Source organism: Caenorhabditis remanei, chromosome X, assembly GCF_010183535.1.
Source record: "Caenorhabditis remanei strain PX506 chromosome X, whole genome shotgun sequence".
NCBI classification, from domain to species: Eukaryota; Metazoa; Nematoda; class Chromadorea; order Rhabditida; family Rhabditidae; genus Caenorhabditis; species Caenorhabditis remanei.
The window spans coordinates 7,879,751-7,991,773 of NC_071333.1; the positions used below are offsets into that span (position 1 = coordinate 7,879,751).

At 38.2% G+C, this 112,023-nt stretch overlaps 21 protein-coding genes and 1 pseudogene across 22 annotated transcripts; 6 read left to right on the top strand and 16 right to left on the bottom strand.

Moving 5' to 3' along the window:
- Positions 1–6,232: 6,232 nt before the first annotated feature.
- Positions 6,233–6,650, bottom strand: GCK72_023512 (uncharacterized protein; the record flags this gene model as incomplete). Its single annotated transcript, XM_053735423.1, has 3 exons — positions 6,233–6,343; positions 6,388–6,521; positions 6,572–6,650. The coding sequence occupies 3 exons, from the start codon at positions 6,648–6,650 to the stop codon at positions 6,233–6,235; spliced, it is 324 nt and encodes a 107-aa protein (XP_053578989.1).
- Positions 6,651–7,423: 773 nt separating this feature from the next.
- GCK72_023513 (uncharacterized protein) lies at positions 7,424–13,245 on the bottom strand (the record flags this gene model as incomplete). The annotated part of the gene is made up of 22 exons (XM_053735424.1): positions 7,424–7,777; positions 7,834–7,980; positions 8,027–8,095; positions 8,140–8,277; positions 8,331–8,537; positions 8,608–8,795; positions 8,844–8,943; positions 8,997–9,068; positions 9,115–9,282; positions 9,348–10,211; positions 10,262–10,390; positions 10,479–10,541; positions 10,589–10,720; positions 11,002–11,155; positions 11,502–11,651; positions 11,858–11,970; positions 12,018–12,104; positions 12,489–12,630; positions 12,714–12,838; positions 12,886–12,967; positions 13,013–13,112; positions 13,155–13,245. The coding sequence occupies 22 exons, from the start codon at positions 13,243–13,245 to the stop codon at positions 7,424–7,426; spliced, it is 3,675 nt and encodes a 1,224-aa protein (XP_053578990.1).
- A 2,669-nt stretch (positions 13,246–15,914) lies between these two features.
- Positions 15,915–17,077, bottom strand: GCK72_023514 (uncharacterized protein; the record flags this gene model as incomplete). The annotated part of the gene is made up of 6 exons (XM_003102632.2): positions 15,915–16,062; positions 16,130–16,236; positions 16,303–16,499; positions 16,608–16,723; positions 16,808–16,953; positions 17,000–17,077. 6 exons carry the CDS (start codon positions 17,075–17,077, stop codon positions 15,915–15,917), a joined length of 792 nt encoding a protein of 263 aa, XP_003102680.2.
- A 1,036-nt stretch (positions 17,078–18,113) lies between these two features.
- GCK72_023515 (uncharacterized protein) lies at positions 18,114–18,866 on the top strand (the record flags this gene model as incomplete). The annotated part of the gene is made up of 3 exons (XM_053735425.1): positions 18,114–18,552; positions 18,598–18,657; positions 18,706–18,866. The coding sequence occupies 3 exons, from the start codon at positions 18,114–18,116 to the stop codon at positions 18,864–18,866; spliced, it is 660 nt and encodes a 219-aa protein (XP_053578991.1).
- Positions 18,867–27,351: 8,485 nt separating this feature from the next.
- GCK72_023516 (uncharacterized protein) lies at positions 27,352–29,440 on the top strand (the record flags this gene model as incomplete). Its single annotated transcript, XM_003102531.1, has 4 exons — positions 27,352–27,611; positions 27,660–28,281; positions 28,672–28,858; positions 29,280–29,440. The coding sequence occupies 4 exons, from the start codon at positions 27,352–27,354 to the stop codon at positions 29,438–29,440; spliced, it is 1,230 nt and encodes a 409-aa protein (XP_003102579.1).
- Positions 29,441–30,044: 604 nt separating this feature from the next.
- On the bottom strand, positions 30,045–30,373 carry GCK72_023517 (uncharacterized protein; the record flags this gene model as incomplete). Its single annotated transcript, XM_003102520.1, has 3 exons — positions 30,045–30,072; positions 30,129–30,224; positions 30,282–30,373. The coding sequence occupies 3 exons, from the start codon at positions 30,371–30,373 to the stop codon at positions 30,045–30,047; spliced, it is 216 nt and encodes a 71-aa protein (XP_003102568.1).
- A 4,530-nt stretch (positions 30,374–34,903) lies between these two features.
- On the bottom strand, positions 34,904–35,718 carry GCK72_023518 (uncharacterized protein; the record flags this gene model as incomplete). The annotated part of the gene is made up of 5 exons (XM_003102539.2): positions 34,904–35,019; positions 35,066–35,149; positions 35,195–35,371; positions 35,418–35,609; positions 35,655–35,718. 5 exons carry the CDS (start codon positions 35,716–35,718, stop codon positions 34,904–34,906), a joined length of 633 nt encoding a protein of 210 aa, XP_003102587.1.
- Positions 35,719–37,474: 1,756 nt separating this feature from the next.
- On the bottom strand, positions 37,475–38,042 carry GCK72_023519 (uncharacterized protein; the record flags this gene model as incomplete). Its single annotated transcript, XM_053735426.1, has 3 exons — positions 37,475–37,520; positions 37,771–37,895; positions 37,989–38,042. 3 exons carry the CDS (start codon positions 38,040–38,042, stop codon positions 37,475–37,477), a joined length of 225 nt encoding a protein of 74 aa, XP_053578992.1.
- Positions 38,043–38,481: 439 nt separating this feature from the next.
- Positions 38,482–46,745, top strand: GCK72_023520 (uncharacterized protein; the record flags this gene model as incomplete). The annotated part of the gene is made up of 15 exons (XM_053735427.1): positions 38,482–38,616; positions 38,666–38,938; positions 39,318–39,470; positions 39,682–39,760; positions 40,249–40,670; positions 40,797–40,959; positions 41,563–41,592; positions 41,808–41,902; positions 41,955–42,512; positions 42,708–43,969; positions 44,025–44,412; positions 44,667–44,822; positions 45,050–45,681; positions 45,732–46,530; positions 46,578–46,745. 15 exons carry the CDS (start codon positions 38,482–38,484, stop codon positions 46,743–46,745), a joined length of 5,313 nt encoding a protein of 1,770 aa, XP_053578993.1.
- Positions 46,746–47,470: 725 nt separating this feature from the next.
- GCK72_023521 (uncharacterized protein) lies at positions 47,471–51,518 on the bottom strand (the record flags this gene model as incomplete). Its single annotated transcript, XM_053735428.1, has 11 exons — positions 47,471–47,577; positions 47,625–47,809; positions 47,862–47,952; positions 48,023–48,144; positions 48,195–48,261; positions 48,838–48,958; positions 49,009–49,178; positions 49,226–49,482; positions 49,535–49,665; positions 50,935–51,083; positions 51,275–51,518. The coding sequence occupies 11 exons, from the start codon at positions 51,516–51,518 to the stop codon at positions 47,471–47,473; spliced, it is 1,644 nt and encodes a 547-aa protein (XP_053578994.1).
- A 9,602-nt stretch (positions 51,519–61,120) lies between these two features.
- On the bottom strand, positions 61,121–65,050 carry GCK72_023522 (annotated as a pseudogene). Its single transcript has 3 exons — positions 64,834–65,050; positions 62,339–62,458; positions 61,121–61,248 (listed from the first exon to the last, which is right to left on the bottom strand). Coding segments are annotated over exons 1-3 (465 nt in total).
- Positions 65,051–65,946: 896 nt separating this feature from the next.
- On the bottom strand, positions 65,947–67,568 carry GCK72_023523 (uncharacterized protein; the record flags this gene model as incomplete). The annotated part of the gene is made up of 2 exons (XM_003102612.2): positions 65,947–66,066; positions 67,443–67,568. The coding sequence occupies 2 exons, from the start codon at positions 67,566–67,568 to the stop codon at positions 65,947–65,949; spliced, it is 246 nt and encodes an 81-aa protein (XP_003102660.2).
- Positions 67,569–72,322: 4,754 nt separating this feature from the next.
- On the bottom strand, positions 72,323–72,889 carry GCK72_023524 (uncharacterized protein; the record flags this gene model as incomplete). The annotated part of the gene is made up of 1 exon (XM_053735429.1): positions 72,323–72,889. The coding sequence occupies one exon, from the start codon at positions 72,887–72,889 to the stop codon at positions 72,323–72,325; it is 567 nt and encodes a 188-aa protein (XP_053578995.1).
- Positions 72,890–73,531: 642 nt separating this feature from the next.
- Positions 73,532–74,734, bottom strand: GCK72_023525 (uncharacterized protein; the record flags this gene model as incomplete). The annotated part of the gene is made up of 3 exons (XM_053735430.1): positions 73,532–73,780; positions 73,839–74,535; positions 74,661–74,734. The coding sequence occupies 3 exons, from the start codon at positions 74,732–74,734 to the stop codon at positions 73,532–73,534; spliced, it is 1,020 nt and encodes a 339-aa protein (XP_053578996.1).
- Positions 74,735–75,279: 545 nt separating this feature from the next.
- GCK72_023526 (uncharacterized protein) lies at positions 75,280–76,962 on the bottom strand (the record flags this gene model as incomplete). The annotated part of the gene is made up of 7 exons (XM_003102619.2): positions 75,280–75,705; positions 75,757–75,883; positions 75,928–76,052; positions 76,099–76,252; positions 76,297–76,460; positions 76,623–76,774; positions 76,824–76,962. 7 exons carry the CDS (start codon positions 76,960–76,962, stop codon positions 75,280–75,282), a joined length of 1,287 nt encoding a protein of 428 aa, XP_003102667.2.
- Positions 76,963–77,820: 858 nt separating this feature from the next.
- GCK72_023527 (uncharacterized protein) lies at positions 77,821–80,179 on the bottom strand (the record flags this gene model as incomplete). The annotated part of the gene is made up of 6 exons (XM_053735431.1): positions 77,821–77,983; positions 78,032–78,117; positions 78,166–78,902; positions 78,954–79,501; positions 79,546–79,885; positions 79,930–80,179. 6 exons carry the CDS (start codon positions 80,177–80,179, stop codon positions 77,821–77,823), a joined length of 2,124 nt encoding a protein of 707 aa, XP_053578997.1.
- Positions 80,180–82,491: 2,312 nt separating this feature from the next.
- Positions 82,492–83,419, bottom strand: GCK72_023528 (uncharacterized protein; the record flags this gene model as incomplete). Its single annotated transcript, XM_003102625.2, has 4 exons — positions 82,492–82,521; positions 82,567–82,712; positions 83,155–83,285; positions 83,331–83,419. 4 exons carry the CDS (start codon positions 83,417–83,419, stop codon positions 82,492–82,494), a joined length of 396 nt encoding a protein of 131 aa, XP_003102673.2.
- A 1,029-nt stretch (positions 83,420–84,448) lies between these two features.
- Positions 84,449–86,615, bottom strand: GCK72_023529 (uncharacterized protein; the record flags this gene model as incomplete). Its single annotated transcript, XM_053735432.1, has 8 exons — positions 84,449–84,595; positions 84,644–84,944; positions 85,024–85,274; positions 85,319–85,586; positions 85,634–85,963; positions 86,009–86,107; positions 86,152–86,220; positions 86,482–86,615. The coding sequence occupies 8 exons, from the start codon at positions 86,613–86,615 to the stop codon at positions 84,449–84,451; spliced, it is 1,599 nt and encodes a 532-aa protein (XP_053578998.1).
- Positions 86,616–92,728: 6,113 nt separating this feature from the next.
- Positions 92,729–97,116, top strand: GCK72_023530 (uncharacterized protein; the record flags this gene model as incomplete). The annotated part of the gene is made up of 12 exons (XM_003102620.2): positions 92,729–92,732; positions 93,318–93,410; positions 94,294–94,539; positions 94,658–94,878; positions 95,047–95,190; positions 95,327–95,555; positions 95,601–95,710; positions 95,832–96,073; positions 96,124–96,221; positions 96,365–96,571; positions 96,743–96,896; positions 96,990–97,116. The coding sequence occupies 12 exons, from the start codon at positions 92,729–92,731 to the stop codon at positions 97,114–97,116; spliced, it is 1,875 nt and encodes a 624-aa protein (XP_003102668.1).
- A 3,060-nt stretch (positions 97,117–100,176) lies between these two features.
- On the top strand, positions 100,177–101,677 carry GCK72_023531 (uncharacterized protein; the record flags this gene model as incomplete). Its single annotated transcript, XM_003102565.2, has 6 exons — positions 100,177–100,248; positions 100,538–100,615; positions 100,661–100,739; positions 101,180–101,286; positions 101,366–101,466; positions 101,560–101,677. 6 exons carry the CDS (start codon positions 100,177–100,179, stop codon positions 101,675–101,677), a joined length of 555 nt encoding a protein of 184 aa, XP_003102613.2.
- Positions 101,678–102,054: 377 nt separating this feature from the next.
- Positions 102,055–103,760, bottom strand: GCK72_023532 (uncharacterized protein; the record flags this gene model as incomplete). Its single annotated transcript, XM_003102610.2, has 6 exons — positions 102,055–102,092; positions 102,356–102,453; positions 103,087–103,241; positions 103,313–103,471; positions 103,523–103,623; positions 103,670–103,760. 6 exons carry the CDS (start codon positions 103,758–103,760, stop codon positions 102,055–102,057), a joined length of 642 nt encoding a protein of 213 aa, XP_003102658.1.
- A 2,344-nt stretch (positions 103,761–106,104) lies between these two features.
- On the top strand, positions 106,105–106,860 carry GCK72_023533 (uncharacterized protein; the record flags this gene model as incomplete). Its single annotated transcript, XM_003102512.2, has 5 exons — positions 106,105–106,246; positions 106,297–106,454; positions 106,500–106,544; positions 106,604–106,690; positions 106,759–106,860. The coding sequence occupies 5 exons, from the start codon at positions 106,105–106,107 to the stop codon at positions 106,858–106,860; spliced, it is 534 nt and encodes a 177-aa protein (XP_003102560.2).
- Between the last annotated feature and the right edge of the window lie 5,163 nt (positions 106,861–112,023).

Here is a 112,023-nt window from a genome sequence, read left to right on the forward strand (position 1 = left end):
AAGTCTCTACATTTTTTGCTGATGAATCTTAAAAATTTAAATAAAGTCATGAACTATAGCATAATAGTTGTTACGAGATCAGAAAGAAAAACCTAATTTGAGAAAAAGACAAGAATAAACTCAAATGAAATTTGGAAACTGATTCGGACATTTGAGATATAATGACACATATGTTGACTGAGCAACGTTATCGTGTTTGAAGAATACACTTGGAAAACCGGAAATACATTGAAGAAACACTATGAAATTACAATGAAGAAACTGAATGTCAACATGAATATCATCAGGCACGGATCGCTAGCTGAAGTCCTAAAATAATACGAAGCTTGACAAGAAACTGCTAATTGCTGGAAAATTAAACTAGAAAATAGTACTAACAGTGGTCTAGCTTCGAACTTCACCCTACTAAAACTGGAAAAGGTAGACACTACTCTGCCTATTTCCTAACTCGCTTTTTTGGAATCAAACTCTAGGCTAACACAATTATTCCAGTCATTTCTAACTATGGTGTTAGTGATAGAAAAATGAGACGATGCTTCTGGGGAACGAATTCAACTGAATCAATACTTTTTGCCGGCTGGAGAAAATGAAAAAATTAAAAACTAACTGATGTGAAGGAAAAAAGTATTCGTCTTCATAATAGTCATACATTTTTTATGACGACACACTGTTAGTTTAAGGTAAAACAAATTACGCCGGTATAAAATAAAATTTGAATGAAGGGAAGCAAGAACCGGTTGGAAAACTTTCCCTGACCCGTTTAATAGAGAGAAAAGTTAAAACACGCCGCTTTCTTTGAAAACTATATGGATTGTAATAGAGAGCAGAGGTTATCAGGGTACTGATTATAGGTTTTGCAGTCACAATATGGAAAGGAAATGTTTTTACCGCTATCAACAAAAGAGATAGTCACGCCTCCAACTCCTCCGAGGTTTGGGCACCAGATCAACTAATCGTCACTGTCTAGGAAAACGATTTTGGCCATGGCCCTGAAGAAAATAGATTTGATTCGCCAGAACAAATAACTGCTATTAACAGAACAAGCTAGTGACGCACGTCTCCAACCCTCTTGTGATGGGGCACTCTGATCAACTCAAAATTTATTTGTAGGAAAATGATGTGTGTTCATGACTGAGGGAAGCTGTCATTACCGAATGAAAGTCGTTCTTATTTCACTAATAGAAGAAATGGATGATTTTAGTCATGCCCAATTTTGCAATTGATATATCACAGTCTGCTGTGAATAGAAACACGACTGATAGAGTTGGGAAGAGACGCCAAGAGCAAGCGGCACTGCCAGTCACGACGTGCATAGGCCAAGCTTCTCTCGCCACCGACAGAAGAAGGTAGTCACGCCTCTTATCCTCCTGGGAATGGCAATCACTCATCTACTGATTATCACTGTCTAGAAAATTTATTTCAGACCATGTCCAAGAAAGATAAAAATTAGTCACAAGAGCTAATGTGAAGAGAAAAAGGACCATACTACTCCGCAGACTAGCCATTACAATAAAATTAACTAGTAACGTTTTCTATCTTTAAGGGTCATAGTGACTCTAAACTATTTATTCATTGGGCAATTGTGTGTAACTCATTGTAAGAAAAGTCTGACATACGAAATAAACAACAAGCACTAGAATAAGCTAAACATGATGAACATCGTTATTGTCATGCGCTCTATTCCGCAATTGATATATCTCTGTCTGTTGTTAGCAGAAACAGGGTTGATTATATATCTGGAAGGAGACAGCTCGAGCAAGCGGCACTGGCTGACACGACGTGCGTATGTCAAGCTTTTTCCGTCATCAACAGAACAAGGTAGTCACACCTCTACCTCTCGAGGGATAGAATCCACTCTTCAACTGATTACCACTGTCTAGAAAACTCATTTTGGATAAAATTTGGAAGCGGCGGCTCGAGCAAGCGGCACTGCCTGACACGACGTGCATAGGCCAAGCCTCTCTCGCCACCGACAGAAGAAGGTAGTCACACCTCTACCTCTCGAGGAATAGAATCCACTCTTCAACTGATTACCACTGTCTAGAAAACTCATTTTGGATAAAATTTGGAAGCGGCGGCTCGAGCAACCGGCACTGCCTGACACGACGTGCATATTTCAAGCTTTTATAGCAACATAACAAGGTAGTCACGCCTCCAACTCCTCCAAGGTTTCGACACCTGATCAACTAATAGTCACTGTCTAGGAAAGCTATTTTGGTTGGTACTCAAAAAAAATATTTGATTCGTGATCAGGTAATAAACTTGAATCGTCGATCATGCAGTAGAGCAATCAATTCGAACGACGAAATCATAGAAGATTTTATACTTTCAGACAGGACTTTGTAGTACTGAGAACGAGTGACATTAAAGCATTGGAACATTCGTAAAACTACAAGCAAAAAATTCAGTTTTTATGAAACTTGAACTTGAAAAATAAAAATAAATGGAAAACTTATGCGATTGATAGGAACATATGATATGAGTGGAATCAGATCAAAATCTGGTTTCAGATCTTGATTGCCTCTTGCAAAGAGAATATTACAATTTTCATTTTCTGCTATCGTAAAACACACAAAACAGCAGCAGCTAAAGCAATGGTGGACATTTCAATTGAATACGCTGGATCGTCAAAATCTTCCTGAAAAATGTTTAAATAGGAAAAAAACGATTTTCTTAATATTACATTTGTGCCTCTGAACAGATCAATAAACTTCGAAATTTTTTGTTTACAATAGCTGGATCCAGAGACAAGAATGATAACGCTGAAATGACTTGGTTAGGATGCTAAAAATATTGTTTAATATTTATTCGACTAGAAAAACATTTGAACACCCATATTCAGGAAGTCTTACTCAAAATTTCCCCAAAGTAAAACTCACGGATCCCAGAAGAGAAAGAATATAATAATATACAAGTGGTTATGCATGAACGGAATATTTGAGTCCGTATTTGATTTCCGATCTCTATCTAAGAAAAAGAAGATATCAGTTTGAGCAATTGAGCAAATAGAAAATAGAAACGTCTGCACTGTCATTCTGAGGAGATCCATTCTAGTAGCTGGGTCAAGTATGATTGCAGGTCCCTCACGTAGCATCTGAATAAAAATAAACACACTGTTCTCTACATCTAAACTTACTGCATCTCTACCAGATATGATTAAAAGAACGATTAACATCAATATAGAGATACGAGCAATAATAGCTTGAGTTTTATAAAATAGATAGAACATTGAAGGGTCGCATTCCTAAACGAGAAATCAGATTTACTTCTTGTACGTCAAATTTACTTTTTCGACATAAATGAGAGTTTGAGTGAGTTCAATGTTTGTCATCGAATTTTTACTATCACAATTGAACTGATAAGTGTAGACCAAGTACAGAGGAATCATCCAACAAACAACATCGAATGCTCTTTCGATTCTGTGTAAATGAAAATTAGAATTTGTATTTTGCAAAAAGAGAAAAGTTCAGCAAACAATTTCTAACAAAACTGAACCCAATATCTCTATCCTAGACAACTATCATTAATTCAAACAATAATCTGAAAATTTTTAAGAATTGTTTTTAAACATCACCATTTCGAGCGGTATGTTTGAAGAGTTGGAGAAATATATTGTCGGATAAGATGAATCATCATCCCGAGAGGAAACAATAGACGCACAGTGGATGTGTAGAAAAATATGTTATCAAAATATTGCGGAAAGAACCACCGTACATTCATCATTCTTAAGCTGGATTCTCGAAAAACAGAATAATTTTTTCAAAACTTACTCCTTATATTCAGTGAACAAAGACATCGTACCAACATTCAAAAATGCAATAAAATTCGAAATTTGCATTTCTCGTACAATTCGTTTGAAGACATTACTAGATTTAGTTGAAAAAATGCAATAAATTCCAATAATCACAAGAAGAGCCATAATAAACGCTAAGCACATTCGAGCGCGTACCGTGTCAAGCTGTTCCGAGTTGGTGATATTCCGACTGTCCATCTTTTTCAACTCGAAATACTACTCAAGTTATCTGAAAATCGATTTTTGGGTTGTTGATAAAAAACTAGAAACGAAAGAGAGAAAAAGTTGAAGATAGCAATTTGAATTTATCTTGAAAATTGAAAGCTCTCAACATATTTCACAAATGACTAGTGAGAGAAAGAGAGCGCGCATAATTACGGAGTTATTAACAGAGCGAAGAGGCGGACTTTATGAAATCACGTTTGATTTTTGTTTTGAAAAATTTTAGCTAAAAATGTTTTTTTTTAAACACAAAACCTGGTTTACTTCAGATATCCGCAAAGCGCTTTTAGGTACGCTAAATGCACTGGTGATAAAAACAACGAAAAAAAGGTTCAACCAGCATGTCAATAGCTTGTGATGTATTTCAAGCTTTGTCCCAACTGCATTTATTGCAACTGTCGTACGTCATCTATCATGAAATATGAAACGACCACAAGAATGAAACTGAAACAATTTTTTTCAAAGAATCACAGGTAATACAACAGTTTTTAGTCGGTTTCCTGTTTGCCAACTAAATAGAATGTTTTTCACAAAGAATGTTGTACTTCTACCTCGTCGTCTTCTGTTAAAGTTTTTTTCAAAATTCATATTATTGCTTTCTGCTAAACCTTTTTTGGCTCTATTGGCAAAGAATGGTCCCAACCACAAAGAACGGTCCCAAAAAATAAAAGAACAGTCCCAAAGAATTACATGGTCCCTACCGCAAAGAATGGTCCCAACCGCAAAGAATGGTCCCAAAATTTTGGGTGACCCAAATTTCCGAATTACATGGTCCCAACCGCAAAGAATGGTCCCAAAATTTTGGGTAACCTAAATTTCCAAATTACATGGTCCCAACCGCAAAGAATGGGCCCAACTCAAAATTTTAAAATTTTTCAGCAAAACTAATTTTCACGCCCCTTTTACCCAGGCTTAGGAAGGTTCGGGGCTACCTGATGATTGTCACTCAAATTTTCGAAATTTTAAGCATTTTCTTGGCTGAAGGTGTGTGGCTGAAGGCGTGGGAGAGGCACTTTTTTGTTACATAACCTTTCTCTTAGGCTTAGGTTTCTTAGAAATTTGGAAAAAAATGGGCAAACCCTATTAATTTGTCAATTTTTGTCGTTTTTGTCAAGTTTTTTCCGAATTTCCAAGAAACCTAAGCCTAAGAGAATGGTGAAAAGTGGCCCCCACAAGAATCACACAGATTTTGTAAACTTTGTTCATCTTTCAGCACACTGATTCAGAGTCCCCAAAAAACAATTTTTGAGTGCCCCCCCCCCCCAAACTAACTCAGCGTCCCTTTTTTCGTATCAATTTTGAGGGACCATTCTTTGCGGTTGGGACCATGTAATTCGGAAATTTGGGTCACCCAAAATTTTGGGACCATTCTTTGCGGTTGGGACCATTCTTTGCCAATTGAGCCCCTTTTTTTTTCAAATTTCTGAATTTGAGTTCTAGCCATGGCGAGAAAACATGTAATTTTACTTCAATTTTCCAATTTTTGTTTAAATCCACAACTATAGCAGTCACAACCCACGTCAAGCATCTCTCCCGGGGTTTGCTTTTTGATCAAGTAATAGTCATTGTCTAGAAAATCTATTTATGAAAAATATTGAAAAATGAATAACGTGATTCGTTGAAATGATTATCACGGATGAGGTTTAATGTTTTTCAAAGTATACCAGATAGCGGTAAACGGAAGTATGTAAATGAGGATACGGTTTTCAAAGTCTTATAAGGATTCAGGCATTTAATATCAGACTTGCAACGGGCCGGGCCGGAATGAAAATTTCCAGGGCCCGGCCCGGCCCGGCCCGGCCCGGTCGCCCCGGAAGTTCAGTACTAAAAAAAATTCAAATTTTTTTTTCGAAAATTTCCCGATTTTTTTTGAAACATATTTCTTAAAAACAATTTTTTGTAGGTTTCGAAGGTTTTTGAAAAATGTACTTGAGGAAAAATATGAAAAATTTTCAGAAAATAAATTTTTGGACAAAAAATTGTAGTGAAAAAAGTTCAAAAGTTCAAATCCGGGCCGACCGGGCCGGGCCGGGCCGGAATCTTGCAAGTCTGTTTAATATCAATCCAGGATGTGCGAGACGGGAAAGAAAAACGTCCCAATTTTTCCTCATTCGAGCGTCAATCTCAGATTTCATGCCTCTTCAAGCCCCTTGTGATACATTTCTACAAAAAATCAATGTAATGAAAACATTTATTGACAGAATAATTGTGTGGTTTTTATTTCTTTCCATCGAAGAAAGTGTTTCCACCACCACAGTTTCGGTTGGTATTGTTGAAGCAGCAGACGCAACTTCTTTGGTCGTTGGAAATGAATCCAGAAGCGAAAATCTGTAAGTTTCATGATGAGCGTTGACCTGACAAACAATTCCTACGTTGGTGAGTCCTTCCTGAAGTGCTCTAGCACGGCAACATCCTCTGCATCTCGATGGGCTTGTATTTTCAGAGCAGGTGGCGGTTCCAGGAGCTCCGTCAATAAGTGCAGAGACAACGGTACGACGGGAGCACGCTGAAAACGTTCAGAAGTGAAGCCGTTTTGGCAGTTTTGTATGAACTCACAGAATCCGCATCGAAGACGATCGCTATTTTGTGAGTAGGCAACAGCAGCCAAAACCAGGAGGATAAGAAGAGAACGCATTGTGTCGTCGTGTATCTCAGTAGTGGCACCTGCTCTTTTTATATGCACTTTTTTGTTGTGTGTGATGTCAGAAACACAATCAAAAATGGATTCTTTGTTTTGGAAAAGTTTTTTCTAAACATTTCGTCCGAGAACTGAAAAGGCGTTAGATTGGGTCGTGACAAACGATATGGCGAGGAAACTTTCAATTGAAAAAAATCAAAAAACCAAAATCCATTGTATATCATTCGTTGTTTTTACAAAAACTTCATTTACTATAACTTAGTCATTGCGGCATTGTTCCGTTTTTTAGTGAGTGATTTATAGAAATTGTAGCCAAAAATTGCTGTATTTTTTTCGTTGTTCAAAAATCGGTTGATATTAAGATCGCCTCGGCATTCAAAAAAAAATTCCGAGTAAGTCTGTTTTGTTTATGTCAAATTGTAATTATGTGTATACAGTGATATTTATGTTTTCCATTATTGACAAAGAAATGAGTAAATGTTAGGAAAACATTGAAAATCAACTTTAGGGACCAATTTTTCTCTGTTTTGTGCTCGGTAAAGGCAAGAAAGCTATCAACAAACCAATAATAAGGAAGAATTATAATAGAGCAGAAAAGTAAGCTCAGGGCCAAGCGACAGAAAACTGAACATGTGACGACTCGTTAGGGAAAAAGCGGTGGGAAGGATGGGTGGGAATAGTTCAGAAAAAAAACCAGTAGACCAACATTGATATGAGTTCAGAAACAATGGACACTTCATAAATAAAATAAAATAGTGAATGACAGTAATTTATTTAGCAAATTTCTTCTCGAAATGACGGAGTTTGTCCTTGACTGAATTTGTTGGAGGAATTGCAACCATTTGCTTAACACGTTTGCCATCATCGTCGTATCCATCGCTGACCCGTCGTGTCAGCTTTTCTTTGAGCGCTTCGAACGAAAAATCTTCACGTGGTTGGTACTCGATGTCAGTGAATAGTGAAGTCTTTCGAACAATTGACACGTCATCATGGCTTTTCTTTGAGTTATGCTCATTCAGCTTTTTGTGTAAACTACTTTCTGATCTCATTTTCATAAGACCGTTTCCAAATAATGGAGGAGGTGCTAGTTTGGTTGGAGACTCCACATCGCCAGCGAAACGAACCTGCAAAAAATCAAATTGATTATCTGGAATACAAAACCTGAGTTAGATATGCTAACCTTCTTTCTTTCCTCTGAACTATCTCTGGTGCTAATACTAGACGGATGCGATCTGACACTTGACTTAACTGACTGTTCATCTGTCAAATGGATTCGCACGTTTTTGTTGGATGACGTGTCACTGGCAGAGTCCGGCGACAATTTCAGCTGAAATATTTATTTTAATGTTTGCATATTTCAGACAATGTGATACCGATGTTGTATCTTTTGTCTTTAAGCTTCCCACTTTTCCATCTTTTGAAATTTCCAGATGATTCGTAGTCTGAAAATTAAATTATAAATATGAAGGAATTATATAGTGCTCACCTCTCCAGTCAGCTTGGCAGTTGTCTTCTTCAACGAAGATTTTTTAGGACAAATTGTTTCCTCTCCCTTCAACTCTACTTTGTTGACTACTGTTTTGGTGCCAGTTACCTTGGAATCCTTGGTTTGATCTCCGTTCACCTGAAAATCCATAGTTATATGTGTGGAATCACAATGTTGGAAACAAATATTACCTTAAGAGACTGTTGAAGAGTAACTTGTGCTACGTCCTTGTTTTTTACGGTGCTGCTCTTCTTGACCACTTTTTCTTCATCTTTGTTCTCCGTTGTTTTGTGATCTTTTTCTGACACTGATTTCTCTGCACTCTGTTTCAATACATTCTTTTTGACAGTCAGCTTTGGAGCTGGTTGAGTGCTATCTTCTTCCTTTTTGGTTGTCACCTAGAATAAGTATTTATAAGTTTATGACCTCAGACTTTGTGGAATCTTATGAAAATTTCAGTAATCTAACCTGACTTATTTTAACGTCATCTTTCTGTGAATTCTTCTTCTGTGAAGATTCAACACTTTTCCCATCAGCTGTGTGCTCCACTTTTTTCTCAGAACTCTTTGTAGTTCGCTTGACGCTTGTTGTAGTTTGAACAGTTGTCGTCGCTTGCTTCTCTGACGTCATCACAATTTTTGTTGATTTGTTGTCATCTGAGAACATGAATGTTGTTTTCAAAAAAGTTACAACAGATGTCGTACCTTTAACAGTGGCGATAGCATCTTCTGGAATTAGTTTCACAATTTTGGATGATTTCTTGACTGGCTTAGCCTCGAAGTTTACCACATTAGTTTTCAATTTCTGCAAAAACAATTACAACGTCGAAGAATTTTGCACGTGAATTTTAATCTTACAGGAATCTTTGCCTGATCCTCAAGAACTTGAACTGGAAGATGGTCGTCAGTGCTTCTTTCACTTTTAAGACTCTGAAAAGCTAACATTGAATATGGACATGAAATCAATTCTCAATACCTTTTTCTTTGTGAGCACTTTTTCAGACTTCACAATTTCACCGTTTGGATGAACTGTTTCTACGACTGAATGCTTGATCGCAGTTTCCGTTGATTTGGACAAAGTGGTCGGTGTTGGAGCAGCATTGAGAACATCATCCAGTGATTTGTCACGTTTACGGAGAGCACCCTGAAATGTCAGAATTCGGAAAGGTTTTGATCTTGGATTCACAACACGATTTTTTTCTAACTGACCTGTCTCGCCGGTTTCTTAGTTTCTGGTACTACCTCTTCTGATGATGCAGCGGTCTTAGATTTTACTACTTCCTTGACTTCTTTCTTTTCGGCGACAACAATCTTTGGAGATACATCAACAATTGGGAGAGGTCTCATTTCCGAAGCAGGGTTTTCACTGGCACGTTTTGAGCTCAAACTTCTTCGTTTTTCAGAGATATCAGCATTTCCGTTCAGAAGTTTTGTCCTCTCGTCTTTTAAATCCACAGGTGCCTTTGGCTTTTCCAATTCTGCAGTAACAGTAGTCACCTTTTTCTTCTTTTTCACAATTTTCTCTCCGTTCTCGTCAACCAGTGTAGCAGGTTTCTCAGACTTCACAGAACCAGCCGACAACTCCACAGTTTTAGTCTCCTTCACCGAAGCCGAACTCTTTTTCCGGACGTCTTCTGTTTTCTCCGATTTCTCATCTTTGGTTACAAGACTCTTCCGTTTGATTTCTCCATTTGGTGCAGTCTCTAACAACTTGGGTACTGTTTTCTTGGTGTCAGATACCACAATAGTGTCCTGTTTAAGAGGAGCACTTTTCCGTCTGATGTCTCCATTTTCTGTAGTTTCAAGAGTTTTGTAGACCGTTGGTGCAGACTCTGAGGGTTTTTTGACAGCCGCTTCTTTTTGAATTTTTTCTTCTTTCACTGACGTCAGGCTTTTACGTTTTGGAGTTGTTCCATTTTCTGCTACTTCCAAGTTTTTCAACACTTTCACTGCTGCTAACAAACTCTCCCCTCCAGTTGAAGCTCTCTTGGTGAGCATTTCCGGTGGGGGTCGTAGACTAGTATCATCATTGTTCTCAGATAGTTTTTTCTTCTTCAAGCTGGGTGTTTTCTCCTATAATAAATTATTTCATTTCACTTTCCAATAATTAATTATATTCTCACCGTCTTTGTGGAACTATCGGCATTCACAATCTTCTTCTTTTTCTTTTTCTCCATCTTCTCTGGGTCTGTAGACATTGTTGTGGCCTGAGTCACACCATCACCATTCTTTTTCTTTTCCGAATCGACAGCCTGAAAATATTTTTATTGTGGAGGAACAATTTGAAAAATATATATTCTTAAACCATAAATTAATGAAATTCAATTTTAGCTGACAAACCATTTTCAAAAGAGAGCCCAAACCGGTTGCTGGAGTAGAAACTGATCCAATTGCATTGGTAATCTGGAATGACACACAAAATGTTAAACGGATTAGAAAAAATGAAATACCTTTTGTTCTTTTTTCTCCGCCATTTTGAGAAGGGGATCGAAGAATTTATGACCATTTGCACTCATACGAGTCTTCAGAGAATTTCTCAATCGGTTCATCTCTATCAAGAACTTCACATAAATTATCATACGCTGAAAGAAGAATAATGAAAAAGACGAATGTCGGTTAGAAGATGAGAAGTAAAAGTGCGAGCAACGCACACTCTACGTCTAAAAATAGGAGGAAACTTCATTGATATGAAATGCATGGTGACGCAGGAAGAGTACATCGTGGAATCTCCGAAGACTTGATTACTTATTCACTAATTATTCAGAGCAGCCAACTAGGTAAAATCGGAAATTCGAACTACGCGTTGTCTAGAGTGTAAGGAAATGAAAATAGAAAATGAAAAGAATGAAAAAGTATAACATACCCGGAATTTCCTTCGTGCATTATATCTCATAATCTGTTTGTTATCAAGAGTTGGAGCGTTGAGCGGTTTTTCTAGAATTGTGTTGCACGCAGCTTTTTGACGATGTTTAGAGATCCATGGGTGTTGAAGACATTCATGTGGGAGCATACGTTTGCTGCAAAAAAAGTTGCAAGAACACGACTTTCTCATGAGAAGGGGGAATTCGGAGACGATCAGTAAAACATTAAAAAACAGTTCTTATATCATTTTTCAAATATAACGTTTTTTGGCCTCCAAAACAAAAGCGTAATTATATGTTCATCAAATTGATTACACTGGAAAGAAAGAAACGATACAGTTAAATTGTCAAAGAAAAAAGAAAGTCTATTCAATTTGTCAAAGACCACAGTGGCAAAACCCGCGTGTTCTCGTCTTCATTGAATAAGATTCTTGAACTGAACTTCAATTCTACTACGCAGCATGCAAATTTATAAAACCCTACGGACTAATTTCGCACTCACCTCTGATCATAAATTAATAATTTTGTAACGAAATCCTTCGCTTCCTCACTGACTGTATCGAATTCCTCCGTAAACTCCCAAACACCTTTCTCGACGTTGCAATATGTCTCTCCCAAGTTGTCACCAAGAAACGGGGAGTATCCGGATAGCCTAAAATGCAAAAGGCAATTCACATTGAGCCAGAGCAAAAGAAAAAAGTTTGGTCTTCAGACGCCGTCCCTCATGGATTTTATATTCATGAAAATCCATGGCACATAGGTCACACAACACGAATTCCAAGAATCGAGAGTGATTCACTATTGTATTCTTGCTCATCAGTGAACTTTTGAACAGTTGTTTTTTAAAAGGAAACTTACAAAATGTAAGTTATAACTCCAATACTCCACATGTCGGTATGATAATCCAATTTTTCAAACTTGATAACTTCCGGCGCAGCAAACTCTGGCGTACCCGCCATGTATTTGAGTTCCTGAAGGATGATTTTGGTATATCTAGAGGAAAATACCAAAAGAGTACCTGAGTTCCATCATAATGCCTAGCTAGACCGAAGTCAATGAGCTTGATCCGATTACCAGTTAGCGATACACACATTATATTTTCCGGCTGAAAAAATATTTTTTATTAATTTTTAAATAGTGAATTTGTTGTGTGTTTTTTTCATATTCCCTATGTTCATTTATTTGATAAACTTCGTATCCCTATTTTGATCCCTATTCTCAGATTTCACACGCTTCCTGCCAGCCATTTCAACTTTCTCCTCTCCGTTTTTTTCTTCTTCCGCCCACAAGTCTCATGTTCAAAGAAAAACGCATCCTTCTTTTTTATCACCAAAACTCCCGCATGTCTATGGCAAAAGCACGTTGAGCTGTGGGTGTGTGCTGTCAGCTGTTTTCCGGTGAAACGGGGAGAACCTTAACCCCTTTTCCTCCAAATAATGCTTCCGCAAAACTTCATCATCAAGAGGCGCCCCGAGTTCAAGAGCCTCACCTTCACATCCAGATGAAGAATGTTTTGTTTATGAATGTAGTCGATAGCTTCACAAAGTTGGCAGATGATCATGACGACAGCAAGCTCAGAAAGCTCATAAGACTCTTCAGCGACCCGGTCAAAAAGCTCACCACCCCGCACACTGAAAAACCGATAATTGTATATTAACATGAAACAAATTTCTAAATGATTCCACATGTGGTTTACTTTAATGCTTTTACATACATTTCCATAATCAAAACCACATCGTTGGTGGTGGTGTAAAATGCATCGTAAATTTGAGCAATTCTTGGATGGCGAAGTCCTGTGAGAATTGACACTTCTCTTTCCACCTCCGTACGGTCAGCTTCCTTTAAATAAATTAGATTGCAAGTTAAACAATAAAAAGTAAACTCACTTTTCTAATTTTGATAAATTTAGCTGCAAACTCTTTGCCCGTAGCTTTTTCAATAACACAGTACACTTTTCCAAACTTTCCACTTAAAAATATCAATTAGTTTTTTATTAAGAAAAAGAATACTCACTCTCCTAGGAGTTTGGTGACCTGATATAACGTATCAAATTTGACATTGGCTCTGATGTTTTCGATCTTCTTTACATCAAACACAGGGGGTTCATCAAGTTCTGAAAACGGTTTGGGATCCCATAAGTGAGAGGACACTGTACCTGATGGATAGTGTTCATCGACTTTGATCCTTCCACTTCCACTGGGTTCGGTCCCCATTGGGACTTGAAGCGAGAACCTGCGATGGTTCATTTTTCAAAGGTTAATACAGTCCACGAATAAGAATAAGAATGACCAGAATCGGAATTAGGAGAGAATTTCAGGCGACTACTGTTCAAGGGTTTACAGACGATTGTCAAACGATGACTAATATTTGCTTCTCTTCGTTTCTATCAATCAATCGGAAACGTTTTCAGAGAAAAAAAGGAGAGGGGAATAAATAACACAATAACAAGGGAAATATTTGGAATGTGATGCAGAGAACTTTAAAAAAACATGAAGTTTATTGAAAACATTTTGCAAAAAAAATTTGATTGACTGGTTAGTTTACTACCACTATACTAAAAATAGTGTCACTCATAAATCATAGTATTTTTTGAAGTTTAGTTTATTACATATGCACTTTCACTATTTAAATTAAAGCGCGTAATAGAAAAGAAGGTTGGTTTTGTATAGTTATAAACAAAAGTTGTGAAATTAGAACTAGTTAAAAATCTTTTAAAACGCAATTTGACTACAATAGGTAAAACTTCTTTGAAAACAGTTCGATTTTATTATTGCTTTAATATTTAAATAACAACGCCACACAATTTGCTCATTTCAAAATGTTTATCATCTAAACGTTTGAACGAAGAATGGCAAGCTGATAAGTTATACGTGCTTATTTTGTGCGATTGAAAGTAATAAAACAAAAAAGTTCGATATCAGTTCTCAAACAACTAATACCTTAAATATGTGTGACGTTGTCTACGATTCAATGAAGAGAAAAAAAAATAAAATCATTGTGTTCAAAGTTTGAACTTTCTGAGGTAAAAAAATATATTCGAAGACTGTACCCTCTCCGGAAAGTATTGAAAATCACAAGGTAATACAAAATGAGGAAAAATGAAATAATCAGGTACACCCCACAGAATTTCTATAGATGAAGACAAAAAGCAAAATACATAAGTCGCGTTGTTTTTTGTGTTGTTGTTGGTTGAGGTAATGCAGGAACACATGCAGGAAGAAGAGGCAAAAATAACAATGATCTATTTTTCTCTTTGTTTGAATTAGTAGAGTTAACTGAATGTTAAAGAGTTGTTGACTTTATTGCAAACAAAATTGAAATCAATGAGCTGTTTTTATTTTGATTAGACCTTATTAACTTTTTACTCTACAAAAACCTAAAGGTTTGAGGATTGGATCACAAAAAGCTGTGCGAGGTGGTGGTGACTGTCTCAAACATTCGATGAGCAAATAAAGTGGGTGGTTTGAGTTTTGGAGAAATTGACGGCGGAGAGTGTTTTGAGGAGGTGGGCAGGAATCTGAATGTGAATGTGATACCGAAAAAAAAACAACATTCATACAGGATACAATTCATTCTGATGTGAGGAAGAAAAGAAACAGTGGGAGTGAGATTAGGATAAAGAAACATAATTCAATTGCGATTCATGGTTAAACGACAGAGGATATGAAGGAAGAATGTTATGTTACACACCGAGGATCATCTAAACTGTTAGGATGCGTGGTAAACTGGCAACTATTAACAAACGGAAGAACAAAAAATACTAGCTAAGATATTACCGACAGAAATTGCATTCATTTTGCGAGTACTAAAAATTCTGAAAAAAAAGAAAGATACAAGAAGAAAGAAAAAAGAAAAGAAAAGCCAAAAAAAGATTGTTCAGGTAGGTAAAAGAAAGTAAATTCAACAGATTCAACTAGTGACAAATGTTTCACACATTTTGCTCACCGCGCAGTACTCTCTCTTTATTCTACTGTTTGCAGTTCGTCGGCTAGTAACAAGTTTTTCGTTCAGCTAATTTTTGCGCGTCCGTTTTCTGCTAACTTTTCTTGTGTCTCTAAACAAAACACTTGTTTGACATATTGTCTCTGTCTATTTCGGTGTGACTTCTTTTAGGTGGGAACTTTTTTTTAGGTTGTCGGTGCAATTTGAGACATTTTTTATATACTCTGCATACATTTTGGGACCGAAGACAATTCGAAAACTACAACAGACAAAAACGTCAAAGGAAGAGCTGACAAGACAAGAAACTATGATCATGGGTGATTCACACATATTTTGAGAGTGTATTCTATCCAACAACAAAATAAAATATATCAGATGAAATGTGTCTATAGTATCCAAATCAAGAAGAAGAAAAGTAAAAAGTGGGAGAAAGATGATCAAATCGAAAAAAAAGAGAACCACCACCATCAGGCTGTATTACAATCAATAGGTCGGGAGGGATCATAAGAGTGAGAGACGAAAGCGCTCCTCGGCGGGAGCAATAACTGGAGCTCGAGGCCCCGGTTGAGAAATCGCTTTTTGTTGGGATGTCTGCGTTTCCTAGGTTTTATCTCTTTTTATCCAAACCCATCGAAGATCACACTTTTCGCGAGGTGTTCAGTAACTAATGGGTTATTTTACGTCACTTTCTTGTTTTTGCTCGTTTCGAATTTAACGAAAAAAACGGAAATGTTTATTAGAAAAGAAAGTTTGAACATATCACATAGTGAAACAAAACCGTGGGAAATAGTAGTTATCACAATACTCAAATACCTTGATGTATCAAAAAATGCTGGTAAATCTCAATTTTGGTCAGAAAAAGAAAACAGGACCATGATTTCAGAATTGAAATCAAATGCTGAGAGAGAAGGTTCAAACGCAGTTGACTAGTTTAGGTTTAAAAACTTTAGGATAGCTGTGTATCCAACCATTTCTAGACTGGTGCCATGTCGCTGAACATGAGAGTTCTCAATTTTTCGGACAGGTTATCCTCCTTTTCGAATGCTCCTTCATTTACCAATGCGATGTTATTCTTCAACATGTCGATACTCAATTCCAGTAGATAGTCGATGCATTCTGTCCTGAAACATGAACAATGAGCAGTGATCTCTTTATCATTTGAAATCATCCGAAGTCATCATCACTCACATGATCTTGGTCGACTCCCAAGTCGGGCCCCACACAAAAAGTCCGTGATTTCTGACAAGAACTGCGATTGCTTGGGGATGATTGTCGAGAACTCCTCTTATTGGCTCCTGAAAACGTGCGATATTGATATAGAAATCTGGTTTTTATTGGCGAATTCGGATAATTTCACCTACCAAAAGTTGACTCTCGCTGGGCATGTTATCAATGATTGGAATCGATAAAGTGTCAGAGTATTTCAAAGCTTTTCCGGAAAATGGATCGTAGATTCCTTTAATGTATTCTTGATGTGAGATTTCGAAACTATCGGTTTTGATGAGTTGGGTAATAAGATTGGCTGATTTTGAATGGGTATGGATTACACATTCGCTTCCTGAAACAATTCTTGTGAAAATGTGTTTTGACACTCAAAAGTAGTAACTTGACTTCCTAACCCACGCTATGTCATACACAATACATACTAAGAAAAAGAAAAACTGACCAGTCTCCTTCATGATAAGCGAGAAGAGCACCGAGCACGATGAAACAGTGATCCGTTTGTTAGGCGGTCGTTGAACCTCAGTTTTTTCCGAGATATTGTAAACAAACACGTCTTGCCTACAAAGAAAATAAACCTTATGTTCAACATCGTAACCAATTGAAAAAGAAAATCAGTGAAAGGAAAATAAACTAGGCGCTTACTCTCGGATACGCTCTTTTTGAAGTGCCGAAGGCGAGATCATCAGTTCTTTTCCGGATATACATCCCATTGCACCTCCGCTTCCACGCATCCATCCGAGTTCGTAGAATTGAACCATCAATTTTGTGAAGTTTTCAAGTGTCATCGGCTGAAATAATTATGTTTTTTTCTTGGAATATCAAATATGAACTTACACCTTCATCATTTCTGTTGTCGAGAGTAGTGTCCACTACCAATTCATTGAAGTTTGAATCGCTTATAAACTCGGACATTCCAAAACCGTTATTCTCAATTATCGAAAAAAGCCACACGCAATATTAATATCGAAACAAAGTGGTGTACAGGTTGAGATAGTGGTAAAAAGGCCAAGGCACAGTGTGGCCAGCTCTCTCCAATACTATCTCGTCTGCACATTTCTCTCGGTTCTCTTCAGTGCGCAAGGTTATTTCTTTTGGTTGCCCGTCTTTTTTGAATGCATCGATTTTCTCGGGCTTTCCTTTTGGGCATCCGAGAAAAACCTGGTGCCAGTGCCAAATAAGTAATTGACGGAAATTGAAAATAACGGAGAAGAACTTGGTGGAATACAATATTTGAAAAACATAGAACACGCTCAGTTTTAGTGATTCAATACTATCCAGAGATTATTGGAAGGATTTGAAAAGAAAAAACTGGCGAATAATAGAAACTGGGTTTGAATTTTCAGATAGAAAACATTTTTTTGTTTGATTTTTCGAAAATATGACATTTTCCTTGAAATACGACTTTTGCGGAAAAGATTGAATCTCCGAATCTCCGTTTTTTTCAATCTCAATCTCAAAAATATTCATGTTTCCCGATGAAAACGATAAAAGAAAAAAGCATAGAAGGATAAACATATCGATATGATCATCCATGATCCAAGATTGAAATCCAGTGCGGAAAGACTTTTTTTTGTCTCCAACATTCAGATGGCGTACCGATGTCAATTGCCGCGAACAAGCGTCCGCCGAGAACCTAATGAAAAAGTAGTCATTTCCACATTCAGCCAGAAAAAGGAATCGTATAACGTAACAACATGCCTCAAAACGTAAGACGATCGTGGTAAATATAATGCGAATATCATAGACAAAGACACTATTTCTCTTCCTGCGCTAACGTAACAATCCTGTTAGCCGTGCACTTTTTTTGTCTTGCGTAAGTCTCGAATGCATGATAATACTTGCCGATGGCAATCAAACAAGCATTTGATAAGTTTTTTGTCTGAAACGACAAAAAGCGAGACGCGCTTATAAAAGGACGCATCCAGAATCCTAGAAGGTATTCGAAACAATGAGGTTTGCACTGTTTTCTATTCTCTGCCTTGGTTTCGCCTATTTTTCCTACACAGATGCTTATCTATTCGACCCCAAAGCAGTTGATGCACTACTACGAGAAATTCGCGCAAGATTACAAGCGACTGGAGATGACCCTCACGCAAAAAAGATTGAACAGGAGACAGAAGAAATCAAAAAAGAAGAGCTCATGCAAGCAGAAGGAGATGTTGAAGGTTCTGGATCAGGAGAAGAAATTGAAGGATCCGGAGAAGTTGTGAGTAATGTGACTGGAGTACCTATCATGGAAGAAGAAGGAAAAGTTGACAAGAAGGAGAAGGAAGCGTTCCCAAGACCAGAACCAATTTTTGATAAATATGGAAATCTGAAAAGCAAGGACCAATTAGAGTCATTGACTTATTCTAATTTCAAAAAACAGGCACCAATCACATTGCAAGGTAACCAACAAATAGATAGTTTATTTTCAAACTTAACAATTTCAGACCATTACAACAAGAATCCAACTGGAACATTACAAATGCTCCAAGGACTTGATATTCATGGTAACAGTAATTTAAATATCGTTTCAGTTTTACTTTTTCTGCTTTTAGGAGCGTCCGGTGGGTACCACAGAGCATTATCCGGAGGATATCTCCCTCCAGCAACTTACGATCCTTACAATGTTAACTGGCACAGTTATGGAGATGAGGGTGTTAAAATGAAGGACAAAGCGATCTCAGTTTTTAGACGGGTTATTGCACCAGGAGTGTAGTTTGTGAATTGTTACTTTTGCATTGTTTTTTTTTGGTTCACTTTTTTTTCCTTTCTTCAACTTTTCCAATTGTATCTTGTCAATAATAAGCACTCTGACAATATTACTGCTTCATAATAAACATTTTGTTTTTTTGTTTACTGTGTTACATTTTGTTCTAAAGAAAAGCAAAACAATACTAAAATGGCGGCCAAACCCATTTTAATTCGACCACCAATTTAGTTTCCTTTTTGATAACGTCCTTGAGATTTTGGCATGTTCGTCTTCTTGAGATTTCACAGGACACAATAAAAAACGAGGAAGTAGATAGATGAATCTCTTTTTTCTGACTTCAATCCAAGGTTACTAACATTACTCGGGTTTGATGTTGATGGCATGAGATAATGATGGGAGAAACCAGAATTCGAATACTCAGAATAATACGAGAAAACACGGAGAGTAAGGTTCAAGGAGATTTATGTGACGGCAATGTATGGAGGGAATCAAGCGGTGAAAATTGCGGCAAACTGAGTGATTTAAAAATAGTGGGTATCCAAATAGCATGTGACAGAAGCATTAACAATACTATAGTACAAGCGCTTAAAGATTAAAATGAACGGGAGCCTACAGAGAACACGTATTTCAAAAACTATATATCTACATTGCACACCAATAGCCTTCTAGAAATAAACTGACTGAATTATAACTATTCAATTATCTGAATAGAATACAGTATCCGGTGGGCTAGGGAATGGTCAGGGCTGACTTTGGAGTTCAGCAACGAGACCTAGCAGAATCGATAGATAATCAAATTCTGATGGGAAATCAGTTTTCAAAAATTGCTGACGACCCTCCAGAATCCAGATATTCTGGTCTGAAAATCGAAATTTAATACATGTGATTTACTCGATTTTCCACCCAAATTTGACTGTGTTTTGCCCCAAATATCACGCCACCTGAACAACACTCTCGGCCAGCGATCCGTGGTCAAGTGGTAAGCGCGTCTGTCTTTGAAGCACGCTATGCAGGTTCGACCCCGACTTTCCCAAAATTTTTTTGTTTTTTTTATTTCGGTTCTTTTTTCTGTTTTTATAGCTTTTTTTCAATTAAATCGAACAAGACACTGTTCATCAGCCATATTTTATAGCCGCCTTCCTGTAGACAATATCCTGAAAGTTGATCTCACCAGCCGTTACTTCTGTTAGTTTAACCTTCAAAGTAATTCATGACATTCCTTCGCAGTTTCCGGTTCGATTTAATTGAAAAAAAGCTATAAAAACAGTAAAAAGAACCGAAATAAAAAAACAAAAAAAGTTTGGGAAAGTCGGGGTCGAACCTGCATACCTTCAAAGACAGACGCGCTAACCACAATTTTTGAAAACTGATTTCCCATCAGAATTTGATTATCTATCGATTCTGCTAGGTCTCGTTGCTGAACTCCAAAGTCAGTCCTGACCATTCCTAGTGACCATTCCTAGTGAGTGTTTGCGTGTTAATTTTTGTAGTCTTTTTAACATAGGTCAAGTTCGGAACTTGTGGTGAAAACCAGATTAAATCTGAAGAACGTTCTTGGCGTGCGCTACCTTGAACGTCGACTGAGCATACTGAAAACACTTGTTTCTTCCAAAAAGTTATTTTCATAATAGCATATTACAAACGAGATTCATAAACTCTAACCCTCCATGTATATCAACGTATGCGTCCAGTCATGGTGTTACTTTTTTACTAGAACGAATATATTTTAGGTGTGTGCTGAAATTCATCTAAAAATTTAATTCTTTCCCAATTTTGAGTTAAATCAGAAGGCAGAGACACATCATTTCCTTGTTACCTACCGCATCGTATTCTTGTTGTTTTCGATAATACAATTGCATAAGATGAAGTGGTTTCACAATCAGAACAGTTTTTCTGTCTTCTTTATCTTTAGTGACCGTCATCTCTTGTTGCCTCGCCTAATCTCTTGGTCTAGCACACTTGTACTTCCTTCTTTTCATGACCTCCCTGCCTGGCCACCGTTTTTTATGTTGGCAGTTCCTGTTACGTCTACTACTTACCTACACTAAGCCACGCCTTTCTCCTTGCAAGTAGTTGGTATAAAAACGATTCGGAAGACCATTCAAATCACACCAAACTGAAGATGTTTGAGGAGAAACTTCTTGTATCCATCGCTTCGGCTTTCTCGACCCTCGCTGTCGTCGCCTGCCTTATTGTGGTCCCATCCCTTTATTCCACCATTGATGAGATCCACAACGAGGTTCTTGATGGAGTTCGTGTGTTCCGTGTTGAGACTGATTCCGCTTGGACCGAGATGATGGACATCCAAATCACCGTCACTCCACCAACCAAGCCACGTGTCAACCCATTCAACTCCGTTTTCCGTCAAAAGCGTCAAACCTTCTCCGGACTTCCAGCATGGTGCCAATGCGAGCCAACTAAGCCAACCTGCCCACCAGGACCACCAGGACCACCAGGACCAGCTGGACAGCCAGGTAAATTATAAGTGTTTATAGTCCTCGCCCTAAATTATATGTTTTCAGGAACCCCAGGAGCTCCAGGACCAAAGGGACCAGACAGCACTACCACCTACGCTCCAATCACATGTGCTCCAACTCAACGTGACTGTGTCAAGTGCGCTCCAGGACCAGCCGGACCATCTGGACCAGCAGGACCAGCCGGACCAAAGGGACCAGACGGACGTCCAGGACAACCAGGATCTGCTGGACACCCAGGAGCCCCAGGACAACCAGGACCAAAGGGAGACAACGGAGCCCCAGGAGCCCCAGGAGGATCCGGACAACCAGGACATCCAGGAAAGGACGGACAACGCGGAAGAGGAACCGCTGGAGCTCCAGGAGCCCCAGGAAAGGCTGGACCAGCCGGACCAGCCGGAGGACCAGGAAACAACGGATCCGATGGAACCCCAGGACCAGCTGGACCAGCTGGAAACCCAGGAACCCCAGGAAACAAGGGATCCGATGGACACCCAGGAACCCCAGGAGCCCCAGGAGGACCAGGACACGACGCCGCTTATTGCGCCTGCCCACCAAGATCCGCTGTCTTCGTTTCTCGCCGTCATTAAATTTTACTATATCAATAAACTCATCAGCATTCCAAATTTGTTTTTTTTCACATGAGATACTTCAATACGTTTTGTATTTCAATAAGAATTGTTTAAAATAGAACGAAAAAACTAGAGAGAGGAAAATATGCTTCAGCTGTTCCTGTTTGATGTTGTTCCTGTTTGATGGGTCAGCAAGGCGCCAGACCCAGGAACACCAGGAGCCCCAGGAGGACCAGGACACGATGCCGCTTATTGCGCCTACCCATCTGCTGTCTTTGTTTCTTGTCGTCATTTAATTTTACTATACCAATAAACTCATCAGCATTAAAACTTTGTTTTTCGAAAAATATCACATTCCAGTTTTAACTTTTTCTGAAAGCGCTAAACAAAACGTTTTCAAGTGTCAGACATTTCTCGTGCACCTGCTCCTACTCCCTCCACCAAAAACTTAATTACGTGCACATAAACCTGAACACGCTTCCGCTTTTCTCATGTCTTGGAAACTCTCAAATTTCGATGTTTGAAATAGCACGAAAGAATCTTCCCTCCAGACACACAGGTCAATCTCTGTCGGAGTTTACGTGAGATACTTCAATATCTTTTCTATTTCAATAAGAATTGTGTAAAGTAGAACGGAAAAAAGAACTAGAGAAAGAATAATATTCTTTACAGCCTGCTCGTCAGACCCCAATTTTTCTGTGTGACAGTTGTAATGTACTTTTCGTATCAATGATGATTGCCGAGATTACACCGACTTCTCTGGTGTGACTTATTTTCAGCAAACAACATTTGCGTTACATTTTGACCTATTCATAATTGCATTCCTTTTTCGATTTCTGAAAATTATTCAAAAATTCAGTAATTTTCAGTAAACCATAAAACAAACCAATTTCATTAGCAAACAGCAAACCAGAAACAAAAATGCAATACACTTCGTATAACTAAGAAAGCGAGGTGACGTAGAGAAACAGTTGTCGAAACGGACGGATTCGACCCCAATACACGAGCTGTTGTGTCCGCTCGTCTATCCGCCAGGTCGTCACCGTCCTGAAAAGAAAAGAGCGTAGCGCGAGCGGAATGCATATTGGAGCCGCTGCATCGCATCGATTTTGTTGTGTTCCCGCTGTGGGGCCCTCTGCCACCCAGCTATTTTTCTCATTAGTGACTTCTATTTTAGAATGAATGAGTCTAATGCTAAACGTTCATGTCTTATAAGTAGAAAGATTTTGGAATATCGGAGGCAAATTTTTCACGCTCTAGTTTTTCTTCATAGTGATGTTCTCTGTTGTTTGATCATTTTTTAGGAAAAATCCAAGGGATTTTCATTGTTTGCAATTTCACTGAACTCTCCTACTCTACTAGTGACCTTTTTGTTTGTTTCCTCGGTTCATTTTACAAGTTTGCAGGTACATGTGTCTGGCACGTTTTCTTTTATTTTGGGTAATCACGATAATTCAATCATAACCTATGCAAACGCGCTTTGTTGAGACTACATTTTGGTAATATTATTTGACGCCTTAAATGCAATTTTTTAATATTTTTTGTTTTTCCAAAAAATTGGCCTTTCTCGATTATATTTCTCCTTAAGACTATTTCTTGTCTAAGTTTTTCAGTTTAAACACAAAAATTTAGGTAAGCGATTTTTCTCAAAAGAGCGCATTTGCATAGGTTCACTTTGAATTATCGTGGGTAATTGCAATGCGTTCGGCTCTCTTCTCGACAAAGAAGACCATGTTTTCAAAAACATTTATAAATTCCGTCGTCTAGGGATCTATAAATATTACATATTCACTCACCTCATGTTATTTGTCACATTCAGATAAACTTTATTTTGAAATAAGAGACACGAATGATGGCCACGGGCTATTCAGTTTTCAATAAAACTCACCAAGAGATCTTAAGACTCTTCATGCAAACTTTTCATCTTTTCGGGGTCCTTCTTCTGCTCCTTCCTCATGCAAAAACATTGTTGCTCTCCAAAAAAAAGAAGGCGCTTTGCTTTTTTTTTCTCAACATTTTTGTGTCTGAGTGACGACTTCCATGGTCAGAGAACGGATATTTTGATTGTGTAAACATAGAAGAAAGAATTTAAAGGATTTGAGAAATTCCTGTTTCTCAGTTTCATGTTTTCTGATTCAAAGAACTCCTGAATTCTGAAAACTATTGAAGTAATAAGTTTTAATGAAGATAATGAAATAGATTGTCTGCATTATCGTTCACTTATCGTTTCTCATCAACAAAACTGATTTATTTTGACCACCAAAACCAAAAGATCAACTCTTTTGCTGTTTATATATTTTTTAGTTTTGACCTAACACCTTCCAAAAAAAAGTTCACGTCACCAATGTTATTGTCTTTAGACTCGTGCCCCCGCTACTATCTCCTTATCACATTTTGGCGGTTGCCATATTTTGTTTTCTCGTCAAACACCTCCCATGTCTTCTCCATCTACCTGTTTGTTTTTCTGAATGTTCACCGACATTATGTTCCAACTACTCTCAATTGTTTCATGATTTTCTAAGAATGTCTATGCCTCCCGGGCAAGAAAGCAAAAAAGCTTTTGAGAATAGAAGAGGATAAGCTAGAAGAGGTTAATCGAATTTGGTCCAATTCACACAGACTCCTATGTGTAAGCAAAAAGAGAGAAAAGGGAGAGTCATGAAAAAAAGTATTGCTTCCGTTTGAAACTTTTTATTACACCCGATCCGAGTAAAAGGTTCTATTTTGTTTTGCACTTTGTTCTCCTATAATATTCGTCATCTCCAACCTTTTTTCTCTTTTTATATTGTTTTCTCTACTTGAAACACTAAAATCTTTGCAAGAACAAAAGTCATTGTGTTTTTGCTCTACTAATCTTTTCTTCTCTTTTAGGAAGTTTGCCCGTGGCTTACTTAATCCTACGCATTACCTTTGAAATATTGATGTGTTTCTCAACTGCATCAGTGTCATTCAAAAGAGCTTCTTTTCCTTATTTTCGTGACGGGCGACTCTTTTGCCCTAATTTGCATTTCACTCTTTCTTCAAGCATTTATCGAGAAAGCAAACGTCAGAAATGTTGTTCTTTTCTTTCTATTAGCAACCTCTCCATATAATTTTTTTCTCAAAATTATTCAATTTTTTTGTTGATAAATTGACTACATCTAGAACACCAAATTGAGAATTTTCATAATTTTGACTTTTTAGGCAATCAACAAATAAATCTACGATCTCTTGTGAATGTATTCAATATTCTTGTCGATTTTTTCAATTTCCGTTGCATTACGCGCTTATTCTCCAATCTCTTTTAGTATTTGTTATTCTGTCAATTACTTTCTTTTTGCACTTTGTTATCTCCTAAACATATAAACTTTCTAAATATACTCTGATTTGTTGAATTCCATTTTGAATATGCATGTCCTTTTGGACTGGGCAAGCTGTGAAACAGCGGCAATCATGATACTCTTTACGACAAAGAAAAGATGCAAGAACGGCTGGACACAACCAATTCGGAACATCTGTCATAGTCGTTCTCCCTTAAATTTCATTTCATTTCGCAGTTCAATTGTTCGAGGGCTCATTGAAATACGGAAAGGAGAAAAAAACTAGTGTCGAGAACCCGAAATGCTCTTTTTGATGGTTTTTCTCTTCGGTTCGATGGGTCAACAAGGCGCCATTAATGGCGGATATGAGGTGCCATATTTTTTTTCTGAATGGAAATAGACGTCGTGTAAATGGTTGTCGTACATCTTCTTATTCCCAACGTGAGCCTTTTGCAATCTCAATTCTGGACTTGTCGAACAAACTCTATTCTCTGTTTTCTTTTGTGCTATATACTGTCACGAGTCGTTTTCGTTTAATAATCATGACACTTTCTGCTTAGAATTTATCAGATATCTGTTTGACATGTATGAACTTCATTTGTCCCAATTTCTTTTTATCTTCATTTCAAATAACGTCTTTTTGAACTGATTGATCACAACAATTTCTCGATTTCTTTTTTTTTGTACGATATCATTTTTCTCTTTATCATTTTATCTTTCTTCCGAATATAAGTGCCTTTCCACCAACAAGCCATTCGGTCCCTCTTCCTTTTGCTCAAGAAAAAAACTAGCAAAATCAATACAGTTGTTATTGTTTTTTGTTTGGTGTGCGCATCTCTACCTGTTCGCCCTTCCCGTGTGTCTGCGTCTCTTCGGGCGTGTACACTGTCTCGCCTCCTCTTCTCCCACCAATGCCCCGCACACCACAGTCCTTTCTCTGTCTACGTCTCTCTTTGGCGGGTGTCCCTCGCGAGAACAGTGGTTCTTTCTAGAACACTGTTGTTTTATTGAACCCAGAACGATATGAGCCAGTTCGGTCATTCGTTACCTCACTTTCTCTCTTGATCGGTCGTTTTTTTCCTCCTCTCTCGTCCCCTCTTCCCTTTCCCTGTTTTCCTCTTTGGCCCGCTGACCGTTCTGCTAGCGATAGAGATTTTGGGTCCATCTCCAAATTTAATCACAAGTGGACACCTCTGATAACAATTGCGCGGACCTGTAGGTAACTTCTCAACCTATGATCACTTTCTATAAATAATTTAATTGACATAAACAACCTATTCCCCCCTATGTAGACATCCATTCTAGATGAAGACAAAAGAAAACGATTTAGAAAATGTTTCTTCATCACCGCGCCGACCGATTAGTTCCACTAATTTTCTACTTTTTTCTCTAGTCTTTTCTTATCAAAAATCGGTTATCATATCCCACATCCTTTGTCGGTGAGGAGAAAAGTGTACTTTACTCTCTATCGAGGGTACAAATACTTGCCAACTGTCCCTTTTGCTAAATGACAAACACGTTGTGGTCATGTGCTACTTTTTGCGACCTTCTTGAATTTGTTTTCAATGCTCCAAAGTACGTGCCGGTACCAGCGGTCAGCACTGGCACAGTACAACCTCATTCAACTGATAGGACGTTTGTTATAATTTGATAATAAGCTACACTGATTTCAACTGACCCAGGAGGGCAGGGAAGTAGAAGTACACTGAATGTATTGATATCATCATTAAAGAACACACTTGATAGGATAGGGAACCACGTGATTTTCGTATGACAAACATCTCTCATAGAAGACATTAGGTCAGACCAATCACATACTTTTTTTTGAAAATTCGCTGTCTCCTCCTCCTTGAAAGGTGACTATAAAGAGGAGGGTAAACAAGGTAGATTGAAGGATGCCAATAGGGAACGCATGATCTTATGGATCTCCCAGAGATCAAACTATCAACTGTTCATAAATTAGGATGATTCCCCCCTTTATTGTGGTATTATCTAACATAAATACAGTCTGATCATTTCTTCTTCATATCGTGTTGGTAACCGTTTTTCGTATTTTCCCTTTTCTTTTCGTACTTTTTGTCCTTTTCAATCCAAGCCTATCAAATTTCAGGTATATTGTATATACAGCGATTTGCAAGTTGTGAAAATGGTTATTCTAACCAAGGAACAAAAACAAGAGGCTGCCAACACTGGACTTTGGCTTCCTCAACTCGAACGGGATGCTTGTGGTGTCGGATTTGTCTGCTCAATCAAGGGAGTAACTTCCAGCAAGATCATGTCGGATGCTCGCACCATGCTTGAGAGAATGGCTCATCGCGGAGCCTGCGGGTGTGACAACGATTCGGGTGATGGTGCGGGAGTTCTTACCGCAATCCCTGACGATCTGTACAGAAAATCAGTTAAGGAGTGAGTTTTATCATTTTTATTTCTCTAATTTTATATAAAAATTTGCAGGCAAGACGGATCGGATCTCCCACCATTCGGTCAATACGCTACTGGAATCTTGTTCCTTGAAGAGGAATCGTATAAGCAGGCAAAGGAAGCATTCCAGGATCTTGCAAGAGCCTGTGGACTACGGGTCATTGCCTGGCGCAAGCTGGGAACTAACCGAGAGTGTATCGGAGAGGAAGCAAGAAAGACGGAGCCTCTGATTCGTCAGGTATTCGTCAGTGCCGAGTATGCTGAAAGTGATCCAGCCAAGTTCGAGCGAAGCGTCTACTTGCTTCGTAAGCAGGCAGTCAGTAGCATGACGAAACAAGAAGTTGAGTGCTACGTCTGCTCCCTCAGCACTTCCACCATCGTCTACAAGGGACAGTTCAACACCCACCAACTCTTCAAGTACTACGAAGATCTTACCAATCCGGAGTACCAGACACACTTGGCATTGGTCCACTCCCGTTTCTCCACCAACACCTTCCCCAGCTGGAACCGTGCCCAACCCAACAGAATTTTGGCTCACAATGGAGAAATCAACACGCTTCGTGGAAACATCAACCTGATGCGTGCTCGTGAAGGAGTGATGAAGAGTAAGCACTACCGTGATGATCTTCAGAAGTTGTTCCCAATCGTTGAAGAGGTATGTATACATTCATTCGTCATACTTGTTTTTCAGCTAACTTCCCCATTTTAATTGCCCGCTACACAACTCGCATATAAACTTCTCTCTTTTGTTTTTCAAAATCTAGACAAAAAATTTCACCCTCAATTTTGTTTCCGTCCCGCTCTATTCTGTGGGTGCGTATGTAAGCAAGATACTGAAGCTCTTGGTAGTAAAGCCTAATTATAGTCACACGAATAACAAACAAGCTCGTAAAACGTTATCTGTCTAACCTTTTAGTGATGTTCTAGTATTTCACATTTCTTGTACAAAAGGAAACGACGTGTAGGAGAATTTGGGAATCTCAAATTGCAAATTTCAAATTACATGACCTTCGCCCCCATCTAAGTCTTTACTCGTTCTTTGCAGGGCCTCACCGACTCGGGATGTCTCGACAACGTCATGGAGTTCCTGGTTCATGCCGGAGGAAGATCCTTGCCGGAAGCGGCGATGACCATGGTGCCGGAGGCGTGGGAAAAAGACGACGATATGTCGACTGAGAAGAAACACTTCTACCGCTGGGCTGCAATGAGCATGGAGCCATGGGATGGACCGGGTAAATACTTAATCTATTATGAATAGTGCAAAAAAAGAAGAAAAGTATGAAATTCTGAGTGCATGGGAAGCTCTGAATTGTAACAAAGACCACATGAAGATAGACATTGCGTAGTGAACTTTTTTCGAACGATCACTTTTTGTAAAAAATCGTCTGTGTTATCGGACATAACAGACACTGCAATTTGTAGTTAGCGGAAATTCCCTCGATCTAGTTTGTGATGTTTGAAAAACAAGCTTGTCGGGTTTCATGCACTTATTGAACCCATGGAATATTCAATTTCATTTAAATGATGTGTGTTCAAAGTATGGACTTTTGATAGATGTGTGAAGTGGAATCTCATAATTCTAAAACCGCCAAAAACGAAGGCGTTTGACATTTGAAACTTGAGATCCTCTTTGAAACCTCTTCCTGCTTTCAGCTCTCCTTGCATTCTCCGACGGAAGATACATTGGAGCAATCCTTGATCGAAACGGACTCCGTCCGGCAAGATACTACTTGACCGAGGACGACCATCTCTACTTGAGTTCCGAAGTTGGAGTCAACGACATCCCGATTGAGTCTGTTGTGAAGAAGGTATAAATTGGGCGCAAATTGGGGGCTTCTATCATTGAAACGTGCGCCTTTAGAGGGAACAAAAAAAGGGCGATGAAATATAGATGAATCTAAGGATGCTTTTGAGCATCGCTCATGCGAACAGACAATGGTTTTGTGGACGGGAAGATTGTGTAGAAGAAGTGGGGACGAAAATTGAATTATTCCCCAATTGATGGTGACGTTTGGTTTCTAATGTTTCTGCTTTCCCCCCGTAGTGTTTGTGTTGTTTTTTTGATTGTGATGTGGTTCAGTACACTTGTTCACAACAGAAGTTTTTATCCAGCACAACTTAGAAAGGGATGAAAATAGCGAGTGTTTACAGTCTCATAATGGAATTACAATAAGGGGATAATGTTTGAGGTGAGAGAGGGAGTGGCTTTGAAAAAATTGGGCGATGACGGGTTTGAGATGAAAAATGAAGCGATGAGAGGATGATTTTGGTAAAAGAAAAATTAGAACAAAAAAATGTTGTCTCTGTATTAAGGAAGAGTTTCGACGTCTACATTGAAGATGTTCATAGGTGCATTGTTGATCATGGTGGTGTAGTTGTAGGTGTAATTAGGTAGTAGTTGTGCGTGTTGTGCTGGATTTAGAAACGGTCTTGGCCACCGAGAACACTGAAAATTAGATTGAATATGTATAGGTATTGTGGATCGACTAGAATTCAACTTACTCATCGACGTCGATGTACTCAGCGTACGTTGAAGCCGCTGCCGGAACGAAGCGGTAACCCAAGTGTCCTTCGCTGTTTCCTCCGCGCTTTCCGAAACTGAAAAGTTGATAGTTCATCAATTGCTCCAACTGCTCTGATTGTCTCTAAACTTACCGCATGAGGACACGGTTTGGAGCCGCGTTGATCGTGGAGAGAGCCAAGATGAGAAGGCAGAAGAGAGCCAAGATGCTACGGACAGAGAACATACCTAGAAGTATATATGTTGTATAGTGAAGTTGATATCACGTAAAGAGAAGAGTGAGAGAATACTTTTTGTATTGGACACCTATGTATTATTAAGTAGATCAGAACTAGAAGATTTTACTAGATATAAAATTTGAAAAAACGGAGAGGAGGTGGCTCACCGTCTTGGAGCACACCGCCTCACCAGAATGAATGGTGAGCCTTCTCTGATTGTCTTCTCGCGATGTTCCCAAATGGGCGGGACTTTGAGAGCAAGAGTGCGCAGAATAAGCAACGGGCTCCGATAGAAAAAAGGCGGGATCAAAATGAGAGTAAGAGAATAGTGAGAGGAGGAGAGATTGAGAGACTTGAGATTGAAATTGCCAATTTTGTCACCCACTTACAGTATCCTCGAAGCGGAAAATGAGCTTTTTAGGGTGTGCGAATAGGAGGGGTGCAAGAAAAGAAAGGGAATGTTGTTTGCAAAGTGGGCGAGGAATTCAAGAGTGGAAATCTTCATTTTGCTAGAAATTTATTGCTATTTTGATGGTCAATCCATGTTGGAAAAACTAGAAAATGATTAGTTCAGGATTTTACATTTAGACTACTCAAAAAGCAAAGAGAGGATCACGATTGAAATTTTGTTAGTTGGCTTCCTAAAATGTTTTGTAGTGGGCGGATGAGCAGACAATAAGACTTTAGTTACTAAACAAAAATGAAAGATTTTGTTCTCCGAAAAACCTATTGTTTTGACTTCTACGAACAACATATGGAACGGCTGGTGAATTGTCAAACAACAAGTTCTTTGTTTGAGTAGTAACCTAATTTTTTGAGAACCTATACTAATTCCGTATATTTTTGGGATTCTAGGATTTCCATATTCTCGTATTAATATGACATCAGTGGTTTCTCATTCTGATTTACTATTCGTAGACAGCGGGAAAGCAGAAGTTCATGTGCAAATTCAAGAGGTCAGAAATAGATTAGGCGTCCGAAATTGCTTCAATTCTTCAGTCCCCACTTAAATTCAACAAAAAAATGAATTTTGTTCTTTTGCAATGACGAGAAAGAGTTGAAAAAAGTGCATTCATCAAATATGTTTCCATCATTTCCTGTCGAGTCGGTCATTTTTCGAACGATTCAGACAAAAAAAAAGAAATTAGTTGTCGAAATGGAAGAAAAAATAATATTTCTAAAGAATGACAAGCGTTTGACATCTTCTAATTCACTAAATTTTGTGTTGGACCACCGATGCCACAGCAAAAAGAATGAGGGATGACGTTTTTTGTGCCGTTTCGTGAATACAAAATTCGAATTAAAATGAGCGCCTATTTTCGATTATTCTCCAACCCATGCGTCGCTCAGTAGTGAAATCGTCTTTTTTCTCCATCCATCGAGCTGGAAATGATCAAGGATTTTCTAGTGGAAGTGAATTAAGGGTCCGTGATATACTGGGAAACCGTGACCACTGCTTTTGATAATTCAACCTGTTAACTCAATAATGAGATGACCAGGAACCAGAAGGGGACACTATTTTAGTTTTTTTACGAAAGAAGCAGTTCCGAGTTGTTTACTCAAATTGGCTGAAAGCGTCCAATTTTAATTTCAAATCTGGCAGCCGTGATTGTCGTGAAATTAGTCTCGAGTTGGGGATCATTTTTAGAAAACGGAGAAAAATGAAATGAAAAACCGACCAGTGAGCACAAAAACATGAAGTCGTTAATCATACATGGCGCACCGTATCGGAGATTGTTTTCTTGAGATTTCAGTCTAGAAATTTTCTATTCCTTTTCCTCAAAAAATGACGTAACGCGCCAGTTATTTTTTTCCGATTCTAAAAAAGAGAGTTTATGGTAGTTTCGTATAGGGGACAAAAATAGACCCAAAAAGACAGAACCCATAAAAACATGGGCGCACTACTAAAAAATAATGACGGAGCCAATTACAGTACACCTTTTATGCGATTTTTATTTCGAATATTGTGCCAGATTTTCTTTCGGATAACGGCTTTTGTAATGGTTAACGACTCTCGAAGGGAAATTGGAAGCGGATAACAAGGTGAAAAAAAAGTGGTGGAATAATACTAAGTGTTGTGAGGGAAAGCCAAATAACCAGCAAAAATTTGCCTGAAAATAGTAAACTGACATGTGATATATTTACAGTTGATGTGCAGAGCAGGGTCTATGAAATCATTATCAGCTGGCAGATAAATTGCTCATTTAAAATTTTTAATACCGGAGTGTAACTAGTAAAACACTGGAAATCTGAAAGAATGAAAAATGAGTCACGAACATTTGTACGGGACTGCTGGTCGGTAAAAGTAGCATCCAATCTTTTCTCTTTTTGTGTCTGCAATTAGCAAAACGGAAATCTTTCTTTCTTCTGTTTTCTTGTGCTTCCTTCTCAGTTTTGACGTAGTCTTACGCTTTCCTAATAACATGCTTTCATTGTAAGACTGGTATCACAGAGTACACTACACTTAACTTCTAGAAGTCAAAGTGACGTTTTTTGTGTGTGTATGCACTGTACCGGAAATTGAGATCCCTTCTCCCCAGATTTTCCTCTCGCACCTTTTTTTCAGTCGTATGCACGTCCTTCCCATAAATTGAGTGTCTTCTATCCGATAGCACACAGAACGATTTATTATTCTTTCAACAGCAAAACAGATTGTAAATAGAAAGACGACACGTTTTGTATCCTTCCACCATCTCTCCCCCTCAAAACGACGACGATGGACACTAGTCATCAATTCGGGTACAAATTGCTCTTGGGGTGTGTGTTGTAGTCATTGTCTCGTACCTAATTTCTCAAATTTTTTCGCAGAGGAGGGAAACGGATGTGGATCAGATGAGAGGATGTTGAACACTCATTTTTCATTTCCAGCTGTTGCTCATAGTCATTTTGGCATCCGGAATCCGGTTTAACAGGAGAAATGAAAATTGGGGTATTGTTGTGCGTTCTCTCGAAAACAAAAATTCAAAAGGATAGAAAAGATTAAGCGGTTCACAATTTATGGTCGGCTTTGAAATGAAAATGATATGGAATTTTCATGTCGTGAGGAGTAGGGAGAGATGGAGGCACTCTGTTGCTGAAAAGGAACAATAGTGCGCATGGGAACCTTTGTGCTTCCGACTAAAAATCTGAAACGACATAATCTGCAGAATGATCTCAAAAAGAAACATAACTAGAAACGTGTACATGCAATCCAGAATTAGCATGTGCCATCAAAATTGAAAATTTTCGGAATTTTATATTTACGGCGAGTACTAAACACAGCCATGGATACAAGTGCTGTAAACATGTTTTGATCGAAATGGTCTAGTCTCTTTTTCTTCATATTTGGCAGTCAAAAAGGGTCCTCATTTTGATAGTAGTCGTTGCTTGTTGGAGTGTTTGCACACTTGAGCGCCCTTTGGATTTTCAATTTCAACGTCATTTCTGATTTCGAAGGGGCACACGTTAAGAGGTCATCTAAGAGATGATGACAAGTGCTTGAGGACCGTTCAGTTATTCTATTCTTGACGAAAACCGATGAAAATAATGTTGATGATGTCAATGATTGGGATCTGTATTTCGCAAGACGGGATCATTGTAGTGGTCTTTCTGATTTTGAGTTTTCATTGTGACGTCAATGGATAGTGTCCAGTGGTTAGTAAAGTGTCCTTAAAAATCTTAGTCAGTTCCTGTCTTGTCTGCATTTCATTTGTGTACAAAATGGAAATTGAACGAGCAGAAAACATAAAGATGACTGTTCGATTGTTGCAATCAGTTACCCTATGAATTGAAACAAAACAAGGAAACGCAAAACACGTGTTTTTTGTCTGACTGCAGCGCTTCATTTCCAATTTGCCAGTTCATCTATAATACATTTTCTCTTCCTTTGCCATTTCGCTGGGTGCCGTTGATTGTTCTGTCATGACACCCACTCCAGTTGAGTCAACCTAGAGTAACCAGTCAAAGGCACCGAGATGACGAGGTCGCCCACACAGGGTACAAGTTGGTCTGCTGTAAGCACCGTCTAGAACCTGAAAATTCAGAATTTCTGCTTGTCAGCCGTCGCAAAAACACCGGAAGTTTTGTCGGTCGACGATGAATGAAAGACGAACAAACGAACCATGAAATTCAAAATTCTAGAAAAGTTTTCACACTCTTTTTTTTCTCTTTTTCTTTTTTCAAGAGCAGTCACCGCACCGGTGATCTTTCATATTTGAAAGGAACGCTGACGTGTTCTTCAAGAATATCTGTGAATTGCAAGAATCTAGAAGTGAAGATAAAAACAATGAATAATAACATTAATTTATTCTCCAATCTATGCAAACCACTTGATGAGAAGTAAAAGAGGAACGGGGGATTGAGAGTCTGTGAGAGAGTCGTTTTCATCGTTTTCGCAAGAGAGCCCAAGAATTATGCAATCATTTTTAGTAAAGAACAAGAGTGATGAATAATGAAAAGAGAGAGAGAGAGCCACTGCCGCTTGAAATAGTTAAAAATTAAGATAAAGAGAGCCGAAGAAGGGGGAAAGGACAGAAGTAGAAGAAAAAGGAAAAAACAAATTATTTGCCGAAGCGCATGGTTCCGAGGGGGGTACGCTTTCCGAAACGCATGGTTCCGAATGGAGCACTGTCACCCGAGGATCTTTTGCCGAAGCGCATGGTTCCAAGTGGTTCGTCTGGAAAAGTTACAGTAACCCAAACAGAAAGTGAGTGTGAGCTTACCAGACGAGCGCTTTCCGAATCTCATTGTTCCAAACGGAGTTCCATCATCACCTCTCTTGCCAAAACGCATTGTTCCGAATGGCTCTGAAATAAAGTTCGTGCCATAACTGTCTCGTCGAGGCTACATACCACTGCTTCTCTTTCCAAAACGCATAGTTCCGAATGGAGTCTCGCCATCACCTCGTTTTCCAAATCTCATCGTTCCGAATGGAGTGTCATCAGCACCTCGCTTACCGAATCTCATCGTTCCGAATGGAGAATCACTCTCAGGATCACGTTTACCGAAACGCATTGTACCGAATGGCTCTGTAACACTTTAGTCTAATTTAGTAAATTTTTCACACTTTCCTACCAGCACTACGTTTTCCGAAACGCATGGTTCCCAACGGGGTACGCTGATCGCGGATAACTTGTTCCGAATCAGCAGTGGAGCGCTTCCACATTATACCTGGATAGAACCCATCTTCCTCGTAAGCCAACTCGTCACCAACAGCTCGTTTACCGAAGCGCATAGTCCCCAATGGAGACCGTTTTGGTGTGGCATCTAGAATCATTTGAATTTTTATAGTCCGACCTTTTTATCACTCACCGGACGCCACCACGACTGCACAACCCAAGCAGGATAGCAAGATAAGCTGGTTGACTGATATCATTGGTGGTGTCGCGGAAGCTAACACACAGGGGTACCTAAAAAGTGGAGCTTGTGAATGTGGGAAAGTAAAGTTGGCTAAGGAACGAAGAAATAATTCGACTAGTCAAGATATTTGCATGTTTTTATATGAGACCCAAACACCTTATTCTAAGTTTGGTTGACTGCACAAAAACGAGGTTTTGAGGGCGGGCGGTTTCAGTTTCTTCGAGTCAGGAATGCGTGTTAATTTCAACTCAAGTCGTTTCTAGGTAAATATTCAAAGCATCGTAGAATATATATGTTTAACGTGAAAATAACAGAAAAGGCAACTTTTCGGAGCTCAAAAATTAGAAATGTCGGTTTGGTTCGGACAACTTGTTTAATAAGTACTCGGTACTTTCTATTGTCATCTAAAAATTGGAGGCGTTGGCAATTTTTGGGGCGGGTTTTGAAGCACTAGTAAGTGGTCCTTTCGACGTCGTCTACACCTTTAGTTGCAATTCACAGGTCAAACGATTACAACTTATTGTTGTGAGGTGTACGGAGAAAAATGTGAAATGGTGAAAATGGAAAAACTTGACGTACCACGTCTACAACATCAAAACTCCCCGTTTTTCCCCACGCCAACACCTCCAATTTTTATCTAACAATGGATGTAAGGAGCCTGCGTGTTTCTATAAAAGTGGCGCCTCAAATTATGCGTCGTCATCTGACATTTTTGGAATGTTTCGAGTAAAGAAATCAAGATAATTGAGCTTTCGAGAAAAAACGCGTAAGAAGTAAAAGAAGCGTAGGTGGTGTTGGAAGCTCGTCTTTTTTGAAATACGCGAACTAAAAATTAGGCAACCGGAAGAAGAGGTGGGATTTCTTTTCTGAAAACCTATAAATTTTGAAGCTTCAAGCTATAATTCAAAACTCTGCATTGGTAGTGAGACTGACGACTTTTGACTTTTGGGTTACGGTAGCTCTCTGACGTAAACTCAGCGAACACCTTCAATTACAAAATCCGGTTGCGTGTGAGTTACCGAGTGTGATTGCTAATTGTTGGGTACGAAATTTTAGATTGGGAAACGGAATTGGCTCCAACCCTCAAGAAAACCGGAAATTGGAAGATGACATGAACTGGTTGTGAAACCTGGGAACATGGAGAGAGGGTAGGGGTTGAGACTTGATTAATGAACGGGGTTGGATTGTGACGTTTCTTCGTTTGGAATAATTAAACTCGGTTCATAAAGGAAAGTGTATGATTTAGAACACGTCATTTGTTTCGTCTCTACTGGGAACAAGAGTAATGATCAAATAGCTTCATTGAAAATCTCTTCTTGAACTACAGCGACTAGGAAACTAAGACTGAAGAATGTGAATCTGTAAATCTGACGTCAGATGTTTAATTATGCATTTTCCGAGTGGGAAACATGTAACACTTTGACATTTTCGAACAATATACTAGGCATTCGTGTCCGTTGGTTTCATTATAATGACCCCGATTGCTCTTTTGCCCACTCTGAAATTCTGAAGCTCTAGAAAAAACACATGAACCTTGGTTAACAGATGGGCTATTATTCCATGCGGAACCCAACCACTTTATTCGAAGACAGCAAATAATGGAATCCTTGAATGGTGAATATTATCAAAATTGAATGAGAGACGGAAAATGTTTGATTTTCTAAAATGTATAAGAGGGTAAAGAAGAAGAAGGGGAAGAAGTTGGAAAAAAAACATGAAGGATAGAATCTTTTCGAAGAGTGGTTTGCCGTTCATTGGGACACCAGATGCCATTATTGGAAGTCGTAGTCTGGTAGTGGGTTGAATCGTTTTCCAAAACTGAAATTTGTCATTAGTTTTTGGATTTTGACTTTGAACTCTCAATTTCGAATTCTAGACTCAAGATTAATGACTTATTTATTTCGTAGGTGTCATCTGACGTAGCTGCTGTGGTACGATTGACTTATTGCTATATTGACTAGTTTTTGCATTGGATGAGTAAGCGCTTGGGCACTACCAAAAATAGAGTGAAACCACCATTAATTATGGTCTCACCAAATTTCGTAAAACTAAAGGAACTAGTACTTACCGGATGGGTTCGCGTGGGGACCGCTTGCCAAAACGGATTGGCTCACCACGCAGACGTTTTGCCATCATTGACGCTTCGAATGGTCCGAGATTGTTGTCGTTAGCTGATTGGGCGACAGTAGTACCCTTTAAATAAGCGAGTTGGCCACGTAATAATTGGTCCCGACTAGTGGGAATGGGGAGTATCCGTTTGGGTTGGACAAACTGGAATGGACTTACAATGACGGCGAGGATAACAAGGAGAAGAGTAGTGAGGATTCCGGAAAATTGCATCGTTTTTGCGACAATTGGGTTTTGGCAACGGCTGACAATGAGTCAGACGAAAGCTCAGTGTGCGGGTGTGTACCTGAAAATGGAGAACTTTTACACAAGAATATCGTCATAACGAGAGATATTAAGAAGAAGAGAGCAAGAGAAAGTTATATGTCGCGCAATTCTGCTCATTAGCTTGTACCGATCAGATTTCAGTGTGAACTGAGCGTCAAAGAGCGATGGATAGCTAGCAAGCGAGCGAAAAACATGCTATCATGTGCAAATGGTGATTTTAAGAGAGTAACGTGAAAGATTCGGATTAGTCTGAAGCCCTCAAGAGAACATAGAAAACAAATGTTGTACAAAAATAGAAACTAACAAAGTGCTGATTGATCAGATTACAAGAATGTGCAAATAATAATAATGGTTTCTTTTTCAGGACCGTCTTCGCCCAGGACGTATGCTTCTTGTGGACACACACCTGAAGAAGATCGAATTGGACGAGGATCTCAAGACAAGAATCGCTCTTTCCCGTCCACATAAGCAACTCTCCTCGTCGAGAATCTACTTGGATTTGATCCGAAAGGATGATGTGGTATTTCGAAAAAATTCTTCGACAAAAAGTTCAAACGATTAATTTTCAGCTTTCCCATGGTGCTGTCACCAACGAGTTCCTCAACCGTCTTCACCTGGAACAAGTCAACCCAGGACTCATCAAGAAGAAGGATGTTCACCTCGACTCTGATCGCCGCTTGGCTCTCTACGCCTACACCCATGACACGTTCAGTCTTCTTTTGGTTCCAATGATCAAAGAGAAAAAGGAAGCGTTGGGATCTATGGGAAATGACGCGGCGCTGGCTTGTCTGTCGGACTACAGTCCACTCCTGTTCAGCTACTTCCAGCAACTCTTCGCTCAGGTGAGAATTGTGTGCGGGGAGAGAGGGTATTGGAGGAAAGGAACAAAATGAACGAATGAAATGAAACGAATGGAGATAAAGAAGTGCTGGAGTAGTCAGAGGTCGTTAAATTGTTTTGACAAACCAAGTCATCCCATCAACTCGTTCGTTTCTCCCACTTTTTCTTTGAGTTGATTAGAAAAACAAACTTAAGACTTGACCAAATTCCAGGGCTAGTTGTTTTTTTTCTTGGAAGATACAACACATGTTTTCAAAGAACGTATTTAACCATGACGGCAAAACCAAATTGGAGTGGGGGAGGGAAGCGTATAGCAAATAGTTTTTGGGAGGAGGGGAAGAGGAGAGAACCAAAACTAAAACCAAGATTGAATGATTACAGGTCACCAACCCGCCAATCGACCCGTTCCGTGAGCAAATTGTGATGTCGTTGAGATGTCCAATCGGACCAGAGTCTAACATGTTGGAGCCAGATGCCGAATTGGCTAGTCGACTCATTCTGGAGCAGCCAGTTCTTTCAATGGTTGATATGGAGGTATGAGAAAGGGATACAATCGAAAAATGTGGAGAAAGAAATTGCAAATGTCGATCACGTTGAGTCAGAGCATTCGAATTTATAGTCTTACAATTAGCCGACATAAGCTCCGCCCCATTCGTTAGGATTCTTGTGGGAATTTTGAGATGACGCATTTCTATACGAAAGAATAAAAGTCACTAAAGTGAAATTATCAAACGAAACATTTCAGGTGATCAAACGCACCATGTACAAAGGATGGAAGTCCAAAGTGATTGACATTACCTATCCGGTCAAATATGGAGTGAAAGGTAAGAAAATAACTGAAATGATGGTATGACGAGAGAAAAAGGGAGAAGGGGAAGCAAGTGCTGATGGAGCTAATCATCCGCAAAAGTTGCAGTTTTGCTCCGGCAATGCGCGGATAATTAGTTCAAAAAAGTGACTCTTATAGGGTTGGAAATGAGTTTGAAGAAGTGCTAAATATGGATAAATAATGAGTTCTTTCGTCAGAATCGTAGGAGTATTTTGAATGTTTTTTGTAGGCGAGAAATGAGAAGCTGAAATGACTATAGCAAAATAAAATATTACTATTTTCCTTTTGAAAATCAGTGACTCTAGAAAGGTGTTTTTTATGTAAAGAGCGGGGGGACTGTGGGTAGCTAACAACACAACATACACATTCTACATCATTCTCTATCAGCACTCGGAGAAATATTGGGGGTTTTCTCAAAATAAACTTATAAAAAATGTATAAGTGAAGAGATAAGAAATGTTTCAACACGATATTCTATTTCAGGACTGGTCCCTGGTCTCGATGCGATGTGTTGTGTCGCCTGCACAGCTGCTCTGGATGGATACCAAATGCTCGTCTTATCTGACCGTAATGCTAGTGCTGAACGTGTCCCAATCCCATCTCTTCTCGCCGTTGGAGCCATTCACCAATGCCTCATTCGCCATCGTCTCCGTATGAAGGTGGCAATTATTGTGGAAACTGGAGAGGCTCGTGTCGTTCATGACTTCTGTGTCCTTCTCGGATTCGGAGCAGATGCTATCTGCCCTTACATGGTTTATGAGACAATGTACCGTCTTCGCAACCTGGGTCTTTTGGATAAGGAGCTCAATGACGATCAAGTTTACCAAGGCTACCGTCAGGGAGTTGAACGTGGTATCTTCAAGGTTATGGCGAAGATGGGAATCTCTACACTCCACTCTTACAAGGTAAAAAATAAATGGGTTCACGGAATTGGGTTGACATGGAATGAAGGGGATTAAGGGAAAACGGAAGGAATGAAGCGGGACGTGCGAATTTTTAAATGAGCTAATGTGATCCCCATGTTTTTGCAGCACGCCCAAATCTTCGAAATCGTGGGACTTGCCAAAGATGTCGTCGAGATGTGCTTCAAAAACACGGTCTCGCGTCTTGGAGGAGCTACCTTCGAAATTTTGGCTGCCGAAGCATTGAAGAGGCATCGGTCTGCCTTCCCCACGACGAGTGACGCGTCATTTGGTAAGTCAAAAACGCCCGGAGCACAATATTACCAAGTAGTGAGAAAGTAGTTGGGATCCTTAACTAGAAGAAAGTTGGATTTTGGGGAATAAGACGGAGGGATGACATGAAAAAAGAAAAATTTGATGTTCACATAAGAAGAATGTTGTAAACGAGGCATGCGAAGAAGATGATGAAGTGGCGGGGAAGAAGAACTAAATTGAGTCAGTCAAGTTCAGAATAGACTAATTTGTTGAGGAGAAAAAAGACATGTGGGAAAGAGCATTACATAGTTTGTCATCGAAATGTCATATTGTTGTGGGTGGAAGAAGAATAGTAGGAAGAGAGAAAACTAGTTATACTCATGCTTACTACACATGTTTCACGTCATTCTACCATCCGGAAGACATAGTTTCACTCGAGTAGAAAAGGAATTGATTTGATTTCCATAATGCACTCTTTTCTAGCCAATCACTACAATCACAACTAGATACCTCATTATTTGGTATCTCTAACTTTTCACTGTTGGCAATATTAGGAAAGATTTTGGTTTGTTTTTTCTAACCAACTCTCCACTACAAACAAAATAAGAAATAGTTCACCAACATCTCTCTTTTTTTATAGATTCCTGGAACCTGAAAGGAGTCGAATATGGTGAGAATAAAAACTTAACTTTTTTGTTGCTTTCATTGTTTGTGCATGGCTTTCTTACACTACAATTCTCAGTTTGCAATGTTACAGTTAACCTACAAAACGGGATTACTCCGACAGAATCCTAAAGTTTGTAATAGGAAATGTTGATAAAGTCCAAGTCCAGAAATGCAAACAGCATGAGGACTAAAAAAGTCAACAAATGTCTTGATTTTCAGGTGACTCCAAAACATTGGTCGCTAGTGGAACATTCCATTGGAGAGCCGGTGGCGAGAAGCACATCAACGAACCATTGGCAGTTGCCAAACTTCAGGTTTGACCTTTGCTCTTTTTTGTTTCCGTTTCTAATTACTTATTACTTTTAGGCTGCTACTCGTCTGAACAACTCGAAGACGTTCCAAGAATACTCTCAGGCATCGAACATGGCGCAACGTTGGTGCACTCTCCGTGGACAACTTGAGATCAAGACTAGCAAGAAGATCCAGATTCCATTGTCCGACGTTGAACCTGCTAGCGAAATCGTCAAGCGTTTTGTGACTGGAGCAATGTCTTTTGGATCCATCTCTTGGGAAGCTCACACTGCTCTTGCTATTGCTATGAACAGAATTGGAGCCAAGTCGAATACCGGAGAAGGAGGAGAGAAACCGGAGAGATACCGCAAAGACCAAGATCCAAATGAGAATCTCCGCTCAGCTATCAAGCAAGTTGCCTCTGCTCGTTTCGGAGTCACCTCGTCCTACTTGGCCAATGCCGATGAGCTTCAAATCAAGATGGCTCAAGGAGCTAAACCAGGAGAGGGAGGAGAACTTCCAGGACACAAAGTTACCAAGGACATTGCTGACACGAGAAAATCAACTGCTGGAGTTGGTCTCATCTCACCACCACCTCACCACGACATCTACAGTATTGAGGACCTCGCTCAGGTTAGTAGAAAATGTAGAAAATGATTAGAAAATGTCAAAAAGTGACGCGAAGAAAAATAAAGTGGGAAGTGAATATCTGTAACGAAATTTCAAGAAGAGCTGAAAGGAAAACAGTTTGATTCACGAGAAAGATACTACTGCCCTTTTTGTTTTTGACTCAAATCTTTTCCTATAATCTCATTTCTCTTTTTTCAGCTCATCTACGATCTGAAGTGCGCTAACCCTGTGGCACGTGTCAGTGTCAAGCTTGTCTCCGAGGCAGGAGTCGGAATCATTGCTGCTGGTGTTGCCAAGGGAAATGCTGACCATATCACTGTCTCCGGACATGACGGAGGTACTGGTGCTTCAAGTTGGACTGGTATCAAACACGCTGGATTGCCATGGGAGTTGGGAGTTGCTGAGACTCATCAAGTCCTCACAATGAACAACCTTCGATCTCGTGTAGTCCTTCAAGCTGATGGTCAAATCCGTACTGGTCGTGATGTCATGATTGCCGCACTTCTTGGAGCTGATGAGTTCGGAATGTCCACCGCTCCACTGATCGTTCTTGGATGCACAATGATGAGAAAGTGTCATCTCAACACTTGCCCAGTCGGAGTTGCCACACAGGATCCAATTCTCCGTGCCAAGTTCGAAGGAAAACCAGAACACGTTGTCAACTACATGTTCATGGTCGCTGAAGAAGTTCGCTACTTCCTCTCCAAACTTGGTCTCAAGAAGTTGGAAGAAGCCGTTGGTCGCACCGACCTTCTCTACGCTTCCTCTAATCCAGTCAACAAGAAAGCTACTATGTTGGAGTTTGGATCTATCCTGAAAAACGCCCAACAAATGTTCCCAAATGTCTCCATCCGAGGAGGAAGTGTCAAGCAAGTCATCGAACTGGGTGCTCTCGAGACAAGATTGCTCACAGAGATTGCTGAAGTCTTCAGTGAAAATGGACACCACAAGGTCTTTGACAACGAGATGATTACTAATCTGGACCGTACTTTCGGTACCAGAATCTCATACGAGATCTCAAAGAGATATGGAGAGTTGGGACTGGAAGGATCTCGTTCCATCACAATCAACTTGAAGGGACACGCTGGACAATCGTTCGGAGCATTCTTGGCCAAAGGAGTCAGTATCACTCTTGAAGGAGATGCGAATGACTACGTCGGAAAGTGTCTCTCCGGAGGAAAAATTGTTGTCTTCCCACCAAAGAACGCCTCATACAAGTCGGAGGAGAACTCCATTATTGGAAACGTCGCTTTGTACGGTGCTACATCTGGAGACTGTTGGTTTAGAGGAGTCGCTGGAGAACGTTTTGCTGTCAGAAACTCTGGAGCCAATGTCATTGTGGAAGCGGTCGGAGACCACGGTTGTGAATACATGACTGGTGGAAGAGTCATTGTTCTTGGAACCATCGGACGCAACTTTGCTGCTGCCATGAGTGGAGGAATTGCTTATGTGTTTTCACAGTAAGTTTTAGTTTAATAGTGTTAAAAACAAAGTTTAACATAAAACTGTTTTCAGAGAAAACAACTTCTCCCGTCTCATAAACGCTGCCACTGTTGATCTCGATGACGCCAGCACTGAAGATCTCATCTTCGTCAAATCCAAGATTGAGGAATTCGTCAAGCTGACTGGTTCCGAGCTCGGACAACGTATCCTTACCAACTGGCAGAAGGAACATCAAAAGATCATCAAAGTGTTCCCAAAAGACTACAAGAGAGTTCTTGCTGAACAAGAGGAGGCTCGAAAGAAGCAAGCCGAGTTGGATAAGGCTAATCTTGACATGAGTTTGCTCTCGGTGGATGACTCTAAGCCACGTACCCGTACTCTCTCCATGGACATGCAGATTGCTCCAACCATCCGACTTCACAACAAGAAGCAAAAAGACGCTCCGAGAAAGAAGAGCTTGGTAAGTAGCTGGTTCAAAATTTGCAAGTGTTATGAAATAGTCAGAAACATTTTGTTAAAAACCTATTACAGGAAAAGAATTCCCTGCAAGTCCCGAAGGTAGAGTTGTAGAGATGCAAAGTAGACGTGATTGTATTAGTTGTATTATATTTTATAAAAAAATGTTAAGATGACTGAAACTCCCTCAGTGAAAAAGTGCATGTAGTATTAGATCAAAGAAAGCAATTAGATCAAAATTCAACTTCAAATTTTCAGCTCGGTGACAACCGAAAGCAACGCCGTCTCTCGAAGAGCTTGAGACCACAAGACTTGGCTGGATTTGAGAATGAAGAGGACTTGCAAGATGCTGCCGACTTGGAAGAAGAGGAAGAGTCCAAGTCAGACCTCGAGGATCTCTCGGACGAAGAAGAGGTAAGAATTGGTGTAATTTCGGAAAAGACTGAAAACAAAACAATGAAACTGGAAGAGAATCGAATAAAAAACAGACAGAACATGACGTGACTTGCTGTAATTAGCTTTATTGGACGTCTTGTTCCGTCTTCTATCCCCTATCCTATTCTGCAAAGCAGATTTTGTTCTGTTTTCAGTCTCAAATAAAAACACTAGAGAACTGACGTCAATGTTCCATTTTCTTGCAGTTTGTCGAGAAGAAGCCAAGTGTGGACATCGAGAGTCTTGGAGTGCCAGCTCACCTTCGCAAGAAGGACGAACCTCTCGACAAGCTTCGCGGATTCGTCAAGTACAACCGTCAAAAGAAGATCTACCGTGATCCAAAGGAGCGTCTCAATGATTGGGACGAGGTCTACGACTTTGAAGCTATTCGCAGCAACATTCGTGAGCAAGCTGCTCGTTGCATGGACTGTGGAGTTCCATTCTGTCAAGGGCACTCTGGATGCCCACTCGGAAACATCATTCCAAAGTGGAACGACTTTGTGTTCAAGAAGAACTGGCGTCAAGCTCTCGAGCAACTTCTCCAGACTAACAACTTCCCAGAGTTTACTGGACGTGTCTGCCCAGCACCATGTGAGGGAGCATGCACACTTGGAATTGGATCACCAGCTGTCACTATCAAGTCAATTGAATGCGCAATCATTGATTACGCTTTCATGCAAGGCTGGATGAAGCCAAGCAAACCAGCATTCAACACTGGCAAGCGAATCGCTATCATTGGATCTGGACCATCTGGACTTGGTGCCGCCGCTCAGCTCATTAAGGTCGGACACACTGTTGTTGTCTACGAACGCAAGAACCGAGTCGGAGGTCTTCTCAGGTAAATATAGAGCATTATAAATGTTTTCAATTATCTTTATTTCTTTTCAGATATGGTATCCCAACCATGAAGCTTGACAAGTTCGTCGTGGACCGCCGTGTGCAACTTCTGGAGCAAGAAGGTGTACGATTCCTCACCAACACTGAGATTGGAAAGCATGTCCCAGCTGACTTCCTTCTCAAGGAAAATGATGCCATCATCGTCTGCACGGGATCCACCACCGCTCGTGACTTGACTGTTGAAGGCCGTGATGCCAAGGGAATCTGCTTCGCTATGGAATACCTAGAGAAGAGTCAACGCCGTCGTGCTGGAGATGATGTCGCCTGGGAGGGACTTGACCCATCTAACAAGAAGGTCATCATTCTCGGTGGAGGAGACACCGCTACTGACTGTATTGCTACTAGCAACCGTTTGGGATGCAAGACTGTTGGAGCTTTTGAAATTCTTCCACAACCAGGACCTGAACGCAAGCCAGAGAACCCATGGCCAGAGTGGCCACTCATCTTCCGTGTGGACTACGGTCATGAGGAAGCTAAGGAGAAGACTGGATCGGACCCACGTACATATTCTGTCTCCACCAAACGGTTCCTTACCACCACCAACTCTGCCGGAGTCAAGGTTCTCACTGGTTTGGAGATTGTCGATGTCGAGTGGGAGAAGGATGACAAGGGTGCGTGGAAGTTGGTCGAGAAGACCGAGACGATCAGAACCATTGAATGTGATCTCTGCATTCTTGCCATGGGATTCGTCGGACCCGAAAAGACTGTCATCGAGCAGCTCAACTTGAAGACTGACCCACGTTCCAACATCCTCACACCAAAGGACAAGTACGACTCGGAAGTCGCCAAGGTAGTAACTCAATCACAATAGTATCAACTCTCATATTATAATTTCAGGTCTTTGCTGCTGGTGACTGCCGTCGTGGACAATCTCTCGTTGTGTGGGCTATTCACGAAGGACGACAAGCTGCTCGCCAAGTTGATGAGTATTTGATGGGAAAGACGACGTTGGCTGGACCAGGAGGAATTGTCACTGCTCCTATTCAACACAAGAACGCTATCTGAGTCTGTTCTACCAGTTCAAACTTCTCTGTTGTAGATTCTTATTGTTTTTAATCTATCAAGTGTTGTAGCTAGATATCTAGCAATCATAAACGCAGATTATTTATCTTTTTTATTATTGTGCCTATACCCCCCTCTCAACCCATCCTTTGTTCTATTGTCATATTGGAACTTACTGAGTTTCATTTTTTTGGTAAATATAAATAATTGCGTAGAAAAATTTGCTGAGTCAGCGAACTATTTCCAGTTTCATGCTTAAGTTGAAAAATACAAACAATTTAAAAATCATTTTATGATTAGAATTTATTAATCGATATAAATATTTCTCATACAAAAGAGAAAATGCTAAAAATTGAAAGATCTGGTTGTTTTTTCGTTATGAAGTTGTTCGAGGGAGTCGTGGAATACTAGTTGGCAGCGGGAAAGATTGTTTTGGCAAAAATGCCCTAAATAGATATTACAATATATGTGAGAAATCATTGAATAGAATTTTTGTGAAGTTTTCGTTTCAGGAAAAGCGCCAGATGGCGGTTTTGTCTGAATCAAATAAATAAAGCAGATTTGGTCTGTCCCGTTTTGAAGTTGTCAGAAATTGAACAATTAGAAGAAAGAGTTTGTGTCAATGCACAACACAGTGGGCAAAAATCACTGATACAATTCCAAAAAGCCTAGAAATTGCTTGTTGAGAGAATGGGATAGTTATTAGAAAATGAAAACCAAACGATTGATTACAAATATGCTGGTTGCTCCGGCCTCAGTGCGGCCACTCGTCGAATGTACTCGGATTCTCGGAAGAAATCTGATTGGAACGAATTATGACGGATTGTAGACATTCCTGTAAGTGATGAGTATTAAAAACGTGGAAACAGGATAAATATTTACCAGATGATGTTTCGTCAATAAATCTGAGCTTCATCAAAAGCTCATGAGGTTCGAATGGCCGATCGCGAAGTTCGTTGTCCAAAAAGTCGCGAACATCATTCCACGTCACTTTACCACCCTTTTTCCGTCGCATTGCACCAAGTAGAGCTACGATTTCTTTGAGTTCTTCACTCATTCCAAGGAATCTGAAACTTATCGTAGAGAAAATAATAATAATAATAATAATAGTTTATGTACCGTTTAGCCCGTCCAAAGTAATGGATTCTGGTAAAGTAAGCTTTGAGATGTGTCGATGCAAGATCAACGCACATGGTCACCACCGAAAGACCTGAAATTCAAAACTTCATGTATGTTTTCAGAAAAGAATATGCCTTATGACAATAGTTTTAATAACTTACCAACAATAACAAATGCTACTATCAGCGATAAAAATATGTAGTCAGTAACCACGATATCTCCCAAACCGACTGTTACAATTAAATTGAAACCAAAGTGAAAGGCATGAATGAAAGACCAGGTTCTTAAAAAATACAATCGTATTAAAAAACATGATTTCGTAATGAAAATTACCTCTCCCAGTTGATAAACATGGCAGAGCCCATTGAGCAATATAAGCAGATACATGATACGTAGGCACCTGAAAATTCAAATGTAAGTATTTGCTTATTAGTAGTTGTTTTGATAGAACACCATACTGTGTGAGGTGAAAAGGGATAGGGTTTGAATGTTTTCTGACAAAGGAAAATAGTGAAAATAAGACGCGGATAGAGGAAACACACAGTGACAGAAGAAATGAAGAGTTATAGACGTTTTGATAGAAACGGACAGAAACGGAAAGACTTTTTTGAAGACATAGGGGTGATACGTGGATAGACATAGGATTCGAAATGGATGTTAATCATAACTCCAGAATCAGTGGTTTTTTTTAGCGCAGATGTATGGGACAGATATGTTCTGAAGTTAGAAAATCTTTGACTTTGAACACAAAATACATTACTTTTGATATAAACACTCAATTTTGTCATCTCACTTCAGAACATATTCCATAGAGAGAGAAAGATAGACATAACACTTAACCTTACCGATCGGAAACCATAATTTCGTTCGTTCACCATTCGGAACTGTTATGATACATTATGATTAACAATTAGTTAATAATTGTGGTTACTGATATGTATATTAGATTAAACTAGAAATACGATAAATAGGGTACCTATTGGAAACCAAAGTTTTTCTTCAGTTCCATCAACACCCAGGATGTCGAGGGTATCGTTTTGACCACCCGTTGATTGCAATGACTTTCTTCGGCCATGTCGAACACGACTCATCCATTGCTGCAAGTAAATTCTGCGTTGAAGCCGTTCCCGAAGTAAAAACCACTTACCTTCACTTTTCTGACACTTCGATTCCAAAAGCTAACAAATTTGAGTAGTGTTTCCGATAAGAATTTTCCAATATCTGCAGCTGTTATGAACATAAGTGGGATACCAACAAGTGCAAATGCTACGGAAAACACTTTTCCTACATCGGTATCTACGGACACTTCTCCATAACCTGAAATTTTTTTTGTCATAAGATGCTGTTCTTGTTCTAAAACGTACCGCAAGTTGTTAATACAGTCAAAACATATAATAATGCTGTTGGAAATGTCCATTTATTGTGCATATTCGATAGATCATCAGGTCGGTTTAATTCCCGTCGAATAGGCCTTCGATCATCAACGGTTTCGGATACTCGTACCATCCATTCTCGAAATGTCGCTGCCCATTCACCTTCATCCATTGTATTCGATCCGTGTTGAGCATTACTTAACATTTTCCAACTTTCCGCCGTGAAGTTCGACATTAAATTTGTTAACCTAAACAGTTATCATGTGTGGGGTGCCAGCTGTATTTTTTAAAAACTCATACCTAACAAGTTTTTTGGATCTGGCAAGCAATTCTGTCCGCGTTTCCAGCAGCATAAGTATCCAGGCTCCCAAACACAAGTAACCAATCAACACTGACACCAGAATAACGTGAGGTGTGAGGATTTTGATGTACTGAAATAAGAATTTTTAATTTCCTTCTATTTACACTTTTTTTGTTTATTTTTTCCTGCCATGAAAAAGTTTTCGCAACAAGTCCTATTTGTAAGGAAAACCTCTTCGTTTCCCGCCATCAGTCATTTCATTGTACTTGAGGCAATCTATCTCCTCCTCATATGGGGTTTGATTTTTATGCGTAGACAAGCTACGCTACGCACTCTACTACTTGCCCCTCGTCTTTTTTCTTTTTCTGAATCCGTTTTTCGGATGTGTATATGGATATGTGTGTAGTGATTCCCCGGGGGAGCTCACCCGCACCATCCACTTCCTAACGTCTGTCAAAGCACAACCGGTTGTTGTTTGAGGAAAGGAAAACAAATCACATATTGTAATTAAGTGGAGGTTTTGAAAAGTTTGGTTGAAAATTTCAAAGAAAACAACAGACTTAATGTTAATGAATGGGAAGATAATTAATATGTCAAAAATGTCACTAAAATTGAGAAAAAACACATAGATATTTCGAATAAACTATATTCCTGGTTTTGTAATGCTATCACAGAAGGTTCTGAAACAATGAGAAAAGTTTATAATTTCTACATCTACTTTCTGAGATAGTGACTAGTACCCTACCTTTTCATCGTTTTTCCTCGATCTTCTAGGTCTTCTAACAATTTCAAGCATCAAAAGTAGAAAGTATAATGGATACAATAAAAAAAAACCCATTTTTGTTTTCTTTTCTTTATTCTCATGTCACAAAATGCGTCTGTCAATCATATATTCACATGATAATTCATACTTGAACGTGTTCTTCATTTCTAAGAAGTCGCCATCTCGGGCGGCCTAAAACCATAAAAATGTTGCATTCTCATCTTTAAAACGTCATTTCTAATTTTTGAACATGCCCTTCTATGTCTCCTTCATAAATTGTCTGGACCCTGTGGTTTCGGCTTGCCACAAAAAAGAATAAGAGTTTTTGTGTCTCAGTCGTTTTGTTGCCAGCGCTCAAAATTTATTGCCGGTGGGATTGGAGCTGGGGGAAGAAGAATGTTGCGAAAAAAGAGGCCAAGAATATTCTGAGAGCACTGATCATCCGTTATGTTCCAAAGTGTCTCAGGAGAAATGAGGAAAAGAAACCAAAAAGAAAATATGTTTTGTCCCAGTTTAAATTTAACTATTGTAAAAAAGGAAAATATGACCCCGAAGTTGAAGAGTTATGGTTTTTCTGAAGCATTGTAAAGAAAATGAGAAGAAGATTAACTTGAATTTTAGATACTAAATACTTACTTTAACCGTCTGTTGTGGACAACTTTTTGGTTCCTTGTCTTCCTGGTCATCTTTGATAGTGTCTGTGATAACTGTGGCACCATCATCTGCGTCTAGTAAAGCCGACTGTGAATTGATGTTAGCACCTTCCCACCGAGCTGTCACATGATCTGAAAATAAAAGTATTAAAGTTGAGTAACTATTTTGGTGGAAAAATCTAAGTTTTGACCAATTAGTATTTTCCCATCTTCCTGTATAGAAATAGTTGGTCTTCTGAGAATAAGTTTTTTTTGACTCATCCGCCTCGTTTCGTTTGTTGAGAATACAGAAGATACCGGAGAAGCACATAGCTCCAGAATACCAGCAGGTGGTTGATTTCCGGTCCATAACTCATTGTTCTCATCAACAAGAAATCGAAGATGCTCGGGTACTAATCTCGCCCTTTCTGGGTGATGAGCAAAACTTCGACTCAAGATTTCGGGAATTTGAACCGAAAGTCGAGTATCCAAATGTCCGACATGAAGATGAGTTTGATGTGTCAGAGTTGGTCTCCGATGACTTGTCGTCGATGAAGACGTCGCAACGTTCGGTGAGTAGAAGAACATAATTGACAGACAACAACTGACTAGTCAGTTGAAAGAGTAGGAAAACATAGTTAGAGGTTGAAGCTAGTTGAAATCAGTTTCTTGCGTATGCCCGCAATTTTGTGAATTGCATAGCGTAGCGTGAAAAAAGAAGGGCGGGGGCAGATATGCACGCTGTCGTCGCATCCCTAGCCAAAAACGTCTTAAGTTAGCATATCGGGGGGAAAACGGCTCCCGTCGGTCTACTCAGTCCTAAAGGGTTAATTTTTCAATAAGTTTTGTGGTGTGTCTGGTGTGATACTTGAGAACCGAAAGAAAAAAGTAACGTTTTGCGACTTTTTGTAAAGATTTCAATCATGCTAACTATATTTTCGGCATGAATGCATTCGTTGGTAAATTGGGAAAGTCGGCTTTAGTCAATACATTGACTATTGTTCAATTATTTTGTTTTGATTTATTGAAGTTTATCATGAAAATAAATAATTTTCACAATTTGTTTTCTATTATTTGACTGAGGTTCAGCACAAAAATGCAAAGTTGTTTTAGACCGATAAAACACTTGAGATGGATTTGAGAGCACTTATTTGTAATAAACAACTGCGTCAGATATGAACACTTGAACAAAACTGAAAGAGATTCTGAGAATAGAAATAAAAGTAACCTTGAAGTCCATTCAATTTATGACAGAGTTGCTCGGCATCAAGTTGCAACGGAGAAATCACGACCATCGAGAGAGGGTGTTTTCATTTAAAATGAGCGGCAACCTTGGAAGCAAGGTGCTGCCGATTCTGCAAAGGTCAGAAGGTCCATAAGGAAATTGGTATGAGAAAAAGGTAAACTGATCTGAAATGTGTGAGTCAAACCTCAAGGGGCCTATAAACGGAGAGCGAAAGCAATCTACTTAAACGCAAGTGATTTTTTGATACATGGAAACAAAATTATGAGTGAACACAAAAATACCCTGAGAATGAGAATGTCTGCCAAAAGCGTCTAACAGAAACTGCTATCATTTTTTGACGAGAAGTATACATTTTTGATACTTGTCAAAGCGGAAAAGCTAAGAGCTCAATTTATCAAAATCTAAAAAATGTTGTCGAGCTGTTCATTTTAATCTTTAGTGGTATTGGAAAGAGTCAACAAAAATCATAGTGAACCTGAATGCTCAAAGTTTTGAATTGAAAGTTTACATGAATACTAAAACGTTGACAGACTGGTAGGTCGAGGGAACAAAAAGCAAGAAACAAAAGAGACCAGAAATGGAAATCTTATTAGAAATTCAACGATACTACATAAACTTTGATTTCAGTTTTTTCTTGGACCTTTTCTCTTTTTTTAAGGGCGCTGTAAATGTTTTTTTTCCAGCAGAAAAAGTACAAAGTACAAAAGAATGGGTATACACTGGCAAAATTTTTTGCAGAATGGATTTTTTTGCAAGTCAAACTCGAGTAATTATTTCGAAGAATCTGCACGCAACTGAAAAATTTAGTGTCTAGGGGGTTCCAGTAAATATATTGGTTCGGGGTCACAGCCTATCTTTAGACAATGTTTAAAAAAAACTATGATAGATGAAAATACTGAATACAATTGCGTCATGTTAACAGAAACATTCTGCAGAAGACTACTAGTCTAGAAAAAAACCGAACTGGAAAAGAAATGGGAGGTACGAAATGTCCTTTTAAATCCACTTCATTCTCCATGTAATCACCTTTTTTCCTGTTATGCTGCTGCTGCCCTTCTTTTTCTTCTTCTTCTTCTTTGATTCCGGCAGTCGTTTTTATAAGACCAGCGGCACTGAATAGAGCAACCGCCGGACTGAATTGCTCGTTTCGGAACGCTTGTGAGAATATCATCACTCAAAAAGTGAATGAGAGTTGGACTCTCTCCTCAACTTCTCAACATCTGCAGAATATCGATGAACGGTGGAATTTTTGAGACAATAGATAGGGAGATGTAAAAGGAAGAAGATGTTATTGTCAATAAGTTATGAATGACAAAGTGTGTTGGTTGTTGGTTGAATGTCAGTAAGCTCATATAGTTTACCGCTCGACTAACACGTAATGTTTATGTGTGGCCATCAATTTATGCATCAGGAACGACTAGTATCAAAATTCAAAATTCAATAAACAAATTCACCTTCAGAAGTCATAAATTTAAAGTGTTGTAGGTATAGAATATCAAGATTGAAGTACTACGGATGAGTTGATCATATAAAAGGTACACTTATGCAGAAAATGCAAATTTCGAATGAGGAAGAGGTAAAAGCTAAATGCTTTTGACATGGATTGCAAGAGTTTAAAATTTTGAAATGAGTAATGACTCGGCAAGGTTTGCCTTTGTATAAACTTGCTAGTACAGACAAAAGTGTCAAAAAACACCTACTAAATCTTTGAATGAATGTTGAATTCCTCTAATTTATAATATACAAAACCAAAAAAAACATTGTAACCATCAGAAATTTAGTAATAGACAGTCATATCAGGCCAAACAATAATAAAAATATTCCGAAGACCAGAAAAGATGCTCACAATGCCATGTGTAGCAAAAAAACGCGACGCCTATCCAGAATCGCTCACTTTTTGTCTTCTGTCCGCTAGTTAGTTTTACATGTGTGTCGTTCGTCTGTGAAACGAAATTATATTTGCGTTTCTTCCACTTCTTGTAGAAACTGGAAGCTCTGACCTCGCGACTATATAAGAAAAAAGGTTGTGGTCAGAAAACAAAATACTTTTTTTCTTCATTTCAAAAAACAACAAAGATGGGAAATCTTTGATATAACAAATGACCTCTGCGAGTAATGAGAATAGAACATACCACCTAGATTAGACATATTTTAAGAGTTTTGAGGAGAAGAGTTAAATTAGTTATCAATGTCAGAAAAATATAAAGTAATACTTCTGTTATTAAACAATGCGCATGATCAGAAATTAGAAAAGAGTACCTAAAAGATCAGTCTCTTTAAGTTTGATGGATAATTTAGTGTTTGAGTCGTAAGAGAATCCTAACAAATAAAACTTCTCGTTGGGGAACGATTTTTAACCGACCGAAAAACGTCCAAAAACGGAAAGGAAGAAAATAACAAAACAGAAAACGTGAAAAGAAGTTTCTTTTAAATTCAATAAAAAACATGATATTTTCCCAAACATCATTCTCCATAAAAGAGTATACCAATAGTTTTTCAGTATTCTGGTTTTTTTCCTTGTCATTTCAAAATTTCAAACCACGACTCTCTCAAAATCCCAAAAAACTAACTTGACTTTTAATGGGACCCATAAAAGTTTCTTGTATGAATATCTAAGAGAATGCGACCATTATCTTGCAAGTTCATCAGCAAGCATCTCTGATCTCAAAAAAGGAAGACAACGAAGCGCTCAGAAAAATTCTTTTTACTATTTCTCATTACTCTCCAATTACATGAATTATCTTAAGAAGGCGGTCAGAATAAAAATAACATAATTTTTTGGGTTGTGAAACAAGAGAAAGAGAATAGAAAGTCAGATCGGCTGCATCAAAACCCAACACAGGAAATAGTTGGAATAGTGAAGAAGGGCAACCAATTCGTAGTCTAATTAAAACTGACTGATGAAAAATTTATAAGTGGCCGGCCGAAATATGGCTTGTTGTCAATCTTTTGTTGCGAAAAAATAGTTATGGGCATCATTCTCGAGTGAGATCGAAAATAAGAAAAGGATAGGTCACAAGAAACAATGTTTAGTATCTGAACTCAGAGTTTTTCCTGGACGATTAAAAAAATGAAATCACTAAAACTCAATTCAATTCAAAATTTCTTTGTTTATGCAATGTTAGTAATACAAGGATAAAGTATTAGTTCTTGGAACGTTAAGTTTTTGTTCTAGGATGTTTTTAAACTTTAATTATCAGTTTTACTATTTTTATACTTTTGATGAGTACGGTAAGGATAAATTTCAAGTTTTCTCATCAATAAAATCTAAAAGAACAATTTCTTGTAATAAAGGGCATTCTCAAAACAAAAAAATTCAACAATTGGTATTAAACATCCTCTTTTCAACCACATCTCACCCTACTAAACGTCTATCTGCCACCCCATTTTTTCCATCGTGAGCTTATAGCTTATACCTCCTCCTTTTCCATATTCAGTCGTTCCCAATATTTCTTGGCTCCTCTCATTCTGTGACCTTTTTTGGTCATTTGTTTTCTTTTCTCTTCCAGAATGGGTCCACTACGAGGCATGATTGAGAGACTCATCTCAAAACGCGCATCTTTCTGAACTGAAGCACAGTTTTTTGGTGGCCGCACCAAAAAAGAGATGAGAGGAAGAGAGGGACGTCGAGCATAAACTAAAAGTCATTTATCAATGTGGGAGCACATTCGGGAACAAAAAAAGACCTTGAGCCTATTTCTTTTTTCATCTCTCTCCTGCTTTCAGTTCTCTTTAACTTTCTATTGCCGCTTTTGCAAAAAAGTTATCGGGTCGGAAAATGTCGCCGCCGGTTCTGTGACAGATGTTTCTTCCGCAATCTGCCGCACCCAAATTATCGGCCATTTAGAGAAGTGGTGGTGGGAGACGACGACGGGGGGCCCTCCACCCGTCGGCATTTGCAAGGGTGGGCACACTTGTCAAAAAATGTTTCTGCTCGGGTTGTACATAGAGTTGCATGATTTATGACGATCCGTCTTGAGTGTTGTGAATATGTTGAGAAGAAAAAAACGGAGTGCAACACGTCGTCAAAACGGTGAATGACTGCCCGGATTTGAGGAATGAGAACATAGAAATGAACCCCAGGAGAGGTCAATAAAATTAGGAACGTCTTCTCTCTCCCAAAACTTTTCTTCGAAATTTATGGGTCGCAAAGATGATTGTGATTGCACTCTAGAGATTCATACCCCAGAATAGAGGAGACATGCTATTTTAGTATAATGGAAAATGAATAAATTGAATAAATTTTTGGAGTGCGAGAGCGATAGAAGATAATTTAATTAGTCTTCTGTTCCCCATTGATGTCACCAACTTTTTTAGATTCTAGATTTCGGATTCTGGTTTCGTCATTTTGGAGTCTAACATAGAAGAGAGGAAAAATTTCTGAAAGCAGTCTCTAGGAACGTCTATACAACTTTAATTAAATTATCTTGAATCAGAATTCAAACAGAATCCAAGAAGAAACAATAGATAAATACAACAAAAAAAAACAAAAAAAGTTTAAGAGAGAAATCAACAAGAAACAAACCTCGATCGTTTGGATATAATTCCGCCAACTCGTTCGGTTCTTTCAGGTGTACTTTTTTGGTGCCCGACGGCAAGACCGTTATGGTCATCCGTCGTGCATTTTCTTCCAGAGTCCATTGGTTCCAGAATTTGCGAAGGAACATTGGCTCTTGGTGTCACCGCGCGTGTCGGATAAACCGATAAGCGGTGGGTGACGGTGGTGACTGGATAGGATACAAGAAGGACCGAATGCTGAAGTGTCAAAGATGTTGGAGACGGAAATTGAATGAAAAATTGAGATGAGAAACAAAGAATTAGCAAATTGTGGGGTTATTTGTTGATATATGGGTGTTGGTTGTCTAACGTAGTATTCTTTCTTAATGTTCTGCCGTTTGGAATCAAGAATATTTTTTAAGTTGAAGTTTAATAAATGAGAAACTCAAATACAGAAATTAGGTGATTTTGATATATATTCAAATTCTGATTTCTAAAAAAGGTATGTTCATAGCATCTGATTCAATATTATGCAAAACGAAGAACCAATAAAAAAGTGATAGTGGGAATTTCCGGTTGATAAAAAAGTGAAAGGAATTTAAGAGGAAATCAGGTGGCCCCATCCGTCACTTTGAACCTATCACATATTACACTATATTCTGCACTAGTAGAGTTCCAAGTCCACCTGAGTTCCACTCAACCTATTCTTAGACAATACGCAGACAATGAAAAGTGCAGAGGCACTAGCCGTAGTAGAATTTTCAAGTAAATTCTTTTGAGTGTATCGGTTTTTGGGTATTTTAGTGAAACGGGGTGGCCTTCAGACGCGGCGCGGACGTCCTCTGACTCCACACCATATGCTCCGAATTATTCGCGCGGAAAACCAAAAGATGAGCTACTTGTTGTAAGTTTGAGTTGAAGTTAGCGGTGAGCTCTGCATTCATTCTTCACTACAAAGTTCCCTAGTACTTTTAAAGTGAATAATTTCTGATGTCCTATAGAGTCAATCAAGATTTATTACAAAAATTCTTTTTCGAACAAATGGACAAGAACCTTGGGTAGGAACGTTTCAGTGTAAAGCAAAAATTTTCCAGACAAAAAAAAACAAAAGAAAGGAAACAACGTTCCCTAAACTTTCAAAATTGTAGGATGCTGCACAAACGAAGTAAGAAAAAATGGGACCTGTTTTTTGAAAAAAGTGAGCGTGACTTAGAATCTTGATACTTGGTCGTACATCCGTTTTGCATATACATTAGAATTTTGATTAAGGGAAGTCTGAAAAATAAGACCATAATAAAGCAAAAGTTAAAATGAAGGATTTTGATAAAAATCGCTTATAGATTTTTTCAAAACTTTTTTGTGATAACGAAAAAACATCAGTTTTCAGAAAAAAGAGACCGGATCAGACTTAAATCTAACCTAGTCACGATGCCGTTTCTCTGTCTGGGGTTCACACCAAAAAGTGTCCATATTCGGGTGGGGGCGGATAGCTGATGCTAGAAAAGAAAGTTGTTTTGTTGTCTTCTCGTTTATATCACCACAACAAGGGCGTGAAAATGTCAAAACCAGCAAAAAGAGAGAGAGAGAGGAAAAGTTACATTTTGTTTAGAGATTCACATCCGTCGGGCTCGGGACCCACACCACCACCAACGCCGCCAGCACTATACCACCAACCAGGGGAAGCTCCTTTCTTCTTTTTTTTCATTTATCTTGTCAACGATGATGGTGGCAAGGATGACAAGAATGATGATGATGATTATGAAGTTCCGGTAGTGGTCGGCGGATGTAAAGGACGAAACAAAAAAAGTTCCCTTTCTCTTTCTCGTCACTACTCGGACGTTATTTTTTTGTGGTGGCACCACTTAATTATGTTCTATTCTATACGAAACGATTCAGTTCAAGATTCACAGAAAAAAAAACGACGCGGCGCATCTGAAGTAGGACGAGTAGACGCAAGGAAAAGGGAGGAAAAAAACAAATCCTTGCCGTTAGGCTCGCGTAAGTTTTGGGACTCTCGACCGCGCTTTGACCAAAAACGAAACATATGCTCGTAAACATAAATTAAACTTTTGAGAGACGCTTCCTCCTCTCTTGCGCCAACACTCTACATGCCCCGGATGCCTTTCTTTCATATCGCACACGCCTCTCAATGTCACAAAACAAAAAGTCGGTGGTGGTGTTGCTGCTGCTTCTGCTTTTTTTGGAAACAGACACTCACATCTCACTCACAAACAAATACACAAGAGAAGTCACTACTGACAAGATGTTCGGTAGTTCAAAATCCTCGTCGTCACTCGATTATCTCATCTCAAGGGCAAAGGGTGCATCGCCAGATCTTTTGTTAAAAAAACGGGTGGCTAACGAGATTTTTTCTCGGAACCAAACCAACAAAATATGTCTACATATTTCGAATTCTTTGAAGAGGAAAGTCCTCTTCTGGAAGTTTTTTATATTTTGATCGTGACTGATTAAAAGTAAACACTGGTAAGTTTTATAGCTAGATCTAGAAATGTTTCGAATTGGCAACTTGTGAAATTGGCCACTGTCACAAAGATCGTGTATCTTTGTTTATCAACAAAATGTTTGTTGCTTGGTAATAAAATCTGATATTTTAACTTTGCGCAAATAAAACCAATTAAATATTCGAGTAAAACCTGCTGCAAATTTAAATATTGGTTTAGGTAAAGTATAAATCCGTTCAAACTAGACTAATTCACGTGTCAAACTCCTCCAAAAAAACCAACTTGAAACTGCCGGTCAAATCAAAACTACCAACAAAAACACAAATTTTGAAAGTCAAAATCGGACATATCTGGACACTATAGTAAATAAACATCTCTACATGCGAACATTTCTTCTATATATCAAATAAAGAAGATTGAGATCCGCATTACTCCGCCATTCAATGGCCACAAAACTGAACTGACACTGGCTTCATAACAAAATTTTATAGAGTCTCGCAGAAATATCTCCTCAAAAAAAAAACTGAGATTTTCTTTTCTTTATCTGGTTCTGGTCATATTTGTAAGAACAATGTTCTGAAAAGTGGAACTTTCTAGAAAACTGAAAAAGTTGGAAAATAAGAACATATGATTTGTGAAATTCTAGATTAGAAAGTGAAAAGAAAATAATAGTGAAAACAAGAAATGTGAAGGGAGATACAATGACATAGAGGATTTCGGAAGAATGCTCATCTTAGGTTTCTCTCTCTCTCTCTTTACAAATGTGACTGATTCGTATCAGGTTACTCTAAGAATTTTGAAAATCTTCAGAGCTCGTCTGAGACTATCAGTGAAAAGCCTTTGACAAAAAACAAATATGTTTTTAGAGTTAAATAAATCGGTTCAATGATCAAACATTTATAACCGAAGAATGCATGAAATTAAACTGAAAATGCGTCAATGCAAAAAAGTCAACTATTCGAAATTCAAGGTTTCTTTGCGCTTTACTCAATTCTTTAAGTACTCAGAACTAAAACCACAATTTCATTTAATTTGTATTATTTTAACTGTATCAAGTCAAATTCATTCATTTATTAACTATGCCGGCACGTGACAACCAACATCAAAACTACTTTTGAAAGTGTCTAATTTGGGAGCTCAGCTTATGGTTTCAAGTGGTAGTGTATGTTACTTGAAGAAGAGATAATGAGAGGAGTAGGCGAAGACAGCAAAGTGCAAGAAAAAAAGAACTCGTCTAGAACCAAGATGAGACTCATGAAATGACATTCCATGTTTCTATGGATAATGAAAATAAGAACGAGAGCAACTAGTAGATGAGTTATGGGAACCAAAACTAGAAAGAGAATAGAAAATGATGATTGTCGGAGAAGGAAATGGAGAATTGCTTATTCAGACGAGTGGTCAGCTATTCAAAAATTGAAATTCAAAAAGCTTCTTATTCAAGAAATTTTCGTCTTGTATAATTATCTTCTCCATCTGAAGCTCATCCTATTAGTTGTTTTGCAATTTTGTTTTGTCCGTCTTACACACAATTTGAAGCGTCTGAATTCCAGGAATGCCTAGGACAACTCTGATACTTCAAAATAAGGAAAGGAGGTAGATAAATTGAAAAAGTACACATGGAAAGCAGTTCCAAGATAGAATATTCCAATGTACCGGTTTTATGAAATGCCAAAGATTAGAGAATTACTCTAACTACTGTAATGACAAACTTTCCAAATATGAAGTGAAAACTTGACTTTTCCCAAATAACAGTATTGTAACAACCGAAATTACAGTAAACTAAACCTGGTGCAATCTGAATTTGTCGTAGACGAGGACGTATCGGTGCTTTGATAGGCAATGGATTGAATATAGCCCACCCAATGGGATTCTCATTAGGCTGAACAGTAGTTGGTTGAAACTCCTGTATGATTTGTGTCCCAATCCAAGACGTAGGTGCAGGGGGCATCAAGAAATTATGATGCGAATGATGAGCCGGTGAATCAGCGGAATGTCCATATGTGCTTCTTCGACGATCTTGCCTTGTTGATCCGCGGCGTTCGTCCATGAGGTGGGCACTCACGGATTGCAACATCTTTCGACAAACAGACCAACAGGAGAAGGAAGAACTCTATGATAGATATGTGTGTTTTTTTCAGAGCTTATTTTTTGAAACGACTCGAGAAGTGGAACACCACACCGACCAAAACCAAAACGCACAACAATTATGAGAGATTGATAAATGTGAAAAACGAGTATTCTGCCGCGAATGAGCGCCTGGTTGTCAAGAAGTCGGCGAGTGCATGAATACACACATCCAGCCAAAACGCATTCCATGGGCCACATCGTTTATGATGCTTCTTTTCAACTTGAAACATATACCCCCATATTTTGTCGGGCATATATTCTTCCATTCTTAGACGTCGTTTTCTCGTTTTCTCAATGACGATCTGACGCCACTGGCCGCGTGGAGCATCGAATCTTGTCTTCTGCCTTCTTATATTTTGCCGCCACTTCTTCTTTCCTCAATTTTTTGACCCCTTTCCTCTTCCTCTTTCTCTCTTGATTCCCTCTCTACTCATATTCAACAACTCCCTCGACGATCTTTTGAGCGACTCTAGACCGAAATAGTGTATGAAAATCATCCACTTCCGTTTTTAGGGAAATCATCGCGCATTTTTGTCCGAATTTATCAGTATGAAGTCAGTTTTTCTGACTATCGAACAATTTTTTTGCTGAACGGGCAGAAAAGAATAGGCCAAAAGATTGACTTGTCAGCAAAAAAGAGGGGTGTAATTACAGCACAGAGGACAGCAATTAAACTGAGCACTGCACTGAGAAGCAAGTATTTCAAAAAGAGCCAAAGAAAATGCACCAGACGAATGAGCTTTTGAGAGCACAGGAGGGGAAATGAACTTTCGAACGTTTCTAAAAACAGGTAAGAATAACTTGATTTTTGACACTTTCAACTGTCCGTGGGGACTCTGGATCCGAAATAAAGTTTTTGATACTGACACTTGTCAATTATTTTATGGATGTACGTACAACTTGAAATGAACAGAAATAAAGGGTTCATCAAAAGAACAAATTGTAATTCGGGACTAAATTTTCAAAAAGTTAAGTGGTTAATAATTGTAAATAGGCGGAAAGTGTGTTGAACAACAACAAGCTTTCAGAACGATTCCCTGATAAGATAGAAATGAATATTTTAAATAACTTACAAGAACTGGGTGGTGGGCCAAACGGAGTAAACTGTAGAAGAAGAGGAGTACGCGATACCGCTGGTACAGCCGCATTCGCTTTCCGTGCTTGATGTGCAAGTGCTGCAGCCAACGGATCAACTTGTATTAAGGATTCTCGTACACTTCGAAGTGCCCATGACACGAATACGGTCGACCGAAATTACATAGTTAGAAAAGGTAACAATAGTTTTTATGTCTAGACAGATGTTGGAATGGATTAAATTTGGATTTGTCATCAAAAATGCATGGCTGCTGTGGTAACTTTTGAAAAATAAAAAAGGAAAACAATTTCGTGTTTTTCTAGGAAAATAAATCTTACGTCAGGTGGTGGTTGCTTCTTTTTTCGTCGAAACTTTGAGATGCCTTTCGATTTTTTAGCTGGCGAACTTTTTATTTTCATCGGAGCCATTTTGAATAATATGTGAATTGAAAAGGGGGTTTAGGTCAATGTGGTCAAAAGACAAGAGCAACTCGCTAATCAAGTGACTATTATACGCTTGAATGAGTTGTGATGTATTGTTTCCCCATAACGGGACCCCCCTCTAAAAATTCTCTCTTCCGTCTCTCTCCTTTCCTTTTCATCATCTGAAATCTATTGGCGCGTAGTGTTGCCAAATGCGTTGTTACTCAACCGCCACTACTTCTGGCTCCCTCATCTTTTGTCCTCTCTGCCACTAATAATTCTACAAGCCACTCAATCATATTTTTTCGGGTGTGTGCAAGGGAGAAAGCGAAAAAATGCAAAAGTGGTTTTATTCATAAGAAAATTCAGATTTGCAGAACAAATCACTTGAGCAAAAATTGAAAGGATTTGATTTGGAAATATGTGAACCATGACCATGTTTTAGAGGGAGTCTTTTGGTACCGATGGTAATTTTGGTAATCTGTGAGCACTATACGATTGCCTACTCAAATCTATCGACTGAAACGAATTATTTCTTCTTGTCCCCTAGACCAGCACAAATATAACAGTTTAAAATCCATTCCAACAGATTGTTCCGAATAAAAGTTCAAAGTTACCTTGAAAAATAAACACATCACATTCAGATTTAAATATTGAAGTAGAAAAGATCAAGTTTTGAGTTTTGAAGAAAATAAGTGAAGAAGTGTGAAATAAATGGTGCTGTGTAGAAATTGTAGAAAACGAAGCTCTCAAAAGGCGTTTTCCTTCGATGTCCCGCTGTGTGTCGACCCACCAACGGAAAGGTATTTAGTGATGAATAGGTGTTGAGGAATAGTTGCAGAATACGTTCTTTCAATTAAACCTCTCCAAAGGGTCAGCATGTGAAGTCCAGATGAGATGATAGTAGAATGACGTTCAAGTAAAGAAAAACGCCAGTATGGGTAGAAGAAAGAGCTGCGGAGAAGGATTAGTTTCAACCAACCGGTTGGGTTTCTCTCAAAGGGCGGCGGTGCTTTTTTTCGTTAGTTGCTGACAAAATGGGACAGAAATGTAACAAAACTACACATTCACATTTAGTATCAATGTATGTCGATATTTTTCCTGGTGCAGAAACCCATTATGGCTTTTCAAAATCTACAGAAGGCAAGTCAATCATACCTGCTATATAATCGTAGTCAAAGTTAAATTCAAAATTATAGTCTTTCATAGAATAACTCGGCGGGAAGGATGGATAGAATGAACAAAAGCTTTTCAAAGAAAGCTGTTTTAAAAACAAATTAGATGTAATTCAAAAAGAATGAAAGACATGAACACCTGTTCCGTTTCGAATGAGTTCCTTTCAGTTTTGTTAGGGAAAAACGTTTTGAAAACAAAACGCATTATAGGAAATGGAAGAAGATGGATTATGAATGAAGTAGTAAGAGGCAACTCAATTGGTTGTTTGATTTGACAAGTTTTGCCTCAGGAAATAATCAAGATTGTGTTGTGAAAAGATGAGCATTTTCCGAAATCGTAGATGAAACAAGCAAAGTTCAAGAAGCAGAAAGAATTTTTTGAACTTGGAGAGTTATGAATATCGGTTTACTAATCCAAGACTCAGATTGAATCACATGAGATATTCTAGGAATACATCAAGAAGCAAGGCGAATTGTCTCAAGGGAGACTATTTCTGACAAATGAACGGATTCCGATGTGTTGTGCGAAAGATAATGAGTGACCGCAGGTGCACGATGAAAAATTATTTCCTATTACAGGTGACTTCCTTGTTGAGAAATGTAAGTAGAATTGGAAAACATGGATCTTTGGACAAGAATAAGTTTTTTAGCATAAAAAAGGCGCGTTTCTCACTCAGTCAGTTGTTTTGGATGTGTACTGTAGATGGAGAGATTCAATGACACAGACAGATTGGCTTCAATTTTTGACAAAGAACAAAAAAAGTAGTCCCATATAATCTACACATTACCATTATTGGCAGTATCGGTTGTTTTGAAAACTGAGACAAACATATTTAGAAATATTAGTTCAATTATTTGAATTCATTTCACGTGCACATTCTGGAATAAAATCTTACCTGACCGTAATACAACTCGTTCCGAAACCGTCACCAAGGTTGAATATCTTCGATTGGCAATTGCTGCATTCCGATTGCAAACATTCAGAGGCGCCATTGTGTTGAGCACTTCGCAGACGGATCGCGATGGTCGGCGTAATGGTGGTGGACAGGCGCCACGCGTTGCTGTTGCCATTTTTCGCACAATGTTAGCATCGCTTGCGATAAACACTGACATTTTCTTTTTCCTTATGGGTCGAAGACACGAAAAATGAAGACGAAATGTGGAACAACGGAGACTGGCGACAATTGTTTTAAAAGGGCAACAATTGTGTATGTAACCGGGTGACCGGAGGAAGTATAAGGGTACAAGAATAGGAGGATAGTGTAGGAGAGTAGGATGAGATTTCAGGAAGTAACCAATATTTGTGGTTCCTCTCAAAATTTATGTTTGCTTTAGATTATTTGGAGTTTGTTGCTTTCGTTTGGATTCCAAATAGATGTGATGGCCTCTGCTAGGGTCCAATCGCACTTCATTCATCTCAAGTGGTGATTTCAACTCACTTATTCAATTCGTTTTACACATTTCTTCTTTTTTGTTTTACTTTTACGCTTTTTCATAAAATTCTCAGAAGAAAAACTTCCGTTTCCAACATTCTTGCCTCGGGTCAAAGTCGAGAGAACGGAGAGGGATTAGGGTGAAATAAAAATAAACACTGACCTTGGTTGAGGAGAAGCAATAGTTCCAGGGTGTCCTCCTGTGACAATGGGTAGTACCGCTTGTGAGAGCGGTTACTGTGCTTTTTTGTGTTTGACGCCATGTTTGCTTTCTGATAAAATAACAATAAGTAAAAGTTTCAGTGCAAAAAGCAATATTTTAATTTTGTGGCAATACCTGGTTTTTTTGTGAATACAATATCTGATCAGCCTATTAAGAATATAATTAACCAAAATTGTGATTGAAAATTTATTGGTATTTAGTTAATATTCCACTGGTATAGCTTTCCAAGGTGCCAAAGTATTTCAAAAATAAATAAAAACGCTATATTGAAAACCAAATAAACATATTTCCACAAAACCAAAAATGTGTTAGAATCAACCACAAAATACAATCACACCAAGTGGAATACCGGGTTAATTTTGAACACCTACTCTATCCTGAAATACCTCTTCTTGACTGATAGATGATGTCAGTGGGAGCATAGAATAGGCACGAGGCCTGTTACTTTGCGGACGTCCGGTTCGGAATAGACCCTGAAAAATGTTGATAAATGATTTTAGGCCTGTGAACAAAGTGCAATCTATTTTGAAAGAGAATGAGATATATTTTAAAACTTTGCAATAATAGTGACCACATGCTCCCGGAGCCAGCATGAAAAAAGTCAAGTTCATCAAAACTTTGCTCTATCTTTGAAAACGCTTATCATTTCGTTTTCAACTGTTCTTCTTTTTTCTCCTCCTTCCGTTTTTACGTTCTTGAGAGAACGGAGTGAAAGGTTAGTGGGCGCATTTCAGTTGGCTGTCAAATTAACAACTGGTGAAAAGAGGAAGAGGGGGGCAGAATGTTTCAAAAGATTCAAAAGACATGGATCCCGACCAGTCAAAAGAAAAATGTGTTAAGACATCCAGATTGATTTATTAGTTTTGTCATTTGTTCACCTTCGAGAGGCCTCCGGCTCTTCTCGCAAACCAATCATCATCATCATTGCGGTGATTATAATGGGTGTGGAGAATTGAAGAGATATTGCGCTATTTTTTTCAGGAAGGTCAATGTCATATTTCACTTTAATCAACAAAAAAATCCTCACATAAATTCAACGTTGTATTTATTTTATTCACAACAGGAGTACATCTAGTAATTCAGAAATCCCACTGTGCAAAAAAGGAGAACGCAACGAGAAAATGAACTGCGTATGCATTTCGATGGCATAAAAACAAAAAAAACAAAAAAAAATGCTTTCAAATACAACGTATAATGTTTCGAACGTTTTTTGAAATTATTCTAGGCGCTGAATTTTCAAAACGGCCAAATGACCAGAATGACGTCAATCATGAGCAATTTATCAGAATTTTGTGTTTTGTTACGTATAAAATAAGGAGATAATCGAAACAAAAATAAAATGTTCCTTGTAGTTCTTGAAGTGGTCTTTTTTCATAGCCAATGCAAAAAATGAAAAAAAACTGGTTGAAAAAGTTTGAAGTGTTCATTTTTGCATGCTAAGCTTGACAAAATAGGATCTTAACCTCCATGACCTCGCTAAGTCCAAGGATTATATAGAAAATAGAAGATTCATGAACTCTGGAGAACAGTTCAATCAATTTCAGAGAACTATACACAAAAACTAAAAGGGCAAATTGAGATTTTGGAAATCGCGGTTGGTCTCAGTTGGAATAAGAAAACAACATGTATGAATATGTAATCAAATTATGGAAAACGCTCAGAAATGTGTTTCTTTAAGAAGAGACAGAGATAGGAAAGAGAGAAGAACCCATAACATTAAGTTGGACCCCACACCACCTCCGCATGACTGGGTGTCCACAACCGAACATTTTTCTGCGGTTTGCAACAAAAACTACCAGTTGGATTTTCGTTTGTTTTTTTGTAATACACACTCATTTCTGATACTTACCGAACCAAAAAAACCTCCACCACTACTACCACCAGTGCTCCCACCACCTGAAAGAGGTGGAGCAAGTCCCAACTGAACTTCTGTGTGGACATTTTGAGCAAAGTGCTGAACCACTAATGGTTGCATTATTAATGCTTGATGTTGTCCTGCAGAAGATTGTAGACGTCTTGGATGCCCTTCTTTCTGAAGGTCCTTTGTGACCTGAAAATGAACATTCATTTCTTTCTTTTCTAGTTATTTTTTTCTCAATAAAAGGCCCTCTCCTCTTAATATTTTGAATACACTTCTTTCTGTCTCCTCGTTTCTCTCAAGTTGGTCGTGTAGGTCGCCGCAGCGGCGCCCTCGCTGGTTATCTATGCCACACACACAACTCATTTCATCTGGCCGCGTGGCGCAATGGATAACGCGTCTGCCTACGGAGCAGAAGATTGCAGGTTCGAATCCTGCCGTGGTCGAAATCTTTTTTCTTTGCTTATTTCATGACATGGGAATAGTGATTAGTTCATTAATCAAACTGTTTCTACAGTTTTGAGTGCTTTTACCTTTAATTAAATGCATTTAGTCTGAAGTTGAAGTTTTACTGGGAAAAATTGCTGAAAACTTACCAATAAACTTTCAAAAAACTAATAAAATGAGTTCAGTTTATTTGTTCCCACAACACTAAACGCTACTTACCTGTGGAAACACCATCGTGAATAGAACCGATCAATTCTGCCACCTGAAAACCAAGACGTATACAAAATTAAATAAAGTTTCAAACGAAAGAATGAGAATGTGTCAAATTAAATGAAACTAAAGTTGAAGGAGCGTCAGAATCGGAAGTTTCAAGAAGAGGCCCCTCTTGGTCCGGGTGAGAAATTGAAAACTTACAAAAAGCGAGCAAAAGAAAGTGCGTCTTTTACGCCAGAAACGAACATTGCAGAAGAAAAAAGGAAAAAAATAGGAAGAAAAATGGAATATTTGGAGAAGGCTCCTGGTTTCAAGAAAGTTTTCTGGTTTGGGTTGCAGGATGTATGGGTGGATATGTCACAAGTTTTCAAGAACGTAGTCTCAGCTATGTATGATAAGTAAGGCTACAATCAACATTAAACCAGAAGATACTAAGCGTTTCATGAAAAATTTCAAACCCTAGGTCAAACTTTTTGAAAAAAGAACATTATCCCATATATTTCAAAAAAAAACAGCATGAACGACTGCAACAGCCAGAAGACAGAAGGAGGAGACAAGAATTGCAGTGTTTTATTCGAAAAGAGGTCACCAAGTTTTTCGGAGCGTGTATAATGCACAAAACATTTCTGTATCATCTTGGTGTTGTCGGGAGGGTGAAGCGCATTTTTTTTTCTTCGAGATTCTAACTCCGGCGACGACACCAGCTTGATTAGAAGAAGGAGTGGGAAGCAGAGGAGGGGAAGAAGAAAGTTCGGGTGCTAAACAACAACAATGGGTTTTTTGACACTATCACAAACATCGGTCATGTTTATGCCATCAGTTCTGTAAGAATTGTATAACTGGTCCAGATTCATCCATAATCAATTGTTGTGGTTAGTTTGAGAAACAAATTTATAAATTTGACTAAAGTGGGAAAATAAGGTGTATTGTTAAAGTAACCTAGCTCAACACTGGAGCAGTGTGAGGTTCCCGAAGCGGTTCGGGAAGTTTTCCCGGTATTTACCGGGAAATTTTCGGGAAATTTCCCAAAACAGCATTTCCCGGGAAATGTTTCCCGAAAGACTCACACTGCACTAGAGTTCAGAGGGAAAAATTGAACAGAGCTGATATGAAACATGTTGAGATAAGGTTACAATTGAAGTTTGAATAATGAAAAATCAGTTTGTGACTGAATAAAAAGTCATTTTCACATTGCATGGTATACAATCCGTTTTTTTTGAAAATTCTCAAGAATGCAACATTTGAACAAAATGCAACATGGAAAAAGAAGAAACAAAAAAGCCACACCTTATCAAGATGCTAGTTGTGTTTGCCCCTCAAAATGTTGAATGGACTCTTGGGAGTGAGGTCACTCAACACATTCTAACACAAGAACCTAGACTTAATCTTTGAAAAAGCGACGTATTAGAGACCTTCGAGCTTTCACAAAGAGTTAAAGTTCAAAGTTAGGGCGGAAATGGTTGCAAAAAAGATAGAGGGGGGAGCGTCGACTGGGTGTAGAAATAAGAATAAGAAGAAGCAGAAGAAGAAGTTGAGTAAATGTCAAAAGAAGTTATTTGCATCTGCCGATCCTCAACATTTTCTTCTTTTTCCGTTTCGTTTTCAAAATTGTTGCAAACAGAGTGTTATGTCAAGAAGAGATTCATCTGATGACAACCATGACACTTTTTTCTCCAAGTGGTCCACCCTTCCCCAAAAAGAGTGCGCGGACGGCAATAATCACCCTTGGAGTCTTGTGTATATGTTGCATGCGGTTTGACAAGAGAGAAACAGCAGAAAAATGTCAGTCTGTTGCGAGTTGTTTCGAGCTGACAAAAAAGAATAATGACATCTAGCCAAGGAATATTTTCGTGTTAAGGAACCCCACAATCTGTTCACATTTGTTTGGTCACGTGTTGTCGTTATGTTTGTTCGAGTTATTTTTTACTGAAAACTAAACTCGCTGCTGAACAAATCCCTTTTTACCAAACTAGTGTTCCAAAACAGAGAAAACAACAAAACATGCTCACACCAGACAAACTGATTCTTTTGTTGAGCAAAACTAGGAGCAGCAGTGAAAGTTCAAGTCATTTGCATAATAAAATTTGTTTGGCTTTGGTTGCACTTTTAGTAGAATTTTATGTACCAAAACTCAGAAAACCGGTTTTTTTTTTCAATTTCGCTGTCGTTGAAATGTTTATGCGCCATTGTATTATGGTATTGCAGAACTCTTTATTAAATTTGCTGTAAAACCACAATACATAGCAAATGCTTGTGTAAACATTTATTTTTTCGAACATAAATTCACGCAAGTACATGTTATGTGTTTTGTATTAATCAGATGTAATTAAAATGAAGTATGACAATAGTTTTGAGTGGTACAGGATCAAAACTAAAATTAACCTAAAGACTTGCAGTAAATCATTTATCTTACAGACACTTCTTAAATACAAGCTCCCAATTTTCGAAGGCGTATCAAGAGCTGTTTTTCTCAGTGAGTACTTACCTTCAAACGAACTCCCAATTACTGTGAATATTGTAGTTGATGCTGATGTTCTTCATTCTCTAAGACGCAAAAAATGAAGATAAATTTAAATATGAGAAAAGTTTAAAATATTATGAAAAATTACACAAGTTTAGTTCTTCCTTTATAGGGTGTGCCGGCCGATTCTACCATGCAAATCAATTTCAATAGATTGTTTCCAAATACGAAGCATAATCACCACCTTCTGTATCATTCCTGCAATATCGAGCTTCCATTTCTTTCACCGTCATCCTCGGGATCAATAATTAAGGGACCGAAAATGTTATCCAGTTGTTCTTTGTCTTCGAACTTCTTATAATCATACACATGGTTTTTATTAGGTTGGCAAGAAAGTTTTTGTGCATGTTTTGTTTCGAATGCTGCCAGTCAATCGACAAGAATTAAAACCACCTCCGCATACCACTTGTTAGATAAACTCTCTGTGATTCTGATAGCAGTCAGGAATTCCCCCCGACGCTTCTCTTCTGCAAGAGCCATGTCTATCTTTATTCTTGACCGACAACTCTTACAGCAATATTTTTATTTCCGCTTTCCATCTAATACCAAAATTTCAAAATTTGTGCAACCAACAGGAAAAGTTTACAAGGATGAATTCTTCTTTTGGCACACTATAAGTAATTAAGTTTCCAACTTTGAGAAATGCAATTTTTCTGTGGTCGAAGTACCACGTACTAAAAGTGCATATGAATAGGATTTGTACATGCTGTGAGATGTAGAAGGAGAGTTTCCATCTCAATCTTCCTGTGAGTTATCAATGATAATCACTACTACTTATAACACAATCGGAAACTTTTTGAAATGTGTCGGCAACAATAAAAAAAGAGACATTGAACAGTCATATTTTGGCTAAGATCCGCGTTCAGTGAAAGGTAGACATGCGGCTTCGAATTCTATCTCCTCTTTCAAACTTCAATCGACTTAACCATTTGGGTATCACTGATAGAGAGTGGGTATTGCACATAAACTACCTCAGGGAAACCCACCGACTTGTCGTTGATCAAACGCTGGTAGACATCATCAAAAGGGAATCATACCCAAAGAAAATAATGACCCTAATGTGGAGGACCCAACACAACGTATATGATTGGAAAATGTGAAAAAATAATCGTCTACTTCTGTTCTTTTTGTGTGCAAAAAATCAAAACTATACGTGAGTCTTCAGCTCCACACGGTCAAAAAGTCTGCCACCTCCATAATGTTGCATATCCGCTAGTTGCATTCCCGACAAAATATTTTCTCACCTATTATTGGAAAATAGTTTTTAATTATGCAAATTAGAGCTCGGACCTTCTTCTAACGAATTACTATAAATTCGGGGTAATTCAGCGCTCTGCCGCTGAACAGGACTTCGATACTTGAAGTCAAGTCGAAAAATGGGTGGAAGTCTATTTTGCCTCGAAACAACCGGAGATCTGCCAGGATGATATCGGGAACCTATCCAGTAAATTGGAGACAGTTGTGGACTAAGATGGTTACTATGTTTGGTATTTGGAATGCTTCCTGTTTGAGTAAAAACAACTTGAGTCATGCACAAAAACTTTCTTGCCAACCTAATATATATTGTCGTTGTCATGAACATCTGCAATCAAGGTTTTGTAATATTTTTACGGTTGTGAAACCTATTCGGTCCACATTGATTTGAATTAAAGTCACAAAAATTGTTTTAAATTTTTTCGAAGAATCACAACTAAAACTTGTGTATAGAATGCTTATTACAAGAATATTTTGTAGTTTTGTACGTTTGATAAAATGAGTATCTTAACTCTTTGAGAAAAATTAAATCCCCTGCTGTAACCGTCATAATTTTTGTCTTCAAGCGAGAAATATGTGCGAAGTTGCGAACTGATGCATTGACGACCAGTCCTTCAACATAAAACTCTTCAATATTCTTCCAGTGCTCTATCTGCACAATTACATTCATTTCCAATGTACGATCATCGTGATTTTTGTATGCATTGCTCAACCAAAGGGTTTCCAATGTCTCTGGGTAGAGAAATGGAAGAACTAGCATAACGTGTTTCTGGTCCAGCACATCAATAAACAGAGAGCCAATTAGAAAAATTTCAGCTCGTGATGTCAGAACTTGTTTCAATTCCGTCAGAAATGTCTCGATTAGTCGATTCATCGTTTGTTCATTAACTCGATTTTGATTGAGTTTTTCATAATTATCAATCTGGATATCAAGTGACATAGGTTCGGAAGCAGGCTTCTGATTTTTCAATAAAATCTCCAGGTCGCTGTGGAACGCCTTCATAAAGTTTATGCCATCAAAAATTCGTTCCTGTTTCTGATACCCAGATGTTGTATTCCTAGTGAATGTTTTGATCTAATATTAATTTTTGCGCCTCTCTCGTTTTCAAAATCGTATGGCTCGTTTTCAACACCATATCATTCAATGTAAGCCTAAATCTTACACAGTTTTGTTTGAGTAGATTTCCATTTATTTGAAGACAAAATAATATAAAAAACATAAAAATAAGAAGAAGAAAAGATGCAGGTTTTGCAAAAAAAATTACGAAAAGATGAGAAATGAAGACATAGAAGCTTTCAAAAAGACAGGAAAAAATGATAAAGATAGATAATATTTTTGTTATTTTGTATTTGAATAGTAACCGTTATTGATTCAAATCTATTTATAAATCATAGCCTTAACTGATGATGAAATTAAAAAATAGGAGATAAACAGTATATTGTTTTTACGGAAAAAGCACCCAAACTCGAATTTGAATGTTGTCATAAAAAAGATAATTTGAAATTTGTGAATGTTTGTTGCAGTTCTAACCTAGAGTAACATACTGATACTAAAAAACAACTATTTAGTTTTTTATCCCATTTGTAATTCTGCAAAACGTGTACTTACTTATTGCAAAAAATGAGAGTATTACTGGCATTTTAACTACTCAACCTCAACGTTACTTGGAACTTCTGATTTTTTAATAAAGGAAAAGGATATACAGTTGTCACTAATGTCTACATTTATAAAAAGCACGTTGTTAGAATTATGTTTTGTATTAAAATACAAATATGTGGTGTCCTCGAGCAAGTCGATATTTCTTCCTAGCGCTTGAAGAATTTTGTCTTTTTGCTGTAGAATATTAGTATTGAAATTAACAGTTTTTTCGTACTCTGTTGACTGGAGAAACATCTGTAAAATAGTCCATTTCAAATGATTCATGAAAAAAGTGATATCCTGAGTAACTGACCTCTTTTACAATCTTGATCTTGTGCGCAATAAAATTTGTATAATGAATGTCGGAAATTTGAAAATGTGCAAAGTGTTTCATTTGTACTGAAGGAAAACGCCACGAATCCATTGTGATATGTTTAGTTTGCTTCCAATGATCCAATCTTACAATTTCGGTAATATCCATTACAGCATCTGTACTTTGTGTATTGTTTATCACAAGCCAAACCAAGGGCTTCGAATCAAAACACTGCAGAATTTGAGCCACTTCAGTCGGATTGAATGCCTCAATACTGATAGTCTCGACTTGAATAGCTTCTCTTCTCAGTTTTAGAATTTTTTCGAGTTTAGTTGCAAAAACGTTTTGATGAATGGAATTATGTGTAGTAACAGAAAAACTTCTTAGCGTTGTTCTTACGCTGGTCAGTAAAATTTTCAAGTCTCTCCAAAAAACATCCTTGTAGTGTTCATTCTTCACTATTGTTACTTTTTGATCGTGTCGTGTAGGTTGCCATGTGACTTTACACCCGTCTTCTTTTGTCATGTATTGCAATCGCACTGATCTCCCTTCCATGCCATTCCAAACTTTTTCAGTACTCATTGTTGCAATGATTCGATCCTCTCGTTCATAAAATGAGATGGAACGAATACGTGGGTCGAACTGCACAGCTTCCAAAAAGTTTCGCAGCTTCCAGCAAGTTTTTCTCGTGTTTTGACTGAATATAAAAATTAGTTTTCAAAACTTGTGTCATGTTAGATATTCAATTCGTATGAAAGTTTCAGTTATCTAAAAAAAATAACTAAATTTTTCAATGATATCAATCAACAGATAAAAACTTACATGGTCATGTAATCCAAGTAACTCATAATTTCGGTCATTGCCACATCTGGCATGTCAAGTAGAGTTTTCGTCATTACCAAATTTTCTGAAAAAAGTAAATGCTTTTCTGACGTTTGCGATAAACAAAATTTCTCTCAATCAAGAAAAAGGCTAAACCACATAACCAATAAGGTCATAATATTTGAATTCTCAAAAGTCCGCAAACACTGTCGGTGCAAACACCACATCCCACGACAAGAAGACAAGAAGTAAAAGAGTAGAAGAGTAGTAGACAGTAAACTAGAGCTTGTTTGTTGAGACTGTCTGTGAGATATTATCAAATTTAATAACAAATCATTTTTTGATTATCACGGTGACAAAAATGTAATTGCTGTTAGCTATTTTATTTTTTATATTTTTTTTTGAAATAACTACACCTCAAATTTTCAGGTAAACCTCATATTTATTTTGAAGTACTCAGAAGAATAATTGTTTTTTATTGATTCTAGGTTTTATTCCTTTTTACTTATTGAAACCATTCATAGTTTGTGTGAAAAAGTGATTAGTTTTAAATAAGCTTTATAGTTCTTACTTTAAAAAAAATCAATATTGAGAACATTTCTAAAAAATCAAAAACAATTCATCGCAGAAGCAATGCTTTCACAAGCTCGTTTTTACGAATGGACTCCTTGTCCTCCTTCATCGGTACTATCAGCAAAACGTTGGCTCCAACTAAGCTGCCAATATTCGAAGAAATTTGATTTCCTGTGACATGGGCAATAGGAAAATCCTCATCCTCGAGTTCCTCCAAAAAAGCTCTCACGTATTCTGGTCGATCACCCAGCTTAATGTCATGAGCCAAGCGAACTGTGATTCGGGTATGTTGAGTTTTTGTATACCCAGCAATCGTACGTGCCAGTGGAACAGCAAACAAGTGAGAACAGACCCAAGCAGATGCGGGGTTTCCAGGGAGAGCCAAAACAGTTTTCAGACTATCATTTCCAAACCGACCGGTTGCCACTGTGCAAGGAAGACCAGGTTTCATCATCACTCTGCCGAATTGAATCTAAAAAAAAACGTATACTCATTTTCGAACGGTTCGAACTTCGATTAGTACCTGCATTCCGATATCGATAAGAACTTCTTTGATATTATCCTTTTCACCCATGCTGACACCACCTGTAGTCACAACGATATCGGATGTTTTCAGAATTTTTGACAGTTTCTCCTTGATGCTTTCAAAACTATAAAACAGCTTTTTTCAAAAGCCTTTCTGATTGACACTCACTCATCGGAAACCCTTTCACCATCAATCGCATGAAAACCGTATTCGGTGAAAAGAGCTAAAAGTTGAGGTCCGTTCGAATCTCGAATCATTCCAATCGGAACATCCTCACAGTCAGGTGAAACTAGCTGAAATAAAATTTATAAAATAATTCTAGATTGTGATACACTCTACCTCGTTTCCAGTGGAGACTACAGTAATAACTGGTTTTTTGAAGACAAAAATGTTTTTAATTCCAAACGCCTTCAATATTCCAAATTCCGCTGAACCAATTTTTGTTCCAGATCTGACAATAACATCTCCTTGGCGAGTTTCCGATCCAGGTTCTCTGAAAATTGATGAATTAGCTTCCTTGGCTGGTTTAACTCCAACCTTATATTTGTACCAGTGGAGATGTGCTCCTTGAGTTGAATTTCTAGTTCTTCCTCGTCATCAGTTTTTTTTGTGCAAATTGTGTGCTCTACCATGACCACAGCAGTTGAGCCTTCTGGAACCACTCCGCCGGTGCTAATGCGAACACACTGGCCTGGTTGAAGCTGAAATAGGCTTATTTTGAATGTCCTGGAACGCTTTCTGAAAAGTTTCAAGCGGAAATATAACTGATTCTAGAGAAAATAATGCCAAAATAGATGGATCAATTACTAAAAAGTTAAAAACGAGTCCTACTCAATACTCAAGAAAATATCAAAATTACTTACCACTCCATCATAAATAGCTCCTGCTAGAGATACACCAATAACCGTCTTAGTACTGCTACCATCGTTTGCTATGATAGCATATCCATCCTTTGTAGAAACCCGAGTCCGTGGCATATTTTCAGTTGACTTTACGAAATTCGCAGCAATTTTACCTGAAAAAGTACTATATGCACTTTTTTATTTTGTTTTCTTCATTCTTACCCAAAATTTCTTGAGAAACAGCTAAAGATTCAATGTTCTTTGCCATTTGTTTCCCAATATTCTTCATTATCTCCTCAGCTTCTTTCATGGGAATCGCTAAGTACTTGCTTTGGCGGTCGCGGAGGGCAGGTGGTGGCATCTCTTCCTGAAATTGCGCGTTAGGTCCTGTAAAGTAGGAAAAAAGTAAGAAAGAAAGCTAAAACAGTTTGAGAGAATGAAAAATTGAAACTGGCGAATGTGAAAAGAAAAAAATGAAAAGAAACGACACAATTTTCTGCAACGAGCGAGAAATAAACAACAACGATAGCCAACAAACAAAGAAAAAACATAGAGATAGATGACGAGAGTGGATGACGAGAAGAGACGCAGACGGTGAAACCGGTCTAATGTAAGGTGAACGGAAGATGATGATGGAAGAAGGGTCCGTCTTCGTTTGTGTGTGTAGAGGACACCTCATTCAATCGTCTTGTTTTGTTCCTGTGTGTAACAAATCAAGATGATGAGAGTAACTGCGCGACCAATCGCCTTGAAATAACTTGGCTATTGGTGGTTAGCGGACAGGGGTATCATATTAAGAATGATATCTATTTGCAAATTTAATTAGAAAGTTATTTTAAAATTGATTATGTTCGAAGAAATAAACAGGAAGGTTCGTGTACTAAAACAAAATAAAGGTTGACATTCGAAAACTGAACAAAAAATTGAGAAGATTTGCTCTGTTGACAACAACTAAGTAAACTGCGTTATCAGTGATGTTTGTTTACAATCACAGTGTTCTTTAAAAAACTTGTGATCAAACCGTTTGACTAGTTACATTTTATTGTAGTAAATACTTTTTTTTAAACAACGCATCTTTCTGTAGGCCATCATCGTTGAACTAGATAATGGATTTTTTACAACTGCATAATTTTGAAAATTAATATTTATATCTAGAAACAAACAGAAAGATCTTGTTAATATGACACAATGAATTAATTTCTCACATCGTTTCCAATCTTCACACTTTTGTGTTTTCATCTTCTTTAATTTCTTCAACCCAACTGCTCTCCTGCTTTTTTGACTCTAGCACTGGTGTCACTTTCCCATTTTCAACAATTGGATCCAACTTGGCAGAAGTTCTTCCCGTTCCCATAATCGATTCAATCAACATTTTTTCAAGTCTGAAATGGTTAAATATATTTTTTACTGCGTTCAGTATGATTACTCACTTCAATGTTGGAACTTCAAACATGCAACTCCAGAAGAAGGCAAAAACATAAGAGAGGAGTGTGGCAGGGATAGAAGTGTAGGTGAACTGAAGTTTAATCATCAATGATGTTTGATTTTTTATCCTATTACTTACCACTTCCCAAGCAGAGTAGTAATGAATTGGGTGACCTCCAACATTCAAAAAATAGAACAGAACTATCCAATGAACAATGTAAGCGCAATAGGACAGTCTGCCAAATGGTTGCCAAATTGGATGTGACATGAAGTTGCTGATTGGACCTCCCCAACCCATATGGTTAGCAGCAACAACCCAGCAGATGAAAATACCCCATCCTAGACGATGGAAATTGTAGAATGTTGCTCTTGTGAAAACACTCCAATATGATCCTTTGTCGTAATCATATGTAGCAAAAAGACAGAAAGCAGCTATTACAAATGCTACAATCCATCCAGCCACAGATAATGCCCAGTTGAGTCGAATTTTTCTGTTTCCGTATACAGCAAGTAGGTATCCAGTAAGCATTCCAACGAGATATGGTGGGCATCTAATCCATGGTTTGCTATAAACAATCGAGAAGAAATTTTGAACATCTCCATTTCCAAACATATCAGCGGGTAATCCATAAACTCCAAAAACAATATAAGTTGCAACGATACTCCCGACACAGCCTGCGACAATTAATCCGGTTCCTGCCGCAAAAGAGAAGTAGAGACCAATCAGGACAATTGGAGCAACTAAGTACAGTTGAGTGTCAGCTGCTAAATACCATGTTGGAGCATAACAAGTCACATCTTGTGGAAAATTGTTGATGTAGATCAGATTCTGCCACCACGACGTTTTGCAGGACTCTGCTTGAGCGACTAGTTGATCTGAAATTTGTGTATTTTATAAAAATGTCAATTGTGATGAGCAGAACTTACTCATTTGAGAAGCGGAGAATGGACCCTGAATATATGGAGCGTACACCGTGAAGAAACCGATGAAGAGCATAATTGGAGGAGTGAGTCTTAGGTAACGATGAACATAAAACATGATCCAAGTTATTGGATTAGCCACCATTCTCTTCTTTGGTTTACTTTTGAAAAACAAGTAAGTCACAACGATTCCCGAAAGCACGAAGAAAGTATCAACAGACACGAAGGCATTGAGCAGGAGATGATTCCAGAAATGTTTTGGGAAGTCGATTACCGGCATGAATGTGTCAGAAAATATTAAATAGATGAATGAGTGACCAGTGACAACCCAACACATAGAGAATAAACGGATGCAGTCCAAAGATTTGATGAAGCCTGGTTTCTGTTCCTTTACAGAAAGTAAGAGTTCGGCATTTGTCCAGAAGGAGAACGAGATAAGAATTTTCAGCAGAAGGTTTTTCTCTTGGCCAGATTTGATTCCGTACACAGTGTCTCTAACGTAATCTAATGCAGTAGCAGATAATGCAATAATAACCATGACAATGAGGAATATTCTGAAAGGGATGTCTATAGAAACAATTTTTTTCAATCCACTCACGAAAAACCCCAGAATGGAGTATCCTTTTTTACAGCATATTTCGCACAGTATGATTGACATGCTGTGAATGGATATGGTGAAAGTTGGTTAAAAATGTTGACCATGTCTTGTTGGTCACAAGATTCTGGTAAGCAAACTGCGAGTCTTATGGGGAGCATTGAAAATAGGCTTGACGAAGTAGCAGAGCAAGATGCATTTTTTCCAGGCTTCAAGACAAGGTAACAGTAGTTGGTATTGTATTTCTGACCGCTGGCACGATTACACTCTTGATAAGATCCATCGTACAGTGTCGCTACTTCGAGCATTCCCGGAACCGGAAATTTACCAAAGGCGTCCAATTCTGAAAATTGAAGATGTAAAGTGGTTTGAACCAGATAGAAAAACCTTGAACAGCATAAAGATTGTTTTTCAGAATTTGCAATTCTTTCACAGAGCAGTTTTGTTCAGTTAGACACTCCTCGGATACTGTAGCAAAAACTGCAAGGGATTGAATCCATGTCTCTGTGTCATTGAGACACTGCTTCGAGAGATCGTGAAGTGGTTTTGGTTGGAAAACATCTTTCCAGTCAACCGAAGAAGAAGTGGAATAATGAAATACTGTTAGCAAAATGCTCAGAGATAGTAATGAAGTCATAACTATACTGCCTATACTGTCACTAATACTGTCAGTCGCTTCTTTTATAGTACATTGTTCAATTTTTAAATAACATCATATCATTGATAAATGAATCGGTGACTGATAAAAAGTGTGAACTGTAGTCCTGATTCATTGAATGAGCCCACGCTCCACGCACTGTGACTTGTGTGTCACACATCAACCGGAAAGTCGACAGTAAATCATACGAAGAGGAGCATGAACATCATGAAATATTTAATGATAATACGCCACTAAATGCGAGCACAATTGAAGACATCAAAGTACTCCATCATTTCAGGTACAAAGTCTGGAAAACGAAAAAAGGAATCATAGTCTGTGTGCTCCACATGATTTATTGCCACAAACCCTGCACTACCATAGTTTGTTCAAATGACGACAGTTAGAATATGAACAAATGAGCCAATATAATTTTTTAGTTTTCAGTTGTTTCGTACGTTTTGCGGAGGACGAAAGTAAAAAATGACGAAAGAGAAACTGGTTTCATTTGTGAAAAAACGTTAACTTAGTACCAATAGGGTTGCATTTCTGAAACTTTTTTATATGTGATTCCTTGATACAAAACTCGAATGCTCTCTGTTCCAAATTCTAAATTTCTGCCAAAAATACATTGCTTACGTCATTTTAATTACATCAGTTTCTACCTTTTAATGCACGCGTTTTGTCATAAACTCCTAAACAACAAATCATAATTTGATATGAGTGGTCTAAGTTTTCACAGATTCTTATCAGTTTCTTCTGGTCAGACAAGGAAACCCCAAATGATGTCAACGCAAAAAGGAGTTGATTTTTTGACACTTTGCATACTTTGATTGTAGTTTTTATTCCGATATTTTTGATCGACCGTGACCGAAGTTTTTTTCACTCAGACACGCTAAATACTGAACAAATTTACCGTGTACGATTATGATTCCCTTCAGCCGAAATTCCGTTTCATTCAAGTCAAAATAAACTTGGACCCATTTCTTTCTTCGACTTCAAGTTCGGAAGTCCTATCCTGCGGTAGTACGCTGGATTTCTCTGAACATATGATAATCTACTGGAAGATGGTTCAACAGTTGATGAGAATAAACATACGTCGTCGATTACGCAGCAAAGGAGTTGCGACATTATGGAGGTGACAGACTTCTTTTTGACAGTGTGGAGCTGAGGACTTGTAGTTTTGAATTTATGCACATGAAAAGAACAGCAGTTGAAGATTATAGTTTTGAATTCTCCTATCATATGTATCCGTTGAGTAGATTCAACCACATGAGAATACATAATTTCATTAGGTATAAATTCCCTTTTATGATGGCTGTCAGCGGCTGCCAGCAATGACAACTCGCTGGGCTTTACCGCGGTAGTTGTTGTGCAAGACCCACTTCCTACTTTTCCGCTGCATATCACAGCGTGTACAAATCCTGTTTATATGATACTTTGACTCTCGAAAATTTACATTTCTCGAAGTTGTAAACTCAGTTTTTCAAATTTATACATTTATTTATTGACTGAAAATAAAAATCATAAGAATTACACAAGAGACAGGGTAAAGCCCTTCATGAAGCGACAGACCTGGTATGAGAGCGGAAGTGAAGAAAAACACGATAGTATGGAAGAAAACGATGGGGAACAACGGGAGAACTGATGAAGCTGGTCAAAAATTAAAATAAGGAAAGAAGTAAATAAGTGAAGTAATTGAGATGGGGAGTGGGGGACAAGGTAGGGAGCAGTGTAACAGGAGAAGAATATAGTCTTTTGATTGAATTAGTTGAGAAAAAAATTTCCCAGTAGAAAAAACTCAGGGGAAGATGTGATAGAATTCCAGAGGGGGCTGTAGTAGTAACAAAGTGATTTATGTGTGGGTCTAATTCAAATGAGAGTCATTAGACGTCTAGCAGAATTGGACAGTCTCACAACGAGGAAATGCCGCAGATAAATAGAGTAAGATAAATAGAGATTTAAGTCTGCTATGAAGAAACGATGAGGTCAAGGATTTTAGAGTACGTTTTGCGGAGTCTCGTGGTAAAAGTGATGTGCTGGGTGAGCCCACAAGAATTCAGTAGGTACCTTTAAAGTTTGTGGAGAGGGGAGGAATGGGTCCCCAGGTGATTTCGGGAAAATTGAAATTTTCTGTAAAACAGGAGTAAAGATGGGATGATTCATGAGAGCTTCAAATTCAGAGACGTAAGTGCCAGGAGGTCTATAGACAGTGCAAAAGGTGAAAGAAAAAAAGTGCTAGGAAATGTGACAGAAGGAGCAACCTTGGAACGTTGACTGCTTTCAGAATCACTGGCAGTTCTTCGACGCCCTCATTGGATATTCTCAATGTTTGGGTATTCCTTGAAATAAAATATTATTTTTGTGTAAAATATCATTCAATTTACCTCAGAAAGTAAAGAATGCAGCTCAGTCAACATATCAATCGTTTCTTCGGTTGAATACCATCCTTCAAAGTCACGATAACATGTTTTGAATTCATCATACATTTTTTTGCCCACTCTCAAAGCTGTTCGTTTTTCTTCTTCGGTACCTATAAACCATATCGAGTTACTTTTGTGGGTGCATATTCCCATCCACTTGGACAAGAAGAAGATAATCGCGTTTCTTATCGAAATATGGAGAAGAAATTTTAAATGCAAAATAAAAAGTATTATGCTTTCAATGTAATCAAAACGGTAAGATTCTGTCAAAAAATAAATAAACAGATCAATCTTTTTTTCCTATTCAAACATAGAATACACGTGCAGACTCTCAGTTTATGTCATGATTATAAGGTTTGTTTTCACTGTTTTCATTTTTACTCTAATTTCGTAAATATTTCTTACTCTAAACTTATTTCAAGACAGTGTCCTGAGCAAAAGTACGTTTTGAAACTTAACAAGGTGTGTGAACAAAACAGCTTATCATAGCTCTACAAAAACTTTTTTATTCAAACTAGCAAGTTCAACTTAACATAAGCTTTAAGAACTCACCATTTTTAAGATCTTTAAGAACGCAGATTTCCAAATAAAGGGACCAAGTGTTCCAGAAGTTTGGAAATGTGTTATTTGCCGCCATATCTTTAGATCCGTTCTTCAAACACTTCTTTTCGAACTTGGCGATTCTGTAAATCAATGATCATGAAACTCCACGTGTTCATAAAACTCACCTTATTGACTCGTAGAAGTTCTCTGCCAACAGAAAATTTCCACCGTAAACCAGTGAATCGACAGGATGATCGCCCAATTTTGAGATCATACGTGGTAAAAAGATCTTCCCATATATGCCTAGAAAACTGCAATTTTTGGTCATTTCTCATGGAAATGAATGATTATACTCCACTCTCTTGTCACCTAAAAAATAACAGTTGCTAACAAGAATTGTGGATGTTTTCGTTGTTCAACAATGATGAAAAAGCTTTTTGGACAAAACTGTTTTTCAAAACAAAACAATACGATACAGTCTGTCGTGAATGATCATCATTCATTATAAACTATCATCATTATCACTGTACATTTTCAGTGTAGCCCACGTAGTAGTAGCAGAAACTGGGAAAAAAACTAAAACTGAAAAACAAACACCGAGATTGTAAGATAAAGAACGTGAACTAATTTCCTGGATTTGAACTGTAATTGTCCGCGATTGATACGTTACTTCTTAACTAATTTAAAACCCTGCAAATGTCTTATTATATTTATTCAAAAAACTTTCAAAATAAAAATAGTTCATTCGGTTCATGTGGGGGCATCAGGGAAAGTTTGACAGATCATGTTTCGTGAGAGAAGAGAGAAGAGAAAAATAAAATCCAATAAATGGAATCAGATGATATTGTGCGGCAGGACAGATGTAGAGGTATGGAAGGAATGTGATGGGTGCATGGAAGAAAAACTAATCATAACTATGAGAGAGAAAGAGAAAACAATAGAAACAAAGAGAAAATCAACAGAATCTGAAAAACGAATGCATATGTTGGTGATATCTTGAGTAAAGTTAAATAGAAAGAGATTTTTAGAAACATTGGGGTTTTTCCAATTTTGAAAATAGTAAAGTGAGTACTCTCAAATGAGAAATGCTCGAACAGATTAATTAAACCCAATGTTCTCGTTTTTGAATGCTTAAATCTCAAAAGGGAATGAAATCATTTGGTATTTCTAAGCTCGATACATATTAACCAAATTTCAAGTATTAAAGCAAATGGGAACAATATTCAGACATTGGGAAAAATTATGAGAGTGGAGAATTTTTTTCAAAATTCGTCTATCGATTTTAAGAGATCAGGAAAAAAGATTACTCTTTGAATGGTTTTTTTGTGGACGGGATTTCACTCGGGCTCTTCATTTCCGCCTTTCTTTTGATTGAGAGTGCTTCGACTGGATTTGACGACGTTTGTTTCCCGACCAATTTTGGAGTGAACTCAGATTTGAATGGCTTTTTCTTAAAACAGTCGAGCTTATAAAAATCATTTTCTTTATTTAAACTCACCATATCAAACTTTTTCTTCGACAAGACTCTCTCAAGCATATTCAATAATTCTGTTTTGTCGTCAGTAGAGAAGAGGCCATTGATAGTTGGCTCATGAATCTTTTCTATCAAGGTTGTCAAAAACTGATATCCAACGGACTGGTAGGACCCCAACAAAAGCACATTTGCCTTACGCATGCTGATTGCGCCGTTCAAGTAAACCAATTTCAAATATGCGAACTGCATGTCCCAGAAGTTTTTAAACATTTCCTCACTCTTGCCAGATTTGTTTTTCAGGCATTCCTCTTCAATTTCCATCATTCTGGAATAAATATTTGTTGTTTAAATGCAAAAAAAAAAAGCAAAAACTCTACTTTTCTAGATATTTTGTCATAACTCACTTATAATGCTCATTGAGCTTTGACTCCGTGAGGAAATTTCCTCCATATACAAGACTATTGCAAGGAGTGTAGACAAAATGCAACCACTGTGTTGGAATGAAAGCAAGATCTCCAGGATTCAACTCAATTTTTCGAAAGTTTTTCAACATCTTCGGATTGTCTGTCCACATCGATTTTCCGGTGATCTCTAGTTGTCTGTACGCCTCAATGTTTTCCGCAGTTGGTGGAGCAACATAGAACACTTTCTTTCCCTGCAAAACTTGATTTCAATAATGTCAAAAGGTTGACCACAAACATCATGAACGAAATAATAAACAAATGTTCCTCCAAAATCTACATGCAGATCTGTGAATGCTCCTTTCATAGAAATAATGTAGAAGTTCTCGTATGACGGAATATGATTTTTAAGCTTCTTCAACCACTCTCTTTCTCTTGGAGTAGCATCTGACGTAGCGAAAGATCCCGTTTTCAGTGTGCCGAACCGTTCGTTGATTGCAGCTTTTAATTGTTTGATCATACTCAGGTTCTGCACAAATAGTGGAAGTTTAATAGTACTACTAACTCTGAAAAAACAATAATAATTAATCTATTGGATTACAGATAGCGTTACCTTGTGATTTTGGTGCATTCAAATGAAAGCAAATTCATAATATTCACATTGTCGTTCTCAATACATTTTTCGTTTTCTTTCATGTATTCGATCATTTTTGGAATGGTCATATGGGCGAATTGACCAGTCTTTGAATTACGGACTTTGTATTCACCATCACTTCCTTTGAACAGCTTAGCAACATTATCAAGAGTGACATCAGGCAAAACAAGCCCGATTGCAGCTTTATTGACAGATCTGATAACGACAATTTTTCCAGCCAACATATTTTCCTCGATATCTTTTTCATTTACTATGGCTCCCTTTTGAAATTCCACACAATCTGCTGGTCTGAAATTGAATTTTAAAAAGGTTCTACTTTTTTTTCTAACTTACTCGTTGCTCAAAACGCCACCTTTGTTTTGAGAAAGTCCTTCAATGAATGCATTGCTACCTTGGACTTCTTTAATCCAGTCTGTATCTGCATTTGGTGAACTGAAATTATAATGGTTTTAAAAAAACCGGCATCATCTGAATACCGTGGTTCCACTGGTAGTGGGTCCAATGCAAATGGTTCTGCTCGATTCATTCCAGCGAGGTTTCTTGGGCTTAAATACGCATTATTTAAATTATTAAATTTCCGAAATGATTTTGTTGCAAACATTTGACATGTGGGTTTGTTTCATGAAATTTATTTGCTAGGAGAAATGAAGTAAAATTCATTATTTTGCTATGTTTAGTCGGACGGACAAAAAATTCAATTGAAAGGTTGTACGAAACAAGAATCATTCAGAACTGACAAAAGTTTGAGAATACCCCTAGCATATGACATTTCCAGACTATTTAACTACCGTTTAGCCAAATCGTACCTTCTCTCCATCGAACTTGAAGAGCTGTCCGAAAAGAATCCTGAGCTATATCCAGACATCGGTCCCTCGTCTTCAGTTCCCGTTACGGGTTTTCCATTGGCATGTTTCTCTACCGCCTTTTTGGCCTCGCTCATACTCGTCCAACGATGATTAGATTGTTATTTCGTGACTCCAAGTTTATAGAGTTCTGAATATAATATTTAAAAACTGTATACAAGATGAAAGAGTCTTGAAGAAGGAAAGAATTGATGAAAATCTAAACTACAATACAAAGAAAAATTGTAGATAATGTTCGTGGTTTTTAGTATTTTTCATGAAATCAAGAAGCAAAATGTAGTGTGGAGTCAGAAAGAAAAATCATGAAGTGTGGGACTTGATAAATTGCTATGGGTCATTAAAAATTCCTGAAAAAGGTAGGAAAAAGTCTATTTGTGCGAGATCAGTGACAAAAAAAATTAATGAGAAAGGGCGTGAAACAAGACGGAGCATTTGTTAAAAGATCATGTTTTCGTAAATAATATCAAATTCACACCCCCGTAGTGAAAATTGAGATGATCAAGAGCTTATTTTTTGTTCGGGGTACTGTAAGAGTAAATGTCTTGTAATAGGAAATTAGATCCAAGTTCTCATTAGGCACAAAAAAGTCTCCAATTCTAGAGTGGGCGCAGAAATGTGAGAATAAAATGTCATGGCTTGTGCTAATTGAGAAAAACAACAACGTCAGAAGTGTACTGTAAACCAAAAATGAGTTCTGTGAAGATTTTAGATGAATCAAGTGTAAATAACACGGACACATCGGAAGACAACATTAGTTGCGATGGATATAAATCAGATTCGTTCATCGTAAAACTGTATGAAATCCTCAGATTATTTTACTCAGATATGTTTCAGTTAGAACACCGTCCTGTTGAGAAGTCGACTAGTACAGTGGGGCCTGAAGGTCTCGATGTACATATTTCTTCAACAATATGAAGGTAGTGACCATTGTAGTTATTACTGAACGCAATTTGCTTACACTACTTGCCTATATTTTACAGAAATGTAAAAAAACAGTTCACATGCTGCGGTTTTTTGGAGAATTATCTAATAACAAAGTGAATTCTACCTTTCTAGCTATGAAATTTTTCTAACAAGACTGTAAGACTTGGTTCATGAAATTCATTTGAAGACTAGAAGACCAGGCTTCATTCCGATTAGTGAAACTTTCAGAACAGTTTCGAAAGAGTTATACGGTAAAAACTCATATAACTGTTATTTAGTGCTGATATTGTAACTTTGGGGACACGGAAATTTACGCCACAAAGTTAATCTTTTGAGCAGTTCAATTACACAAAATGAAACTACAATTTTTGTTGGTATTCTAACATGGAATGACTCCCGACTGGCTCCACAAAATTTACGAATTTATTGGCTTATTTGATAGATTCTACAGAAAAAATGATAAATCTAATAGCTTTTCCGGTGACTGGACCTAATTTTCGAGATTTTCAGATTTTTAGAAAATCAGTTTTTTTTCAAAAAAAATTTTTCATCATTTTTTTTCTCAATGTTTTCCCATCTGGCGAAAAAAGCAAAAACAAGTAAAAAGTAGAGAATTTCATAGACTTTTTGATAAGCTATGAACATTTTTTTGGTCATGTCTATACTTTGACCAGACCCCCGAAAACTGAGAGTCAAAAAAAATAATTTTTTCTGTGAAGTTGTTGGACTGTTTTAAAAAGCTTTAAAAACTAGGAGAACTCATGCAAACAAATTTTTCAGAAAAAAATTTGGGGGTAATAAGACAAAAAATTCGTAAATTTTGTGGAGCCAGTCGGGAGTCATTCCATGTAAGCCTCACTTCAGAAACAACACCAGCCTTAAGAATATGAAGTTTAATAATTGATTTGAGAGACCAAGCTTAATTAGGGCATGTAGAACAATACTTCATCATTATAGTTTCTAGCTCTAAAAAATGAAATGGAAAGCTTATAACTATGGGCGGGATCAACCTAACTGAGGGCGGGACCCACTGCTAGCTGCGTAGCCACTCAACATAGTTATACTACAGTACGCTACTGAAAAGAATGAGATTAGAATAAACGATAAGTGAGAGAGGCAGGATAAAACAAAAATAGAAAAGCGCAAACATTTTAATAAAAAAGAGTGGTGGAAAAATATATTCTGAAGGCCAGTGAATGCAGGAATAGACGAGATAATTATAATGCAAAAAATTCTCAACTCCGCTAGAATGGAGGTATAGAAAAATAACTTATTGTAATCAACTAAATCGAATAGATGATGTATTAGAGATGAGAAAGAGAAGCATGAGCTGATGGGAGAAACGTGTAGAAACATAGATTGAATAGTTAGTTGATAGAATATGAATCAAACTCGCACCAGCCATTTTTCAACATTTTTCAATTCAATGTGACAATTGTCGGTCACCCATGTTTGCTTGTTTTTGACCACTGAATGCCGACGACAGATGTTTTTGGTCCAGTAGTGAGCGTATGCAGAAACGAGAGAAAGAAAGATGTGGAAGAAGAAGAGGGTCGGTGGCATGCGGGCTCTGGTGTGCGGTTAGAGCGCACTTTCCTCCTTTAAGAGTTGACACGAGAAGGAAACGCACGTTGCCATGGGAGACATGCGTGGTAGAAGTCCCGATATGCTGACATTTAGGACTCATACGAAAACACGGGAAGCAGTGAAAATCACACGCGCAGAAAAAGTTCAAAAGGAACAGGATGAATAGAAAAAATCTCGTTAATTGATAATGAGAAAAACGTTACGTGCATCTCCAGAGAGTATTTTCAGAGGTCGTATGATTTAAAATGCAGAAAACGTTGCAAATTACCAGCAGGGAAAATGTAGAACCGGTTTCGACAAGAAGAACATAAAAAAACGTTAGAATTAGAATATTCAAAAAGATATACCAAGTCAAACAGTTGTAGCTAAAGATATCAGTGCTCAGGGCGTTGACAAAACTAAACAATATGGCCGAAAAAGAAAATGAATAGAAGAAAGAACAAGGAGAGGAAGAAAGAGTCCATCTCATGTTCTAATATTCAGAATATTGCGCGAGGGAGAGAGTGAGACTGGCAGAAAGAAACAACAATAACACGAAAGTTAGAGAAAACGTGACAAAGTGAAAAGACGCAGAGGGGAGGGCAGAGAAACGTTGGAAGAGTACGTGCATTGTGGAGTGCGAGAGCCTTCTTACTTTTCATAGAGTCAACACGGATGAGGCCCAAGCGAGAGGGCACGAATCCCTCTTTGCTCTTTTTCTCTATCGCTCTCAAAGTGGGGCAAAAAACAGCGAATAAGAAAGGCAACAGCATAATTATGACACGCATGAGAAAATTCTCGAGTACAAGAATTGTTCTCTCGAAAACAAAACTCAACGAAGAGAATATTAATGTAAACGTGTGGGAAGGATAAAAAAAACTGAAGTAAAAGATTTCGAAAAAGGATCACGCCGCTATGAATTCATTAAAATGAAAAAGGAAAAACTCTGGTGACGTGAACTATTAGACAAATAGAATGAAAAAAAAAACTATTCACTCAAAAAATGGCAACATCGGTTTGAAGTCAACAATGATAAGTGAAAGTGCCAGTCGGAAAAAAGAAACAACGGAAGTTTCCGGTGAAAGACTTTAAAGATAAGATGGATCAAGAGTCGTATATTAAAAAAAGAAACCTCCGGTAAACGTTGACTTAAAAATGGAAAAATTCTAATAGGCACGGTGTGTAGTCCCCTGTTAGGAAGAGATAATATGAATGTTAGAGGAGGCAGATTTGAGGGATAATGCAAATATACGTTTGTCAATTTGTGTCATGAAAGAGGGGATCAAATGAAAAACGTGCGAAGGGACACTGGCAGATAGAAGAAGAACTTCAGAAATGTTGGAAAATCGAACAGGATTGGAGAAAATGAAGACATTCAAATTGAGGTGTGGTCATTTCTGTTCGCAAAAATTGAGGAGAAAATTTCATTTGTCTGTAAGAGAGATTGCCTTCTGACAATACATCAATTCAAACCAGTCAATCAAAAATTACACTTTTGTATTCTTCTCTCTCGAAAATAAGAAGTCGTTCAAGATATTACAGTTTCTTCTTTTTTTCTTTCTTTTTTTCACATTACGTCATTTGTAAGGCAAGGAGGAAACAAAAAGTGAGGCGCATGTAAAGGCGTTACACAGGAGTTGTAGCCATGAGGCCGCGTGGCGCAATGGATAACGCGTCTGCCTACGGAGCAGAAGATTGTAGGTTCGAATCCTGCCGTGGTCGAAATTTTTTTAGATTTGTCAAAATAAAATAGCCAACAGAGTTCAATCGAGACAAATGTAGATTTTCTTTGATCTCGAACCAACACTCACCTGAGAACGACATCTAATAATAATTGCTGCCAATCGACGTTTTTAAGATTGTGTCAGTTACAACAAACACAAAAACTGAAGCTCATTTCCATAATTCCATTTAGTTGAACTACCTGACTATAATAAGAAAATGAAAGAAGAAACAAACACAAGCTGGGAGGCGCAATGAATAACGCATTTTCATGAGGAGGAGAAGATTGTAGATTTGATATCCTGCCGTGGTCGAAACATTTTTTACTTACAACACCCTTAACTTGAAAAAAGCCCAATAAGCTCTTCAGACCAGTCTACCCGAAAGTTTATGTGTAAAGTGATTTGTCTTTGAAGTGTGGTGAGAGATGCTGCTGGTCCCCAAGAATTGTTATCTACCGCACACCATCACGAATGTTACACTGTTCGCCCGCCTAACTGCTGCCATTTTTCACACCAAATTGTGACGGAAGCGTCATTTGCCATATGTCATTTGGAATCTAATATGATAGACGGTTCCCATCTGGCCGCGTGGCGCAATGGATAACGCGTCTGCCTACGGAGCAGAAGATTGTAGGTTCGAATCCTGCCGTGGTCGAAACACTTTTCATTTTCTTCGAAACTATGTATACATAAATAATTGTGATGGTTATTCTCACGGAAGACTATATACACTCATTCATATCAATTTACGCTACGGGACGAGAACGCGAGACGACAACAAACACAGGTCATTTCGAAGTGAAACGTTTCCGTTTCGATGTATATTATCTGTCCTATTCTCATCTTTTCGCATTGGTACACAAATTGAAAGTGAAAAAAGAGGATGAATCGAGAGAGGAATACAATTTTGCACTATTTACTGTGATGGTTGATGAGAAATAAACAGAGAACTAATGATTTTGAAAAATGAAGAAAAAAGAAAAACGTGTTTACAACGAAGTTGTTTCAAGAAGATGTTATTCGGAATCATGAGTTTGATTTTGCTCACATTCTCAGGACCGGTTTATTAGCTAAGAATGTGACATCTCTTCACAACTTTGTTGTCTCTTTTTGGCCAGATGCTCGCGGAGCAGGCACAGCTGAAATATTGTCTGGTCATGCTCATTTCTAGGTTTACGACTCAATAGCGGAACGTTGGTCGTAGAACTTCGGAGTTTTCATTATTATCTTACAGTATGCTCATGAATCAAAAAAGGTAGGTATTAATTGTAAAATAAATGTGGTAAACAAAGTATTTTGTAATTTTCACATACAATTTTAAATTGAAAATTGTTTTTATTAGATCATAAAAGTGTTCTTTTCTTCTAGATTTAAATTGATCACTTTTGATAACCTGTCACATATAAACTTAAATTGAGTATCATAGCTAATTCAGTAACTGTGACTAATTTGTGAAGTGTGGGATTTCCTCTCATTCTTAGAACTTCTTTCTCCATGCGGGACAAGAAAACCCTTGTCTAATCAACTCGAGTAGGATTGAATACATTAAACGGGAGGACCCCGGGAAAAAGTGGTAGTGATGCCCTCTCGTCCTCCTTCGTGGTTTCCTCTTTTTTCGCATTTCCTCTTCCTCCGTCCTCTGTTTCCCGTTGGCAGTGGTGGAAGAGGAAAAAGAGCGAGAGAGAGAGAGAAAGCGCAAAGGCCCGGAATGCATTTATTGTGAATTGGAGACAGAGGAGCGCGTTGTGTGTTGCGCGCAGCTGGGCCATTTATCGATCGCCTGCCCGATGCCTCTCTTCCTCTCTCGCGAATGGCGTCGGAAAGTGTGTGTCTGCGTCTCCGATCTATCCATCTCGTCCCCCTCTCGCCTCATGCAGTAGTGCTGGGGTAGGCGGCGGACAGCTCTACTTTAGACCTCTCTACGCTATTCTATACCACCACTATTCGCAAGCACTGCGCGTCGTCTCCTCTTTGCCATGGGTTCGTTTGGTTTTTTCTTTACCGTTTTATAGATAAACAACACTAATAAGTCATTAAAGAAGACAGAGTAGTACTGATTATGATCTATTCGTTTTATTAGATTATAACACCTTCTGCAGAAAAATATTGATAAGAGAAACTGGTATCTTTGCGGTAACTTTCAATGGATACAACTGATAGGATAGTTGCTTTAAACTCAGATCTGAAAGTCTCTGTCAAGAAATCTATAGAAAAGGTTGAGCTTTTCCAAGTTTTTAAACTATTTTGAAACTTCAGTTTGATGACTCAACACAAAAGAGACAATGAAACAAACTGCAACAAAAGAAGGGCCCCCGGTCTCCTCTTTTTCTCTCTTGTCTGCTTCCAAATTCTAGTCAACAATTTTGGCAACTTTTCATTTTTCCTTTTTTTCTTTCTTGTTTCCCGCAACAAATAAATAAAAATGAAGATGGAAGATTGACAGTTTATTTGATTGATTTAATAGTGGTAGATCTTGCGGAAAAATAGAATGAAAAATAAGAAAAACCTTGACAGAAAACAGAAAAAAGCTTCTTTGCAGATTATTACAACTTCTTATCTTTTCAGGCAAAAAATGCGATATTTGTCGCAAAAAATGCTCAGGAGACGCCTACAAGGCGAATGACAAATTCTATCACACCAACTGCTTTAAGTGCAAAAGTGAGTTGACGGATGGGGGTTATTTCCACGAAGTGCTCTTTCGAAATGTTTGCCTGTTTCTGTTTCTTCGGGAAAATGTTTCAGTGTGTTTATTACATAATACAAACGAGACTCCCTTGTTATCTCAAATGCTGTTTGAACAGTGTGAGCATAGCATCCATTGCTAATACCTCACGGCATAGAATTCCTCACAATTTTGGAATACGAATTGAGATTGAAGCCAGAAAATAACGGAAAACTTTGAAGGAAAAAGGAAACTACAAGATTTTCCCTTCCATTTCAATTACACACATATTGTTCTTGACCATGCATCCCGAAGACATTGGCCTTCATTTAATGACCTCGTTTACAGAAGAGTGTATTCCTTCGAGAAAACCCAAGTAACAAACCCCTAAACATTTCATTTCGTAATCCTGGAAGTTTTAAGCGTGCCCATCCATCATAAATCTTAGACGGTTAGAAGGATTACTTAAATGTGAAACACTTTATGTTAGAAGTAAAGCGACTTCTACGTCAAAAGTTTCTTTTCAAACCGGATCCCTTCTATTCTGAATGTTTAACGGACCGAGGTGACCTAAAGTACGCAACCTTTTTCAGGTGACCTAACCTTTTCACCTTTTTTGTTTCAAGTTTTAACCTGCAAAACGGCACGCACAATATTTTATCGCACTGTTTACCCAAATTCGATTCTTTCGTTGCGTAAATATTTACCGGCGACGAATTTTTCATGGCACACTCAACTTGAACTTGATGAGGTGTAACAAAAAGAAAAATGCTAGGCCGCGATATTTCGGCGAACATTTCTAAACAAATTTACAAGAAGTCATGAAATGGGGAACATCTGAAGCATGTTCTCATTCTATGTACTATCAATAATTTTCAGGATGTGGTCGGGATCTAGCAGAATCAGGATACTACACAACTCCTGAACATGCATTACTGTGCCCAGATGACTTCCGAGCCGCTTCCAGAGAGCTCACAGTGAGGACGTCGCAACCAGAGCACGCCTCATCTTCAAGTGCGGCAACGCCCAAGTCTCCGGAGAAATCAAATGGTACAACGGACGTGTCGTCGACTGGAGCCGCTAATGCCACACTGCAGCAAATCTCGCCGCTCGGATCGCCAACAAGTAAGCAATAGGGGGGACAGAGTGATGGAAATGAGATGTCGGAGAAGAAGAGGAACGAAATTTGAGACTTTCTCATGTATAACACTTGATCATAATGTATATCTTTTGATTTTTGCAGCATGCGCCGCTTGCGATCAAGCCTTGCATTCGGGTCAAGTGCTTCTCGCTCTCGGTCTTTCATGGCACGTGTACTGTTTCAAATGCAGCGAGTGCTCAGCAGTCCTCCATGGAGAATACATGTCACACAACGGAAAACCATTGTGTCTTCGTGATTACAACGAGAAATTTGGAGTCAAGTGTTACGAGTGTGAAAAATTCATTGCGGGAAAAGTGTTGCAGGTACGTGTTCATTAAGATTATGAAATTAAGATATTTGTACCGTTGACTAGCTTGTTATTCTAACCTTCAATCGAATAAGAAATACAAAAAAAAACAAGTTTAATCTTCAATATGACCTTCCCATCTATTCATCTCTGTCCCATTGACTAAATCTTCTATTCAATTCAGGCTGGCGGCTACAAGTTCCATCCAACTTGCGCCCGTTGTTCACGATGCGGTTCTCATTTCGGTGACGGTGAAGAGATGTATATGCAAGGAGACGAGATCTGGCATCCATCTTGCGAGCACGCGCGGACCACTGAAAATATCGCGGTATGCAATTTCACTGTGTTTTTCCATAGTATCAAATTTCATTATTCATAGACAAACGTCTTGAGAATACAAGATGAAATTATAATAAACTTTGAGAGACGAATAGAAAGCAATATATATACCAAACTTCTTTCAGCCAACCGGACGTGCTGCAACCCTATCAAGAAATGAACCAAAGTATCAATCGACATTTGGACAGCATCAGGCATACATGTATTTGCTGCCAGAGGTGGAACAAACATACTTGAGACATCCAGTCATGAACCCCAAGGAACCAAATGCACCCCAGTACCACGTCCCACAAGGACCAATCAAGATCCGCAAGTCAAGATTGTCAATGCTCAAAACTGGAATGCAGCGGCTCAGTGAGTATTCTTAATTGGGGAATTTATAATTAGAGATTGTTTCAGCTGAGGATTTGGAAAAGAACATTCCACGACCAAAGTCACCACATATGGACAATGAAGAGCCAATTGAGTTGGCTCACTACCCAGCAGCTCAGGTACCAGATCCAGATAAGGTAAGGGTTATGGGAACTCTACTGGGAAGCAATTTCCAAAAAATTAAGTTTCATGTTGCTTTCATTAACGATCCAATCCATCGGATTCAGAAGTTTTTTCAAATACCAGTTATTATTTCAGCTACCAGCAATTGAGCGAGAGGATTTTCCCGCTCCACCCTACCCATACGCTGTTGAGGAACTCAAGAGAAGACTCTCGACTTCATCCATCGAGAACGAGATCTCCGATGACGAGTATTCCGAGAGTGACAAGGTTGATGAGGACAAATTGAGAAAGACTGTCGAAACTCTGGAGAAGTATAATGACTCTTCAATTGCCCACGTCATCAAACAAAACATTGAGGATAGTCACAAGAAACAGAGGTTTGTGGGAGGTCTTTGTGTTATGAGTCCTATTTCCGTTGCTTTTGCAGATTGCCACTTCATTGGGATCCAAGAAATGCAAGCCGAACCCCATCTGGCAAGAAGATGCCACATCTCAAATTCCGTTACGACGTCCCAATCAATGCTTGTATGTTTTAGTTTTGTTGCGTCTCTTCTTAGACGACCCCTCTTCTTCATCTTAATTAAATCAGTGAAAAGGGGCTAACCCTTGGAGCAGAGTACATTTCTCCTCTTTTTTGTTAAGTGCAAACTTATTGTTGTTTCTTTCAGCACCATCTCGTCATCTTAATCGTCCACGGCCTTGGGTTGTTTGGCAAGGAGGGGAAAGAGACCACGGCAACAACACTCTGCCGTGCTTCCACATTCCAGAAGATAGTCGGGCGAATACGCTAAGAGCCGCGACACTTCCGACCGAGTTTGGACAAAACTTGTCATTGGAGAACTTGGACACCACTATCAGCAGCCATTATTCAGAACGTACGTAGGCTGAAAACCTTCACTGAAAATAAAACAGCTACTGAAAAATATTGAATTCACTTTCGAAACTGATTCAACATCAGAAAACAGAACTGTGAAAGTTATGAACTTGATACACCTGACATTCAGATGGCTGTTCGAAAGAACCTACTCAAAAAATCTTGTTTTCAGACTCAATGACTGAATCTGGAACAGCTGGAGGACCCCGATCCGCGGGAGGTGCTGCTCTCCGTTCATCACTACCTGACATGAGCAAACCTGCCAAGCAATACGACCTCGTCATTCTCCAAACAACAAATTCGAATCTTCCGGACGACGTTGACAGGTGAGAAATGAGAAATGACCTCCTGGAGCCTAAATTTATGCTCCATTTGAAATGAATGGATTTCCGGTGACTTGACCTGTCTTACTTTTGCAGACAACATTTGGAACGACACTTGCCTCGCGATCAATTTGAGGAGATCTTCAAGATGTCCTTAATTGAATTCTACAAGTTGCCCGAGTGGAAGAGGATCAATTTGAAGCGAAAGCACAAACTTTTCTAACGTCGTCGATGTTGTCCTTCCTCCCACTTCACTCTTTTTTCTTCGCCTTGAAACGTTAGGTCGAATTTGTTTTCTTCACTCAACGCGTAACTTCTCTTATACACTTTTTCATTTCTACAACCTACCCTACCAAAATTTGCTCCTGTTCTGCGCATAATTTTGGCAGTCAGTGCATTCAAATTTTCTCAGAAAAATTTACATTCGATGTCTTCATGCCCCTTTACTTTATGTACTGATTCTGGAGGGCACGTTTACTAGTCTGTTATGTTTACCAAAACCTTTTTTGTTCTCTTCTCAAAATATCTTTCGGGATATGGATATGGCTTTCAGCTTTTATTGCCGCTTTTAAGTAAGTAGTCCTCTATATCAAATTTTTAAAGTGTTTTTTTTTTCATTCTTCTACGCGGAATCTCGGTTTTTCACTCTTACAGTTTTCTCAGAAAAAGATTGCATTTTGCATGCGTGCTTTCTTTAATATTATTAAAATGGTGTTTTGGCGTTAGATTGTCATATATAATTGTAATCCGTTTGTACCCACTGTTTCCCGCTAACATGCTTTTTTAATTGCTTAGGTATCTATAGCTTTTTTCAAAATTCAACAACAAAAAATACTGCTCATCTTGTATTGAATCAAAAAAAAAACTTCACTGTCGCCAGTAAAAGTAACCGTAATCAAAAAGAACCTTCCGTCAGTAGTTAACTGCATGGGTCTCTTTCTCAACTCTCAAATTTTGTCTCTTATAGGCGAATGCTTGTTCAACTCCCATAAACTACCAATTATCTCCTCGTTTCCCATGAAAAAACCTATTCTCATCCCATCTTCCACTTTCAAATGTAATGTGCGCCTTTTTCTTAAAAAGACAAATATGAATAGAATAAGTAATTCCCCAAATCGTCTTCTTTTTTTATGATTTTAAATTGTTTTCTTTTTTCTCATACTTCTTCTGGATTTTTTTTGTGCTACGAAATGGGAAATCACTATTTTCTTTTTGTTTTGTTCTTCAATAAACTGCATATGCTTCGCAAAAAAAACTTGAGCTAAAAAGTGTTTTTGTGTTTCAAGAATACAAACACAAAGCAAAAATTCTTGAAGATAGAAGAAAACATCTGGCGAAGAATACATAAAATAAACAATTGAAGGCGAAAATGTAAATGATGACGGAAATCGAAAGAAAAATGCTCATTCACCCCCTCAACACCACTCCCAGCTTCTCAATCACTATCGACATCGTTTATCTCGTGTGCTCTGCGGATCAAATGTTGCATCTTGTTTCTTCCCATTTTCTTTCACAAGTGTTTTGACAAAATGTCAAAGAAAACACTGAAATGTTTTGTTTTGAGAAAACCGCAACTCCCCAGATAACTATAAAAAACCAGAAAATGTTTTTTACTTGGGATCGTTAATTGCTTGAAAGGTTTTGAAAAAAATCTTAGAAACATCTGGAAAACAGTGAAATATACTTTAGAAACAGAAATACAAAAATGAATGTCAGTTTTTGTCGTTTTGTTCAACTTTGTTTTCATTTCATATCTGAGAACTTCATGGGTCTACGAGAGCAAGATATTCTGGCGCATGAAAAACCAGAATTTTTGTTTATAATCTACTTTCAACAATTTATTTATGTTTTTGATGTATATTCTACTATTCTCTCAAAGTTTCAAAAACTTTGAGTCATAATCTGGAAAGTTACGAGAGCTCAAACTTTTTGAGTCGAAAAAATGGAGGAGGTGTCTGTAACTCACTGAAGTGTAGTCAGAAGTGTCTGCAAGTTTGTGTGAGTACCATTTTAACTTTAAATAACTCAAATCCAAAATATTTTCAATTTTTGTCACCCAGTCATTTTTTACCATGGAGGGGGGTACGTTAAAATGCCTCGAATTTTGCCACTTTTTTGATCATAACTCGGCTAGACACCCAAATCTAGGTGAAGTCTTTATATTTTCAGATAGCCAACACAAATGTGTATCTTAAAATCATAAATTTACTTCGGACCGCAGTACTTCGACCAACCGAAAAATCCAAAAAACATGAAAAAATTGACAAATTTTTCGAAAAAGTGATTTTTTCTATATGATGCAGGAGAGCTAGAAAAAATAGTTTATTTTAAAAAATGCACAAAATAAGGCTGGCAATTCATTTCTGAAAGTATTTTGAAACGGATCAACTTGGTGCATGTGTAACATGGCCTGGTGGCTTGAGCGAGACATTGTCTCTTAAAAAGCTGAGTTTTTTTCTAATGCTATGATATTTTCACAACAAAAACGTTCAGACATTTTTTTAAACAATATCCATCGAAAAATGAGTCGCTATATAATTTCTCAGTTTTAAGATGTTATAAAGTATTTAGAACTGTATTTCCTTTCTTATATTTTTCGATATAGCCAGTTTTTCTATTTTAGAAAAAAAGTTTTTCATTTTTAAACTAAATTACAGTATTATTCAGAGCTCATTTTTTCCCGAATCCAGACATCAAAAATCTCGTTTTTTGGAAAAATACACCAAAAGAAGTTCCGTTAGCTCTATTACCCTCTATTCAAAAATAAATCGGACTAACAAAATCCGATGTACCAAAAACACCACAACTTTTGATTCAATCGTCTAACGACTGATGCTTTCTTTTCTATTCTTTTCCATTTACTCCTTCTTCCATTGCACCCATCAGATAGGACATGAGATATGAGAAGCTCCGTCGCTTCTTCCTTTCCCAAACCAGAAACTGAATTGAAAACCACTCGTAGTGGTTGCGGGGGTCTCCACCAATAATGAGCTGCCGACTGCTCCGAAGGGTCCATTCTGCGCACTCTTCGTTTTCCATCGAAAGCAGAAGACGACACGGGGCCGCGCCCTCTTCTTGCCAAATCTCGGCGAGATATGTATGTGTGTGTGCTCGTCAAGTCCGGGCGCGACGTTTTTTGGCGCTAGAGTTCCAAGTTTCGAGGAAGATTTTTGTTCACTCGTCTTCTGATCAGATTTTTTTTGTTCTCTTGCATTTTGATTTTGTCCAACTTCTGGCAACATTTACGTTTTCAGCTGTACCATTTCATCCACTGGTAGCTAAGATGACAGTACCCGATGACGAGAAGGAATTCATTGACCAAATTCTGGTGGAACATAATACACGTCGGCAGAGGGTAAGTGTTCACGCGAAAAAAATAAATTATTTTCTTTCTCTAGAATGTTCTTCTTTAAGTTTCAAAGTAGTCCGTATGAAGTTGTACAAACGCCTGTACATAACTTTGGAATTGAAGTTTTGCAAATTTTTGTTTAGCCAAAAACTATGCATCTGTGTTAGTACGAATTGCAAAATTGTGATATGTACTAGCGATATGAATGTTACAGTTCTCATATATTGACTGTTACAGTAATAGGCTGATTCAGCCATATAGCTTGTTGTGTTGTGTACAAAATTCTCATTTATAGCACAGCGCCCCTAGCTTGGAATACAACGATGAATTATCTGAAATGGCTCAACAATGGGCAGATAAATTGGCCAAACAGGTAAGCTGTTTTAAGTATTCCATTCACGATCAGGTTATCATTTAGGCGCATATCTCATTCAGTGAACTAAGCGGTGTTGGAGAGAATATCACATTCTTCCCTCCGGATATTGATGCGGAATCAGGTAGGCTTGACCTATTTCTTTTTGTTTGTCGTATAGTTTCTTTTATTAAGCAAATATTCATAACCATGTATTTTATGTGTATTTCTTCCCCTTGCGAACTTTTCTTTTGTCATTTTGTTTCATTCGGGAATCAGTACATTTTGAAAAAAGTGAAGAAGACTGCAAACTAAGGCGGACGAGGAGGTGAATTGAATTTGTGGACTTTCGAAAGCAACGAACCAAAACACTTTTTCTCCTGCCTCAGTCTGTGCTCAATTCCGAAAAGACAGAGATTCTGGATTCTGATCATCTCAGACCAAAACTTCCGGCTAGTGAGGTGATAGGTCTCCAAAACTTTTTTAACTGTTAGAAAAGCTTATAATATAAGTATAAGAGTTAGAAATAATGTTCTTCATTCGGACTTCGATTCTTCCCATTTTCTGTATCTTCTTTCTTTCCAGTAGTCGAGCACTGGTATCAAGAGCACGAAAAGTACGAGTACGAGACGCCGGGGTGGCAGACTGGAACCAATTACTTTACGCAAGTTATATGGCGATCAACAAAGGAGGTAACCCGAGCCCCAACACCATAAAACTTAAGAGAATAGTCAGGAAATGAGAGAAAGAAGCTGCTATTTTTGAATTCAGATTGGTGTCGGATGTGCATACGTAAGAAAAACACATGAAAGTGATGAAGACAATACATCGTGTTCGAATGGAAGTGTTTGCAAGTCAATGACATCTCTTATGTAAGTTGATTATCAAAAAATTTTTAAAATTTTCGCGATTGGGACATTTTTTCCAATAAATTAATCTTAAGTTTATCGTTAATTTGTTTGCAGCAGCAATGGAAAACTCGCTTCTGAAGGAGACAAAGTGATTGTAGCCTTTTACCGTCCCGCTGGAAACAATAATCGATCCGGACAGTTTGCTGCAAATGTACTAAAACCAATTCATTAAACGTATTCTTTATATTTGACACATTCATTTGATTGTATCCGTGAAAACGAAAGAAAATGACAAGTTTTGGTGAAAATAAACACTCGATTTGAAATGAAATATTTTTCGATTGCATCAATAAATAATAAAATAAATAGCTTGGTTCTGAGACACATTGACTTTGATAACACAGGGGTAACAAAGTTAACAGAATATCAAGACGCATTCTGGAAGTATTTTTTGATGAAAAGGAAAGATAGAGAGCTGAATTAGAAAAAAATACAATTATAACAAATAAAAACCCTTTGATAGACGGAAATCATATGATTGAAGAAAAGAAATAGAAATTAAAAACAAAATATTGAGTATTGATGGATGGTCGAGTAGAAACTTCCTATCTATGCAGACATCTCGAATTGACGGTTCGATTGAATGACTGAAAGAATCATTGATTTTTTATAAAAGAAAAATAATAGGCATAAAAATATATAATCTCGTAATCATGTTTCTCTAAAAAACGAGTTCATAGCTTCCATTCTAGTTTCGGAATTTTTGGAGATTTTCAATATGGTCGAGTAAAAACTCCAATCCTCCGCAATAAACGTAAAAGTAGCTACTGTAGTACAGGTTGTTGGGGCGTCCCCTTTTTTGGCTTTTGCGGGAACCAGGAATCTTCAATTTTCCGACGTTACAACTTACCACGAGTGATGTAAAGGTAGAAGAAGTCGGCGTAGAGAACGGTTTGAACGATTCCGGCAACAACAGCAATCGGGTCAAAGAAGCTCTCGGTGTAGTATCTGAAAGATTAGAACATCAAGAAATTTTTGGCATTTTGTACGTTCTTCGCGCTGGATTTTTAACATTAGATGTACTGTTACCAACTCAAAATTGTCACTAGTGAGTTCTTTTCATGCAATTAAGGTTACATTTAAAAATCTGCTGAAAGTTGTGTTATGTGATTTCTTTAACAGGTGCATTCGAATTTGAGATCAAATCGAATCGTTTCTCGAGAAAACGTCATCGGTTATAGAATGATCTCACGGTTGAATATCTCTGAGCCTTGACTTAAGAAAGCCTTCGGAACTGCACCCGCATAGATATTTATATCACTGTGTCCTGCTTCTGCTTTCCAAGATTTCCCAAGCAAACGAATTCTTTGTTACGACATCTATCTTCACTCATCTGTGTTTTGCTTGTCGTTTCATACAAATGATCAAGTTTTTCACTACACACGATCATGCTACAGACACCTCTCGGGAAATCAACGTATAGCTAATCTCCATAAACACGGCCGGTTCTTTTCCTTCAGTTGAAAGAAAGTTCTCGAACATCTGGATTCTTTTTCTCCGCTTGCTTAGCTTTACACAGCTGAGCCTTAGCAATGACGATGAATACGCGCATCGATTGTTTAGCGGAAATGAAACACATACCTATAAACCCAGTTGAAGATGTAGAGGAATCTGTAGGATCCGAGGGCAAAGAGATAGTGAGCAGTGATAGTTTCAGCGTTTCCGGTTCGAGAGAGCATGAAGAGTTGTGGCATGATGGCGACGGCTTCCAAATAGATCGAGAACGTCCACATAACCTGTAAATATTCTTTGTTTACCAGACAAGACAATACTCCGGGGAGTATAATAATATTGATAAAAAGATTACCTCCATGAACATGAATTCGTGGTTGATGATCAGAGCAAGGATTATGCTTGGGATAACAAGGAATTCAATGCGGAACGTGTCGTTGTTGCGGTCGTAAGTTGCCTTGAATTTCACCCACATCAAGTAGACGGTTCCGATGGATCCAGCAAGGAAGAGAACCTGGAATTGCATTTTTTAAAATAATTTGTTTTGTGTATCTGAAAAATGTACCTTCATCACGGTATTGTATAAGGAGTAAAAGCTGGTGAAGAGATCCAAGTATCTGGTGAAGAAGGTAATGGCAAAAAGGATCTGGGACCGTCCGGAAATTCCTGCAAACAATCAATGAACAAACTGTTAAATTATCAAAAACCTCACCTTCACAACTGCGGGACTTCCATATCTTGAGTAACAGGATGACGATGGCCACGGCGTGAGCCACATCAGCCGTGATACGGAACAGATTCATAATTTCTGTGTTTCAAACGAACAGAAACTGCAAGAGAAGCGGTCCTCTCCAAGAAACTATTCGGTCCAAAAGTAGGGCAGCGCAGCAATAGTGACCGAGAAAGAGACGGAGACCGAGAGACACCGAGAGAGAGAGAGAGAATAGAGAGGAGCTGTTCGTCCACGTCACACAGTGTTGAGACGGCGATTGGTCTCGAAGCGACTATGTCTGCGTCTCTTATCGGGTCAGTGGTTTTCCGCGTGGCAACACATGTCGGTTGGTTTGCGATGAAGACCGTAGATACTCTCTCTCTCTGTACGCTCACCTTGGGCGGACAGCCTTCTATCTGTTAGAAGGGTGAGATCTCGGAGAAAGGGAGGATAGTAAAGGATCGATCTGAGAGTATACAAATGAGCGAGAAGGGGAGAAAAAGAGGATTCATAAGTGCTAATGAAAAAGAGGAATGCGGTTTCACGGTTATTTCAGCGATTTCATCGGAGAAAGTGAGAGATTCAAGAACAGAAAAATAACTCTTTACTACTGAAACTATGTATTGCAACTAGTTCAATTGCAAGAAAAGTGTGAATAAAAGAAAATCAGATAATACATTCATTGAGTTCTCCAAAGAAGAAGAAAAAACGAGAAAACACATTTTCAAACCTAAAATTTATTGTTTTTTCATGAACTGAACATTATGGGAGAGCATCTCGAAAAATCAAAAAACATCAGACCAAAATTTGTTGGCTTCCGGAATATCACATACACAGTTTTGATTCAAATCCTGAAAACAGCAATTTTCTTGAATGATCTATTAAAAAAAGTTTCAAAAAACAGTGAAGCAACATGGGATAGTTTTGAGTTACTGAGCAGTTTTGAAAAAGTTCTCAAGATGATACGACATTTACAATCAAACCCAATTTTAAATGAGAATATTCTGCGAATCAAGTTATTTTTTTACTATTCAAACACTGTTAATTCGAATAAATAATAGATTGTCTTGCCGATTTCAGTCATTCAACCACTCTTATTTCAGATATTGATAAATAATTACGATTCTATTTCAGTTTAAATGTTCTTTGAAAACTCGAACGTCTCAAAACACTTTTCGGCGTCTCTTAAAACACTTAAACGCCTCTCAAAACAAATAAACGTCCTTTGGGGACCAAAAAGTCCTCAGAAATGTTTAGACGTCCCAAAAATTTTTTTAAGGGCCAAAAATTATTTAGACGTCCCTCGAACATTGAAAAAACTACAAACTTGCTTTAACACCTGAAAGAAGTGATTTACAAAAAATAAAAGATTAGTATTATTCTTAGATTCAGCTCCCAGGATGTAGCGCATACCTCAAAACAAAGACATCCACGTGCTCGTTTGAAATTTTGGTAAAAGTGCAAGCAAGCTTCTGATTATCTCGATAATCTAGAAATCTTCTTCTTTCAGGGTGCTGAGCTTAACAAGAAGGTCTCTTTTGTTTTTAGTTATTACTACTTCCAGGCGTTAGAAAAATTTCTTGGTTTATCAGTATTCATAGAACGTCTAAACATTAAAAACTATTTTGGAATTTCAAGGGACGTCTAAATATTTTATGGGACGTAAAAGTGTTTAAAAGGAGGTCTAAGTGTTTTACAGGGCGTTCATTTTTCAAAGGGCACCTAAACAGTAATAGAACCAACATTACAAATAAAAAGTATTGAATATTATCAAATTCGAATGTTCAAGTCGCAGAGTTCAAAGTTTTTAGGTATGAAAGATATCCCAACAGCAACTGTCTTGATGTTTTATCCTTTTGAAAACAAGATGACTCATATGTCGCGCGAGATGAAAACATGGCCTGATCCCATCAGCTTGAAAAATTGTTCCTCGAAATCTAAGTATTTCTACATTTCCCATTCTTGAATGAAGTTCAGTTTCCTAGCTTTCAAAGTTATCTTATTGTCTACCAGGCATTAAAAGCTGATTACAAAGAGAATCAATTAGTGTAATGTTTCATCCAACCTTCTGCTCAAGCACAATGCGTTTCTATTGCCAACTGTCATCAAAAAATCGAGGAGTTAATGGGCTCTGACCATTGTGAACCTCTTTTTTCAACGTTCTCTCTCACTTCAATTCAGTTGGTCCATTGCTTCAAAAGTTGTAACAGAAAGGGTAGTGGTGTCAGGAGCCGAAGATAAGATATTGAGAAATCTCAGGCGACTCGCGATTGCCCGTGCCTTGTGGCTCGTGATGATGTAAAGAACAGTCTCCGCCTCATCTAGCACTCTCTGACTTTTCGGTTGTTATTTAAACCTCGAATCTAAAGAACTGAATCACTTTTCTCAATTTCTTGCTTCCCTTTTTCACAATAAAATATTGTTTTCAGATCAAAATGAATTTCAAACTTTTTGTGGTGCTTTTTTTGGCAGCATCTCTTCTGGTGTCTATGAGCGAGGCTGGAAAAGACCGTCGGAAGAAGCAAAAACAAAAGGACCGTGCTGAAGATGATGAAGCTGATGAGGAAACTGCAGGTGGTATGTAAAATAAGTACTATGGTATTATATATTCACATTTTGAATTTTAGGAAAAGGTCTCGAGAATTCTGGAAAGGGGAAGGATGAGAAGGAAAGAACATCTGTTTTGGAGAAACAAGCTGAGAAAAAGACCGATGACGACGAATCTTCTTCTGAGGAAGACGATGAGGAGGATGGGAAGAAAGACAACTCTACCGTCATTATTCGTGTAAGTAATGACAAAAAAATGACTTATAAAATCCCCAATTTTTAGAAAAGACGTGAGGCTGCAGTCATTCTTCCAACTGATGCTATTGAAGTGAGTTGCTACTTCATATTATCTATATATTGTTTTTGAACCAATTTCATCATTTTCAGGTCCAGCGTAAAATTCGTTCCATGATCCAAAGCTACCGCGCTATCAGTGCCGACGAAGGACGTATTCTCCCAACTGATAACAACAAAGTAAGCATTGGTCCTGTTTTAGGAACTTTTTTTCAACTTTCTTACTCCCTTATAAATGTGAATTTCAGTTCAAACGCGACACTCAAATTCAAAAGTCGAGAGAAATCAACGACGGTGTACAACTTCCATTGGACAAGAAGCCGTCTGCCACTGCATCAACTTCCAATTGATATACACCTCAAGGCTCTTCTTTTTAATCTTCTTTCTTGCTCTGGCCTCTCATTACTAAATCATAATAATACGCATTCATGTAGAATAGTTGTCCAGCGAGATGCTCTCCCATAATAAAATTGTTTCTTCTTTTTATTTCCGAGTTGGAGCATTGTTATTCAGGAACTGACTCTGAGAAGGAGCCAAGAACACAAGGTCATCAGCATATTAGTCTGGTAAGACTTGTCGTGTTTTGATTGATGCTTCGGATTTTATAATCTTGAAGGTGGTGATTATAAAATTGAGTGTACCTACTAGTGAAGAAATTTCCTATATCAAGAAAACCTTTTTGCGCTTCTTCTACCAGGTATAAAGTGAATTCTCAGTATTAATCAGCAGTTATGTTCAAATACTACTCCAGGAACTAGTTTTGAAGAACAACTATAACCCACGCACATTATTTTGAACCGTGTTTTGAAACAATTTTCAACTTAAACCCTTTTGTATACAAGCTACAGTTTTCTGATTGACGCCAGTCATTCAACATTTTAATTTCATTCATTGTCCTGATGCACATGACACCTAAATTATGAAAGGTTTCAATAGCGATCCAATTCACATTTACCAGAACGTCTATTTTTCAACAACATCTGATATAATTTTCTGAGAAACCCTTCAACAGCCACTTACTTCAAAGAATCCGCCTCTCCAAATTTGGAAACTCGAGATGCCTACCAATCCCCTCTCCTCCACTCGAAAGAAATCGAGTAAGAGCAAGATGGAAAAGACTGTTTTCTGCTGCTGCAAGCTACGCGTTTATTTCTTTTTGAGTGTTACTTTCTGGAATAAAAACCGAGCGCATTCACTTTCAACGCACACTCGCTCAATATTATATATTCTTCTTTTCCGCCTTATAAAACTTTATTGTTGCTGAAGAAGATGATGGTTTCCGACAACACAGCAAGCAGCAGCACATACACACATATCTCAATATCATTCCGAATATATATTTCTTTTCATGTCATGCATTCAAAATTTTCAACATTTCTTTTCTCCCCGACATCCTTTCTAACCAAAGCGTCATCGTTGCGGTCGGTTGGTCCGTTTTGTGCATATGCTGTCATTTTGGAGAATAACTCTCTGTGTTTTCTCTCCTAAACGGGCTGGTTTCACCATATCTCTCTCTTCTTTTCTGTTTCCACCAAATTGGTGTTGTCCGTCGGTGGGTCTAGTCTCCACATTCCAAGAAGTCGAAATTATTAAGCCATTCTGTTCGAAGTCAAATGGGAATGGAAATGGTTATTCCAAAACTTCAACTCCGTCTCTCTAACTTAATTATCTCATTTTTGTTCGTTGTCAACCGAAATTAGTCGACTCGCACTCACGATAACTATTGGCTCTTGAAGGGAGAAAAGAAGACGACGTCGTTTTCAAAGTCATAAGTGTTACTCGTTTTCTCCCGTCTTTTCCTTGTTCTTCTTCCTTTCTTCTCTTTTTCTCAAGCATGGACTAACGTCATAAAATTAAAAGAGCTGCTATGAAGCCTTCACTCAATTTTTTTTCTTTTCGAACAATTGGGTGGGAAGATATTTGTATTGACTCCCATTGGTTCGACCTCTCAAGTTTGTCAGATTTCAAACTGAAAAAAGAATTGAAGATTTTTGTTTGATGCCCAGTTTCAAATTTCTCTTGAAAATGAATAAAAGCCTGTTAGTGATAAATGAGTAGTTAGATTCCGTGTTAGTTTTCTTCAGCAAAATGGTTTTGGTGATGGTCAAACGAAACACAATATAACTTATTTCACTCTGATAAATTGTTACTTCGACGATATACCGGTTTCTAGTAGTTACATTTTTCACATTCCCATTCCACAATTCAGTTGTCTCAACCAGAATAGTTTTTCTGTCCAACTCTACCTATGATACCGCCTAGAAAGCATGTTGTTCCTGATTCTCCTCCTCCTAGACTCCTCCGGTTACACAAAGATCACCAATCAGGTCCGTTGAAATATTATCTGAACGAAAAACGTCTCCCCATCTATCTTTCACATAATCCCATCAGTCTTAACAACTCTCTTATCACTGGTTTGTCTTGTCAGAGAGAAGAAAAGAAACGAACAGAGGGACCATCGGTGGCAGCAAGCACCGAGTCCATCGCGGCCTCTGTCTTTTTCATTCTACTTCCCGGGGTGCCGCCACCCGTCAAATTTTATCACGAAATTGTTTATTTCTCCACACACACCCACTACAGGGTTTGAGCAGCTGTTTACTTCTTTTTTTCTTCACAACCGTTGAAAGACTTGTGTTGTTCCAGAGGGGCGACATTGCGTACTAGTTTTGATATGGAGCCGTTCGGGATAGCCTTTTTGTCTTGAGAACAGAGAAAAGTTATTTATTTTCTTTCTGTTTTTTTCAACTTATCTTTTTCAATCGTACTGTTTCGAGAAAAATAGCTATAAAACGTCAGCCAACTGGATAGTAACTGCCTTTGGCTAGAATGTTTCTTACTTTTTTCCACTTTTCTTCGAAAAAGTTGGTGAAAAAATTCTACCCTGCTACAACTGTTCCCTATTATTAAGTGTTTTTGAAACTTTGGAACATTGACAAATTGGTGTTTCCCTTAAACCAATTTCCTTAGAACAGATGGCGACAGTCTTTTTGAACATGTGTTCATTGTCTTTGTGGGCCCCACTATTCACATTCAATTTACACATATTGAGTTTTTTTCTTCCAATCGAAGATATTGTAAGATGCAAGCTTTCACGGATTTTTCCATTCTGGAATTTGGAAAACTAACAGGCGTTAAAACTTGAACGAGCTGAGTGTTGACCAATACAAAACTACCACCGTCTTCAAGAGGCTACTGCCAGTTGCTTAATTGGCAATTCAATTTGCCAGAACTTCTTCATTTCTGAAGTGTCGCATCCGCTTCTTCTCTCTTTTTTCCTTTTTTCCCTTGTCTCGCCGACATTTTCCTTCCTTTCGCAGTTTTTCAGTGTGTCCCTCTTCCCCCACCCTATTCCTTTCTTCAATTCGTTTTTCCCAAAAACCTGAATGGGTGTTCTTTTCTGTATCATAGAAAGAATCAATGCTCTTTTTCGATTACAAATCGTTTTGCTTTTATAATTTGGTGTCAGTCAGACAGCTCGGTTCTCCTCCTCTTTTTTGGGTCTCCAAAATGTTTTTATTGCATATTGTGCCTTCTAGCTGTCACGGGCCTTTTGTCGTCCATCTCTCTTTTCACCTCTGACCCCTCCAACCAAATCTTCATCTTCTCGTTCATTTTCTCATTACCGCATCTCTCTTGATTCCACCAATGCATTTTGTTTCTTTCCTCGTTTTCTTCCTTTTCCGGCATTTTTTCTAATATGAGAAAAAAAATGGGAAGACCTATTCGTTTTCTAGTATTGTTGACCTCCAATTTTCAATTCTCAATATTCAATTGTCGTTGGTTACTGATCTTGTCGGTTTCCTATAATTGGAAGTAACGCGTTCAATTATAGACACGTGTTGGCTATGACGGAGTCTTAAATCAGAAAATCGTTGTTTTCTTTCACAAAATTTATATTCAGAAAAGACATAATAAGAAGCCTTATATCTTAGGAAAAGTGCGTTCGTCCAACCAGTAGATGTTCAAAAACAATTTTCAGAATGACAAATGCTGTTTTAGTATTATATGGAGTCAATCTCACTAAGTGGTATCGGTAGCTTGCTATATAGTGTTACGTTTACAATATAACTGCAAAACTTGCAGCTTTTGGTTTGCGGGTTGCCCTTTACGCTTATAAACAAACGTTTGGTTGATTCAATCATCGTAGTATCAAATTCATATTTCTACTGAACGATGCTCAAACGATCACTGGCTGTTTTCAATTGTTTCTCAACTGTGAACAATTGATTTATTATAAATTTTTGTTGAATTTGAATTCTATTCAAACTTTTGAGAGTTCCCTTTGTTACCAAGAACGACATGTGAGTCAGTTTTAAAAATTCATTGTATTGACGGTGAATACTGTCATGCTTTACAAAATGTATTCTTCTAAATAGCTGATTTTAGTCTCTCCCCAGCAGTCCCGACCTTGTAAGCGGGTACATAAGTGTTATTGCGTTCCCTCTCAACAGATATTAGTCACAATTTGCAGGCGAGTGATTCTGTCGATTTTTTTTATTCTTTCGACTCTCTTGTTCCCTCATCTGACAAGAATATTGTTGTTATTGTTCAAAAACGGAACATTTCCTTTCTGCTTTTTTCTCGGTTGGCTCCATGTACACCCACACTGTCTATTCCTCCTATTCACCAGCATTAAAACATTCTTTGTTCGTGTCCGTTGTCCCTTTTTTCGGCTAAAAGCTCTTTCAGATGCATGAATCTATGAATTTTGGGAGACTCGATTTATATGAGGCGACTTTTTGTCTTCACCGTTTTCAAATCGTTGCTTTTCCGGGCGTTTTTTCTCTGTGGTCCCGTGTCGTCGTCAAATATCATTTGTTTATTCCATCTCGCGTATTACCGCTCCTCGACGCCCTATTTTCAAACCAACCCACACCACATATCTCACTCGTTTGCTCATTTTTCGAGTGAGACTAATGGACTACTAGAAAATGAACAGGAAAATGAAAATGGAAGAAAGCAAGAAGGAGAGCAAATCTTTTTTCTGTGTGGTACCCAAGAATGGCATCGTATAAAAAGTCAGAAATTGTAGGGGAAGGTACTTACTCAGGATGAGATGAGAAAATAAACTGGGAGGGCAGAAGGGGAGGGGAATTGAACAAATCTGGGAGAGGAGCCAAGAAGTCACAGACATTAAACGACGTTCCATGCTTGAGCCGATCGTGAGAACCGACGCCCCGGTCTAAGACTAATCGAAAAAGAGTCCCAAGTTTTGTTGCCGTCTCTACTTTTTCTTCTTCATCCTTTTTTTTGTTTCCGACATAGTCTACACCTCAACATATTCTATTGTTTTCGACTTTCTTAATTAGTTCTCCACCCAATTCCCCCATGGGACAAACGAGGCAGGCGGAGCGCATCACCGTGAGCTCCTCTAAGATGCTCGGCCATGAAAAATGAATATTGCACCTACTTCCTTAGACCCTCAATTTTTAGATTTTGTAGGTTCCCTTCATATATAATTCCTATTATTCTCTGTCTTGATAATCCATCACAATTCGGTTATCTTGTTAGCT